The 144,179-nt window shown below is 48.7% G+C and overlaps 1 protein-coding gene across 1 annotated transcript; it reads left to right on the forward strand.

Annotated features, from left to right (window-relative positions):
- Positions 1-41,149: 41,149 nt before the first annotated feature.
- PPP1R3F (protein phosphatase 1 regulatory subunit 3F) lies at positions 41,150-119,607 on the forward strand. Its single transcript, XM_085629895.1, has 4 exons — positions 41,150-42,169; positions 68,654-68,709; positions 70,703-70,779; positions 106,175-119,607. Exons 1-4 carry the CDS (start codon positions 41,268-41,270, stop codon positions 108,968-108,970), a joined length of 3,831 nt encoding a protein of 1,276 aa, XP_085486021.1. The 5' UTR covers positions 41,150-41,267; the 3' UTR covers positions 108,971-119,607.
- The last annotated feature ends 24,572 nt before the right edge of the window (positions 119,608-144,179 follow it).

The following is a 144,179-nucleotide window of genomic DNA, read 5'->3' on the forward strand; positions in this document are numbered from 1 at the left end:
TGGACCACACGTGGTCCAATGCACAAGTTCGTAGAACGTCGTGAAAGGATTGCACTCGAAAATATTGCACGGTACCCGGGTATTGCTGTTCCTCGTCACTCGTGGGGTCCACTCGCTTCAGCTCTGCGGGAGACTCACGATGGCCATTGGGAAGTCAGGAAATCCACTTCCGGGGCTGCAGGGACTTCGGACTCCGGCGGGAGCGGGAAAGTTTGCGACCGTTGATTCAAAGTTTTTGGTGCCTGCCAAGCAGGGGAGTCACTCCTTGACTCCAAGGGAGATTCTTCAGTCTTCCAAAGGTAGTGGAACGTCGAAGGGCCAGGATTCTTCTTGTGGAGCGTCATCCAGGGATATCTGATTTGCAATGGCAAGGTTTCCCTATCTTATACTAAAGGAAAGTGAGGGACTAGCTCTATGACCCCTCCTATGGGAGGGTCAGGGGAGTGGGTGGTTACACCCACTTTCCTTTGTCCAGTTTCTCACCAGAGCAGGGACAGGTAGCCCCTGAACCGGTTTGAGCTGGCATATGCACAGAGGAGCCTACTGCTTCCCGAGTGCAGGACTTCAAAGCACTCTAGGAGTGCACCCACCCAGCCCCAATACACTAAATCCTGTCTGGAAGGTGGTGACACCTCCCTGTGACAGGATGCCTATTGTTGGGCCTCCTCCACTGCGAGTTTCAGTCAGCAGCAGGAGGGCAGCCCAGTGTCTGTGCTGGTGGCATCCATTTTGTGATGCCAGGGCTCTTTCAGATTTCTACAGTGCTTCCACAGTAGGTACATGTCTTCCCCTCTAGAAGGGTGGGATCATACTCCCACACCAGTTACTGGTGTGGGGGTATGATTCCAAGTTGTTTGACACCAAACACGACATGTTTTGATGCAGCCATTCCAAAGTTAGCATTTACCGGTAGGTTATAATGCACTTAAGAGTATATGGTTTAACCGCATCCACAAACAGCCACAGAGAATAGACTCTGCCAGCTGCAGAGGGACCCTGCCCATGCAGAGGCACCCCCTCACATTGGAAACCAAGCACCCTGCCCTCAGGATTGATAGGGCCTGCCTTAGGGGTCACTGATAGGTTTATATGTGTGTGTATGGTGAGATATAGGAACCTATACCTCAGTGAGGAGTGCTAACACTACCTCACCCAGGCTGCAGTAGCAGGCCTCTGGTGTCAGATTTAGTCTGCTTCCCAGGGGTGGCATAATACATGCTTCAGCCCCTGGTAGGCCTGTGAAGTACCTATGCCCTTGGTACCTAAGGTACCATATACTAGGGGCTCATAAGGTACCACAGTATCCAATCACTAGTGCATCTAATATGCACTCCAATTTGTTTAGAGAGAGCAGAGAGACTGGGGCCCTGATTAGCAGGGACCCAGCCAGACTATAGCCAGAAACTAGTGTTAACATCAGAAAAAAATGGGGGCAACATAAGTGCAGATCCTTCTCTCCTACACGGGGTCACTCTACACCTGCATGCCTGGGTCACTCTACACCTGCATGCCTGGGTCACTCTACACCTGCCTGTCAGGGTCTCTCTACACCTGCCAGTAGGGGTCACTACACCTACCTGCCTGGGTCACTCTGCACCTGCCTGCCAGGGTCACTCTATGCCTGCCTGTAGGGGTCACCACACCTGCCTGTAGGGGTCACTACACCTGCCTGCAGAGGTCACTGCACCTGCCTGCCAAGGTCACTCTATGCCGGCCTGTAGGGGTCACTGTACACCCTCCTGTAGGCATCACACTACACCTGCCTGCCAGGGTCACTCTAAACTTGCCTGTCTGGGACACTCTACACCTGCCTGTAGGGGTCACTCTACACCTGCCTGTAGGGGTCACTCTACAACTGCCTGCCAGGGTCACTTTACACCTGCTTGTAGGGGTCACTACACCTGCCTGCATGGGTCCCTCTAACCTACCTGCCAGGGTCACACTGCATCTGCCTACCAGGGTCACTCTACACCTACCTGCCAGGATCACTGAACACCTGCATGCCAGTCACTCTACACCTGCCTGTATGGGTCACTCTACACCTGCCTGAAGGGTTCACTCTACACCTGCCTGCCAGGGTCTCTCTACACCTGCCTGTAGGGATAACTCTACACCTACCTGCCAGGGTCAATCTACACCTGCCTGCCAGGGTCACTCTACACCTGCCTGCCAGGGCACACTACACCTGCCTACCATGGTCACTCTACACCTACCTGCCAGGGTCACTCTACGCCTGGCCATAGAGTTAACTACACTAGCCTGCCTGGTTGCCTCTACACCTACCTGCCTGGGTCAGCCACCACCTGCCTGCCTGGGTAACTCTACACCTGCCTGTCTGGGTCACTCTACACCTGCCTGTAGGGGTCACTCTACACCTGCCTGTCTGGGTCACTTTACACCTACTTGCCTGGGTCAGCCCCCACCTGCCTGTCTGGGTCCCTCAACACCTGCCTGTAGGGGCCACTCTACACCTGCCTGTAGAGGTCACTCTACACCTGCCTGTAGGGTCCACTCTACACATGCCTGTAGAGGTCACACTACACCTGCCTGCCAGGGTCACTCTACACCTGCCTGCCAGGGTCACTCTACACCTGCCTGTAGGGGTCACTCTACTCCTGCCTGTAGGGGTCACTCTACTCCTGCCTTCTGGGGTCACTCTACTCCTGCCAGTAGGGGTCACTACACCTGCCTGCCTGGGTCACTCTACACCTGCCTCTAGAGGTCACTCTACACCTGCCTGTAGGGGTCACTCTACACCTGCCTGTAGGGGTCACTCTACACATGCATGGAGGGGTCACTCTACACCTGCCTGCCAGGGTCACTCTACACCTGCCTGTAGGGGTCACTACACCTGCCTGCCAGGGTCACTCTACACCTGCCTGCCAGGGTCACACTACACCTGCCTACCATGGTCACTCTACACCTACCTGCCAGGGTCACTTTACACCTGGCCATAGAGTTAACTACACTGGCCTGCCTGGGTGCCTCTACACCTACCTGCCTGGGTCAGCCACCACCTGCCTGCCTGGGTAACTCTACACCTGCCTGTCTGGGTCACTCTACACCTGCCTGTAGGGGTCACTCTACACCTGCCTGTCTGGGTCACTTTACACCTACTTGCCTGGGTCAGCCACCACCTGCCTGTGTCCCTCAACACCTGCCTGTAGTGGCCACTCTACACCTGCCTGTAGAGGTCACTCTACACCTGCCTGTAGGGTCCACTCTACACATGCCTGTAGAGGTCACACTACACCTGCCTGCCAGGGTCACTCTACACCTGCCTGTCAGGGTCACTCTACACCTGCCTTCTGGGGTCACTCTACTCCTGCCTGTAGGGGTCACTCTACTCCTGCCTGTAGGGGTCACTTCACCTGCCTGCCTGGGTCACTCTACACCTGCCTCTAGAGGTCACTCTACACCTGCCTGTAGGGATCACTCTACACCTGCCTGTAGGGGTCACTCTACACATGCATGGAGGGGTCACTCTACACCTGCCTGCCAGGGTCACTCTGCACCTGCCTGTAGGGGTCACTACACCTGCCTGCATGGGTCACTCTACACCTACCTGCCAGGGTCACACTACACCTGCCTACCAGGGTCACTCTACACCTACCTGCCAGGGTCACTGTACACCTGCATGCCAGGGTCACTCTACACCTGCCTGTAGGGGTCACTCTACACCTGCCTGCCAGGGTCTCTCTACACCTGCCTGTAGGGGTCACTCTACACCTGCCTGCCAGGGTCACACTACACCTGCCTACCAGGGTCACTCTACACCTATCTGCCAGAGTCACTCTACACCTGGCCGTAGAGTTAACTACACTGGCCTGCCTGGGTGCCTCTACACCTACCTGCCTGGGTCAGCCACCACTTGCCTGCCTGGGTCACTCTATACCTGCCTGTCTGGGTCACTCTACACCTGCCTGTGGGAATCATTCTACACCTGCCTGTGGAGGTCACTACACCTGTCTGCCAGGGTCACTCTACACCTGCCTGTAGAGGTAACTACACCTGCCTGTACGGGTCATTCTACACCAGCCTGTAGGGTTCACTCTATTCCTGCCAGTAGGTGTCACTCTATGCCTGCCTGTAGGGGTCACTCTACACCTGCCTGTAGAGGTAACTATACCTGCCTGCCTGGGTCACTCTACTCCTGCCTGTAGCGGTCACTCTACACTTGCCTGTAGAGGTAACTACACCTGCCTGTAGGGGTCACTCTATGCCTGCCTGTAAGGGTCACTCTACGCCTGCCTGTAGGGGTCTCTCTCTGCCTGTCTGTAGGGGTCACTGTACACCTGCCTGTCTGGGTCACTCTGCGCCTGCCTGTAGGGGTCACTACATCTGCCTTCCTGGGTCTCTCTACACAGCCTGCCAGGGTCGCTCTGCGCCTACCTGTAGGGGTAACTACACCTGCCTGTAGAGGTCACTCTATGCTTGCCTGTAGGGGGTCACTGTACACTTGCCTGCCTGAGTCACTCTACGCCTGCCTGTAGGGGTCACTCTACGCCTGCCTGTAGGGGTCACTCTACACCTGAATGTAGAGGTAACTACACCTGCCTGTAGGGGTCACTCTACACCTGATTGTAGAGGTAACTGCACCTGCCTGTAGGGGTCACTCTACACTTGCCTGTAGAGGTAACTGCACCTGCCTTTAGGGGTCACTCTACACCTGCCTGTAGAGGTCACTTCACACCTGCCTTTAGAGGTCACTTTACACCCGCCTGTAGAGGTAACTACACCTGCCTGTAGGGGTCAATCTACTGCTGCCTGTATGGGTCACTCTACACCTGCCTGTAGAGGTCACTCTACACCTGCCTGTAGAGGTAACTACACCTGCCTGTAGCGGTCACTCTACACATGCCTGTAGGGATCATTCTACACCTGCCTGTAGAGGTCACTATACCTGTCTGACAGGGTCACTCTACACTTGCCTGTAGAGGTAACTACACCTGCCTGTAGAGGTAACTACACGTGCCTGTAGGGGTCATTCTACACCTGCCTGTAGCGGTCACTACACCTGTCTGCCAGGGTCACTCCACACCTGCCTGTAGAGGTAACTACACCTGCCTGTAGCGGTAATTCTACACCTACCTGCCTAGGTCACCCTACACCTGCCTGCCTGGGTCACTCTACACCTGCCTGTCTTGGTCACTCTACACCTGCCCGTAGGTGTCACTCTACACCTGCCTGCCTGGGTCACTCTACACCTGCCTGCCAGGGTCTCCCTACACCTGCCTGCCAGGGTCACTCTACACCTGCCTGTCTGGGTCACTCTACGCCTGTTTGCCAGGGTCACTCTAGACCTGCCTGCCAGGGACTCTCTACACCTACCTGTAGAGGTCACTACACCTGCCTGTAGAGGTAACTGCACCTGCCTGTACAGGTAACTACACCTACCTATAGGGGTCACTCTACACCTGCCTGTAGAGGTCACTACACCTGCCTGTAGGGGTCACTCTACACCTGCCTGTAGAGGTCACATTACACCTGCCTGTAGAGGTAACTACACCTGCCTGTAGGGGTCACTTTACTCCTGCCTGTAGGGGTCACTCTACACCTGCCTGTAGAGGTCACTGTACACCTGCCTGCCTGGGTCACTCTACGCCTGCCTGTAGGGGTCACTCTACACCTGCCTGTAGAGGTAACTACACCTGCCTGTAGGGGTCAATCTACACCTGACTGTAGAGGTAACGGCACCTGCCTGTAGGGGTCACTCTACACCTGCCTGTAGAGGTCACATTACACCTGCCTGTAGAGATAACTACACCTGCCTGTAGGGGTCACTTTACTCCTGCCTGTAGGGGTCACTCTACACCTGCCTGTAGAGGTCACTCTACACCTGCCTGTAGAGGTAACTACACCTGCCTGTAGGGGTGACTCTGCACCTGCCTGTAGGGATCATTCTACACCTGCCTGTAGAGGTCACTACACCTGTCTACCAGGGTCACTCTACACTTGCCTGTAGAGGTAACTACACCTGCCTGTAGAGGTAACTACACCTGCCTGTAGGGGTCATTCTACACCTGCCTGTAGAGGTCACTACACCTGTCTGCCAGGGTCACTCCACACCTGCCTGTAGAGGTAACTACACCTGCCTGTAGGGGTCATTCTACACCTACCTGCCTAGGTCACCCTACACCTGCCTGTCTTGATCACTCTACACCTGCCCGTAGGGGTCACTCTACACCGGCCTGTCTGGGTCACTCTACACCGGCCTGTCTGGGTCACTCTACGCCTGCCTGCCTGGGTCACTCTAAACCTGCCTGCCAGGGTCTCACTACACCTGCCTGCCAGGGTCACTCTACACCTGCCTGTAGAAGTAACTACACCTGCCTGTAGGGGTCATTCTACACCTACCTGCCTAGGTCACCCTACACCTGCCTCCCTGGGTCACTCAACACCTGCCTGCCAGGGTCTCTCTACACCTGCCTGCCAGAGTCACTCTACACCTGCCTGCCTGGGTCACTCTACGCCTGCTTCCCAGGGTCACTCTACACTGGTCTGCCAGGGTCTCTCTACACCTGCCTGTAGGGGGCACTCTACGTCTGCCTGTAGGGGTTACTCTACACCTGCCTGTAGAGGTAACTACACCTGCCTGTAGGAGTCACTCTACACCTGACTGTAGAGGTAACTGCATCTGCCTTTAGGGTCACTCTACACCTGCCTGTAGAGGTCACTTTACACCTGCCTGTAGATGTAATTACACCTGCCTGTAGGGGTCACTCTACACCTGCCTGTGGGGATCATTCTACACCTGTCTGTGGAGGTCACTACACCTGTCTGCCATGGTCACTACACCTACCTGTAGAGGTAACTACACCTGCCTGTACAGGTCATTCTACACCTGCATGTAGGGGTCATTCTATACCTACCTGCCTAGGTCACCCTACGCCTGCCTGCTTGGGTCACTCTACACCTGCCTGTCTGGGTAACTCTACACCTGCCTGTAGGGGTCACTCTACACCTGCCTGACTGGGTGTGAGAAGTTGGCCTGGCATATGCTGGTCACTAGTTATAGTGGCCACCTTGCACCAGTCCAATTCGACTCTTATGGTAGATAGGTTTAAGACAACCTTTTAAAGAAAGCTATCCTAGTGGTAGCTGTGGAGAGCAGCCTTCAGGCTAAGTCTCAGAGGAATGTAAAGCAGCTTGTTTTACCTTATAATCTCTTGAATTACCAAATGAAAGGACACCACACAGGTATATATATCAAATATATATGCATTTATTACTAGACACACTCTACTAATCTCTTTATGAGATTAGAAGTCAGGAACATATGCAAATATCAATGTTTCACAATAGGTTAAGCACAAATATGGCTGGGGCCCTAGGGGCGTACCGGACCATATACTAAAAAAGAGGTTTAGGAATGTCGACTTGCAAGGGGACAAGGCCTAGGGCCTGTAGAATCGCTGGGGCCTCACTAATCCACCCAAGGCAGGTAAGTAAAGGACCCACGGGAGACGTGTGCAGTGTGAGAACACAGCCGCAGGTTCCCTATTGATTTCAATGGAGCAAGTCGCGGTTGGATTTTTAAAGTTTTAGGGTACTTCTAGGAAGTCTACAAGCAAGTCACTTACAAGGTAAGTAGTACGAGGGCCAACACCCACAGGAGCACCAGAGTGCATGAGATACCTCACCCAGGGAAGCCGGGTGCATAGGTGTCTTTTGGTGTCAGGTCGTGTCATCATTTTCAATGGAAGCCGAAGAAGTTTTGCTGCTTGCGAAGACTGGAGAAGTGTCCAGTGGAATCCAAGGCTGGATTTAGGATGAAGAAGACCTGAAAGCAGAAGGGACAGTGTTCACAGTCACTTGCCAGTGACCCGGGGCCAGGAAGATGGATGCCCACGGTAGTCGGGTGATTTCAGGTGATCAAGGGTGTTATGACTCTTCAGCCACGAGGTCCAGGAGGCGTCGACGACGACCAGGAGCTGGATTCGGAGTGTCCCACAAAGTCTGCAGCTTACTGAGGTGTCAGCAACCGGATTGGAGCCAACAAGCCTTGGCAACAGCAAGTCTTGTGGAAAGTGAAGAAAGTCAGCGTTGCAGACCAGCGAGGTCTGAGGGACTCACCCAGCGAGGGTAAGTCAGGGCAGGCCTGGAGCAACCAGGGGAGCCCTTTGGTTCAATGAGAAAGTCTTCAGGGGACCCACAAGCCAATGGGCAAGGGATCGTGAAGACGCCTCGTGAGGATTCGCTACACAGGAGCCCACGGTCACTCGGGACAAGGTAGGCCTCTGATTTTCGAAGGAAATCTTGCTGGAGGCTTGGACCATACGTGGTCCAATGCACAAGTTCGTAGAAAGTCGTGAAGGGATTGCACTCGAAAATAGTGCATGGTACCCGGGTATTGCTGTTCCTCATCACTCGTGGGGTCCACTCGCCTCAGCTCTGCTGGAGACTCACGATGGCCTTGAAGAAGTCAGGAAATCCACTTCCGGGGCTGCAGGGACTTCGGACTCCGGCGGGAGCGGGAAAGTTTGCGACTGTTGATTCAAAGTTTTTGGTGCCTGCCAAGCAGGGGAGTCACTCCTTGACTCCAAGGGAGATTCTTCAGTCTTCCAAAGGTAGTGGAACGTCGAAGGGCCAGGATTCTTCTTGTGGAGCGTCATCCAGGGATATCTGATTTGCAATGGCAAGGTTTCCCTATCTTATACTAAAGGAAAGTGAGGGACTAGCTCTATGACCACTCCTATGGGAGGGTCAGGGGAGTGGGTGGTTACACCCACTTCCCTTTGTCCAGTTTCTCAACAGAGCAGGGACAGGTAGCCCCTGAACCGGTTTGAGCTGGCATATGCACAGAGGAGCCTACTGCTCCCCAGTGCAGGACTTCAAAGCACTCTAGGAGTGCACCCACCCAGCCCCAATACACTAAATCCTGTCTGGAAGGTGGTGACACCTCCCTGTGACAGGATGCCTATTGTTGGGCTTCCTCCACTGCGAGTTTCAGTCAGCAGCAGGAGGGCAGCCCAGTGTCTGTGCTGGTGGCATCCATTTTGTGATGCCAGGGCTCTTTCAGATTTCTACAGTGTTTCCACAGTAGGTACATGTCTTCCCCTCTAGAAGGGTGGGATCCTACTCCCACATCAGTTACTGGTGTGGGGGTAGGATTCCAAGTTGTTTGACACCAAACACGACATGTTTTGATGCAGCCATTCCAAAGTTAGCATTTACCGGTAGGTTATAATGCACTTAAGAGTATATGGTTTAACCGCATCCACAAACAGCCACAGAGAATAGACTCTGCCAGCTGCAGAGGGACCCTGCTCATGCAGAGGCACCCCCTCACATTGGAAACCAAGCACCCTGCCCTCAGGATTGATAGGGCCTGCCTTAGGGGTCACTGATAGGTTTATATGTGTGTGTATGGTGAGATATAGGAACCTATACCTCAGTGAGGAGTGCTAACACTACCTCACCCAGGCTGCAGTAGCAGGCCTCTGGTGTCAGATTTAGTCTGCTTCCCAGGGGTGGCATAATACATGCTTCAGCCCCTGGTAGGCCTGTGAAGTACCTATGCCCTTGGTACCTAAGGTACCATATACTAGGGGCTCATAAGGTACCACAGTATCCAATCACTAGTGCATCTAATATGCACTCCAATTTGTTTAGAGAGAGCAGAGAGACTGGGGCCCTGATTAGCAGGGACCCAGCCAGACTATAGCCAGAAACCAGTGTTAACATCAGAAATAAATGGGGGCAACATAAGTGCAGATCCTTCTCTCCTACACGGGGTCACTCTACACCTGCATGCCTGGGTCACTCTACACCTGCATGCCTGGATCACTCTACACCTGCCTGTCAGGGTCTCTCTACACCTGCCAGTACGGGTCACTACACCTACCTGCCTGGGTCACTCTGCACCTGCCTGCCAGGGTCACTCTATGCCTGCCTGTAGGGGTCACCACACCTGCCTGTAGGGGTCACTACACCTGCCTGCAGAGGTCACTGCACCTGCCTGCCAAGGTCACTCTATGCCTGCCTGTAGGGGTCACTGTACACCCTCCTGTAGGCATCACACTACACCTGCCTGCCAGGGTCACTCTAAACTTGCCTGTCTGGGACACTCTACACCTGCCTGTAGGGGTCACTCTACACCTGCCTGTAGGGGTCACTCTACAACTGCCTGCCAGGGTCACTTTACACCTGCTTGTAGGGGTCACTACACCTGCCTGCATGGGTCCCTCTAACCTACCTGCCAGGGTCACACTGCATCTGCCTACCAGGGTCACTCTACACCTACCTGCCAGGATCACTGTACACCTGCATGCCAGTCACTCTACACCTGCCTGTATGGGTCACTCTACACCTGCCTGAAGGGGTCACTCTACACCTGCCTGCCAGGGTCTCTCTACACCTGCCTGTAGGGATAACTCTACACCTACCTGCCAGGGTCAATCTACACCTGCCTGCCAGGGTCACTCTACACCTGCCTGCCAGGGTCACACTACACCTGCCTACCATGGTCACTCTACACCTACCTGCCAGGGTCACTCTACGCCTGGCCATAGAGTTAACTACACTGGCCTGCCTGGGTGCCTCTACACCTACCTGCCTGGGTCAGCCACCACCTGCCTGCCTGGGTAACTCTACACCTGCCTGTCTGGGTCACTCTACACCTGCCTGTAGGGGTCACTCTACACCTGCCTGTCTGGGTCACTTTACACCTACTTGCCTGGGTCAGCCCCCACCTGCCTGTCTGGGTCCCTCAACACCTGCCTGTAGGGGCCACTCTACACCTGCCTGTAGAGGTCACTCTACACCTGCCTGTAGGGTCCACTCTACACATGCCTGTAGAGGTCACACTACACCTGCCTGCCAGGGTCACTCTACACCTGCCTGCCAGGGTCACTCTACACCTGCCTGTAGGGGTCACTCTACTCCTGCCTGTAGGGGTCACTCTACTCCTGCCTGTAGGGGTCACTCTACTCCTGCCAGTAGGGGTCACTACACCTGCCTGCCTGGGTCACTCTACACCTGCCTCTAGAGGTCACTCTACACCTGCCTGTAGGGGTCACTCTACACCTGCCTGTAGGGGTCACTCTACACATGCATGGAGGGGTCACTCTACACCTGCCTGCCAGGGTCACTCTACACCTGCCTGTAGGGGTCACTACACCTGCCTGCCAGGGTCACTCTACACCTGCCTGCCAGGGTCACACTACACCTGCCTACCATGGTCACTCTACACCTACCTGCCAGGGTCACTTTACACCTGGCCATAGAGTTAACTACACTGGCCTGCCTGGGTGCCTCTACACCTACCTGCCTGGGTCAGCCACCACCTGCCTGCCTGGGTAACTCTACACCTGCCTGTCTGGGTCACTCTACACCTGCCTGTAGGGGTCACTCTACACCTGCCTGTCTGGGTCACTTTACACCTACTTGCCTGGGTCAGCCACCACCTGCCTGTGTCCCTCAACACCTGCCTGTAGTGGCCACTCTACACCTGCCTGTAGAGGTCACTCTACACCTGCCTGTAGGGTCCACTCTACACATGCCTGTAGAGGTCACACTACACCTGCCTGCCAGGGTCACTCTACACCTGCCTGTCAGGGTCACTCTACACCTGCCTTCTGGGGTCACTCTACTCCTGCCTGTAGGGGTCACTCTACTCCTGCCTGTAGGGGTCACTTCACCTGCCTGCCTGGGTCACTCTACACCTGCCTCTAGAGGTCACTCTACACCTGCCTGTAGGGATCACTCTACACCTGCCTGTAGGGGTCACTCTACACATGCATGGAGGGGTCACTCTACACCTGCCTGCCAGGGTCACTCTGCACCTGCCTGTAGGGGTCACTACACCTGCCTGCATGGGTCACTCTACACCTACCTGCCAGGGTCACACTACACCTGCCTACCAGGGTCACTCTACACCTACCTGCCAGGGTCACTGTACACCTGCATGCCAGGGTCACTCTACACCTGCCTGTAGGGGTCACTCTACACCTGCCTGCCAGGGTCTCTCTACACCTGCCTGTAGGGGTCACTCTACACCTGCCTGCCAGGGTCACACTACACCTGCCTACCAGGGTCACTCTACACCTATCTGCCAGAGTCACTCTACACCTGGCCGTAGAGTTAACTACACTGGCCTGCCTGGGTGCCTCTACACCTACCTGCCTGGGTCAGCCACCACTTGCCTGCCTGGGTCACTCTATACCTGCCTGTCTGGGTCACTCTACACCTGCCTGTGGGAATCATTCTACACCTGCCTGTGGAGGTCACTACACCTGTCTGCCAGGGTCACTCTACACCTGCCTGTAGAGGTAACTACACCTGCCTGTACGGGTCATTCTACACCAGCCTGTAGGGTTCACTCTATTCCTGCCAGTAGGTGTCACTCTATGCCTGCCTGTAGGGGTCACTCTACACCTGCCTGTAGAGGTAACTATACCTGCCTGCCTGGGTCACTCTACTCCTGCCTGTAGCGGTCACTCTACACTTGCCTGTAGAGGTAACTACACCTGCCTGTAGGGGTCACTCTATGCCTGCCTGTAAGGGTCACTCTACGCCTGCCTGTAGGGGTCTCTCTCTGCCTGTCTGTAGGGGTCACTGTACACCTGCCTGTCTGGGTCACTCTGCGCCTGCCTGTAGGGGTCACTACATCTGCCTTCCTGGGTCTCTCTACACCTGCCTGCCAGGGTCGCTCTGCGCCTACCTGTAGGGGTAACTACACCTGCCTGTAGAGGTCACTCTATGCTTGCCTGTAGGGGGTCACTGTACACTTGCCTGCCTGGGTCACTCTACGCCTGCCTGTAGGGGGTCACTCTACGCCTGCCTGTAGGGGTCACTCTACACCTGAATGTAGAGGTAACTACACCTGCCTGTAGGGGTCACTCTACACCTGATTGTAGAGGTAACTGCACCTGCCTGTAGGGGTCACTCTACACTTGCCTGTAGAGGTAACTGCACCTGCCTTTAGGGGTCACTCTACACCTGCCTGTAGAGGTCACTTCACACCTGCCTTTAGAGGTCACTTTACACCCGCCTGTAGAGGTAACTACACCTGCCTGTAGGGGTCAATTTACTGCTGCCTGTATGGGTCACTCTACACCTGCCTGTAGAGGTCACTCTACACCTGCCTGTAGAGGTAACTACACCTGCCTGTAGCGGTCACTCTACACATGCCTGTAGGGATCATTCTACACCTGCCTGTAGAGGTCACTATACCTGTCTGACAGGGTCACTATACACTTGCCTGTAGAGGTAACTACACCTGCCTGTAGAGGTAACTACACGTGCCTGTAGGGGTCATTCTACACCTGCCTGTAGAGGTCACTACACCTGTCTGCCAGGGTCACTCCACACCTGCCTGTAGAGGTAACTACACCTGCCTGTAGCGGTAATTCTACACCTACCTGCCTAGGTCACCCTACACCTGCCTGCCTGGGTCACTCTACACCTGCCTGTCTTGGTCACTCTACACCTGCCCGTAGGTGTCACTCTACACCTGCCTGCCTGGGTCACTCTACACCTGCCTGCCAGGGTCTCCCTACACCTGCCTGCCAGGGTCACTCTACACCTGCCTGTCTGGGTCACTCTACGCCTGTTTGCCAGGGTCACTCTAGACCTGCCTGCCAGGGACTCTCTACACCTACCTGTAGAGGTCACTACACCTGCCTGTAGAGGTAACTGCACCTGCCTGTACAGGTAACTACACCTACCTATAGGGGTCACTCTACACCTGCCTGTAGAGGTCACTACACCTGCCTGTAGGGGTCACTCTACACCTGACTGTAGAGGTAACGGCACCTGCCTGTAGGGGTCACTCTACACCTGCCTGTAGAGGTCACATTACACCTGCCTGTAGAGGTAACTACACCTGCCTGTAGGGGTCACTTTACTCCTGCCTGTAGGGGTCACTCTACACCTGCCTGTAGAGGTCACTGTACACCTGCCTGCCTGGGTCACTCTACGCCTGCCTGTAGGGGTCACTCTACACCTGCCTGTAGAGGTAACTACACCTGCCTGTAGGGGTCACTCTACACCTGACTGTAGAGGTAACGGCACCTGCCTGTAGGGGTCACTCTACACCTGCCTGTAGAGGTCACATTACACCTGCCTGTAGAGATAACTACACCTGCCTGTAGGGGTCACGTTACTCCTGCCTCTAGGGGTCACTCTACACCTGCCTGTAGAGGTCACTCTACACCTGCCTGTAGAGGTAACTACACCTGCCTGTAGGGGTGACTCTGCACCTGCCTGTAGGGATCATTCTACACCTGCCTGTAGAGGTCACTACACCTGTCTACCAGGGTCACTCTACACTTGCCTGTAGAGGTAACTACACCTGCCTGTAGAGGTAACTACACCTGCCTGTAGGGGTCATTCTACACCTGCCTGTAGAGGTCACTACACCTGTCTGCCAGGGTCACTCCACACCTGCCTGTAGAGGTAACTACACCTGCCTGTAGGGGTCATTCTACACCTACCTGCGTAGGTCACCCTACACCTGCCTGTCTTGATCACTCTACACCTGCCCGTAGGGGTCACTCTACACCGGCCTGTCTGGGTCACTCTACACCGGCCTGTCTGGGTCACTCTACGCCTGCCTGCCTGGGTCACTCTAAACCTGCCTGCCAGGGTCTCACTACACCTGCCTGCCAGGGTCACTCTACACCTGCCTGTAGAAGTAACTACACCTGCCTGTAGGGGTCATTCTACACCTACCTGCCTAGGTCACCCTACACCTGCCTGTCTGGGTCACTCTACACCTGCCTGTAGGGGTCACTCTACACCTGCCTGTCTGGGTCACTCTACACCTGCCTCCCTGGGTCACTCAACACCTGCCTGCCAGGGTCTCTCTACACCTGCCTGCCAGAGTCACTCTACACCTGCCTGCCTGGGTCACTCTACGCCTGCTTCCCAGGGTCACTCTACACTGGTCTGCCAGGGTCTCTCTACACCTGCCTGTAGGGGGCACTCTACGTCTGCCTGTAGGGGTTACTCTACACCTGCCTGTAGAGGTAACTACACCTGCCTGTAGGAGTCACTCTACACCTGACTGTAGAGGTAACTGCATCTGCCTTTAGGGTCACTCTACACCTGCCTGTAGAGGTCACTTTACACCTGCCTGTAGACGTGACTACACCTGCCTGTAGGGGTCACTCTACTCCTGCCTGTAGGGGTCACTCTACACCTGCCTGTAGAGGTCCCTCTATATCTGCCTGTAGATGTAATTACACCTGCCTGTAGGGGTCACTCTACACCTGCCTGTGGGGATCATTCTACACCTGCCTGTGGAGGTCACTACACCTGTCTGCCATGGTCACTACACCTACCTGTAGAGGTAACTACACCTGCCTGTACAGGTCATTCTACACCTGCATGTAGGGGTCATTCTATACCTACCTGCCTAGGTCACCCTACGCCTGCCTGCTTGGGTCACTCTACACCTGCCTGTCTGGGTAACTCTACACCTGCCTGTCTGGGTAACTCTACACCTGCCTGACTGGGTGTGAGAAGTTGGCCTGGCATATGCTGGTCACTAGTTATAGTGGCCACCTTGCACCAGTCCAATTCGACTCTTATGGTAGATAGGTTTAAGACAACCTTTTAAAGAAAGCTATCCTAGTGGTAGCTGTGGAGAGCAGCCTTCAGGCTAAGTCTCAGAGGAATGTAAAGCAGCTTGTTTTACCTTATAATCTCTTGAATTACCAAATGAAAGGACACCACACAGGTATATATATCAAATATATATGCATTTATTACTAGACACACTCTACTAATCTCTTTATGAGATTAGAAGTCAGGAACATATGCAAATATCAATGTTTCACAATAGGTTAAGCACAAATATGGCTGGGGCCCTAGGGGCGTACCGGACCATATACTAAAAAAGAGGTTTAGGAATGTCGACTTGCAAGAGGACAAGGCCTAGGGCCTGTAGAATCGCTGGGGCCTCACTAATCCACCCAAGGAAGGTAAGTAAAGGACCCACGGGAGACGTGTGCAGTGTGAGAACACAGCCGCAGGTTCCCTATTGATTTCAGTGGAGCAAGTCGCGGTTGGATTTTTAAAGTTTTAGGGTACTTCTAGGAAGTCTACAAGCAAGTCACTTACAAGGTAAGTAGTACGAGGGCCAACACCCACAGGAGCACCAGAGTGCATGAGATACCTCACCCAGGGAAGCCGGGTGCATAGGTGTCTTTTGGTGTCAGGTCGTGTCATCATTTTCAATGGAAGCCGAAGAAGTTTTGCTGCTTGCGAAGACTGGAGAAGTGTCCAGTGGAATCCAAGGCTGGATTCAGGATGAAGAAGATCTGAAAGCAGAAGGGACAGTGTTCACAGTCACTTGCCAGTGACCCGGGGCCAGGAAGATGGATGCCCACGGTAGTCGGGTGATTTCAGGTGATCAAGGGTGTTATGACTCTTCAGCCACGAGGTCCAGGAGGCGTCGACGACGACCAGGAGCTGGATTCGGAGTGTCCCACGAAGTCTTCAGCTTACTGAGGTGTCAGCAACCGGATTGGAGCCAACAAGCCTTGGCAACAGCAAGTCTTGTGGAAAGTGAAGAAAGTCAGCGTTGCAGACCAGCGAGGTCTGAGGGACTCACCCAGCGAGGGTAAGTCAGGGCAGGCCTGGAGCAACTAGGGGAGCCCTTTGGTTCAATGAGAAAGTCTTCAGGGGACCCACAAGCCAATGGGCAAGGGATCGTGAAGACTCCTCGTGAGGATTCGCTACACAGGAGCCCACGGTCACTCGGGACGAGGTAGGCCTCTGATTTTCGAAGGAAATCCTGCTGGAGGCTTGGACCACACGTGGTCCAATGCACAAGTTCGTAGAACGTCGTGAAAAGATTGCACTCGAAAATAGTGCATGGTACCCGGGTATTGCTGTTCCTCGTCACTCGTGGGGTCCACTCGCCTCAGCTCTGCTGGAGACTCACGATGGCCTTGGAGAAGTCAGGAAATCCACTTCCGGGGCTGCAGGGACTTCGGACTCCGGCGGGAGCGGGAAAGTTTGCGACCGTTGATTCAAAGTTTTTGGTGCCTGCCAAGCAGGGGAGTCACTCCTTGACTCCAAGGGAGATTCTTCAGTCTTCCAAAGGTAGTGGAACGTCGAAGGGCCAGGATTCTTCTTGTGGAGCGTCATCCAGGGATATCTGATTTGCAATGGCAAGGTTTCCCTATCTTATACTAAAGGAAAGTGAGGGACTAGCTCTATGACCACTCCTATGGGAGGGTCAGGGGAGTGGGTGGTTACACCCACTTCCCTTTGTCCAGTTTCTCAACAGAGCAGGGACAGGTAGCCCCTGAACCGGTTTGAGCTGGCATATGCACAGAGGAGCCTACTGCTCCCCAGTGCAGGACTTCAAAGCACTCTAGGAGTGCACCCACCCAGCCCCAATACACTAAATCCTGTCTGGAAGGTGGTGACACCTCCCTGTGACAGGATGCCTATTGTTGGGCCTCCTCCACTGCGAGTTTCAGTCAGCAGCAGGAGGGCAGCCCAGTGTCTGTGCTGGTGGCATCCATTTTGTGATGCCAGGGCTCTTTCAGATTTCTACAGTGTTTCCACAGTAGGTACATGTCTTCCCCTCTAGAAGGGTGGGATCCTACTCCCACACCAGTTACTGGTGTGGGGGTAGGATTCCAAGTTGTTTGACACCAAACACGACATGTTTTGATGCAGCCATTCCAAAGTTAGCATTTACCGGTAGGTTATAATGCACTTAAGAGTATATGGTTTAACCGCATCCACAAACAGCCACAGAGAATAGACTCTGCCAGCTGCAGAGGGACCCTGCTCATGCAGAGGCACCCCCTCACATTGGAAACCAAGCACCCTGCCCTCAGGATTGATAGGGCCTGCCTTAGGGGTCACTGATAGGTTTATATGTGTGTGTATGGTGAGATATAGGAACCTATACCTCAGTGAGGAGTGCTAACACTACCTCACCCAGGCTGCAGTAGCAGGCCTCTGGTGTCAGATTTAGTCTGCTTCCCAGGGGTGGCATAATACATGCTTCAGCCCCTGGTAGGCCTGTGAAGTACCTATGCCCTTGGTACCTAAGGTACCATATACTAGGGGCTCATAAGGTACCACAGTATCCAATCACTAGTGCATCTAATATGCACTCCAATTTGTTTAGAGAGAGCAGAGAGACTGGGGCCCTGATTAGCAGGGACCCAGCCAGACTATAGCCAGAAACCAGTGTTAACATCAGAAATAAATGGGGGCAACATAAGTGCAGATCCTTCTCTCCTACACGGGGTCACTCTACACCTGCATGCCTGGGTCACTCTACACCTGCCTGTCAGGGTCTCTCTACACCTGCCAGTACGGGTCACTACACCTACCTGCCTGGGTCACTCTGCACCTGCCTGCCAGGGTCACTCTATGCCTGCCTGTAGGGGTCACCACACCTGCCGGTAGGGGTCACTACACCTGCCTGCAGAGGTCACTGCACCTGCCTGCCAAGGTCACTCTATGCCTGCCTGTAGGGGTCACTGTACACCCTCCTGTAGGCATCACACTACACCTGCCTGCCAGGGTCACTCTAAACTTGCCTGTCTGGGACACTCTACACCTGCCTGTAGGGGTCACTCTACACCTGCCTGTAGGGGTCACTCTACAACTGCCTGCCAGGGTCACTTTACACCTGCTTGTAGGGGTCACTACACCTGCCTGCATGGGTCCCTCTAACCTACCTGCCAGGGTCACACTGCATCTGCCTACCAGGGTCACTCTACACCTACCTGCCAGGATCACTGTACACCTGCATGCCAGTCACTCTACACCTGCCTGTATGGGTCACTCTACACCTGCCTGAAGGGGTCACTCTACACCTGCCTGCCAGGGTCTCTCTACACCTGCCTGTAGGGATAACTCTACACCTACCTGCCAGGGTCAATTTACACCTGCCTGCCAGGGTCACTCTACACCTGCCTGCCAGGGTCACACTACACCTGCCTACCATGGTCACTCTACACCTACCTGCCAGGGTCACTCTACGCCTGGCCATAGAGTTAACTACACTGGCCTGCCTGGGTGCCTCTACACCTACCTGCCTGGGTCAGCCACCACCTGCCTGCCTGGGTAACTCTACACCTGCCTGTCTGGGTCACTCTACACCTGCCTGTAGGGGTCACTCTACACCTGCCTGTCTGGGTCACTTTACACCTACTTGCCTGGGTCAGCCCCCACCTGCCTGTCTGGGTCCCTCAACACCTGCCTGTAGGGGCCACTCTACACCTGCCTGTAGAGGTCACTCTACACCTGCCTGTAGGGTCCACTCTACACATGCCTGTAGAGGTCACACTACACCTGCCTGCCAGGGTCACTCTACACCTGCCTGCCAGGGTCACTCTACACCTGCCTGTAGGGGTCACTCTACTCCTGCCTGTAGGGGTCACTCTACTCCTGCCTGTAGGGGTCACTCTACTCCTGCCAGTAGGGGTCACTACACCTGCCTGCCTGGGTCACTCTACACCTGCCTCTAGAGGTCACTCTACACCTGCCTGTAGGGGTCACTCTACACCTGCCTGTAGGGGTCACTCTACACATGCATGGAGGGGTCACTCTACACCTGCCTGCCAGGGTCACTCTACACCTGCCTGTAGGGGTCACTACACCTGCCTGCCAGGGTCACACTACACCTGCCTACCATGGTCACTCTACACCTACCTGCCAGGGTCACTTTACACCTGGCCATAGAGTTAACTACACTGGCCTGCCTGGGTGCCTCTACACCTACCTGCCTGGGTCAGCCACCACCTGCCTGCCTGGGTAACTCTACACCTGCCTGTCTGGGTCACTCTACACCTGCCTGTAGGGGTCACTCTACGCCTGCCTGTCTGGGTCACTTTACACCTACTTGCCTGGGTCAGCCACCACCTGCCTGTGTCCCTCAACACCTGCCTGTAGGGGCCACTCTACACCTGCCTGTAGAGGTCACTCTACACCTGCCTGTAGGGTCCACTCTACATATGCCTGTAGAGGTCACACTACACCTGCCTGCCAGGGTCACTCTACACCTGCCTGCCAGGGTCACTCTACACCTGCCTTCTGGGGTCACTCTACTCCTGCCTGTAGGGGTCACTCTACTCCTGCCTGTAGGGGTCACTTCACCTGCCTGCCTGGGTCACTCTACACCTGCCTCTAGAGGTCACTCTACACCTGCCTGTAGGGGTCACTCTACACCTGCCTGTAGGGGTCACTCTACACATGCATGGAGGGGTCACTCTACACCTGCCTGCCAGGGTCACTCTGCACCTGCCTGTAGGGGTCACTACACCTGCCTGCATGGGTCACTCTACACCTACCTGCCAGGGTCACACTACACCTGCCTACCAGGGTCACTCTACACCTACCTGCCAGGGTCACTGTACACCTGCATGCCAGGGTCACTCTACACCTGCCTGTAGGGGTCACTCTACACCTGCCTGCCAGGGTCTCTCCACACCTGCCTGTAGGGGTCACTCTACACCTGCCTGCCAGGGTCACACTACACCTGCCTACCAGGGTCACTCTACACCTATCTGCCAGAGTCACTCTACACCTGGCCGTAGAGTTAACTACACTGGCCTGCCTGGGTGCCTCTACACCTACCTGCCTGGGTCAGCCACCACTTGCCTGCCTGGGTCACTCTACACCTGCCTGTCTGGGTCACTCTACACCTGCCTGTAGGGGTCACTCTACACCTGCCTGTCTGGATCGTTCTACACCTGCCTGCCTGGGTAACTCTAGACCTGCCTGCCAGGGTCTCTCTACACTTGCCTGTCTGGGTCACTCTACGCCTGTTTGCCAGGGTCACTCTACACCTGCCTGCCAGGGTCTCTCTACACCTGCCTGTAGGGGTCACTCTACATCTGCCTGCCAGGGTCACTCTACACCTGCCTGTCTGGGCCACTCTACACCTGCCTCTAGGGGTCACTCTATGCCTGCCTCTAGGGGTCACTCTACGCCTGCCTGCCTGCCAGGGTCACTCTACACCTGCCTGTCTGGTTCACTCTACACCTGCCTGCCTGGGTCACTCTACACCTGACTGTAGGGGTCCCTCTACACCTGCCTGCCAGGGTCTCTCTACACCTGCCTGTAGAGGTCACTACACCTGCTAGCCATCTCTCCACCTTCCCACCTGGGTCACTCTATGCTTGCCTGTAGGGGCCACTCCTCACCTGCCTGTAGGGGTCACTCTGCGCCTGTCTGCCTGGGTCACACTGCACCATTGGTTCCCAGACATTTTAGAATCACAAACCACTTTTTAGAATGACAGACTTTTGCGAGCCACCTAGCTTTAATCTCCAAGACATGGGCAAGTTGTCAATGTAACTGAAGCGTCATGTGGTAGCCCACGGCCACTTCCAGACGGCACCTTCTGTTGAGATGGCCACTAAAGGTCACTGAACCGGTTTTACGGATAAAAATGTACGCACACAAATGATAATTTGTGGAAATCGGTTTCAGTGAATATTTATCATTTGATCCTATTAAAATCCTTGTTTCTATCACGCTTCAGAATTACAAAAAATGTGCTTAGCACTTCATTTACATGTATTTACATTTTGTTTTGTGTTAAAAGAAAATGCCACCCTGCAGCCTTTCCTTTCACACCTCATGTATCCCAGTGGACTGCATAGAATTCACTTTACTTTCCTTTCTCTAACTGCAAAGTGAGAGGAGTTTGAAAACATAAATACACGTTAAAAAATAGCAATTTGTCAGACCCACTTCCCCTCTCATCTCTCCCTCACACTGCCACTACCCCCTCTCATCTCTCCCTCACACTGCCACTACCCCCTCTCATCTCTTCCTCACACTGCCACTACCCCCTCTCATCTCTCCCTCACACTGCCACTTCCCCTCTCATCTTGTAGTCCCACTTCTCCCTCTCCTCCCTCCCTCAATCACTCTATCTCCTTTCCATACTACCTGCTCACACATACTAAGCACAGTTTCTTTACCATGCCCTTTCAAGGTTTCTGTCCCTCAATCCCACGCTCTCCTCCTCTTCTTGGGGTGTCTTCTCCTTACACAGGTCTTCCCTCTTCATGCATCTGTGGCCTGCTCTCCCCTTCTTTTTCTCTTTTTCTCACACACTCTTTCTGCTCCTTTGTCTCAAGTTCATTCACCTCTTCCTGCATAACTACTTTTCCCTAGCTATCTTCGTTTCTATCTATTCTGTGCAGCTCTCACCCCATCTATACAGCCAAGATGTCAGCGGCAAAGCTTTGAACCCCATAACCGGCCCGACAGCAGCTGACACTAGCCGGCATTTTGTGCCTTACAATTTGGAGTTGAGGCTGTGGAGATGTTAGAACAGAGGTCCCAGGGACCACTGACTCTGACACAGTAGCTTGGCGCGAGGCAGGTAGGCACACCCAAGGCTATGTGTGAAGTAGTTGTGCAGCACACTCCCACACTGACGCAGTAAAGCACACACAATAAGGAGACACCACTCCGGTTTCATTTATAAGAACAAATATCTTTTATCTGCTTCTGGTCAGGGTTAGAATTGCAAAGTTCGCCCAGTATGCAGGGTAAACGGTTTCTGAAACACCAGGTCAAGGCAGGCGCAATCACCTAGGTGGATATAACTTCAATACATGCAACATTTCTTATGTGGGTATCCAATGCAGGTAATCATTTCAAGGCATATATTCCATGTAGGTAAGCTTTCTCAAACATCTATGGAATTCACGTCATCAGGCTCACAAGTAACAATGCTCATGTGGATATGTCTTCAATATGGGTGACCTGCCCTACACAGCGATACTCACTAAAGGCAACATGTTTTATGCCGACATATATTCGAGGCAATTACCACTTTCTAGGCAGAGATTCGTTACAGGGGACAAGTCCCAGGCAGAGGCTCATTGCAGATTTGACGAGGACCCGTCAGCGGGGGCAGTTCCCAGACAGTGATTACGGTAGTCTGAGGGTCTGTTGTCAAGTGTACAGGCCCCAGGATCCCCTTGACTCAGCGCACTGTCCCTGCGTGGGAAGTTCAGCCTCTTAGGTTGCTTTGGCTCTGGCACGCGCAGGAAGCCTCCTCTCCGGTCAGCCCACTCTTCCCTTCACTTGGGGCTTCGACCGGGGGAGGCGGATAGGCACGCTGATGTCTTCAGGGCCCCCCTGCTGCCCGGAACCCAGCCGGTGGAATTCAGGGGCTCCCGCCCGTCTCGGAGCTCTTCTCTGGGGCCTACAGCGAGCCCGACCTTCCGGGCTGGTACCTCGTCGGGCAGTCAATCCATGCGCGGTTTCCTGGGGGCGTGGCCGGTGACGCGGCCGGTGCCCCGGTTGCTAGGCGACACCCTCCTTCACGCGTTCCAGCCCAGCGCGGCCTTGGTAGAACCGCGGCAGCCCGCCCTTCAGCTCAGGGGCCGCGGCAGTATCCTGAGGCACAGCGATGCTTCTTCCAGCAGCGCTGGGGCCGCGGCGGTGATTTTGGCCACAGCGCTTCTCTTCCTCCCCGGGCCTAGTCACAGGCCTGCGTTGCAGAGAGGTGGTCCAGGCCACGTCCCTTTTTACACCTCTGTGCAACGCAGCTCTGTGGCACTTACTGGAGGTACCTAGTGGGCTAGTTGGACCCCAGGGACCCTCAGGATTCAAGGGGACTTAATCTCCCAACTTAAAACGGCCACAGGGCGTGTTTACACAGTGGTGAAGGGAGGGGACGGGGCCTGAGGTGACGTGTGTAAACACGCCCTGTGGCGCATTTTAAGTTGGGGAATTAATTCCCCTTCAATCCTGAGGGCCCCTGGGGGACAACTAGCCCACCAGGTGCTTCCAGTAAGCGCCACTGCGCTGCGTTGCAGAGAGGTGGTCCAGGCCATGCCCTTTTTTACACCGCTCTGCAACGCAGCTCTGTGGCACTTACTGGAGGTACCTGGTGGGCTAGTTGGACCCCAGGGACCCTCAGGATTCAAGGGGACATTATCCCCCAACTTAAAATGGCCACAGGGCGTGTTTGCACACATGTCACCTCAGGACCCCCCCCCCCCTCCCTTCACCAGAGTGCAAATTCGCCCCGTGGCGCATTTTAAGAGGTAGTTTTAATCCTCCTGTCCTATTATGTACTAGGGTCTTACAGAGGAGGTCATGCTAATCACAGGGGTCCCCCAATGCATAGAGTTCCCTAGTGTATGTAGGTGTTTTCACTGTATTCTAAGTGTCTTTTAGCATAGCACTGGCTCTAGGCCTGGTTAGTCAGAGTCAGTTACCACCAGTACCCGTCTGAAAAAGTTGTGGGCACAGGATGATTTTGCAACAAGGCCTCTTTCTGTTCCACTGTTGGTTCTTTCGGCACGGCTTGCTTCTTCCTGCACTTTTCTTCGTCTTTGTGGACTCCTGTTGCTTCTTTCTGCATTTATTTTTTTTCTTTCTCTGCGTTGTTTCTTCTTTCATCACATGTCCTACCTCTGTAGGCATAGTTAGAAACTAGCATTTAAAAAACCTTTGAAATTCACTGAAAAAACCATAGGTTTCAGGCACGTTTTCGTTGGAAATTAGCATTTAAAAAACCTTAGAAATTCACTGAAAAAACCATAGGTTTTAGGGAAAGCTATAGTTAGTTGGACATTTCACTCATACAAAACCGTAGAAATTCCCCCGGTATAGCTAGTTCAGCTAACTATAACTCGTGCCCCCGCAATGCACTGCTGATGACGTCACATATTACATCACTCATGACATGGTCAGTGACATCACTGATGACATCTCAAATGACATCACTGATGACATCATCCATGTGATAAATTGATGCATCTTCTCACACCCTAATATAACCTTTGATAAACCCACTCTAAATTACAGACGGCCATTCTCAAAACCAATGACACTCCAACACCAATATCTACATACCCACGCACTGATTCTTAGATCTACACACACATCCACTCACTCACCCGTACAATCACTCATGCTTATGGTTACTCAGTACAGGACTATCATATGCACTCATACATCTATATAGACACTCACACACAGCCACTCATCCATAGAGGTACTCACACACCTAGTCAGTCATGCAAATAATGAATCACACTCCCATTTACTCACCTATACAGTTATACACACACCAGATCACTTACTCATACACATACTAGCACATTCTTACCCTCTTATACAATCACTGATACAAGCACACACTCAACCATACAGCTACTCTCATAATCACACACTGTCACTTATAGCCATTTTTATACTCTAACACACATATATACTGCCTTTCACATATGTAGTTACTCACACATGTACTACTGAGATATACATTCACTCACTAACACACCCATACACACACTCATCCACCCATACAGTCCATCACAGATGCACTCTTGAAACCATGCACCCAGTGAATCACCCACTCACACATCTATGCACAGTCACACACACCCCACCCACACTGTCGTACTTTAATATTCGGGACCGCGTAGGGGACAGGGCCCTACCCCTGTCTATCTTGGTATTAGCAAACCGCAAATGGTTAATGTGGTATGTACGAGTGCTTTATATATCGTTCTAGCTATGAATGCACTGTGTACACGCTATTCTGCTTCACTACGCGGGTTCCATTTTGGAAGCAGTGGCCATCTTGTCATTGCCCTCACATAGGCTATAATGGAGTAAATACGGGCCTCACAGTACATGGGCTTCTCCTCTGACTTCTCTGTGACCTGGGCAGCTGGCTCTGCTGCCCCGGGTCAAACTGGTCTCACGAGCTCCCCTTCCTCCGTCCACCTGTGATTAGCATCAGGGCTTGACCCGTCATAAAACCCTTTCATTCTACACAATCCTCCGGCTAATCTCTTTCACACCTGCTTGTTCCTGCTTTATGACTTGTTTCCCAAAACAGGAGATGCTCATGTTTATTGGGGGGCCTATTGATATCAAATGTGGGATCTGAACCTTACTGTGTAAATCATTGCGGGCTGGCCGAACTGGAATGTGGGATGGTCATCATGACTCTGCCTTTTCTTTGTAATGTACACTTGTAATGGCCGTATCATAAAACCTAGGAATGTATGCTTGAGGCAAGAAAAAGGGTATTTAAGATGAAGTCCGTTCCTATGATTTTCAGCAGTCTCCTGAGAACATACACGCTGTTGTACTTCTAGGATACCTGTAATTGGTCTGCAGCCAATAAATGAATCTTTGACTTCACCCAGAAGACTCTGTGTTTCTGTAGGTCTGGAACAGGGTGAACCCAGAAGTCATAGGGTGTGTGCCCCTGCACCGCTGGGACTAAAATACCCAGTACTTCAGTTTGGCGCCCAACTCGGGACGATTTCAGCGGTACCAGTCTAAGCCAGAGGTTCGTGAGGAGCTTCGTGTGGAAATTCCAGAGGAAGGCCGCCACTTCATCGACCCCTGCATGTCGACGTGGTCCGAAAGTCTTTTCTGCGAGGTTCTCCGCGTCCCGACGGCTACGAAGGACTGCTGCCCTGATTAATCGACCTGTTTTGGACCCTTGACGAGTTTGAGAGAGCGAAACAATCGAGAGAGTCTTCTGGTGACGCCATCGATCAGCAATATTCAGTTAAGTATAAGTGGAGCGTCTCCCATTTGTTTTGGTATCCTTCGGGATCGTTTGATTTGGTAATTTGGTAATTTGGAGTTTGCAAACGCCAAAGCCAGAGGACTCGTGTATTCACGAGAATATCGTAATCGATAATCCTTTGACGTTTGGATCTAGACTAGTGAGCGAAGATGCCTGGTTCTGGAATATTTGGTAGATTATTCTGTTTGGGTTGTGGAAAAGATTTCCAGCTGGAGGAATCATGCCCGGTCCCTCCGGTTGGAACTCCAACTTATGAGCTCTATGTGAAACATGGAGTAGGCCCCATTGCATATAACGAAGTATGGATCCGCTACACCAGGAAAGACGGTGTTTTAAAATGGCCCCAAAATGGTAGTTTCGATACCGATATTTTAGATAATTTGGAAATTAAATTGTTCAAAAAGAAAGCCCGGCCGGCGATGTTTGACTCTTTCCGCTTATGGCGAAAGGAAGCCAAACAAAAGGAAATTAAGCTAGCGAAAAAGAATAAGAGAGAGAAAGGTATGACAGTAATGCAAGCAGCTGTGCAATTCAAAGACAATGAGGAGGAGCAGATGAGTGAGCAATTGCACAGGCAGCGTAAGTTAGGGATCGACAAATGTTACCCAGCTTTACCACATTCTAAGCAGAATGAGTTAGAAGAAAAGGAGAAAGATCCCCTGATGTCACATTTGCTGAGTTCGCCACCCCCGTATGCTCAAAATGCCACGGCACCTCCCCAGCTTGTGAATATGCCACCTCCAGTGAATATACTGCAAGCCTTGCCGCAACCGCCAGCTGCTTTGCAGCCGGCTCTTATCCATGTAGCGCAGCCCTCTCAAGGGCCGCCAGTTGTGGTTCCAACTGCCTCCGCACTTCCTGCGACTTTGCCTAATACAGCAGCTGCCTCTTCTGACACTCTTCCTTGCACCACTCCAGTACCTGTTTCTACATCCTCTTTTCTCCCCTCTGTTTATCCCCCTGTTTTCGCCTCAGCTTCTCCTTCAGCGCGACAGCGCTTAGCTAATGTGGTTACTACATTAATGTCTCCTCTCTTTGAGTCATCTGGTGCGACTCCTGGTTTACAGCGTAAGCAACTGCGCAGTCAATTGCCTAACCCCGATGAGAAAAAGGTAATAGATAGCATGGCGCGTAGATGGATTGTTTTCCCTTCACTGTATGATGTGGAATCAGTTGTCAACGTTTTCCATCAATGGGATGCCCCAAAACAGAGATATGTGTTTGAGAAAATGTGCGAAATTCTCTGTGAAGAATTGGAGGATAGTGGTAAAAATCCGAGCCCGCAGGAATTGTGTAGAGTGAGGTTTGATTTTGGAACTGGTATAATTGTGGACCGCGAGGTAGATAAAGCAGTTGCGGTTGTATTGTCATTCAGGAATGATGATTGTCAACAGTCATTGTTTGAACAAGATGTCCTTGTGGGGAAAAAGGCAAAAGCGCGACAATACCCCATGAGAGAAGTTCCCCCGGTATGGAAGGAAGCAGTTGCAGCCGGTGCCGGTATCGCCGCTGTGCCAGCGCATTTCCAGCGTGTTTGGGTGCATGTTCCATGGAAGCGCTCAGAGGTGTTAGCACTTAAGCAGTCCTTACCTGATCCCCGTAAAAACCCAGCAGGTTATTATAAAGAGTTGTCACAGACGGCAGGGTCATGCGTTATGAATCTGGCCGACATAGACATGTTGTTTGGTAATGTTGTTCCACAGCCTCTATGGGGGTCAATTCGTAATGTAGATCACGATGCAGAACTAGGGGATACATGGGCTAACATTATTGCTGCTGATGCTAGACAAACTGGTGGCGCAAAACCAGAACCTTTAGTAGCTGAACTGCCTGGTAGAATCATCACGTATATGAAGACAATAATGCCTGCGATGCGCGTAAATTGGGACAAGCTATCTGCATGTAAGCAGAAGAAAGATGAGACAGTGTCAGACTTCTTTACTAGGTTTGAAGAAACGTTTATTGATCACAGTGGGCAAGATATGAGTACTGAGGGTGGCCAACGGTTATTTGTGGATAAGTTTGTGCAGAATTTACTTCCTGACCTGTGTAAAAAGTTGAAAGACTCAGAGAGTTCTTGGGCTGTTTCTTCTTCAGCGCAAATACTGGCTACTGCACAGTATTATGAAAATAGAGATAAAGACGAGAAAGATAGAACAGAGAAGAAAACGAAGGAATTAAAGACAAAAGTCCTTTTACAGCAGGCTTACCCACCACGAGGAGGTCAGAACAATTATAGACAACCCCAAGGTGTCTATCACCAACCCCAACAGTTTCAGAACAACCAGCAAATGAATGGGTATTATCAACCACGTGTCCCTGTAGGTCCCAACCAATGTTCATACTGCAAAGAGGAAGGTCATTATAAATATAGTTGCCCTAAATTAATGCAGCGGAACGGTAATGCATATGGCGCAAGAGGTAGGGGTGGTCAGCAAGCTCCTAGAGGCAGAGGGCGTGGAAGTGTTCCCCAGAACGCGCGTCCTCTTCCGCCCCAAAGCGCCATTAATAGCTTTGATCAGCAAGCTAACGCGACTAGTAATACGGCCCAGTATTATAATAATGATTATTATGCAGAGGACGGTGATGCAGAAAATAATGATTATTAGGACAGCCATAGACAGAGAGAGGGAGTTGTTTCAGTGCCAGTGGATCAGAGTGGACCGTATGTTGAGGTAACTACAGCAAATGTAACGGAGCCTTTTCTGCTAGACACTGGTGCTGCAAAGAGTTCAATCATGCATTCAAAACTCCCTGGCGCACCTTTGTCTGGCGATATAAATGTTTCAGTAGGTTTTTCTGGCGCCCCAGTTAGGAACCCGATTTCTAGTCCCATGTCACTTTCTGTTGGACCTTGCGAGCTGAAAGCACCCCTGATTCTGACAACAGGTTGTGGTGAGAATTTACTGGGATTAGATTTGTTGAAAAGATTGCACGCTACACTGTATTGTTCTCCTTCAGGAGTACAACTTACATTAGGCAAGAAAGTGATTTCCCCAATGTACTTGTCTAAAAACACAATGCCGCCTGAATTGTCATCCCTTCCGGATGCCCTTTGGGCTACTAGTCCCAATGATGTGGGCCTCTTGGAGATACCGCCATTATGTGGTGACTTTAAAAGCTAATGTCAGACTGCCACGTATTCCCCAGTACAAGATCTCTAATGAAGGGCAGAAAGCATTGTTAGACATTGTCAGCGACTTGATTAATAAAGGTGTGATTGAGGAGACAAGAGGCAACGTTTGCAATAGTCCGATTTTACCTGTCTTAAAACGAACGGACCCTTCACAGCCACCTGTTTACAGATTTGTGATCGATCTCAGAGAGGTTAATAAGATTGTTGTGCCACAGTTTCCGGTTGTCCCTGATATAACTGCCTTGTTAACGATGATTCCAGCCTCTGCTGCATGGTTTTCAGTGATTGATTTAAAGAATGCTTTCTTTAGTATCCCAATTGCAGAAGAGAGCAGAGATATTTTTGGCTTTAGTCTGGGAGGCCGAAGCTTCCGCTTCAAACGCGCTCCCCAGGGCTACTGTGAAAGTCCATCAATATACAGTCAAGCTTTGAAAGCGCAGCTTGATGCACTTGTTTTACCTAGTGGCGCTATCCTGATTCAGTACGTGGACGATTTACTAATTGCTGCGGATACTGAAAAGATTTGTAAAGAAGCCACATTATCATTGTTGCGCCATTTATCTGCTTTCCATCACAAAGTGTCTCTCTCTAAGCTGCAATATTGTCGACAAGAAGTGACCTACTTAGGTCATCTCTTATCGAAGGAGGGAAGGAAACTGACCCCAGAAAGAATTCAAGCCATTGCACAGTTGAGTGTGCCGAAAACACAGAGAGAAGTGCGTGCTTTCTTGGGCATCACTTCATACTGTAGGCATTGGATCCCTAGTTTTTCTTTGTTGGCAAAACCTTTGGTAGCCTTAACATGCATAGACACACCGAATCCTATCCCATGGTCTGAAGAGTGCCAGAAAAGTTTTGTGGAATTGCGTAATGCATTGTGTTCGGCTCCTGTGTTGGGTACCCCCGACTACAGTAAGCCTTTTACATTGTATGTTCACGAGAAAGATGGTTGTGCGTTGTCAGTGTTAACACAGCCTTTTGGCGACAGACCGCGCCCATGCGCATATTTTTCATCAACCTTGGACCCTGTAGCGAGGGCATTGCCAAGCTGTCTGAGAGCGACAGCTGCTGCAGCAATGTCTATCCGACAATCTGCTGGTTTGGTAATGGACAATACATTGATTGTTATGGTTCCACACGCAGTAGACACATTATTAAATAGGACCAAGACACAACACTTGACTAGTGCGCGATTATCAGGCTATGAGCTTACACTGTTAGCAAATCACATACACATAAAGAGATGTAATACGCTGAATCCAGCTACGTTATTGCCAGTCCCAGCAGACTCAGATGAGATTGAGCAACATGACTGTCTGTTCAGAACAGAAGAAGAGACGAAAGGGAGAGTAGATCTAAAAGATACTCCCCTGACTGAGTGTGATGGTACTTTATGGGTGGATGGTTCGTGTTTCAAACTCCCTAATGGTGACACGACTGCTGCATATGCTATCACGACTTTACACACGGTCGTGGAAACTGCACGAGTGCCACATAATTCGGCCCAAGCAGCAGAATTAATCGCCCTCACGAGAGCATGTGTGTTATCTGAAGGAATGAGAGTAAATATATACACAGATAGCCAGTACGCCTTTGGCGTGGCTCATTATTTGGGGCGTTTGTGGAAAGAGCGTGGGTTCCTGACTTCGCATGGAGCTAAAATTCAGAATGGCAAGTTGGTGAATGATCTCCTTGAGTCACTGACCCTACCGTTGCAAGTTGCGATCATGAAATGCAGTGCGCACAGGAAAGTCACAGATGATGTTGGACGTGGGAATGCGTTTGCTGATGAGACTGCGAAAGAAACAGCACAGAATGTGAAGACTAGAATGTATGTTGCAGGCCCCGCAAGATGGGTTGACGATGTTGGGATGTGTGAGAACACAATAGAGAGTGTGAAGTCGCTTCAAGCTGAAGCCACAGAGAAAGAGTTAAGCAAGTGGAGAGAAAGTATGGGTAAGTTGGATGAGAATGGTTGTTGGATTGATCTGACAGAACATAGGCGATGGTTGTTACCTGACGCATATGTGCTCCCAGTGGTTACTATGGCACATGGAATGGCACACATCAGTACGAAAGGAATTTGTAAGTTGTTGGCTCCAGTATGGCAGAATGCTGGGATTCCCAAGTGTGCAGAGAATGTGGTCAAGAATTGCATGGTATGCTTGAAGTATAACCCTGGTAGGGGAACCCCAACTCCAGCTGGTCACTTTGCACCCCCATCATGTCCATTCGAAGTTTTGCAGCTGGACTTTATTCACATGGAAAGATGCAACAACCTGAAATATGTACTGGTGGTTGTTTGTGCTTTCTCAAAATGGATAGAGGCTTATCCTCTGAAAGATAACACTGCCCTATCCACAGCCAAAGCCCTTGTAAAGGAATTTTTCCCTAGGTTTGGGATGCCAAGAATGGTGTGGTGTGATAATGGAAGTGAGTTTGTGGGTAAAGTGATGAAGAATGTATGTGAAGGGCTAGGGATAAAGCAGAAGTTCCATGCTGCAAATCACCCCCAATCAGCTGGACTAGTAGAACGCTACAATGGAGCCTTAAAGCTCAAGCTGGCCAAAATCCAGGCGAGCACCGGTCTTAAATGGCCTGACGCTCTGCCTTTAGCACTCCTGTCCACCAGAATGACCATACACTCACGAGTGGGACTTAGCCCTTACGAGGTCGTCTTTGGCCGCCCAGCCAACGTATGGGGTGTACCGAGGCCTACGAAGTTTAGTGAGATTGAGCATCAAGTACTACTCGATTACTTGTATGATTTGACTGTTAAACTGCGTGTTTTGCACCAACAGGTACATGATACTCTTCCCCAAGCTTCTGAACCTCCCGGACACCCTATCAACCCTGGCTCGTGGGTCCTGGTCCGAAATTTCCAGCGTAAGAGCAACGACGAGCCTCGCTGGATCGGCCCTAACCTTGTACTTCTGTCGACATGGTCAGCGGTGCGAGTAAAAGGGAAGAAGCACTGGATCCATGGTACCCACTGCAAAGTAGTCCCCTTGCCTCTGCCATATGACCAGTGGGTCCAGGAGGGTATCGCCGACTCTGAGACAGACACTGTGCCTCGTTTTGTACCATTCAGTGACGCACGCCTAAAAGACACAGTTTCAAACTAAGAGAGTGACAATATTCTGCAAGAAGCTGTGCCACTATCAAATCGACTGGACACCACTGAGCCTGAACTTTTGTTTCAAGACCAAACAGCACCTGGCCGTCTCCGCTATAATTTGAGACCAAGACCCATGGACAAATAAAGATTTCCTTACTATTTCCTTTTTGACATTTTTTTTGCTCTCCCATCTGAAGGACTTACTTGATTTTTGTTTTTCGAACCACCATCCGGGTTCTGCCGCAGGGTCGCGGTGCCAAGACTTTGGGGTACAGGCCGAAGACGCTAGGTCAACGGTTCTGGTTGGTCTAGGGCGTTTCCCTGGACTGACAGGCGTACTCCTTAGCAGAAGAAACTCATCCGCCGCGAGCGGCCCGATTAGAGGATGGAGTTTTTTAAGATGGAGAGACCCGTTGAGGAAATGAACTTCAAAGCAAGGATGTGTAGAATTGTAAAAACTAAATGTTTTGTATTTTTGTGCCTTTTTACACTGTGTAGTATAATGATGTTTATTGTAGGATTTGTGTTCTTCTCCGCTCAAAAGCCCATTGCACCCACTGAACAGCCTATACCTCTTTCTACTGCCTCCTCTCACTCTTTTCACCCTTTGCCTGAGCACGAACAGACCAGACGATCAGAGTTTGTAAATAACTCGTTTATCCAGCTCTTGCACCAGCACCAACTGGTAATGAATACGACTAATTGCTGGGTGTGCGGGTTAATGCCACATACCATTAACAAGGGTATTCCTTATTTGGTGCTGCCGTATAGTTACAATGGATCGTCATGGGCATTCCAGACCATGTTTCTCTATGCTCTAGATACATACTCCCCTCGCCAACCGCGTTCCATTAGACCTATCACCAATAATAAGGCTTTGATGAAAGGAGTTGCCGATATGAGTAGGGATATTGATGCATACTCATCCATTCCCAAAGAAGAGCTGAGACCTTATGTAGGATGGAACGCGACGGGGTATAGTATTAGTCTGGGTGAAAGACAGCGAAAAATCTCATCTCCAATCTGGGTCGTACCCCACATGGGTCGGTTCTGCTTACAGGGTAATGGTCAGAATCCTAGAGCTCAGCTGGGAAGAAGTGACTGTACTGAAACGTACACTTTCCCGTCACAGTTCTCCCCTGCGTTTTTGGCTGCCAAGGGCACATATTTCATCTGTAATGACCGAGCATATACATGGCTGCCCCCTGATTTCTCGGGCACATGTTATATTCCGAACTTGCTACCGCCGACATTTACTGCTGCCTCTGACTATCACAAGACCAGAGTTGTGAGAGGTGTGATTAGTAAGGAGGATACTGCCGGTCAGGAAGCGGGAGACTTCTTCTTGGGTTTCCTGCCGTTTTGGGGACCTATGGTGAATAGTAGGAACCTGAGACAACTGACACGTGTGGTTGAATCCACTATAAATGTAACGGCTGGTGCCCTTGGTAATCTGACGGCTGAGCTCCAAGCGGATCGCCTTATGACTTTGCAGAACCGCATGGTTCTAGACGTTATTCTCGCAGACCGCGGTGGGGTATGTAAGGTTATTCAATCCAGTTGCTGCATTTTCATACCAGATAACGCTCCAACAGTGTATCAAGCCATCTCCAAACTCCATAAAATATCTGAATCCATACACGTGGATAAGGGAGATTGGTCACTGGTGGGGTGGTTCTGGGAATTGATATCTGCCTGGGGTTGGAAAGTTCTGATGGTCATTGGAATGATCTTAGCCATTCTTTTCCTGTTCTGTCTGTGTATACAGTGTGCTCCTACGATATGTGGCCTCTGTGCTACCTTATGTGTAAGGAAACCTGTATCGAGGGACGAGCTAAGTAATAGAATGATGCTACAGCAACATCTCCATGACTTCGTGAACATCGACCTGGACTCGGATTAAGATGAGTATAGTGATTGCCTATGTAAGGGCAAAAGGAGGGTCTGTCGTACTTTAATATTCGGGACCGCGTAGGGGACAGGGCCCTACCCCTGTCTATCTTGGTATTAGCAAACCGCAAATGGTTAATGCGGTATGTACGAGTGCTTTATATATCGTTCTAGCTATGAATGCACTGTGTACACGCTATTCTGCTTCACTACGCGGGTTCCATTTTGGAAGCAGTGGCCATCTTGTCATTGCCCTCACATAGGCTATAATGGAGTAAATACGGGCCTCACAGTACATGGGCTTCTCCTCTGACTTCTCTGTGACCTGGGCAGCTGGCTCTGCTGCCCCGGGTCAAACTGGTCTCACGAGCTCCCCTTCCTCCGTCCACCTGTGATTAGCATCAGGGCTTGACCCGTCATAAAACCCTTTCATTCTACACAATCCTCCGGCTAATCTCTTTCACACCTGCTTGTTCCTGCTTTATGACTTGTTTCCCAAAACAGGAGATGCTCATGTTTATTGGGGGGCCTATTGATATCAAATGTGGGATCTGAACCTTACTGTGTAAATCATTGTGGGCTGGCCGAACTGGAATGTGGGATGGTCATCATGACTCTGCCTTTTCTTTGTAATGTACACTTGTAATGGCCGTATCATAAAACCTAGGAATGTATGCTTGAGGCAAGAAAAAGGGTATTTAAGATGAAGTCCGTTCCTATGATTTTCAGCAGTCTCCTGAGAACATACACGCTGTTGTACTTCTAGGATACCTGTAATTGGTCTGCAGCCAATAAATGAATCTTTGACTTCACCCAGAAGACTCTGTGTTTCTGTAGGTCTGGAACAGGGTGAACCCAGAAGTCATAGGGTGTGTGCCCCTGCACCGCTGGGACTAAAATACCCAGTACTTCAACACAAACACTCAGGCACTGATACAGATAGTCAGACAACCAATCAATAACTCATATAGACACTCATGTAGCTATTCACAAACCCATGCAGCCGCTTACACACCAACAGACGGATACAGACATTCACACAGTTTACTCACTAACCTATGCATTCAGTAAGATACGTTTAATCACTCACTTATAGTCAGTCACGCACCTACTAAATCAACCATTCAGACACTTATACACCCACTCATTCTTCAATACGCCTTTCCCTATATGTATTAAACATATTTAAACTTTAGAGAAACACACAGTCACTGGATGATGTCATCAGTGATGTCATTTGTGATGTCATCAGTGATGTCATCAGTGATGTCACTGACCATGTCATGAGTGATGTAATATGTGACGTCATCAGCAGTGCATTGCGGGGGCGCGTGTTATAGTTAGCTGAACTAACTATAACGGGGGAATTTATATGGTTTTGTATGAGTGAAATGTCCAACTAACTATAACTTTCCCTAAAACCTATGGTTTTTTCAGTGAATATCTAAGGTTTTTTAAATGCTAATTTCTAACTATAACGTGCCTGAAACCTATGTTTTTTTCAGTGAATATAGATATATACACACACAGACACACCCAACCCAAATCGCTTCTACCTTTCTGAACATGTAATCTTGAGTGAATTTGCAACTTGTATATATGTAACTCTAACCACTAGTATCTGTAGTAGACTTATGTACTCACCACCATTCTTATGTGAGTTTAGAGTTTATCTGTTTGCATCTCTTATGTAATCCATGTACTCTGAAGTCCTTATGTGATGTAACCGGTTCTATTGTGTAAAGTGCTCTGACAACTTCAGGTAAAGTTCATGCTATATAAAAATGCATAAATAAATACATCTATTCACAATGCCATATAATTCCACTACACAAACACACCACACAATTCCACAACTAACAATTTGAAAACAACCCACTCCACACCAAATACATCTACTACATTCCAAACCAAAACACATAGGTAAGACATTGTCATTTACCACACAAATAGCTCTAACTCTCGCCAGTGCAAGACCCAGTGCATTGCAACTGATTTTTTTAAATGCATATGGGCATGCAGACATGGTGACATATGTATGTGAATTTGTCATCACGCTCGCCCACCAACATCATACTTAAGCAGACATGAATCCACGCATGAATACAAGTTATAGCACTTTTTATTTTGATCATTTCTGTCAGTGCTGAAATAAATTGGAAAACAAACATTGGCAGGGCCGATTTGTGTGCATGGGCAGCCAATAGGCAAGTGCTGTTTGCTTCGCCAGTGCTTGTTATATGATTTTGGAACACGATTTACATGCTAAAACATGTCCATAGCTGCACGGGTCCCTCACCCTGGGGCCTGGGAGTGAGGGAAGTTTTGTGGACCTAGCGGGCCTTGATTACTGGGCACGGCCCATTCATCCTTTGCAGCCTATGTGCCGTGGGTTGACACCCACCGGTCGACCCTGCGATGAAACTCCCAGCTCTGGAGGCTCCTGCAAAGGACCCGGAAGGCATGGAAGAATGTCAGTGGCAATGCAAGCCCAGATTGCCTGCTGTTGGGACATTTGGAGTAGCAAGCCTGCCATCCCCAGCGGGCTGCCAGGTGGCCTGCATGCGGTGTTGACTCACTGGACCTGCTGGGGTCTCAATGTGTTTGCTTGAGCCCGGCCGGGAGATCTGACTTTGTGGCACGGATCTGCCTGCCCCGAGAGTCCTTCCCCTTCCCACAGCTGGAGCCCAGCACCAGCTCAAGATCAGCCCGGGATCCACCACGCTGCCTCCGCCTACCACTACCCAGCATTCTACCCCTTCGTCCATCATTAGCTTACGGATCCCTCCAGGCTAGGGTGACCAGAATTTTAAAGCTAAAAACCAGGACATTTCCCAAAAATTCAGGAAGCCCACCACGCACCACCGCACCCAACACATGCCTCGTCGCTGCTGGAGCAAAATCACCGAAGACCAGCTAACCACCACCCTCGGCCAGAGCCCACCCACCAACCCCACCGACCCCGACCCCGCCGCCCGCAACTTCAGACAGTGGATCAACCACTATGCCAACACCCTCGCCCGCTCGAGAAACCCTCCAACAGCCACACCAGAGCCACCTGGTTCACCGAAGACCCCCAGGCCTCCAAACGAACATGCCGAAAACTGGAGAAGAACTGGCTCCGTGAACGAACACCAGACAGCTACGTAGCCCACAAGAACGCCACCCGCAAACACCATCACCTCATCAGATCCGCCAAAAGGGCCTCATTCAAAGACCGCCTAGATAACAACGCACACAACAGCAAAGAGCTCTTCAACATCGTGAAGGAACTCTCCAACCCCAGCTCCAACACCAACGACATTCCACCTTCGCAAGACCTGTGCGACTCGCTGGCCACCTTCTTCCACCACATCCACGACAGCTTCAACATCACGACCGCCCCAACAACCACTGAGACTTCCGCCCCCACGACCACCACCCGCACCAACCGCCTGCCCTCCTGGACCAACATCAACGACGAGGACGCCAGCAAAATCATGAACACCATCCACTCCGGATCACCGCTAGACCCTTGCCCACACCACATCTTCAAAACAACAGTTGATAGACAGAATTGCCAAGCCAGGTCCTCCCTGGACTGGAAACAAGCATCCTAGAACCGGTTTCAGGGTTTCACCCCTCTTCAGCCAGGATAGCTTGACTCCAGTGGCACAGAGAGCACGGGACTCACGTCTGAGCATACCCATCCCACTCGGGGTGATAAATGCAAAAACAACAGTTGAAGGATAGAATGCAGAACAATGTCATACATTCACCCCAGTACAGAGATCTGGGCCTAAATCCATAGTTTATTTGCTCACCATGCCGTTCCAGTTTGAACCCAGCCATATGCAAATCAGTCTTGACCCTGTGCCTAATGGGAACAGTCCAGCCCGAACTGCCAAGTCTAAACTGGGGTGGCATGGTGAGCAAAAGAATGATGGATTTAACCCAGAACTATTGACTGGGGGTGAATGTTTTGATTTGTTTTGCATTCCGTTCATCAATTGTGTGTCTTTTGCACACAACATCTTCAACAAAGCCAGCACAGCCATCGCACCCCATCTCCGGAAAGTAATCAACATCTCCTACGAGACAGCAACCTTCCCGGAAAGCTGGAAGCACGCCGAGATCAACGCCTTACTGAAGAAACCCAAGGCGGACCCCAAGGCCCTCAAGAAATAACTTCCGGCCCATCTCCCTGCTCCCGTTCCTGGAGAAGGTCATAGAGAAAACCGTCAACAAACAACTGACCCACTACCTCGAGGAAAACAGCATCCTGGACCCGTCCCAGTCCGGGTTCCGCAGCAACCACAGCACCGAAACCGCCCTCATCACCGCCACCGATGACATCAGGACCCTGCTAGAAAATGGAGAAACAGCAGCCCTCATTCTCCTGGACCTGTCAGCCGCCTTCGACACGGTCTGCCACCACACACTACGAACACGCCTACACGACGCCGGGATCCAAGAGAAGGCCCTGGACTGGACCACATCCTTCCTCTCCGGTAGAACACACAGCGTCCGCCTCCCCCCCTTCCGCTCCAATGCCACCGAGATCATCTGCGGCATACCCCAGGGCTCATCTCTACGCTGTTCAACATCTACATGGCACCTCTCGCCCACATCGCCCGACAGCACTACCTCAACATCATCTCCTACGCCGACGACACCCAGCTGATCCTCTCCCTCACCAAAGACACTCACGCCGCCAAAACCAACCTCCACGAAGGAATGAAGGCCTTCGCCGAATGGATGAGGAACAGCCGACTGAAGCTGAACTCGGACAAGACGGAGGTCCTCATCCTCGGATCCACCCCTTCGGCCTGGAACGACTCCTGTGGCCGACCACACTGGGAACAGCTCCAACACCCACCGACCACGCACGCAACCTAGGGGTCATCCACGACTCCACCCTCTCCATGACTAAGCAGGTCAACGCCATCTCCTCCTCCTGCTTCAACACCATCCGCATGCTCCGCAGGATCTACAAGTGGATCCCAACCGAAACGAGAAGAACGGTCACCCAGGCCCTCGTCAGCAGCAGGCTGGACTACGGTAACGCCCTCTACGCAGGAACTTCGGCCAAACTCCTGAAACGGCTGTAACGCATCCAGAACGCCTCTGCACGTCTGATCCTCGACATCCCCCGCCGCAGCCACATCACACCCCACCTGAGAGACCTGCACTGGCTCCCCATCAACAAGAGGATGACCTTCAAGCTCCTCACCCACGCACACAAAGCACTCCACAACACCGGACCAGCATACCTCAACAGCCGACTCAGCTTCCACACCCCCACCTGCCAGCTCCGCTCCACCGGCCTCGCCCTCGCCGCAGTCCCCCGCATCCAAAGAACGACTACCGGCGGCAGATCTTTCACCCACCTCGCTGCCAAGACGTGGAATACCCTCCCCACCCACCTACGGCAGACGCAAGACCTGCTGACCTTCAGAAGACTCCTCAAGACCTGGCTCTTCGAGCAGGAGCAGCACCCCCCCCCCCCCCGCCCACAGCGCCTTGAGACCCTCACGGGTAAGTAGTGCGCTTTACAAGTGATATGTTTGATTGATTGAAAAATAGAAGGACTACAATTTTATTTCAACCCAGCGCAGAGAATGACAGTGCTCCTTAGCAGAGAATTACAGAAAAGGCAGTAAGAACATACATAAAATGCAGTTTTTGAAGGCAGTAGCATGCCTGTTAATTAAAATGCTTTCTTATGACAGCTGCTAACTATCCCTTCTTTGCAAAACAAAAAGATACCTCTTACCATTTTCAGCCGACCCTCTGTAAAAACCGGGACCTGGGCTTAATTTCCTGTTATCTGCCGGGACAGCTGGCAAAAAAACGGGACTGTCCGGGCAAATCCGGAACGCCTGATCACTTCTCCAGGCCCAAGATCACCGCCTGTGAGTGCGACAACACCCTGAAGGCCCGGCTGAAAGCAAGAATCCCAGCAATGGCAAGATCATGCTGTGTAATTATTTAATATATTTTTGTGCAACCATGATCGCTGAAGTCTTCCTAAAATGTAATATTGAGAGAATTTGAAACTTTTATATATGTAACACTAACCACTGGTATCTGTAGTCGACTTATGTACTTACTACAATTTTTATGTGAGTTTTGCGTGTACCTTTTTGTATCTTTTATGTGATTCATGTCCTCTGAAGTCCTTATGTAATGTAACTGGTTCTTTTGTAAAGCGCTGCGACACCTTCGGCTTTATAAACAAGCATGAACAAAGAACTGAAGCCAGGCCCTCGGCTGGGCTCGCCCTCCACTGCTCACTCCTGAGACATGTCAGTCCCTGCCCTGCCACTGCCAGCATCCCTCTCCATCCCAACACACCTGTCCCTCTGCGCACGCGCACTGCGCATGCCCCACACTGAACGTAGGAAACCTGGCGCTCACTTCGCCCCGCCCACTCTCCATCGGCTGCTGTGTTTGCGTTCCAGCACAGGCCCGCGTTGCATGCCTCGTTCTGGCTACGACCTGTCTCTCTAAGAGCCCTGCTGATTGGTCCCCACCTGCGCCTCCTTCCGTGCGGGCACCCCTCATTGGCCCCCCCAGTTCCCTCTTCTGCCTTCTGGCCGGTGCGGTAGGCTCGCCTCTCTCCTCCGCCAGCCATGGCCTGGCCGGCCTCGATGCTCTCTCCTCCGGCTCCCGGAGGGGACGAGGAGGAGGCGGAGGAGGCGGAGCCCCGGCTGCTACCGCGCTCCTCCCCCACGCCCAGACCCCGCCCGGCCGAGGAGGAGGCGGCCGCGCGCGGGGAGCCCGGGGGCGGGCGGCGCGTGCGCTTCGCCGACGCCCTGGGGCTCCCCCTGGTGGCGGTGCAGTGCTATGACAGCCTGTGCTGCGCCGAGGCCTGCGGGCTCCCCCTGGCGGCGGCCCAGCGCCATGGCAGCCTGTGCTGCTGCGAGGGCTCCAGGTGCCACCAGCAGGAGGCGCAGTGTAATGGCAGCCTGTGCCCTGCACACTCCCCAGACCCTGCCCAGGAGCTGAGGGCCCTGGGACCTGCCCGCAGGGGCCCCCAGGGCAACTTCTACCTCTGCCCCACCTTCCTGCTGCCCATGAACCAGCAGCAGCTGGAGCAGCGGGTGCAAGCGGGCGGCGTGGAGCTGGAGAGCCTGCTGCCCTGCCCCGCTGACCGCCAGGCTATGCGTGGAGTGCTGCGAGTCCTCAACCTTTCGTACCGCAAGAGTGTCTACGTCAGGGCCACCTTCGACCGCTGGACCTCCTTCTACGACCACCCTGCCGACTACCTCGCGCCCTGCGATGACGGCCACACCGATCAGTTCGCGTTTCGCTTGGCTTTCGTCCCACCTTACGACTACGACGGGGCCAGGCTGGAATTTGTTGTGCGATATGAAACACCTGCCCAGACATTCTGGGCCAACAATGGGGGAAGGAATTATGGCGTGGTGCTGAAGGCGGCTGGGGGTGTCCCAGCGTCGCCACCCGTTAAACATGTGTTCTCGGAGCTGGAGCAAAGGCGTCTGAAAAGCTGCTTGAAGCCAGTAAAAAATAGGTAACTCCGCCCTCCCCTACCCAAGGGTGGGGCGATAATCGATACAATTCAGTTTTGCCGCTGAATCATAGTTGTTATCGATTATCGAATGATGAAATATTTATTGAGCATTGGTGTGAGTGTTTGATTTCCGCCAGTATCCCATGTGTCCTTCTGTTAACGCGTCTGAAACTGGAAGCGTCTCGTCCTCTGCATGCTTCAAGTTCATGGGTGTAATCAAGACTTCATGATCCCATCAGCCCTCGCTTCATATCCCTATCCCTGCTTGGCTTTACAGTCTCTTGAATGTGACGTCAACACAGCATGTTTGCTTGTCCCGCCTAATGTACGTTAAGGGAAACACATCACCATCAGGGTTCCGGCCAGGTCATAGTGCAAGGTTACCTGTAGTCTCTGCTTTAGATGCCCTACATAGAATCATGGATGCTAGAGGTCCAGGAGCTCTGGTTCCCCTGGACCTCTCTGCCACATTTGACAGAATTGATTGCAATATTCCACTTGAGAATTTGTCTGATATAGGAATTAAAGGAATCATGTTGGCCCGGTTCGAATCATCTTTACACAACAGAACACAAATAGTTTCCTTTCCCCCACTTGTATCACCACCAACAGTCCTACTATGGAGTCCCACAAGGATCCATTTTGGGCCATTGTTGGTTAATATCAGCTTGTGCCCTATAGTCCTTTAATTGCATCATTTAGGGACTAACTCCTTCATGGTGGTATCCAGTTGATTTTTGGCCTGTCACCAGATGCACATCTGTCTAAAGAAAGTGAAAATTCTTCGGCTATGAGTCTTGAGTCAATAAGATGGTGGGTAGATGTCTGCTTATTACTTGAAACGTAACCCTAGCAAAACAGTATTGCTATTGATGTCACGTAAAGCTAGGGTTGAGGATTTACACTGTCCCAACTTCATTGTTCAGCCTCCTGTACTTTCATTGTCAGTACATAAAGGAATTTACCTCGATTACAACCTAAGTCTGGCAACTTGCATAGTCAACACTACAAAGTCCTGCCATTCTCAACCAAAATTGCTTCTACTAATTGAACCACTTCTAGGAAAAAGACCTAAGAATTCAGGTGCTATATGCCCAAATTCAGTCAAGAACTGTTTATGATAATTCAGTCCTATTGTTGCACCAGCGCACAATTGCAGTTAATTCAGAATGCATCAATTTGGCAGCTCTGTCATTTCAAAAAAAATTGTTTAGTTACTTCAGCCAGAAAGAAACTTTATTGATTGCCATTACATGACAGAGCTGTCTATAAAACTTTAACAATTGTTTATAAATCCATCTGCCCCACCAGCCCAGCCTTTATGGCTAACAAATTAGTTTGATATAATCTTACAAGATATCTACAATCCAGCACGTAGTTCCTTTTACAAATACCTAGAGTTCACTCTTTAATTTTTGGAAATCTGGTGTTGACTAAGGCAGCTACTTAACTAAGAAATGATCAGCCTGTAAAGATTCTTACACATTTTTTTCTCTTACACTTTTGTAAATCCCTGAAAACACACCCCATTACGCAATATCTCCCCTAAGGCAACTAAATCAAATTTCACAGTAGCACCAGCAAACGTTTTGCTGAACATAGCAATAGTAATAATAGCAAAACCTTATTTTTTGTATACTACTTTATACCCCATTTCTGCTGTTTTTAAGCTCTGCAATTTTTTTTTTACTTTTAACCAATTTATGGTGCTCAACTTACCAACCTTTGGGAAGGTGAACGCTGAGTTATGCAGAAGGATAACTTAATGAGCTACACATTTGCTACTGGTGATCTTGAGGTCATGAATTTGAATTGCGTCAAGGCCGACTCAGACTTCGACCATCCCAAAGCTTTGTAATTTTAATACCGTGAATGGGTAATAGTAACATCTGTTATTTACAGTGCTTAGAAATTACAGAACTGCAGTATGAAACACTATATAAAAATCACTTTATTAATTATAAATGCTGGCTTTCAGGCTTGTGGCCTACTGATTACATATTTGTTACAGCAGTGACTATATATATATATATATATATATATATATATATGCTCCAAGTTGCCCCCCTAGGCATAGACGCACTCCACACCAGTTGGCTGTAAACCCTTTATTGGTACGGAACAGCAGCGGCATACCGGTACACATGACAGCTTCTTGTCGAATTGGCCTGACGGGATTCAGTGACGATATCACCTTCCTCAGAGGCTCGACAAAGAAAAGGCTTATCCAGACCACACCCCTTAAATACACAGTTCAAGCCCTCCAATGGGCAGCTCAAATGAGTGACGTGGCTTTATGGGTCTTGTAGTTCACTGATTATAGATCCCGAATGGGTGCCTTAATAAAATGCTGTTGAAAACAGTTCTAAGCCCATGGATGGGCCCCAGCATGCCGGGCTGCTCCTCAATCCACTCCTGATGCTCCACAAACAGCTTTGCATAGTTCAAAGCTCGCGGCCCCCATTTCATTGTAGGGTGGTGCGTCTATCGCGGCCGGGCTGCCGCGCAGTAATGCAAGCTCCAAGGTGCCCCCCTAGGTATAGACGCACTCCACACCACTTGGCTGTAAACCCTTGAGGAGCAGGCCGGCATGCTGGGGCCCATCCATGGGCTTAGAACTGTTTTCAACAGCATTCCTCTGAGGAAGGTGAGATCGTCACTTAATCGTGTCAGGCCAATTCGACAAGAAGCTGTCATGTGTACCGGTATGCCGCTGCTGTTCCGTACCAGTAAAGGGTTTACAGCCAACTGGTGTGGAGTGCGTCTATGCCTAGGGGCGCATCTTGGAGCATATATATATATATATATATATATACACTGACAAAATATTTATTAGTTTTAAAAAATATTTGTCTTTACTTATACCTTGTTTATAAATGCTAACCATATCATAAGTTATAGTTCAGTCACAAATAGATTGAATATAGTATCCTAAATATTTTGCCTTACAGTAATATTTCTGAGCATTGTCTGATGGGACCTAAATTACCATAGTCGGCAATGATGAATTATGTTTGGAGTATAATTCCACATATTATTCACAAATAGCTCTTAGTATTATGTACACAGTGGCCATAGTCTTTTCAGTCTGATGTTTGTTACCCCATTAAAATTCAACTAATTCATTGAAATATAATTCCTAATTTAATGCTTTTAATTAACAAATTAGAAATATAGAGACGGCTCCCGTCCAATTCTCTCAGTATGGATTATATTTGAAAAACAGTCCTTCACTCAAACAACATTTTAAATGTTGTGAAATATAATTTTTTTGTGATCAAATTTAGTTTGTTTCTCCGTACTCGTGGATATGAGGTAACAGAGTTATTGTTAACACAGAATCAATCAGTGGTACTAAATTAAATACAGTACTAAGGGGGTCTGAACAACGACTGAGAACTGAAGGTTTTCCTTCATTAGATTGCAAAATGAACGTCTGTGGGGCCAATAACAAAGGTAAATTTACACACAAATACACCTACACCTAAAAATGTACTCTCACACTTTAGTAAATTTAGTCCTTAAGGCTAGTCACCATTTCCAAGTGTAAATTTACTAAGAAGTGTAGATTTACATGTGTCACCCTCTGAAAGCGGATTGAGACAGATTTAAGAGGGTAAAGTTTCTTCTAGTAACTCTTCACCTGTAGGCAGAGTTCTCCGCCAAAGGGGGAGAAGTCCATATGATAAAGTATAGAGAAATATTAAAATGTTTATGAAATTCTAAAAAAAAGTAATGACATATTTCATGAGAAATATTAATGTAAATTTAATTTATGTATCTTAAATATAGAATAAAGTAAAAATGTTACGCCACTATTAAGTTTAATTTAATGTTTAATTTAACTATATTCAAATAAAACTTATTTTTAAAGATTTATTTTAAAAAAATCTAACAAAGTAGAATATGTATATTTATTAATTATGTATAAAAACAAACTAAAAGTTAGGTATATAATTTAAATTAATGAAGTTATTTAAAAAATTGCATTTGTTTTTACATTAAAATATTTTTCATAAATATAATACCATAATATTTTTTATTTATACGTATTTTTTTAAAGTCAAATTAAACGAATTTATTTTAACATTTTAACTTATGTGATTCTATTTTAAGCCCCTGCCTCCATTCCTTTGTATGGAAGGGTGTTCCAGTACCTGTGAGGGACCATGTGTGATGCTAGATTTATTCAAAAACTGGGCTGGAGTATATTTATTACTGGTTTGTGCCTTTATATATTATAATAGTCTGTAAATAATTTAGGTTTATAGTGAACCAGTTAATCACTTTCATGGACATAAATTAATTGAATTAGTAGGAATTAAATATATGTTGAGTCACAAGAAAACTGGCTTTAATTTATTACTACTGTAGATCAAACATCTGCACATTCTGAATTTGAAATTGAATCAAAATAAAATTTAAAGTTGGGACTTTAATTCATGCTGACTAGAGGGATGATGTATTGTAAATGAACCATAGAATAATGTTGATCTTGTGAATTTCTAAGTCATGCAGTTTATAACCTCCAAAACAAGGAGATAACCTCCAAAACAAGGAGGCCAGATTACTTAAGAAATAATGGTTCGACCAAAAGGCATCCAGAAAAAGCTCAATCAAGGCCCATTTACAGTGAAAGTTTGAAGCATTAAAGTTTTAGGCGGGTTGTAAATGTCTTCTTTTATTTGACCCGTAGAACAGTTACTGGGGTGACTGATGAACAACAATGAATGTATCATAAAATACATTTAGATCCTAGATCTTTAAAATATCGATTTATACGGATTACTAATGTTTGGTGAGTATATGATCTTAAGATATTGTTAGAAAAATAAAATAATTAGTAAACTATTAATAAAATGACAGCAGGAAATGTATTTTATTCTTGTGTTATGTTAATTAAGGGCAGTGAACTGCGCAATCTTTTTTAATGAATTATGAATTTAATGTCACTTAAATATATTCTAAATAACATTCTACAAATATTTTGGGTTTTACAATGAACCATATTCACAAATGGTATATGATATAATATAAATGTTGTCGACAAACATTGAACCTTTGAAAATCCGAGTTTTGTATGATTTCAATAGTGTGGTTTGTACAATTAATTTTTCTTTGCCTGATGATAATATTTTGTATCAATAAACGTGTTTTCTTGGGGAGAGTAAATACATCCCAAGTACGTATCTGAAATATAAAATAATAAAATAAATTATAATAGAAAATAAATGTTAAATAAGAAGAATTATATTCTGCTGATTTGATAATGTTGTTTAATATATGTTTTAGGGTATCCCTTAAAAAACATTTATAGAGAATACATTTGCTTTACCATAGAGCGAAAGACTAAAAGGAGAGTGCACCGCGAGTGCCAGGCACTTTACTCCAACCTCACCACAAAACCGTTCTGAGTGTCTGAAGAGCATAAAATATTTTTAGACCGTTCCAGATTTACCTGTCACACTAACAAATTATACAAAATGAGTCGGTTTTTTGACTGAAGTTGTCCTTTTGTTTTTATTTCTAAGCACTATATATGGCAGAATCATGGGTCTCCCAACTCGGCTTTTGCCATCAGCAGCATTTCTAAAGTCTTTTGTTAGAATGCCTGAAGACATTTAAGCCCTGTATGCTGCCACTTCCAGCCATATTTCTCTTGGAGTGAGGGAGTATAAGCTTACATCCCCCTCCCCCACCCCAGGTGAGGAATGAAATATGCTCATATCAGCTCGTACACCTCCTGCAGCTATCAAATTTCTGCTGAAAACTTGAGTGTCCTGGAGCTTCTATTCCTACGTAAGAAAAAAACTGCACAAACAGAGCCCATCTCAGAAATCGGGATGTGCAAGCCCATGACAGACAGCTCTACTTGAACGTCTCCTCCACTACAGACAGCCAGTGTTTCAGACATTACTTGCAGCGTAGCCAGATCTGGATGTCCAGCACCTTCCAGAATTTCAGCACGGAATGGCTGTTATTCTCTGAAAACAACAACAAGAAACAGTAAAAACCTGGCTTAAACACCTGAACCCCAACTCTCACCTAATGCAAGTGTGGATTCACCTTGACCCCCACCTCATCTTCAAGGGAGACACTTCCAAGAAAACAGTGAAGGTCTGGTGTCAGCTCTATCTACTTAAGAAAGTGGAACTATTTGTCACAGAAAGTGAATTTAGAACTGCTGTTCAAGCCCTCGTCCTCCTACATCTGGATGGAAGCAATGCTCTACTTTACAGTCTCCAAGAGTGCACTGTCTCCTCTAGGGCAGTCTAGGCACCACAGCAGTCTTATCAAAGGCTTGAAGAAATAGGAGCGCATTACTCCCACCTCGATGGGACTCCACCTGCACCGCTTCCCAGCCCGCCCCAGGTGCATCACCTGCAAGACCATTGTGGCCGGCCATCAGTTGCCTCTCTCAGCTCCCTCCAGGCACTCATTGATATGACCTTCACATTCATGTAGTCCAACATAACTAACAAGAGAACATTGCAACTTTTATGTTGGACTGCATGAATGTGAAGATAACATTTGTGAAAAGAATTTACCATCCACAAAGAACTGGATTAAAGAACTGATTTGTTTGTCTTCACAAGTTTCAATTGAATTATTCCATGTGGACTGTTATAATATTTGACTCATAAGATTGCAAGGTAGCCCTAGGGCACAGTAGTGCACGCACTGTAAAGGACAGCTGTTCTAGGGTTTTCACACACAACTGTGTGCCATGTCAACCATGCGCTGCATGTAGTATAGGTAAATCACCCCTACAGCAGGCCTTACAGCCCTAAAGCAGGGTGCACTATACCCATATGTGGGCATATCTGCGTGAGTGGATGTATCCCTGTGATATGTAAGCATAACCTTAGATATTACAAGCGCAACGGGAAGCCATGAAAAATACATGGGCTGGACACTTGGGATTATGAGTTTCCGAGCTACATGATGGCTTCACTGTAGACCAAGACATTTGGTACGAAACACTTCATCTTGATAAACCCACACTGATGACAGTGGAGGATTTATTAATCAGTGCACCCAGAGGGCACCTTAGAGGTATCCTCTGAGAACTTACAGACTGTTAGTGTGTTGGCTGACTGGTCTCGATCAGCCAGACACCATAGACAGGTTTCTGACTTCCTGAACTGAGAGCTTTCGCTCTTGTAGGCTAGGAACAAAGCCTGCTCTTGGCAGAGGTGTTTACACCTCCTCCATACAGGATATGCATTCCAGGGCGTGAAGCTTCAAAGACCCTGCCACCTTTGATATGCAACCCAGGCCTCTCCAGATAGTGGAGATGCCCACCCTCCTGCCCAACTCCCACTTTTGGTGGCAAGACAGGCAAGAAAATTAGTAAGATTAGGAAGTGTGCCCACATTCAGCCAGCACCACCTCTAAAGTTGGGCCAGCTTATGTGGACCCCAATTTTTAGATTCCTCCATCTTGTTTTGGATGGAAGTTTCATTCTAGGGTCATGGAAAGCCCACAGGAAGTGGTCATATAGAGGGTGTTGACACCCTAAAGGTAGGTAGCCCATTGGCTACTACCTGTCACTCCCCTTAACATCCCTAAATTGAGTATTTAGGTGGCACCACTGAACCCAAGAACTCAGATTTGACGGATCAAGAGAAGAAGGACGAACAATAGTCACTGCCTGGTGAGAACTACAGCAGAACTGTGGACCTTTGGCTCGAAACTCTGCCCATTCTCAGCCCACTCTCGACAATTGCGACTCATCCTGCAAGCTGGAGAACGACCAAAGCCTTGGGTAGCCTGCTGGCACTTCGAAAATTGCCTACAGTTTCCCTTGGAATAGAGGAGCTACTCCCCTGCAGGCACCGACATGCAGAGTCCGGTCCACCGCCTTGCAGCTCCCCGGCCTGAGCAACGCTGCAGACAACAAGGATAAGGTACTTGTGCTCTGGAAGGTCAGTGAGTGTGAAGACACCAGGACCAACTGAAGCTGTGCAACACCAACCCCGGGATACCAGAAGCCCTGCACCAGATGCACCGACAGTGAGAGTCCAACCCAGGTTCCCACTGCACCAGAACCAAGCTGCCAGCAAGGGACATCATCACCACTAAGACCCACTTCATGAGTGGCTCAGCTACTTTGATTTTGTCCCTGCTAGCTGTTGGTCCCTGACCTCGAGGAGCCGACCTAACCACTCTGCACCCGAGCTGCCGGGCCTGGGTCCCAACAAATTTTCTGTGCCCCTTTGCTCCAAGACCCTGTCAAACCTCCATGAGACCTGAAATAAACAACAAATAACATCAATGACTTTCCCTGGTATGTCCCCGACACCACCACCCACCCAGAATCTGATCTTCTCTATTTACAGCCTGTAGTAGAAAATCAGGCCACAGTTGTATTTACATCTGGAAGCCAGGAACAGGAGGAAATTTTGCAAGAGAACGAGATAACGGGCCTAAGAGAGAGGAAGGTTTAACGGCGGACTACAATGGCTGCACCTCCTTACTTTGTTCCCATATAATGCAATCTCGAGGTATAGTTAATGATGGTGTGCACATAAACGCCCCTGCATCCGCCGCTACTAGATGCCAACTGCCAAGCAATGAAATTTAGATAAAAAGTTCGGAGCGGTGCACCACCAATTTAAATCACCAAGTGGTCAGTCGTATGTACTTGAAAAAAATCTTTATTTTAATTGTCCAACCATAGTCTCAGCCAACGCGTTTCGTTCTAATTGAACTTCGTCAGGGCATGTGTGAGGTTGTCAGTATATTCCAAAACGTATGACCATGAGCTGTATAACTGATATTCGTCTTGAGAGGAACGTCCTGGCATTTCCCTGCTCTCATCGGAGGTTTCACCCATCTGGAAATCAGTAAATGTCCGTGCTCTCCCTCTTACGGAACATTTTGAGGGGAGAGCACGGACATTTACTGATTTTCAGAATCGTGTTCAATGCACTTATCAAGGTGGCACTGAGTTTACAAATTTGGATCATTAACTTGGGAATCATGACGTTACTCTCAAGACGAATATCACTTATACAGCTCATGGTCATACGTTTTGGAATATACTGACAACCTCACACATGCCCTGACGAAGTTCAATTAGAACGAAACGCGTTGGCTGAGACTATGGTTGGACAATTAAAATAAAGATTTTTTTCAAGTACATACGACTGACCACTTGGTGATTTAAATTGGTGGTGCATAGCTCCGAACTTTTTATCTAAACGAGATAACGGGCCGTTTAAGTCAGGCATCCCAGCAGACCCCGGATAAATACGGAAAACGAAGAGGAGATCGAAGAGAATTCTGAAGACGACGTGAGAGAAGGCATTACCCGGAACCTCAGATGGGTGAAACCTCCGATGAGAGCAGGGAAATGCCAGGAGGCCACCGCCAAAATTCAACGCCCCCCACCCTCCTGGAGGACCGTTACTAGCCCAGGTTCATGCTCGGTTGTTGGGAAGGTCGGGGAGACAATCGGGTGGAGGACAGGAGGTGACTGTAACCAGGACAACTTGTCTTTAACATTCCGGGGGAGGGTGGGATAAGAAATGGAAAATTATGTTGTATCATTTGGAAAAGAAATGATGACTCCTTATTCGGATAAACCTTACCTCTGTAGAAAAGAGGTCGTATCCATAGGGAACGTAACTAAAACTTTATTATGTTCTCTGGAGAGAAACTAGTGGTGTTTTATTTCTTTAGAAATTTCTGTTTGTGAAAATCCGAGGAAAGATTTTTTTTTTCTTTACTTGCTGATGGGATAGGAAAGTGAATATATGACGGGTGTTCTTCATCATGAACACTTCCCCAAAATAACCCTTGGGAATTACGGAACACTTACCTGTGGCATTTATCTTTTTTTTCTTTGAGGAACTTAATATACCTGGAAGAGAAAGAAGAAATAGTTATTTAGAGACTTAACAAAACAGATATTTTCATGGAAGGAGAAGTCAAATGAAACAACCTTTTCAAGATTACTGAGGTTGTCGAGGGTGGTCAATACCCGCTATTGTAACTGACCCCTTGCGACCCAAGCCCTCGTTTGGGAGCTCTCAGACTTGTGCCCAAGTTCCCCTGTGCAGCCTGTTTTTGCTCGGCCCCGTTCTCCGTAGCGCACTAGCTACCAACGTTTCCGGCATCCTACTTCCCGTAGAACCCGAGCAGTTCTTGAAGAACCCCTGGAAGTACCTTGAACCTTGGCCCATTACAACTCCGAACCCTGAAGGTGAACCCCTGAAACCGACTGTACCTACCTTTATGCAACTCTGACTTTTCCTTCCTTAGGATTGCATTGTGCCTAAAGGCGCACAACTTTAAAAGCTTTACTTACCGGTACGAATTGCTATTGAAAACAGTACTTACCTTTAAACAAAGTTCTTGGTTTTGAAACATATATAAAAAGAAGTGTTATTTTTCTAATTTGGTCTCAGATTTATTCTTTGAATGCATGTCTCATTTATTGCCTCTGAGTTCAACAAATGCTTATCACTAGCCTCTGATAAGCCTAACTGCTCTCCCAAACTACCACAAAAGAGAGCATTAGTATTATCTACTTTAGCCTTTGTAAGCCAATTGGGGATCCAGTGGACTCTGCACAGTGTACTTCTTTTTAGTACGCTATATAGACAACTAGCTTCCTACACTTTGCTATTTTGTCTTCTCTTTTTAGGTCGAGCCTAGAGCAGCGCGCATGCGCTGCGTGCTCAACTTTTAGTAATGGGCTTTAGAAAGCTCACCACACGCTCGTGCGTGTGCTTTCGTTTGTCTCCCAGGCTATTGGGCTTTGCGCGCGTCTTTCTAAGAAAGACAGCACGCAATTGGGCGAGGGCGGGGGCATGTCCCACCTTTGCTCCGCCCACGGCCTATTGGTTGCGGTTACCCGCACATGCCACATCTGTTTTCAATTATCGTGCCCAGACACAGGCGCGATAATTGAAAACAGATCACTCGCTGTGGCGCGCGCGCACCACTCGCAGGCTTGTCACTTTGCCGCCATTCACTATTTGCTGGTGGAGAGGCTGAAATCACACCGGAGCAGCTTCCCCGAGGAGGCACGACTCAGTGGCGGAACAAACGGTTGCCAAGGTAACGCACCATTAGCCCACTAATCCCATAATATCTCGCTGCCCCCACATTCATTCCTGCGCTGCGCCTCTGTAGCATTCCAGCGTAACAACATGTTTGGCCTCCTTGTAGCGGGTGAAGTGGTCTTTTTAAAGAATATAGCCTTTACAGAATGCCCTGAAATGGAAAGTGGTGTTGTGGGAGGCGGTTGAAGTGCCTGTTCTCAGGATCCGGCGAACACTGCTCGTTCCCGCTTCATGCAGGCACCAGCAGGAGGCAAGCATACTTTTCTCTTTTTCCCGATCTGTTCTGCTATTTTCATAAAACCAAAGAATTTGACCATTTATGAAACCCTTTAATTTTCGTCAACAGAAATAAACACATTAAAAAAAAAATCAACTTGTCCGTCAATCAAAGCATTCAAATGCATGACTTCAGCACCTGATGACGACTGTTTTTTTAGTGTGCACCTTTTGTCGACGGTTAACTGTAAAACAGAGTAGTTAAAATTGAGAGTGCCTACAAGAAGCAAATAGGCCCACATAGCGTCCGTTTACGGTCATGTGAAGAGACATAGTGTATCTAATCAAATTAATGCACCAGCGGTTAGAAGATTGTGAAGTTGAATTCTTGATTGTCGTGAAGTTCTGTCAACAAACCGTGGCCGTGGTCACTTTGCCCAGTAGTGGTCCTTGTTGTCATTAGGACATTAGTACTTTTTACTTTTCTCTCTCCTTCCTTCCATACACCTCCTTCGTGTTTCCCCCTGTCTGGTGTTGCAGCTTCCAGCCTCCTCGGGCTGCTCTTGTGTTTTGGCTTTGTTTTTTAAATTTTGGTGCGGTTTGTTTATTTATATAGCGCCATTTCAACTCAGAGGTATTGGAGCGCTTTACCTAAGCAGCTTGCTTTGCAGCCTTGTTACTACACAGGTGTGATCCATCTGTTATTGCAGCTCTCAGCCTCTTTCGGCCTCTCTTGTGTTTTGGCTTTTTTTGTTTTTATTTTGGGGGGGGGGGGGAATCGTTAATTTATATAATGCCAATTCGACTCAGAGGTATTGGAGCGCTTTACCTAAGCAGCTCTATTTGCAACATTGCTACTACAGCAGGCGCGATCTGGTGCTAGGGATGGGGGAGGGGGTTAAGGGAAGTGCGGCCCTTCACTAAAGAGCCCGTCAGCTCAGCTGGCTTATCGACTATCTTTACCGGAACACTTTGATAACATCTTTATTTATTCACAATAGAGCCCAACGCCAAGTTAGGGGAGGAATCTTCCTCAGCTTGTTTTGGTCTCGCCTCACTGAAAACACAAGCAGCTTGATTTTTCATAGTCCATTGGCAATTAGTTGGCTTGAACTATATTGAGAGGTTCTCTGTTTGTTGTACTATTAAGGCAGGTAGACGGTTTACATCTGAATTTTCAAGATGTTTTTGTTTTCATGCCCCTCCTTCCTACCCCGCATCTCCCTCGTGGTACCCCCCCTTCCTGGTGCCCCCCCCATCTGTTGCTGCTTCCAGCTTCCCCGGGCCTCTCTTGCGTTTTGGCGTCGTGTTTTTTGTAATGTTGGGGTGTTTGTTAATTATATAGTGCAAATTCCTCTCAGAGTTATTGGAGCACTTTACCTAACCCCCCACATTTGCAACCTCATTACTACAATATTATTTCAAATTCACAAATAATCCTATTGTAATTAATAAAAGTGGAAAGTGGCACCCAGTATAATGTGAGGAAAAAACAAGCTACTCTCTGTAACACTTTGTGTGGCTCTCGGCAAGGAGTTTTCATCCCACTGTCAATGCTTAGGTTCAAGTATGTAGAATGACAAAGTTCATGTTGCACGCCGACTCTCCCAGATACCTCCCGACCCACCATCCCACCAACAATTTAAGAAACAAGCATTGGCATAGCCAATAGGTCTTGCTTTTGGGACCTTATAACTAGTTATGCAGCACAGTATCCTTGGTGCAACAACATCAACTGTTGCATGGCAAAACACTTATAAGGTCCCAAAGGCGAGACCTATTGGCTATGCCAATGCTTGTTCTTTATTCTCTCCTTTTGGTTTCTGGTTTTATTGTCCTCATCTTTATTCCTTTACAGTTTTTTCTTCTGTTCTCACTCTCTCCTTCCCTTATCAAGCTCTTTCCCCACCTTTCTCTCTTTCCCATTCCTCTCTCTCTCATTTACTCTTCTTTCTTTCTCATTGTATTTCTCTTGTATATCTTTTCTCCTTCTCACTTTCACTGGCTTTCTCAGTCTTTTCTTTCTTTCCCTTTTCCTCTCATGTCTTTCTTCTCCCTTACATTTTTCTCTCATTGCCTTTTGCTCCTTTTTTCTCCTCCTTTTTTACTCACATTTCATTTTTTCACCTCGTGTTCCTTTTTATTTCTTCCTTTCCTTCCTTTTTCTTCCATGTTTTCTCTCCTTCCTTTATATTCCCATCCTCATTGATTTTCTTTCTTTCTTTTAAAGAGTCCCTAGCTTCCTAAAGCAATCTCTTCATGAATTAATTTGTATGTCATTATTGTTTTACTGCTGGACGGTGTGGTGACCCCTGCTGAGTTATGTTTATTTCCTAGATTCCTAGCTAGTGCAGGGTATTATTAATCTCAGTGCCACCGGGTTGGTGACAGTCTCTGCTTTTGGGTAACATATTACTTATGTGAAGAGATGAGAAACCACCCGCAACCTGAGTGTGCCAGGACTTAAACTCCACATAGAAGGAGAATTTTAAGGAATCAATTTATGTATGTAGGGTAATGGAATCCATTTATCAATGTATGGATGGTACTGGTACCAATTTATCAATGTGTGGATGGCACTGGGATCTATTTATCAATTCAACTGTACTAAGGGGATCTATTTACCAATTTTTCTCTGATCTGTTCCAGTTCATATATGCTAAATGGATCTATTTATCATGTCAAGTGTGCTACAGGAATCCATGTATCAATGTATGGTTGGCACTGGGATCTAAGTATCAATGTATCAATTGCACTGGGATCTATTTATCAATGTACGGATAGCCCTGGGATTTATTTATCAATGTACGGATAGCCCTGGGATTTATTTATCAATGTATGGGTGTCACTGGGATCTATATATCAATGTATGGGTGGCCCTAGGATCTATTTATCAATGTATTATTGGCACTGGGATCCGTGTATCAATGTATGGATGGCACTGGGATCTACGTATCAATGTATGGATGGCACTGGGATCTACGTATCAATGTATGGGTGGCAGTGGGATCTCTTTATCAATGTATGGATGGACCTGGGGTCTCTTTATCGATGTATGGATGGCACTAGAACTCATCAATGTATGGATGGCACTGGGATCTATGTATCAATATATGAGTGGCAGTGGGATCTCTTTATCAATGTATCGATGGACCAGGGGTCTCTTTATCGATGTATGGATGGCACCAGAGCTCATCAATGTATGGATGGTACTGGGATCTATGTATCAATGTATCGATGGCAGTGGGATCTATGTATCAATCTATGGAGGGACGTGGGATCTCTTTATTGATGTATGGATGGCACTAGAACTCAATTATCAATGTATGGATGGCACTGGGATCTATATATCAATGTATAGATGGCACTGGGATCTATTTATCAATGGATGGAGGGACGTGGGATGTCTTTATTGATGTATGGATGGCACTGGGATCTATTTATCAATGGATGGCACTAGAGCCCATTTATCATTTGGGGAGAGGAGTTGGCCTAACGGCTAGGGCGGTCGACCTCAAATCTGGGGAACTGGATTTGAGTCTCGGCATGACGCTGAACATCCTGTGATTCTGGGCAAATCACTTAATCTCCCCGTGCCTAATAAAAATGAATGTGTCCTCATGTAATGCAGCTGGTGCTACGTAAAGCGCTCTGATACCCGATACCTTCGGTTCAAGTTTGTGCTAAATAAAACTCCGTAATTAAAACAAAATCAATGTATAGATGGCACTGGAATCCATGTATCAATACCCTTCTTCTCTCCCCGTCCTCCTCCTGCTAAACTTCTTCTTTGGGCTCTCACCTCTCTTTATTCTCCTCATCCTCTTCTGTCCCTCTCCTGCTTTCCTGCTCTCACTTCCTCCCAGACTGCCCTCCCGCCTTCTCTCACTCTCTCCCTTCTTCCTTCCCTCTCTTCATTCCCCTCCATCACCTTTTTACGCTCCCTCCCCAACGTTCTCTCACTCCCTTTATTTCCTTCCTCCTTCTATTCCTCTCACACTCCCCCTTAGCCTTTCTCCCTTCCCTCCACACTCCATCCTCCTCTCTGCTCCCCTCCCCTCCTCTCCGCTCCCCTCCCCTCCTCTCCTCTCCTCCCTTCTCCTCCCCCTCTCCTCCCTTCTCCTCCCCCTCTCCTCTCCCTTCCCTCTTCTCACCTCTCCTCCCCTCCTCTCCTCTCCGCTCCCATCCGTTCCACACTCCTTCCTCCCTTCCCCTCTCCTTCCCTCCCCTCTCTCCTCTCTCCTCCCCTCTACTCTCCTTTCATCTTCTCTCCTCTCCTCCCCTCCCCCACCTCCCCTCCTCTCTTCTCTTCCCCTTCCCTCTACTCCACTCCTCTCCTCTCCTCCTCCCCTCTTCTCCTCTCCCCCCACCCTCTACCTTGTGCCGACTCCCTCTACAACCTTCCTCCTCTTTCTCTCTTCTGCCCGCTCGCCTTCTGGCCTTGACCTTCCTCCTCCACCTCTTCATCACTCCAACTCTCTCCTCTCCAGGTCTCTTTGTACTCCCCTCTCTCCTTCCCCTGGGCTCACTCTCTTCCCTAACCTTCACCCCCTCCTCCCTTGTTTCGGCCTCACTATCCATCCTCAACATGTCCACCCAGGTTTCGGTCTTTCCTGCCTGTTCTCCCTCACTCACACTCGCTCTTCTTCCACCCCTCTCCTCCCTCTCTCTCTCTCTCTCTTTTTTCTATTCTTCCCTCCAGACCTCCTTCCCTGGTTGTCTGACCTCCCTGCGCCGATAAATGGATGCTAGAGAAATCCATCAATGCACAGAAGCTAGAGGGATCCATTGATGCTAGAGGGATCCATTGATGCACAGATGCTTGAGGGATCTATCAAAGCATAAATGCTAGAGGGATCCATTGATACATGGATCCTAGAGGGATCCACCAATGCATGTACACTATAGGGATCAATTGATGCATGTGTGCTAGAGGGATCCACATGTGCATGGATGCTAGAAGGATCCAATCAATGCATGGATGCTAGAGGGATCCATCGATGCATGGATGCTAAATTGAGCCATCGATGCATGGATGCTAGAGGGATCAATTGATACATGGATGCTAAAGGGGTCCACCGATGCATGCACGCTATTGTGATCCACTGATGCATGGACACAAGAGGGATCCACCTATGGATGGACCCTAGAGAGATCCATCGATGCATGTATGCCTGAAGGATCCACTTATGCTTGGACACTAGAACAATTCATCAGTGCATGGATGCTAGAGGTATCCATCCATGCATTGATGTTAGAGGGATCCATTGATGCATAGATGCTAGAGGAATCCATTGATGTATGGATGCTAGAGGGATCCATCGATGCATGGACACTAGAAGGATCCATTGATGCATGGGCGCTAGAGGGATCCATCGATGCATGGATGCTAGAAAGATTCATTGATGCACGGATGCTAGAGAGATCCATCAATGCATAGACACTAGAGGGATCCATTGATGCATGGACACTAAAAGAATCCATTGAAGCATGGATGCTGGAGGGACCCACTGATGCACAGATGCTAGAGGGCTACACAGATGCATTGATGCTATAGGGATCCATTCATGCATGGACCCTAGAGGTATCAATCAAAACATAGACAGTAGAGGGATCCAGCATTGCATGGGCGCTAGAGGGATCCACTGATGCATGTACCCTAGAGGAATCCACCGATGCATGCATTCTAGAAGGATACACCGGTGCATGGACGCTAGATGGATCTATCGATGCATGGGCACTAGAGGGATCAATTGATACATGAAAACTAGAGGGACCCACCGATGCATGGACGCTAAAGGGATCCATTGATACATGGATGCTGGAGATATCCATTGATGCATGGATGCTAAAGGGATCCATCGATGCATGGATGCTAGAGGGATCCATCCATGCATGGGCACTAGAGGGATCCATTGATCAGTTATTGAATGCTATGGGGATCTATTCATTAATTTGTTTGTGCTGAAGGGATCCATTTAGTCATGGGATCCATTTATCGAGTTGTATGTGACAAGGGGACTTCTTGTCAATTCTTATCCACTAAAGGAATCTGGTGAGCACTAATTATATAGAGTTGTTTTGTGGTGTGTTCTCTACTAGGCATGCAGAGGTTCTTGTGTGTGTTGTGTACAGACATGCAGAGGTTGTCGCTTTAGAACCCCTGGAGAGGTTCTTCAGTGTATTGTGTACAGCTGTGTTGATGTTGTCTCTGTGGTACCCTTGAAAAGGTTCTTGTGTGTGTTGTGTACCGGACATGCAGAGATTGTCTCTTTGGTACCCCAGGAGAGGTTCTTGAGTGTGTTGTGTATCAGACATGCAAAGGTTGTTTGTCCCAGCTGTCCCCATGGAGAGGTTCTTGTATATTTTGTGTGTTGTGTGTGAGACTTGCAGGGATAGTCTTGGCGGCACCCCTAAGAAGAGTCTGTGTGTTGTGTTGTTTGTCTCTGTGGTACCCGTGGAGGGTGTTTGTGTCTGCGGTACCCCTTTGAGGTTGTTTGTCTCTGTGGTACCTGTGGAGGTTGTTTGTGTCTACAGTGCCCGTGAAGGTTGTTTGTCTCTGTGGTACCCGTGGTGGTTGTTTGTCTCTGTGGTACCCGTGGTGGTTGTTTGTCTCTGTGGTACCCGTGGTGGTTGTTTGTCTCTGTGGTATACTTGGAGGTTGTTTGTCTCTGTGGTATACTTGGAGGTTGTTTGTCTCTGTGGTACCCGTGGAGGTTGTTTGTGTCTGTAGTACGCCCGGAGGTTGTTTATCTCTGCGGTACCTGCAGAGGTTGTTTGTCTTTGCGGTACCCGTGCAGGTTGTTTGCCTCTGCAGAACCCTTGGAGGTTGTTTATCTCTGCAGTACCTGTGGAGGTTGTTTGTCTCTGTGGTACCCATGGAGGTTGTTTGTCTCTGTGATACCCTGGGAGGTTGTTTGTTTATGTGGTACGCTTGGAGGTTGTTTGTCTATGTGGTACGCGTGGAGGTTGTTTGTCTCTCTGATACCCTTGAAGGTTGTTTATCTCTGTGGTACCTGTGGATGTTGTTTGTCTCTGTGGTACCCGTGGAGGTTGTTTGTCTCTGTGATACCCTTGGAGGTTGTTTGTCTGTGTGGTACCCGTGAAGGTTGTTTGTCTCTCTGATAAAGTGCCCCTTACAAAGGGAGCCCGTTAGGCATTGCACCGCCGGCCCGACGAGGAGCAGCCCATATGATGAAGCATGACACCTGAAAGGGTGTGTGAGGGCATTATTATCCAACAAATGGATTACCAACTCTAAACACACATTGTATGTAGTTGGTTCCAGCCTTCCCCTTGACTCTTCTTCTTCTTCCTCTTTTTTCATATATTGAGGAACAGCAGAAATATCCTTATTGGTAATGTACTTCCCTGGGGCATCCTTTCCTGCTGGACCTCCCGCTCCTCTGTGAGCGGAAATAGCCCCTCCTGTCCCTCTTTTTGTAATTCTTGTCTCTGTGGTACCCTTGGAGGTTGTTTGTCTCTGTGGTACCTGTGGAGGTTGTTCGTCTCTGCGGTACCCTTGGAGGTTGTTTAATGTCTCTGGGGTACCCGTGAAGGTTGTTTGTCTGTCCGGTGCCTGTGGAGGTTGTCTGTCTCTGTGGTACCCGTGGAGGATGTTTGTCTCTGTGGTACCCGTGGAGGTATGTTTGTCTCTCTCATACCCTTGGTGGTTGTTTATCTCTGTGGTACCCTTGGAGGTTGTTTGTCTCTGTGGTACACTTTGAGGTTGTTAGTCTCTCTCATACCCTTGGAGGTTGTTTATCTCTGTGGTACCCTTGGAGGTTGTTTGTCTCTGTGGTACCCTTTGAGGTTGTTAGTCTCATACCCTCGGAGGTTGTTTTTCTCTGTGGTTCCCTTGGAGGTTGTTTGTCTCTGTGGTACCTTTGGAGGTTGTTTGTCTCTGTGGTACCCTTGGAGGTTGTTTCTCTCTACAGTACCTGTGGAGGTTGTTTTTCTCTGTGATACCCCTGGATGTTGTTTGTCTCTGTGGTACCCTTGGAGGTTGTTTGTCTCTACGGTACCTGTTGAGGTTGTTTTTCTCTGTGATACCCTTGGAGGGTGTTTGTCTCTGCGGTACCTGTGGAGGTTGTTTGTCTCTGTGGTACCCGTGGAGGTAGTTTGTCTCTTTGATACCCTTGGAGGTTGTTTGTCTCTGTGGTACCCTTGGAGGTTTTTTGTCTCTGTGGTACCCGTAGAGGTTGTTTGTCTCTGTGGTACCCATGGAAGTTGTTTGTCTCTGTGGTACCTGTGGGGGTCCTATTTGTCTCTGCGGTTCCCGTGGAGGTTGTTTGTCTGTGCAGTACCTGTGGAGGTTGTTTGTCTTTGCGGTACCCGTGCAGGTTGTTTGCCTCTGCAGAACCCTTGGAGGTTGTTTATCTCTGCAGTACCTGTGGAGGTTGTTTGTCTCTGTGGTACCCATGGAGGTTGTTTGTCTCTGTGATACCCTGGGAGGTTGTTTGTTTATGTGGTACGCTTGGAGGTTGTTTGTCTATGTGGTACGCGTGGAGGTTGTTTGTCTCTCTGATACCCTTGAAGGTTGTTAATCTCTGTGGTACCTGTGGATGTTGTTTGTCTCTGTGGTACCCGTGGAGGTTGTTTGTCTCTGTGATACACTTGGAGGTTGTTTGTCTGTGTGGTACCCGTGAAGGTTGTTTGTCTCTCTGATAAAGTGCCCCTTACAAAGGGAGCCCGTTAGGCATTGCACCGCCGGCCCGACGAGGAGCAGCCCATATGATGAAGCATGACACCTGAAAGGGTGTGTGAGGGCATTATTATCCAACAAATGGATTACCAACTCTAAACACACATTGTATGTAGTTGGTTCCAGCCTTCCCCTTGACTCTTCTTCTTCTTCCTCTTTTTTCATATATTGAGGAACAGCAGAAATATCCTTATTGGTAATGTACTTCCCTGGGGCATCCTTTCCTGCTGGACCTCCCGCTCCTCTGTGAGCGGAAATAGCCCCTCCTGTCCCTCTTTTTGTAATTCTTGTCTCTGTGGTACCCTTGGAGGTTGTTTGTCTCTGTGGTACCTGTGGAGGTTGTTCGTCTCTGCGGTACCCTTGGAGGTTGTTTAATGTCTCTGGGGTACCCGTGAAGGTTGTTTGTCTGTCCGGTGCCTGTGGAGGTTGTCTGTCTCTGTGGTACCCGTGGAGGTATGTTTGTCTCTCTGATACCCTTGGTGGTTGTTTATCTCTGTGGTACCCTTGGAGGTTGTTTGTCTCTGTGGTACACTTTGAGGTTGTTAGTCTCTCTCATACCCTTGAAGGTTGTTTATCTCTGTGGTACCCTTGGAGGTTGTTTGTCTCTGTGGTACCCTTTGAGGTTGTTAGTCTCATACCCTTGGAGGTTGTTTTTCTCTGTGGTTCCCTTGGAGGTTGTTTGTCTCTGCGGTACCTTTGGAGGTTGTTTGTCTCTGTGGTACCCGTAGAGGTTTTTTGTCTCTGTGGTACCCTTGGAGGTTGTTTCTCTCTACGGTACCTGTGGAGGTTGTTTTTCTCTGTGATACCCCTGGATGTTGTTTGTCTCTGTGGTGCCCTTGGAGGTTGTTTGTCTCTACGGTACCTGTTGAGGTTGTTTTTCTCTGTGATACCCTTGGAGGGTGTTTGTCTCTGCGGTACCTGTGGAGGTTGTTTGTCTCTGTGGTACCCGTGGAGGTAGTTTGTCTCTTTGATACCCTTGGAGGTTGTTTGTCTCTGTGGTACCCTTGGAGGTTTTTTGTCTCTGTGGTACCCGTAGAGGTTGTTTGTCTCTGTGGTACCCATGGAAGTTGTTTGTCTCTGTGGTACCTGTGGGGGTCCTATTTGTCTCTGCGGTACCCGTGGAGGTTGTTTGTCTGTGCAGTACCTGTGGAGGTTGTTTGTTTCTGTGGTACCCTTGGAGGTTGTTTGTCTTTGTGGTATCTGTGGAGGTTGTTTGTCTCTGCAGTACCCTTGGAGGTTGTTTGTCTCTGTGGTACCTGTGGAGGTTGTTTGTCTCTGCGGTATCCTTGGAGGTTGTTTGTCTCTGTGGTACCTGTGGAGGTTGTTTGTCTCTGCGGTACTCTTAGAGGTTGTTTGTCCCTGGGGTACCTGTGGAGGTTTGTCTCTGCGGTACCCATTGAGGGTGAGGGTACATTCTGTGACCGAAAGGAATAACTGTGGGTGAGGGTACATTCTGGGACTGGAAGGAATGACAGAGGTTGAGGGTACATTCTGTGACTGGCAGGAATAACTAAGGGTGAGGGTACATTCTGTGACTGGCAGGAATGACTAAGGGTGAGGGTACATTCTGTGACTGGCAGGAATGACTAAGGGTGAGGGTACATTCTGTGACTGAAAGAAATGACAGCGGGCACATTCTGTGACTGGCAGGAATGACTAAGGGTGAGGGTACATTCTGTGACTGGCAGGCATGACTAAGGGTGAGGGTACATTCTGGGACTGGCAGGAATGACTAAGGGTGAGGGTACATTCTGTGACTGAAAGAAATGACAGCGGGTACATTCTGTGACTGGCAGGAATATCTAAGGGTGAGGGTACATTCTGTGACTGGCAGGAATGACTACGGGTGAGGGTACATTCTGTGACTGAAAGAAATGACAGCGGGTACATTCTGTAACTGGCAGGAATGATTAAGGGTTGAGGGTACATTCTGTGACTGGCAGGCATGACTAAGGGTGAGGGTACATTCTGTGACTGAAAGGAATGACTGAGGGTGAGGTTTACTTTCAGTGACTGGCAAGAATAACTGAGCGTGAGGGTATAATCTGTGACTGGCAGAAATGACTGAGGGTGAGGGTGCAGTCTGTCACTGGAAGGAATAACTGAGGGTGCATTCTGTGACTGAAAGAAATGACTAAGGGTGAGCTTACATTCTGTGACTGGAAGGAATGACTGAGGGTGAGAGTACTTTCTGTGACTGAAAGGAATGACTGAGGGTGAGGGTGACTGAGGGTGAGGGTACATTCTGTGACTGAAAGGAATGACTGAGGTTGAGGGTGACTGAGGGTGAGGGTACATTCTGTGACTGGAAGGAATGACTGAGGGTGAGAGTACATTCTGTGACTGACAGATGAGGGTGAAGACACCTCCTCTGACTGGAAGGAGAGGCTCAATGTGAGCGCATCAGCTGTGAATGGAAGTTGGAGCTCAGTGTGAGTAAATATACTGTAACTAGAGGGTGGGGCCGAGTGTGAGGGCACATTCTGTTACTGGAAAGAGTGACTGAGGGTGGAGACTGTGGTCTTTTGCGGTTTGTTGATTTACTCTCTCTTGGCTGATAGTTGACTTGTCAGCTTCTGGGCTCTTGTCTTTGCTTAAGGCTGACGGTTGACTTGTTTACTTCATGACACTGCTCTCTGTTCTGCTTTTGTCCTCGGTGCCGATGGTCTGCTGCTCTTCGTGTTAGTTTGTTCTCTTTAGTCTGAAGGTTGACTTGTTTACTTCATGACAGTGCTCTTTTATCTGCTCTTGTATTAAGTGCGGAGGGTCTGTTGCTCTTTGTGTTGGTTTAGTCTCTTCTTAGGCCTAAGGTTGACTTGCTTACGTTATGATGGTGTATTCTTGTATGTTCTTGTCCTCAGTGCCGATGGTCTGTTGCTCTTCGTGTTAGTTCATTCTCTTTAGGTGGTAGGTTGACTTGTTTACTTCATGACAGTACGTTCATGTCTGCTCTTGTCCTCGGTGCTGATGATCCCTTGTTCTTTGCGTTGGTTTTACTGTCTTTAGTCTGAAGGTTGACTTGTTTACTTCCTTACAGGGCACTCTCTTCTGCTCTTGCCCTCGGCGCAGATGGTCTGTTGCTCTTCGTATTAGTTCATTCTCTTTAGGCTCTAGGTTGACTTGTTTACTTCCTTACAGGGCACTCTCTTCTGCTCTTGCCCTCGGCGCGGATGGTCTGTTGCTCTTCGTGTTAGTTCATTCTCTTTAGGCTGTAGGTTGACTTGTTTACTTCCTTACAGGGCACTCTCTTCTGTCGTGCTCTCAGCGCAGATGGTCTGTTGCTCTTTGTGTTAGTTCATTCTCTTTAGGCTGTAGGTTGACTTGTTTGCTTCCTTACAGGGCACTCTCTTCTGCTCTTGCCCTCGGCGCAGATGGTCTGTTGCTCTTCGTGTTAGTTCATTCTCTTTAGGCTGTAGGTTGACTTGTTTACTTCATGACAGTGCTCTCTCTTCTGCTCTTGCCCTCGGCGCAGATGGTCTGTTGCTCTTTGTGTTAGTTCATTCTCTTTAGGCTGTAGTTTGACTTGTTTACTTCCTTACAGGGCGCTCTCTTCTGCTCTTGCCCTCGGCGCAGATGGTCTGTTGCTCTTCGTGTTAGTTCATTCTCTTTAGGCTGTAGGTTGACTTGTTTACTTCCTTACAGGCCACTCTCTTCTGCTCTTGCCCTCGGCGCAGATGGTCTGTTGCTCTTCGTGTGAGTTCATTCTCTTAAGGCTGTAGATTGACTTGTTTACTTCCTTACAGGCCACTCTCTTCTGCTCTTGCCCTCGGCGCAGATGGTCTGTTGCTCTTCGTGTTAGTTCATTCTCTTTAGGCTGTAGGTTGACTTGTTTACTTCCTTACAGGGCGCTCTCTTCTGCTCTTGCCCTCGGCGCAGATGGTCTGTTGCTCTTCGTGTTAGTTCATTCTCTTTAGGCTGTAGGTTGACTTGTTTACTTCCTTACAGGGCGCTCTCTTCTGCTCTTGCCCTCGGCGCAGATGGTCTGTTGCTCTTCGTGTAGTTCATTCTCTTTAGGCTGTAGGTTGACTTGTTTACTTCCTTACAGGGCACTCTCTTCTGCTCTTGCCCTCGGCGCAGATGGTCTGTTGCTCTTCGTGTTAGTTCATTCTCTTTAGGCTGTAGGTTGACTTGTTTACTTCCTTACAGGGCACTCTCTTCTGCTCTTGCCCTCGGCGCAGATGGTCTGTTGCTCTTCGTGTTAGTTCATTCTCGTTAGGCTGTAGGTTGACTTGTTTACTTCCTTACAGGGCACTCTCTTCTGCTCTTGCCCTCGGCGCAGATGGTCTGTTGCTCTTCGTGTTAGTTCATTCTCTTTAGGCTGTAGGTTGACTTGTTCTTTCTTCCTTACAGGGCACTCTCTTCTGCACTTGCCCTCGACGCAGATGGTCTGTTGTTCTTCGTGTTAGTTCATTCTCTTTAGGCTGTAGGTTGACTTGTTTACTTCCTTACAGGGCACTCTCTTCTGCTCTTGCCCTCGGCGCAGATGGTCTGTTGCTCTTCGTGTTAGTTCATTCTCTTTAGGCTGTAGGTTGACTTGTTCTTTCTTCCTTACAGGGCACTCTCTTCTGCACTTGCCCTCGACGCAGATGGTCTGTTGTTCTTCGTGTTAGTTCATTCTCTTTAGGCTGTAGGTTGACTTGTTTACTTCCTTACAGGGCACGCTCTTCTGCTCTTGCCCTCGACGCAGATGGTCTGTTGCTCTTTGTGTTAGTTCATTCTCTTTAGGCTGTAGGTTGACTTGTTTGCTTCCTTACAGGGCACTCTCTTCTGCTCTTGCCCTCGGCGCAGATGGTCTGTTGCTCTTCGTGTTAGTTCATTCTCTTTAGGCTGTAGGTTGACTTGTTTACTTCATGACAGTGCTCTCTCTTCTGCTCTTGCCCTCGGCGCAGATGGTCTGTTGCTCTTTGTGTTAGTTCATTCTCTTTAGGCTGTAGTTTGACTTGTTTACTTCCTTACAGGGCGCTCTCTTCTGCTCTTGCCCTCGGCGCAGATGGTCTGTTGCTCTTCGTGTGAGTTCATTCTCTTAAGGCTGTAGATTGACTTGTTTACTTCCTTACAGGCCACTCTCTTCTGCTCTTGCCCTCGGCGCAGATGGTCTGTTGCTCTTCGTGTTAGTTCATTCTCTTTAGGCTGTAGGTTGACTTGTTTACTTCCTTACAGGGCGCTCTCTTCTGCTCTTGCCCTCGGCGCAGATGGTCTGTTGCTCTTCGTGTTAGTTCATTCTCTTTAGGCTGTAGGTTGACTTGTTTACTTCCTTACAGGGCGCTCTCTTCTGCTCTTGCCCTCGGCGCAGATGGTCTGTTGCTCTTCGTGTAGTTCATTCTCTTTAGGCTGTAGTTTGACTTGTTTACTTCCTTACAGGGCGCTCTCTTCTGCTCTTGCCCTCGGCGCAGATGGTCTGTTGCTCTTTGTGTTAGTTCATTCTCGTTAGGCTGTAGGTTGACTTGTTTACTTCCTTACAGGCCACTCTCTTCTGCTCTTGCCCTCGGCGCAGATGGTCTGTTGCTCTTCGTGTTAGTTCATTCTCTTTAGGCTGTAGGTTGACTTGTTTACTTCCTTACAGGGCACTCTCTTCTGCTCTTGCCCTCGGCGCAGATGGTCTGTTGCTCTTCATGTTAGTTCATTCTCTTTAGGCTGTAGGTTGACTTGTTTACTTCTTTACAGGGCACTCTCTTCTGCTCTTGCCCTCGGCGCAGATGGTCTGTTGCTCTTCGTGTTAGTTCATTCTCTTTAGGCTGTAGGTTGACTTGTTCTTTCTTCCTTACAGGGCACTCTCTTCTGCACTTGCCCTCGACGCAGATGGTCTGTTGTTCTTCGTGTTAGTTCATTCTCTTTAGGCTGTAGGTTGACTTGTTTACTTCCTTACAGGGCACGCTCTTCTGCTCTTGCCCTCGACGCAGATGGTCTGTTGCTCTTCGTGTTAGTTCATTCTCTTTAGGCTGTAGGTTGACTTGTTTACTTCCTTACAGGGCACTCTTGTCTGATGATCTCTTGTTCTTAGTGGTGGTTACTCTCTTTAGGCTGAAAGTTGACTTGTTTCTTCATGACAGTGCGCTCTTGTTCTTGCAGTTACTGTACTTGTGTCCTTGTCTTTGGTGGGCTCCATCGATTTCTGGTCCTGGACATTTGCTCGTGGGCTCCTTCCCATTCTGGGGTTACCCTTGGGCACTGGGATCTGTCTGTACCCTGTCTGTACCCTGTAAGGTATCCAGATGTCATCATGTCACCAAAAGCACCATGCTGCAGACCTGTGTTCTTCTTCTGCAAGTCACCAATTGACTGGCTCGGCTGGAGTGAACCAGGACAGCATCTCCAAGCATTCACCAGGCTGTTAACCCAAGCCCAGGAGTGCTGCTTGTATCCTTGTTTGCTTGAGTTTCCTGGTCATCCTATCTCTGCACCCATTTTCTGCAGCTTGCACATGATCACCTACCTGTGGTTGCAATGCTTGGTCGATACAAACTCAGACTGTTCCCTTTCCTTTCCCAGGTTTGCAGAGGAGTTCTCAGGAATGGTCAAAGCACAGGACACTTTCCCCACAGCAGGTAAGCTACTCAGCCAGACGCTTACATGTACACCCTGGTGGCACCCATCCTTCTGAGCCCACAAACTGCTTCCACCTCAGAGTCTACGTTCCACCCGGGGGCTCCGTCTTCCCTGTGTCGCCTCCTCTGTTGGTCCTGCTTTCCCTGTGTGTTCTCCTTCGCTCAGCCTCTCTTTCCCATAACCCTCTTCCCTCTGTGTGCTCTCCCTTCCATCTGTGTGCTCTCCCTTTTCTCTGTGTGCTGTCCCTTCCCTGTGTGTGCCCTCCCTTCTCTCTGTGTGCTCTCCCTTCCCTCTGTGGGTTCTCCCTTCCCTCTGTGGGTTCTCCCTTCCCTCTGTGTGCTCTCCCTTCCCGCTGTGTGCTCTCCCTTCCCTATGTCTTCCCCTTCCCTTAGTGTGCTGTCCTTCCCTGTGTCCCCCTTCCCTTTGTGTGCTCTCCTTCCCTGTGTCCCCTTCCCTTTGTGTGCTCTCCTTCCCTGTGCCCCCTTCCCTTTGTGCCCCCTTACTTTTGTGTGCTCTCCTTCCCTATGTCTCCCCCTTTCCTTTGTTTCTCCCCCTTCCCTTTGTATGCTTTCCCTTCCCTGTGTCTCCTCTTTCCTCAATGTGCTCCCCTTTCCCTGTGTTTGCTTCCCTTCCCCGTATCACCCCTCCTTTTATGTGCTCTCCATTCCTCCTGTGTCTCCGCCCACCTCTGTTTCCACTTCCCTTCATGTTCACCCCACTCCCGCTGAGTTATATGGTTCTCTTGCCATTCTCCCTGTGGTGCTACAGCTCTCTTGCAGCATGCTCCCCACTTTCTTTTTCAGCTACAGCTATCTTGCAGTGTGCTTCCCTCTACTTACATGTACAGTGTGCTCCCTTTTACTGCACGAACTACAGCTCTTTTTTCAGTGTGTTCCCCTCTCAATATCTGTGCAGTGTGCTCCCGCTCTGTGTCTGAATTACAGATCTCTTGCAGTTTGCTCCCCTCTCCATGTCGACAGCATGCTTCTCCCTTTCTATCTGAACTGCAGCTCATTTGCAGTGTGTTCCCCGCTTTCTGTCTGAATTACAGCTCTTGCAGTGTGCTTACTGCTTTCTGTCTGAACTACAGCTCTTGCAGTGTGCTCCCCGCTGTCTTTCTGAATTACAGCTCTTGCAGTGTGCTTACTGCTTTCTGTCTGTGAATTACAGCTCTTGCAGTGTGCTCCCCGCTTTCTGTCTGTGAATTACAGCTCTTGCAGTGTGCTCCCCGCTTTCTGTCTGTGAATTACAGCTCTTGCAGTGTGCTCCCCGCTGTCTGTCTGAATTACAGCTCTTGCAGTGTGTTACTGTTTTCTGTCTGAACTACAGCTCTCTTGCAGTGTGCTCTCCGCTTTCTGTCTGAATTACAGCTCTTGCAGTGTGCTTACTGCTTTCTGTCTGAATTACAGCTCTTGCAGTGTGCTCCCCGCTTTCTGTCTGAATTACAGCTCTTGCACTGTGCTCCCCACTTTCTGACTGAATTAAAGCTCGTGCACTGTGCTCCCCGCTTTCTGTCTGAATTACAGCTCTTGCAGTGTGCTTACTGCTTCCTGTCTGAATTACAGCTCTTGCAGTGTGCTCCCCGCTTCCTGTCTGAATTACAGCTCTTGCAGTGTGCTCCCCGCTTCCTGTCTGAATTACAGCTCTTGCAGTGTACTCCCCGCTTTCTGTCTGAATTACAGCTCTTGCAGTGTGCTCCCCGCTTCCTGTCTGAATTACAGCTCTTGCAGTGTGCTCCCCGCTTCCTGTCTGAATTACAGCTCTTGCAGTGTGCTCCCCGCTTCCTGTCTGAATTACAGCTCTTGCAGTGTGCTCCCCGCTTCCTGTCTGAATTACAGCTCTTGCAGTGTGCTTACTGCTTTCTGTCTCAACTGCAGCTCTCTTGCAGTGGACTCCCCTCTCTATGTCTGTACAGTGTGCTCTCCTCTCCATGTCACTGCAGTGGAAGAGCAGTCTGTGATTGAATCTGTGTCACTTTGTTCTTTCCTCTAGGGCTAACCACTGAAGAGGATGTTGTACCCCATCTTGTAAAGCCCACACCCCTTCATCCAGAGAGGCCCATCAACCAGGTGAGATGAACCCATCATCAGTGGTAAAAGGGCAGCTCAATATAGACTCGGAGTAGTCAAGGCAATAGAGCTTTAGAAGCTGAGCAGGCTAAGGAAGGCAAAGGTGCTTTACATGCTGAGGGGAGATGGAAGGCAGTGATGCTTTACATGCTTAATCGAGATGGAAGACAGTGATGCTTTATTTGCTGAGGGGAGAAGAAAGTCAGGGTGCTTGATATGCTTAGGGGAGATGGAAGACAGTGATGCTTTACATGCTGAGGGGAGATGGTAGGCTGATGCTTTACATGCTTAATCGAGATGGAAGGCAGTGGTGCTCTACACGCTGAGGAGAGATGGAAGGCAATGGTGCTTTACACGCTGAGGAGAGATGGAAGGCAATGGTGCTTTACACGCTGAGGAGAGATGGAAGGCAATGGTGCTTTACATTCTGAGGGGAGATGAAGGTCAATTGGGCTTTATATGCTGAGGGGAGATGCTGGGTATTAGTGCATTACATGCTGAGAAGAGATGGAGGGCAATGGTGCTTTAAATGCTGAGTGGAGATGGAAGGCATTGGTGCTTTACATGCTGAGGAGATATGGAAGGCAATGGTTCTTTAAATGCTTTGCAGAGATGGAAAGCAGTGGTGCTTTACAAACTGAGCTGAGAGGGAAGTCAGTGGTGCTTTACATGATCAGAGGAGATGGAATGCAATGGTGCTTTACACGCTGAGGGGATGCTATGGAAGGCCATGGTGCTTTACATGCTGAGGGGAGATAGAGGGCAATTGTGCTTCATATGCTGAGGGGAGATGGAAGGCAATGGTGCATAACATGCTGAGGAGAGATGAACGGCAATGGTACTTTACATGCTGAGGGGAGATGGAAGGCACTGGTGCTTTACATGCTGAGGGGACACAAAGGATGGCATTGGTGCTTTACATGCTGTGTGCGGAGATGGAAGGTAATGGTTCTTTACATGTTGAGGGGAGAGGAAACTCAATGGTGCTTTACATACTGTGGAGAGATGGAAGACAATGGTGCTTTACATGCTGAGGGGAGATGGAAGGCAGTTGTGCTTTAAATGCTGAGCTGAGATGGAAGGCAATGGTGCTTTACAAGCTGAGGGAAGATGGAATGCAATGGTGCTTTATATTCTGAGGGGAGATGTAGGGCAATTGTGCTTCATATGCTGAGGGGAGATATAGGGCATTAGTGCATTACATGCTGAGGAGAGATGGAAGGCAATGGTGCTTTACATGCTGAGGAGAGATGGAAGGTACAAATACTTTACATGCTGAAGGGAGATGGAAGGCAATGATGCTTCATATGCTGAGCGGAGATGGAAGGCAATGGTGCATTACATGCCGAGGAGAGATGGAAGGCAATGGTTCTTTACATGCTGAAGGGAGATGGTAGGCAGTGGTGCTTTACATGCTGAGGAGACGCTAGGGAAGGCAATGGTGCTTTACATGCTCAGAGGAGATGGAATGCAATGGTGCTTTACATGCTGAGTGGATGCTAGGGAAGGCCATGGTGCTTTACATGCTATGGGGAGATAGAAGGCAATTTTGCTTCATGTGCTGAGGGGAGATGGAAGGCACTGGTGCATTACATGCTGAGGAGAGATGAAAGGCAATGGTGCTTTACATGCTGAAGGGAGATGGTAGGCAATGGTGCATAACATGCTGAGCGGACGCAAAGGATGGCATTGGTGCTTTACATGCTGTGCGGAGAGGGAAGGTAATGGTGCTTTACATGTTGAGGGGAGAAGAAAGTCAACGGTTCTTTCATGTGGGGAGATGGAAGGCAATGTTGCTTTACATGCTAAGGGGAGATGGTGGGCAACGATGCTTTAAATGTTGAGCGGAGATGGAAGGTAATGGTGCTTTGCATGCTGAGGGTAGATGGAAGGCAATGGTTCTTTACATGCTTTGCGGAGATGGAAGGCAGTGGTGCTTTACATGCTGAGGGGACACTAGGGAAGACAATGGTGCTTTACATGCTGAGAGGAGATGGAATGCATTGGTTCTTTATATGCTGAGGGGATGGTATGGAAGGCCATGGTGCTTCATATGCTGAGAGGAGATGGAAGGCAATGGTGCTTTACATGCGGAGGGGAGATGGAAGGCAATGGTGCTTTACATGCTGAGGGGATGCAAAGGATGGCACTGGTGCTTTACATTCTGTGCGGAGATGGAAGGTAATGGTGCTTTACATGTTGAGGGAAGAAGAAAGTCAGTGGTGCTTTACATGCTGTGGGGAGATGGAAGACAATGGTGCTTTACATGCTGAGGGGAGATTGAAGGCAGTGGTGCTTTAAATTCTGAGCAGAGATGGAAGGCAATGGTGCGTTACATGCTGAGGAGGGATGGTGGACAACAGTGCTTTAAATGCTGAGCGGAGATAGAAGGCAATGATGCTTTACATGCTAAGGGGAGATGGACGGCAACAATGCTTTAAATGCTGAACTGAGAGGGAAGGCAATGGTGCTTTCCATGCTGAGAGGAGATGGAATGCAATGGTGCTTTACAAGCTGAGGGGATGCTAGGGAAGGCCATGGTGCTCTACATGCTGAGGGGAGATGGAAAGCAGTGGTGCATTACATGCTGAGAAGAGATGGAATGCAATGGTGCTTTACGTGCTGAGTGGACATGGAGGGCAATGGTGGTTCATATGTAAGGGGAGATGGTGGACAACGGTGCTTTACATGCTATGGGGAGATGGAAGGCAACGGTGCAGTACATGCTGAGGAGAGATGGAGGGCAATGGTGCATTACATGCTGAGAAGAGATGAAAGGCAATGGTGCTTTACATGCCGAGGGGACGCAAAGGATGGTATTGGTGCTTTACATGCTGTTCTGAGATTGAAGGTAATGGCGCTTTACATGTTGAGAGGAGAAGAAAGTCAATGGTGCTTTACATACTGTGGGGAGATAGAAAACAATGGTCCTTTACATGCTGATGGGAGATGGAAGGCAGTGGTGCTTTAAATGCTGAGCGGAGATGGAAAGCAATGGTGATTTACATGCTGAGGGGAGACCAGGCAAGTCAACGCCGTCTCCTCGTCGTGCTTCAACATCCTGCGCATGCTTCGGAAGATCTTCTGGTGGATCCCCACAGAGACCAGGAAGACCGTCACCCAGGCCCTCGTCACCAGCCGAATGGACTACGGCAACGCACTCTATGCCGGAACCACCGCCAAGATCCAGAAGAGACTCCAGCGCATCCAGAACGCCTCAGCCAGACTCATCCTCGACATCCCACGACACAGCCACATCTCCGGACACCTAAGAGACCTGCACTGGCTCCCGGTCAACAAGAGAATCACCTTCCGCCTCCTTACCCACGCACACAAAGCTCTCCACGACCAAGGCCCGAGCTACCTCAACAACCGAATCAACTTCTACGCCCCCAAACGCCACCTCCGATCCGCCAGCCACGCCCTCGCCGCCATCCCACGCATCCGCAGAGCCACTACAGGAGGAAGGTCCTTCTCCTACCTGGCCGCCAAGACCTGGAACTCCCTCCCGGCCGACCTGCACCTGACCCAAGACCACCTCTCCTTCAGGAAGAAGCTCAAGACCTGGCTGTTCGAGCAGTAGCGGCACCCCCCCCAAGCGCCTCGAGACCCTACGGGTAGGTAGTGCGCTCTATAAATGTCTTTGATTGATTGATCTTTGATTGATTGATGGTGGGTAACGGTGCTTTAAATGCTGAGCGGAAATGGAAGGCAGTGGTGCTTTACTTGCTGAGGGGACACTAGGGAAGACAATGGTGCCTTACATGCTGAGCTGAGATGGAAGGCAATGGTGCTTTACTTGCTAAGAGGAGATTGAATGCAATGGTGCTTTACATGCTGAGAGGATTCTAGGGAAGGCCATGGTGCTCTACGTGCTGAGGGGAGATAGAAGGCAATTGTGCTTCATTTGCTGAGGGGAGATGGAAGGCAATGGTGCATTACATGCTGAGGAGAGATGAAAGGCAATGGTGCTTTACATACTGAAGGGAGATGGAAGGCAATGGTGCTTTACATGCTGAGGGGATGCAAAAGATGGCACTGGTGCTTTACATGCTGTGTGGAAATGAGAGGTAATGGTGCTTTACATGTTGAGGGTAGAAGAAAGTCAATGGTGCTTTACATGCTGTGGGGAGATGGAAGGCAATGGTGCTTTACATGCTGAACTGACAGGGAAGGCAATGGTGCTTTACAATCTTAGGGGATGCTAGGGAAGGACATGGTACTTTAAATGCTGGGGGAGAAGAAGGCAATGGGGCTTCACATGCTGAGGGGACGCTAGGGATGACATTGGTGCTTTACATGCTGAGGGGAGATGGAAAGCAGTGGTGCATTACATGCTGAGGAGAGATGGAATGCAATTGTGCTTTACATGCTGAGGGGACATGGAGGGCAATGGTGGTTCATATGTAAGGGGAGATGGTGGGCAACAGTGCTTTACATGCTATGGGGAGATGGAAGGCAATGGTGCAGTACATGCTGAGGAGAGATGGAGGGCAGTGGTGCATTACATGCTGAGGAGAGATGAAAGGCAATGGAGCTTTACATGCTGAAGGGACGCAAAGAATGGCATTGGTGCTTTACATGCTGTGCGGAGATGGATGGTAATGGTGCTTTACATGTTGAGGGGAGAAGAAAGTCAATGTTGCTTTACATGCTGTGGGGAGAAGGAAGACAATGGTGCTTTACATGCTGAGGGGAGATGGAAGGCAGTGGTGCTTTAAATGCTGAGCGGAGATGGAAGGCAATGTTGCTTTACAAGCTGAGGGTAGATGGAAGGCAATGGTTCTTTACATGCTTTGGGGAGATGGAAGGCAATGCTGCTTTACATGCTGAAGGGACACTAGCGAAGGCAGTGGTGCTTTACATGCGGAGCCGAGAGGGAAGGCAATGGTGCTTTACATGCTGAGCTGGGAGGGAAGGCAATGGTGCTTTACATGCTGAGCTGGGAGGGAAGGCAATGGTGCTTTACATGCTGAGGGGACACTAGGGAAGGCAATGGTGCTTTTCATGCTTTGGGGAGATGGAAGGCAGTGCTGCTTTACATGCTGAAGGGACACTAGGGAAGGCAGTGGTGCTTGACATGCCGAGCCGAGAGGGAAGGCAATGGTGCTTTACATGCTGAGCTGGGAGGGAAGGCAATGGTGCTTTACATGCTGAGAGGAGATGGAATGCAATGGTGCTTTACATGCTGAGGGGATGCTAGGGAAGGCCATGGTGCTTTACATGCTGAGGGGAGATAGAAGGCAATTGTGCTTTATATGCTGAAGGAAAGATGGAAGGCAATGGTGCATTACATGCTGAGGAGAGATGAAAGTCAATGGTGCTTTACATTCTAAGAGGAGGTGGAAGGCAATGGTGCTTTACATGCTGAGGGGACGCAAAGGATGGCATTGGTGCTTTACATACTGTGCGGAGATGGAAGGTAATGGTGCTTTACATGTTGAGGGTAGAAGAAAGTCAATGGTGCTTTACATGCTGTGGGGAGATGGAAGACAATGGTGCTTTACATGCTGAGGGAAGATGGAAGGCAAAGGTGCTTTACATGCTGACATGAGAGGGAAGGCAATGGTGCTTTACAAGCTGAGGGGATGCTAGGGAAGGCCATGGTGCTCTACATGCGGAGGGGAGAAGAAGGCAATGGGGCTTTACATGCTGAGGGGATGCTAGGGATGGCATTGGTGCTTTACATGATGAGGGGACACTAGGGAAGGCAATGGTGCTTTTCATGCTTTGGGGAGATGGAAGGCAGTGCTGCTTTACATGCTGAAGGGACACTAGGGAAGGCAGTGGTGCTTGACATGCCGAGCCGAGAGGGAAGGCAATGGTGCTTTACATGCTGAGCTGGGAGGGATGGCAATGGTGCATTACATGCTGAGAGGAGATGGAATGCAATGGTGCTTTACATGCTGAGGGGATGCTAGGGAAGGCCATGGTGCTTTACATGCTGAGGGGAGATAGAAGGCAATTGTGCTTCATATGCTGAAGGAAAGATGGAAGGCAATGGTGCATTACATGCTGAGGAGAGATGAAAGTCAATGGTGCTTTACATTCTAAGGGGAAGTGGAAGGCAATGGTGCTTTACATGCTGAGGGGACGCAAAGGATGGCATTGGTGCTTTACATGCTGTGCGGAGATGGAAGGTAATGGTGCTTTACATGTTGAGGGTAGAAGAAAGTCAATGGTGCTTTACATGCTGTGGGAAGATGGAAGGCAATGGTGCTTTACATGCTGACATGAGAGGGAAGGCAATGGTGCTTTACATGCTGAGAGGAGATGGAATGCAATGGTGCTTTACAAGCTGAGGGGATGCTAGGGAAGGCCATGTGCTCTAAATGCGGAGGGGAAAAGAAGGCAATGGGGCTTTACATGCTGAGGGGATGCTAGGGATGGCATTGGTGCTTTACATGCTGAGGGGAGATGGAAAGCAGTGGTCCATTACATGCTGAGGAGAGATGGAATGCAATGGTGTTTTACATGCTGAGGGGACATGGAGGGCAATGGTGGTTCATATGTAAGGGGAGATGGTGGGCAACGGTGCTTTACATGCTGAGGAGAGATTAAAGGCAATGGTGCTTTACATGCTGAAGGGAGATGGTAGGCAATGGTGCTTTACATGCTGAGGGGACACAAAGGATAGCATTGGTGCTTTACATGCTGTGCGGAGATGGAAGGTAATGGTGCTTTACATGTTATGGGAGAAGAAAGTCAATGGTGCTTTACATGCTGTGGGGAGATGGAAGGCATTGTTGCTTTACATGCTGAGGGGAGATGGTGGGCAACGATGATTTAAATGCCGAGCGGAGATGGAAGGCAATGGTGCTTTGCATGCTGAGGGTAGATGGAAGGCAATGGTTCTATACATGCATTGCGGAGATGGAAGGCAGTGGTGCTTTACATGCTGAGGGGACACTAGGGAAGGCAATGGTGCTTTACATGCTGAGAGGAGATGGAAGGCTGTGGTGCTTTAAATGCTGAGCGGAAATGGAAAGCAATGGTGCTTTACATGCTGAGGGGAGATGGTGGGCAACGGTGCTTTAAATGCTGAGTGGAGATGAAAGGCAATGGTGGTTCATATGTAAGGGGAGATGGTGGGCAACGGTGCTTTACATGCTATGGGAGATGGAAGGCAATGGTGCAGTACATGCAGAGGAGAGATGGAGGGCAATAGTGCATTACATGCTGAGGAGAGATGAAAGGCAATGGTGCTTTACATACTGTGGGGAGATGGAAAACAATGGTGCTTTACATGCTGAGGGAAGATGGTGGGCAACGGTCCCTTAAATGCTGAGTGGAGATGAAAGGCAATGGTGCTTTACATGCTATGGGTAGATGAAAGGCAGTGGTGCTTTAAATGCTGAAGGGAGATGGAAAGCAATGGTGCTTTACATGCTGAGGGGAGATGGTGGGTAACGGTGCTTTAAATGCTGAGCGGAGATGGAAGGCAGTGGTGCTTTACATGCTGAGGGGACACTAGGGAAGGCAATGGTGCTTTACATGCTGAGCTGAGATGGAAGGCAATGGTGCTTTACATGCTGAGAGGAGATTGAATGCAATGGTGCTTTACATGCTGAGGGGATTCTAGGGAAGGCCATGGTGCTCTACGTGCTGAGGGGAGATAGAAGGCAATTGTGCTTCATTTGCTGAGGGGAGATGGAAGGCAATGGTGCATTACATGCTGAGGAGAGATGAAAGGCAATGGTGCTTTACATGCTGAAGGGAGATGGAAGGCAATGGTGCTCTACATGCTGAGGGGATGCAATAGATGGCACTGGTGCTTTAGATCCTGTGTGGAAATGTAAGGTAATGGTGCTTTACATGTTGAGGGTAGAAGAAAGTCAATGGTGCTTTACATGCTGTGGGGAGATGGAAGACAATGGTGCTTTACATGCTGAACTGAGAGGGAAGGCAATGGTGCTTTACATGCTGAACTGAGAGGGAAGGCAATGGTGCTTTACATGCTGAGAGGAGATGGAATGCAATGGTGCTTTACAATCTTAGGGAATGCTAGGGAAGGCCATGGTGCTTTACATGCTGGGGGGGAGAAGAAGGCAATGGGGCTTTACATGCTGATGGATCGCTAGGGATGACATTGGTGCTTAACATGCTGAGGGGAGATGGAAAGCAGTGGTGCATTACATGCTGAGGAGAGATGGAATGCAATTGTGCTTTACATGCTGAGGGGACATGGAGGACAATGGTGGTTCATATGTAAGGGGAGATGGTGGGCAACGGTGCTTTACATGCTGAGGAGAGATGAAAGGCAATGGTGCTTTACATGCTGAGGAGAGATGAAAGGCAATGGTGCTCTACATGCTGAAGGGACACAAAGAATGGCATTGGTGCTTTACATGCTGTGCGGAGATGGAAAGTAACGGTGCTTTACATGTTGAGGGGAGAAGAAAGTCAGTGGTTCTTTACATGCTTTGGGGAGATGGAAGGCAGTGCTGCTTTACATGCTGAAGGGACACTAGGGAAGGCAATCGTGCTTTACATGCTGAGCTGAGAGGGATGGCAATGGTGCTTTACATGCTGAGAGGAGATGGAATGCAATGGTGCTTTACATGCTGAGGGGATGCTAGGGAAGGCCATGGTGCTTTACATGCTGAGAGGCGATAGAAGGCAATTGTGCTTCATATGCTGAAGGAAAGATGGAAGGCAATGGTGCATTACATGCTGAGGAGAGATGAAAGGCAATGGTGCTTTACATTCTAAGGGGAGATGGAAGGCAATGGTGCTTTACATGCTGAGGGGACGCAAAGGATGGCATTGGTGCTTTACGTGCTGTGCGGAGATGGAAGGTAATGGTGCTTTACATGTTGAGGGGAGAAGAAAGTCAATGGTGCTTTACATGCTGTGGGGAGATGGAAGGCAATGGTGCTTTACATGCTGAGGGAAGATGGAAGTCAATGGTGCTTTACATACTGACATTAGAGGGAAGGCAATGGTGCTTTACATGCTGAGAGGAGATGGAATGCAATGGTGCTTTACAACTGAGGGGATGCTAGGGAAGGCCATGGTGCTCTACATGCGGAGGGGAAAAGAAGGCAATGGGGCTTTATATGCTGAGGGGATGCTAGGGATGGCATTGGTGCTTTACATGCTATGGGGAGATGGAAAGCAGTGGTGCATTACATGCTGAGGAGAGATGGAATGCAATGGTGCTTTACATGCTGAGGGGACATGGAGGGCAATGGTGGTTCATATGTAAGGGGAGATGGTGGGCAACAGTGCTTTAAATGCTATGGGGAGATGGAAGGCAATGTACAGTACATGCTGAGGAGAGATGGAGGGCAATGGTGCATTACATGCTGAGGAGAGATGAAAGGCAATGGTGCTTTACATGCTGAGGGGATGCAAAGGATGGTATTGGTGCTTTACATGCTGTGCTGAGATGGAAGGTAATGGTGCTTAACATGTTGAGGGGAGAAGAAAGTCAATGGTACTTTACATACTGTGGGGAGATGGAAGACAATGGTGCTTTACATGCTGAGGGGAGATGGAAGGCAGTGGTGCTTTACATGCTGAGGGGAGATGGAAGGCAGTGGTGCTTTAAATGCTGAGTGGAGATGGAAAGCAATGGTGCTTTACATGCTGAGGGAAGATGGTGGGCAACGGTGCTTTAAATGCTGAGTGGAGATGAAAGGCAATGGTGCTTTACATGCTGAGGGTAGATGAAAGGCAGTGGTGCTTTAAATGCTGAAGGGAGATGGAAAGCAATGGTGCTTTACATGCTGAGGGGTGATGGAAGGCAGTGGTCATTTACATGCTGAGGGGACACTAGGGAAGGCAATGGTGCTTTACATGCTGAGCTGAGATGGAAGGAAATGATGCTTTACATGCTGAGAGGAGATTGAATGCAATGGTGCTTTACATGCTGAGGGGATTCTAGGGAAGGCCATGGTGCTCTACGTGCTGAGGGGAGATAGAAGGCAATTGTGCTTCATTTGCTGAGGGGAGATGGAAGGCAATGGTGCATTACATGCTGAGGAGAGATGAAAGGCAATGGTGCTTTACATGCTGAAGGGAGATGGAAGGCAATGGTGCTTTACATGCTGAGGGGAGTCAATAGATGGCACTGGTGCTTTACATGCTGTGTGGAAATGTAAGGTAATGGTGCTTTACATGTTGAGGGTAGAAGAAAGTCAATGGTGTGTTACATGCTGTGGGGAGATGAAAGACAATGGTGCTTTACATGCTGAACTGAGAGGGAAGGCAATGGTGCTTTACATGCTGAACTGAGAGGGAAGGCAATGGTGCTTTACATGCTGAGAGGAGATGGAATGCAATGGTGCTTTACAATATTAGGGGATGCTAGGGAAGGCCATGGTGCTTTACATGCTGGGGGGGAGAAGAAGGCAATGGGGCTTTACATGCTGATGGAACGCTAGGGATGACATTGGTGCTTAACATGCTGAGGGGAGATGGAAAGCAGTGGTGCATTACATGCTGAGGAGAGATGGAATGCAATTGTGCTTTACATGCTGAGGGGACATGGAGGACAATGGTGGTTCATATGTAAGGGGGATGGTAGGCAGCGGTGCTTTACATGCTATGGGGAGATGGAAGGCAATGGTGCAGTACATGCTGAGGAGAGATTGAGGGCAATGGTGCATTACATGCTGAGGAGAGATGAAAGGCAATGGTGCTTTACATGCTGAGGAGAGATGAAAGGCAATGGTGCTTTACATGCTGAGGGGACGCAAAGAATGGCACTGGTGCTTTACATGCTGTGCGGAGATGGAAAGTAACGGTGCTTTACATGTTGAGGGGAGAAGAAAGTCAGTGGTGCTTTACATGCTGTGGGGATATGGAAGACAGTGGTGCTTTAAATGCTGAGGTCAGATGGAAGGCAGTGGTGTTTTAAATGCTGAGCTGAGATGGAAGGCAATGGTGCTTTATAAGCTGAGGGTAGATGGAAGGCAGTGGTTCTTTACATGCTTTGCTGAAATGGAAGGCAGTGCTGCTTTACATGCTGAAGGGACACTAGGGAAGGCAGTGGTGCTTTACATGCTGAGCTGAGAGGGAAGGCAATCGTGCTTTACATGCTGAGCTGAGAGGGAAGGCAATGGTGCTTTACATGCTGAGAGGAGATGGAATGCAATGGTGCTTTACATGCTGAAGGGATGCTAGGGAAGGCCATGGTGCTTTACATGCTGAGAGGCGATAGAAGGCAATTGTGCTTAATATGCTGAAGGAAAGATGGAAGGCAATGGTGCATTACATGCTGAGGAGAGATGAAAGGCAAAGGTGCTTTACATGCTGAGGGGAGATGGAAGGCAGTGGTGCTTTAAATGCTGAGCGGAGATTGAAGGCAATGGTGCTTTACAACCTATGGGGAGATGGTGGCAGTGGTGCTTTACATGCTGAGCTGAGAGGGAAGGCAATGGTGCTTTACATGCTGAGGGAAGATGGAAGTCAATGGTACTTTACATACTGACATGAGAGGGAAGGCAATGGTGCTTTACATGCTGAGAGGAGATGGAATGCAATGGTGCTTTACAACTGAGGGGATGCTAGGGAAGGCCATGGTGCTCTACATGCGGAGGGGAAAAGAAGGCAATGGGGCTTTATATGCTGAGGGGATGCTAGGGATGGCATTGGTGCTTTACATGCTATGGGGAGATGGAAAGCAGTGGTGCATTACATGCTGAGGAGAGATGGAATGCAATGGTGCTTTACATGCTTTGGGGAGATGGGTGGCAGTGGTGCTTTACATGCTGAGCTGAGAGGGAAGGCAATCGTGCTTTACATGCTGAGCTGAGAGGGAAGGCAATGGTGCTTTACATTCTAAGGGGAGATGGAAGGCAATGGTGCTTTACATGCTGAGGGGACGCAAAGGATGGCATTGGTGCTTTACGTGCTGTGCGGAGATGGAAGGTAATGGTGCTTTACATGTTGAGGGGAGAAGAAAGTCAATGGTGCTTTACATGCTGTGGGGAGATGGAAGGCAATGGTGCTTTACATGCTGAGGGAAGATGGAAGTCAATGGTGCTTTACATACTGACATGAGAGGGAAGGCAATGGTGCTTTACATGCTGAGAGGAGATGGAATGCAATGGTGCTTTACAACTGAGGGGATGCTAGGGAAGGCCATGGTGCTCTACATGCGGAGGGGAAAAGAAGGCAATGGGGCTTTATATGCTGAGGGGATGCTAGGGATGGCATTGGTGCTTTACATGCTATGGGGAGATGGAAAGTAGTGGTGCATTACATGCTGAGGAGATATGGAATGCAATGGTGCTTTACATGCTGAGGGGACATGGAGGGCAATGGTGGTTCATATGTAAGGGGAGATGGTGGGCAACAGTGCTTTACATGCTATGGGGAGATGGAAGGCAATGGTGCAGTACATGCTGAGGAGAGATGGAGGGCAATGGTGCATTACATGCTGAGGAGAGATGAAAGGCAATGGTGCTTTACATGCTGAGGGGATGCAAAGGATGGTATTGGTGCTTTACATGCTGTGCTGAGATGGAAGGTAATGGTGCTTAACATGTTGAGGGGAGAAGAAAGTCAATGGTACTTTACATACTGTGGGGAGATGGAAGACAATGGTGCTTTACATGCTGAGGGGAGATGGAAGGCAGTGGTGCTTTACATGCTGAGGGGAGATGGAAGGCAGTGGTGCTTTAAATGCTGAGTGGAGATGGAAAGCAATGGTGCTTTACATGCTGAGGGAAGATGGTGGGCAACGGTGCTTTAAATGCTGAGTGGAGATGAAAGGCAATGGTGCTTTACATGCTGAGGGTAGATGAAAGGCAGTGGTGCTTTAAATGCTGAAGGGAGATGGAAAGCAATGGTGCTTTACATGCTGAGGGGTGATGGAAGGCAGTGGTCATTTACATGCTGAGGGGACACTAGGGAAGGCAATGGTGCTTTACATGCTGAGCTGAGATGGAAGGAAATGATGCTTTACATGCTGAGAGGAGATTGAATGCAATGGTGCTTTACATGCTGAGGGGATTCTAGGGAAGGCCATGGTGCTCTACGTGCTGAGGGGAGATAGAAGGCAATTGTGCTTCATTTGCTGAGGGGAGATGGAAGGCAATGGTGCATTACATGCTGAGGAGAGATGAAAGGCAATGGTGCTTTACATGCTGAAGGGAGATGGAAGGCAATGGTGCTTTACATGCTGAGGGGAGTCAATAGATGGCACTGGTGCTTTACATGCTGTGTGGAAATGTAAGGTAATGGTGCTTTACATGTTGAGGGTAGAAGAAAGTCAATGGTGTGTTACATGCTGTGGGGAGATGAAAGACAATGGTGCTTTACATGCTGAACTGAGAGGGAAGGCAATGGTGCTTTACATGCTGAACTGAGAGGGAAGGCAATGGTGCTTTACATGCTGAGAGGAGATGGAATGCAATGGTGCTTTACAATATTAGGGGATGCTAGGGAAGGCCATGGTGCTTTACATGCTGGGGGGGAGAAGAAGGCAATGGGGCTTTACATGCTGATGGAACGCTAGGGATGACATTGGTGCTTAACATGCTGAGGGGAGATGGAAAGCAGTGGTGCATTACATGCTGAGGAGAGATGGAATGCAATTGTGCTTTACATGCTGAGGGGACATGGAGGACAATGGTGGTTCATATGTAAGGGGGATGGTAGGCAGCGGTGCTTTACATGCTATGGGGAGATGGAAGGCAATGGTGCAGTACATGCTGAGGAGAGATTGAGGGCAATGGTGCATTACATGCTGAGGAGAGATGAAAGGCAATGGTGCTTTACATGCTGAGGAGAGATGAAAGGCAATGGTGCTTTACATGCTGAGGGGACGCAAAGAATGGCACTGGTGCTTTACATGCTGTGCGGAGATGGAAAGTAACGTTGCTTTACATGTTGAGGGGAGAAGAAAGTCAGTGGTGCTTTACATGCTGTGGGGATATGGAAGACAGTGGTGCTTTAAATGCTGAGGTCAGATGGAAGGCAGTGGTGTTTTAAATGCTGAGCTGAGATGGAAGGCAATGGTGCTTGAGGGTAGATGGAAGGCAGTGGTTCTTTACATGCTTTGCTGAAATGGAAGGCAGTGCTGCTTTACATGCTGAAGGGACACTAGGGAAGGCAGTGGTGCTTTACATGCTGAGCTGAGAGGGAAGGCAATCGTGCTTTACATGCTGAGCTGAGAGGGAAGGCAATGGTGCTTTACATGCTGAGAGGAGATGGAATGCAATGGTGCTTTACATGCTGAAGGGATGCTAGGGAAGGCCATGGTGCTTTACATGCTGAGAGGCGATAGAAGGCAATTGTGCTTAATATGCTGAAGGAAAGATGGAAGGCAATGGTGCATTACATGCTGAGGAGAGATGAAAGGCAAAGGTGCTTTACATGCTGAGGGGAGATGGAAGGCAGTGGTGCTTTAAATGCTGAGCGGAGATTGAAGGCAATGGTGCTTTACAACCTATGGGGAGATGGTGGCAGTGGTGCTTTACATGCTGAGCTGAGAGGGAAGGCAATGGTGCTTTACATGCTGAGGGAAGATGGAAGTCAATGGTACTTTACATACTGACATGAGAGGGAAGGCAATGGTGCTTTACATGCTGAGAGGAGATGGAATGCAATGGTGCTTTACAACTGAGGGGATGCTAGGGAAGGCCATGGTGCTCTACATGCGGAGGGGAAAAGAAGGCAATGGGGCTTTATATGCTGAGGGGATGCTAGGGATGGCATTGGTGCTTTACATGCTATGGGGAGATGGAAAGCAGTGGTGCATTACATGCTGAGGAGAGATGGAATGCAATGGTGCTTTACATGCTTTGGGGAGATGGGTGGCAGTGGTGCTTTACATGCTGAGCTGAGAGGGAAGGCAATCGTGCTTTACATGCTGAGCTGAGAGGGAAGGCAATGGTGCTTTACATTCTAAGGGGAGATGGAAGGCAATGGTGCTTTACATGCTGAGGGGACGCAAAGGATGGCATTGGTGCTTTACGTGCTGTGCGGAGATGGAAGGTAATGGTGCTTTACATGTTGAGGGGAGAAGAAAGTCAATGGTGCTTTACATGCTGTGGGGAGATGGAAGGCAATGGTGCTTTACATGCTGAGGGAAGATGGAAGTCAATGGTGCTTTACATACTGACATGAGAGGGAAGGCAATGGTGCTTTACATGCTGAGAGGAGATGGAATGCAATGGTGCTTTACAACTGAGGGGATGCTAGGGAAGGCCATGGTGCTCTACATGCGGAGGGGAAAAGAAGGCAATGGGGCTTTATATGCTGAGGGGATGCTAGGGATGGCATTGGTGCTTTACATGCTATGGGGAGATGGAAAGTAGTGGTGCATTACATGCTGAGGAGATATGGAATGCAATGGTGCTTTACATGCTGAGGGGACATGGAGGGCAATGGTGGTTCATATGTAAGGGGAGATGGTGGGCAACAGTGCTTTACATGCTATGGGGAGATGGAAGGCAATGGTGCAGTACATGCTGAGGAGAGATGGAGGGCAATGGTGCATTACATGCTGAGGAGAGATGAAAGGCAATGGTGCTTTACATGCTGAGGGGATGCAAAGGATGGTATTGGTGCTTTACATGCTGTGCTGAGATGGAAGGTAATGGTGCTTAACATGTTGAGGGGAGAAGAAAGTCAATGGTACTTTACATACTGTGGGGAGATGGAAGACAATGGTGCTTTACATGCTGAGGGGAGATGGAAGGCAGTGGTGCTTTACATGCTGAGGGGAGATGGAAGGCAGTGGTGCTTTAAATGCTGAGTGGAGATGGAAAGCAATGGTGCTTTACATGCTGAGGGAAGATGGTGGGCAACGGTGCTTTAAATGCTGAGTGGAGATGAAAGGCAATGGTGCTTTACATGCTGAGGGTAGATGAAAGGCAGTGGTGCTTTAAATGCTGAAGGGAGATGGAATGCAATGGTGCTTTACATGCTGAGGGGTGATGGAAGGCAGTGGTCATTTACATGCTGAGGGGACACTAGGGAAGGCAATGGTGCTTTACATGCTGAGCTGAGATGGAAGGAAATGAGGCTTTACATGCTGAGAGGAGATTGAATCCAATGGTGCTTTACATGCTGAGGGGATTCTAGGGAAGGCCATGGTGCTCTACGTGCTGAGGGGAGATAGAAGGCAATTGTGCTTCATTTGCTGAGGGGAGATGGAAGGCAATGGTGCATTACATGCTGAGGAGAGATGAAAGGCAATGGTGCTTTACATGCTGAAGGGAGATGGAAGGCAATGGTGCTTTACATGCTGAGGGGATTCAATAGATGGCACTGGTGCTTTACATGCTGTGTGGAAATGTAAGGTAATGGTGCTTTACATGTTGAGGGTAGAAGAAAGTCAATGGTGCTTTACATGCTGTGGGGAGATGGAAGACAATGGTGCTTTACATGCTGAACTGAGAGGGAAGGCAATGGTGCTTTACATGCTGAACTGAGAGGGAAGGCAATGGTGCTTTACATGCTGAGAGGAGATGGAATGCAATGGTGCTTTACAATATTAGGGGATGCTAGGGAAGGCCATGGTGCTTTACATGCTGGGGGGGAGAAGAAGGCAATGGGGCTTTACATGCTGATGGAACGCTAGGGATGACATTGGTGCTTAACATGCTGAGGGGAGATGGAAAGCAGTGGTGCATTACATGCTGAGGAGAGATGGAATGCAATTGTGCTTTACATGCTGAGGGGACATGGAGGACAATGGTGGTTCATATGTAAGGGGGATGGTAGGCAGCGGTGCTTTACATGCTATGGGGAGATGGAAGGCAATGGTGCAGTACATGCTGAGGAGAGATTGAGGGCAATGGTGCATTACATGCTGAGGAGAGATGAAAGGCAATGGTGCTTTACATGCTGAGGAGAGATGAAAGGCAATGGTGCTTTACATGCTGAGGGGACGCAAAGAATGGCACTGGTGCTTTACATGCTGTGCGGAGATGGAAAGTAACGGTGCTTTACATGTTGAGGGGAGAAGAAAGTCAGTGGTGCTTTACATGCTGTGGGGATATGGAAGACAGTGGTGCTTTAAATGCTGAGGTCAGATGGAAGGCAGTGGTGTTTTAAATGCTGAGCTGAGATGGAAGGCAATGGTGCTTTATAAGCTGAGGGTAGATGGAAGGCAGTGGTTCTTTACATGCTTTGCTGAAATGGAAGGCAGTGCTGCTTTACATGCTGAAGGGACACTAGGGAAGGCAGTGGTGCTTTACATGCTGAGCTGAGAGGGAAGGCAATCGTGCTTTACATGCTGAGCTGAGAGGGAAGGCAATGGTGCTTTACATGCTGAGAGGAGATGGAATGCAATGGTGCTTTACATGCTGAAGGGATGCTAGGGAAGGCCATGGTGCTTTACATGCTGAGAGGCGATAGAAGGCAATTGTGCTTAATATGCTGAAGGAAAGATGGAAGGCAATGGTGCATTACATGCTGAGGAGAGATGAAAGGCAAAGGTGCTTTACATGCTGAGGGGAGATGGAAGGCAGTGGTGCTTTAAATGCTGAGCGGAGATTGAAGGCAATGGTGCTTTACAACCTATGGGGAGATGGTGGGCAGTGGTGCTTTAAATGCTGAGTGGAGATGGAAGGCATTGGTGCTTTACATGCTGAGGGTAGATGGAAGGCAATGGTTCTTTACATGCTTTGGGGAGATGGGTGGCAGTGGTGCTTTACATGCTGAGCTGAGAGGGAAGGCAATGGTGCTTTACATGCTGAGAGGAGATGGAATGCAATGGTGCTTTACATGCTGAGGGGACGCAAAGGATGGCATTGGTGCTTTACGTGCTGTGCGGAGATGGAAGGTAATGGTGCTTTACATGTTGAGGGGAGAAGAAAGTCAATGGTGCTTTACATGCTGTGGGGAGATGGAAGGCAATGGTGCTTTACATGCTGAGGGAAGATGGAAGTCAATGGTACTTTACATACTGACATGAGAGGGAAGGCAATGGTGCTTTACATGCTGAGAGGAGATGGAATGCAATGGTGCTTTACAACTGAGGGGATGCTAGGGAAGGCCATGGTGCTCTACATGCGGAGGGGAAAAGAAGGCAATGGGGCTTTATATGCTGAGGGGATGCTAGGGATGGCATTGGTGCTTTACATGCTATGGGGAGATGGAAAGCAGTGGTGCATTACATGCTGAGGAGAGATGGAATGCAATGGTGCTTTACATGCTTTGGGGAGATGGGTGGCAGTGGTGCTTTACATGCTGAGCTGAGAGGGAAGGCAATCGTGCTTTACATGCTGAGCTGAGAGGGAAGGCAATGGTGCTTTACATTCTAAGGGGAGATGGAAGGCAATGGTGCTTTACATGCTGAGGGGACGCAAAGGATGGCATTGGTGCTTTACGTGCTGTGCGGAGATGGAAGGTAATGGTGCTTTACATGTTGAGGGGAGAAGAAAGTCAATGGTGCTTTACATGCTGTGGGGAGATGGAAGGCAATGGTGCTTTACATGCTGAGGGAAGATGGAAGTCAATGGTGCTTTACATACTGACATGAGAGGGAAGGCAATGGTGCTTTACATGCTGAGAGGAGATGGAATGCAATGGTGCTTTACAACTGAGGGGATGCTAGGGAAGGCCATGGTGCTCTACATGCGGAGGGGAAAAGAAGGCAATGGGGCTTTATATGCTGAGGGGATGCTAGGGATGGCATTGGTGCTTTACATGCTATGGGGAGATGGAAAGCAGTGGTGCATTACATGCTGAGGAGAGATGGAATGCAATGGTGCTTTACATGCTGAGGGGACATGGAGGGCAATGGTGGTTCATATGTAAGGGGAGATGGTGGGCAACAGTGCTTTACATGCTATGGGGAGATGGAAGGCAATGGTGCAGTACATGCTGAGGAGAGATGGAGGGCAATGGTGCATTACATGCTGAGGAGAGATGAAAGGCAATGGTGCTTTACATGCTGAGGGGATGCAAAGGATGGTATTGGTGCTTTACATGCTGTGCTGAGATGGAAGGTAATGGTGCTTAACATGTTGAGGGGAGAAGAAAGTCAATGGTACTTTACATACTGTGGGGAGATGGAAGACAATGGTGCTTTACATGCTGAGGGGAGATGGAAGGCAGTGGTGCTTTACATGCTGAGGGGAGATGGAAGGCAGTGGTGCTTTAAATGCTGAGTGGAGATGGAAAGCAATGGTGCTTTACATGCTGAGGGAAGATGGTGGGCAACGGTGCTTTAAATGCTGAGTGGAGATGAAAGGCAATGGTGCTTTACATGCTGAGGGTAGATGAAAGGCAGAGGTGCTTTAAATGCTGAAGGGAGATGGAAAGCAATGGTGCTTTACATGCTGAGGGGTGATGGAAGGCAGTGGTCATTTACATGCTGAGGGGGCACTAGGGAAGGCAATGGTGCTTTACATGCTGAGCTGAGATGGAAGGAAATGATGCTTTACATGCTGAGAGGAGATTGAATGCAATGGTGCTTTACATGCTGAGGGGATTCTAGGGAAGGCCATGGTGCTCTACGTGCTGAGGGGAGATAGAAGGCAATTGTGCTTCATTTGCTGAGGGGAGATGGAAGGCAATGGTGCATTACATGCTGAGGAGAGATGAAAGGCAATGGTGCTTTACATGCTGAAGGGAGATGGAAGGCAATGGTGCTTTACATGCTGAGGGGATTCAATAGATGGCACTGGTGCTTTACATGCTGTGTGGAAATGTAAGGTAATGGTGCTTTACATGTTGAGGGTAGAAGAAAGTCAATGGTGCTTTACATGCTGTGGGGAGATGGAAGACAATGGTGCTTTACATGCTGAACTGAGAGGGAAGGCAATGGTGCTTTACATGCTGACATGAGAGGGTAGGCAATGGTGCTTTACATGCTGAGAGGAGATGGAATGCAATGGTGCTTTACACGCTGAGGGGATGCTAGGGAAGGCCATGGTGCTCTACATGCGGAGGGGAGAAGAAGGCAATGGGGCTTTACATGCTGATGGAACGCTAGGGATGACATTGGTGCTTAACATGCTGAGGGGAGATGGAAAGCAGTGGTACATTACATGCTGAGGAGAGATGGAATGCAATTGTGCTTTACATGCTGAGGGGACATGGAGGACAATGGTGGTTCATATGTAAGGGGGATGGTAGGCAGCGGTGCTTTACATGCTATGGGGAAATGGAAGGCAATGGTGCAGTACATGCTGAGGAGAGATTGAGGGCAATGGTGCATTACATGCTGAGGAGAGATGAAAGGCAATGGTGCTTTACATGCTGAGGAGAGATGAAAGGCAATGGTGCTTTACATGCTGAGGGGACGCAAAGAATGGCACTGGTGCTTTACATGCTGTGTGGAGATGGAAAGTAACGGTGCTTTACATGTTGAGGGGAGAAGAAAGTCAGTGGTGCTTTACATGCTGTGGGGATATGGAAGACAGTGGTGCTTTAAATGCTGAGGTCAGATGGAAGGCAGTGGTGTTTTAAATGCTGAGCTGAGATGGAAGGCAATGGTGCTTTATAAGCTGAGGGTAGATGGAGGGCAGTGGTTCTTTACATGCTTTGCTGAAATGGAAGGCAGTGCTGCTTTACATGCTGAAGGGACACTAGGGAAGGCAGTGGTGCTTTACATGCTGAGCTGAGAGGGAAGGCAATCGTGCTTTACATGCTGAGCTGAGAGGGAAGGCAATGGTGCTTTACATGCTGAGAGGAGATGGAATGCAATGGTGCTTTACATGCTGAAGGGATGCTAGGGAAGGCCATGGTGCTTTACATGCTGAGAGGCGATAGAAGGCAATTGTGCTTAATATGCTGAAGGAAAGATGGAAGGCAATGGTGCATTACATGCTGAGGAGAGATGAAAGGCAAAGGTGCTTTACATGCTGAGGGGAGATGGAAGGCAGTGGTGCTTTAAATGCTGAGCGGAGATTGAAGGCAATGGTGCTTTACAACCTATGGGGAGATGGTGGGCAGTGGTGCTTTAAATGCTGAGTGGAAATGGAAGGCATTGGTGCTTTACATGCTGAGGGTAGATGGAAGGCAATGGTTCTTTACATGCTTTGGGGAGATGGGTGGCAGTGGTGCTTTACATGCTGAGCTGAGAGGGAAGGCAATCGTGCTTTACATGCTGAGCTGAGAGGGAAGGCAATGGTGCTTTACATGCTGAGAGGAGATGGAATGCAATGGTGCTTTACATGCTGAGGGGATGCTAGGGAAGACCATGTTGCTTTACATGTTGAGGGGAGACAGAAGGCAATTGTGCTTCATATGCTGAGGGGAGATGAAAGGCAATGGTGCATTACATGCTGAGGAGAGATGAAAGGCAATGGTGCTTTACATTCTGAGGGGAGATGGAAGGCAATGGTGCTTTACATGCTGAGGGGATGCAAAGGATGGCATTGGTGCTTTACATGCTGTGCGGAGATGGGGGAGATGGTGGGCAATGGTGCTTTAAATGCTGAGCGGAGATGGAAGGCAATGGTGCTCTACATGCTGAGGGTAGATGGAAGGCAATGGTACTTTACATGCTTTGGGGAGATGGAAGGCAGTGGTCCTTTACATGTTGAAAGGACACTAGGGAAGGCAGTGGTGCTTTACATGCTGAGCTGAGAGGGAAGGCAATGGTGCTTTACTTGCTGAGAGGAGATGGAATGCAATGGTGTTTTACATGCTGAGGGGATGCTAGGGAAGGCCATGGTGCTTTACATGCTATGGGGAGATAGAAGGCAATTGTGCTTCATATGCTGAGGGGAGATGGAAGGCAATGGTGCATTACATGCTGAGGAGAGATGAAAGGCAATGGTGCTTTACATGCTGAGGGGACGCAAAGGATGGCATTGGTGCTTTACATGCTGTGTGGAGATGGAAGGTAATGGTGCTTTACATGCTGTGGGGAGATGGAAGACAATGGTGCTTTACATGCTGTGGGGAGATGGAAGACAATGGTGCTTTACATGCTGAGGGAAGATGGAAGGCAATGGTGCTTTACATGCTGACATGAGAGGGAAGGCAATGGTGCTTTAAATGCTGAGCAGAGATGGAAGGCAATGGTGCTTTACATGCTGAGGGGAGATGGTTAGCAACAGTGCTTTAAATGCTGAGCGGAGATGGAAGGTAATGGTACTTTACATGCTGAGGGGAGATAGAAGGCAATAATGCTTTAAATGCTGAGCTGAGAGGGAAGGCAATGGTGCTTTACATTCTGAGAGGAGATGGAATGCAATGGTGCTTTACAAGCTGAGGGGATGCTAGGGATGGCATTGGAGCTTTCCTTTCTGACGGGAGATGGAAAGCAGTGGTGCATTACATTCTGAGGAGAGATGGAATGCAATTGTGCTTTACATGCTGAGGGGAGATGGAGGGCAATGGTGGTTCATATGTAAGGGGAGATGATGGGCAACTGTGCTTTACATGCTATGGGGAGATGGAAGTCAATGGTGCAGTACATGCTGAGGAGAGATTGAAGGCAATGGTACTTTACGTGCTGAGGGGACGCTAGGGAAGGCAATGGTGCGTTACATGCTGACGGAACGCTAGGGAAGGCAATGGTGCTTTACATGCTGAGCTGAGAGGGAAGGCAATGGTGCTTTAAATGCAGAGAGGAGATGGAATGCAATGGTGCTTTAAATGCTGAGGAGATGCTTGGGAAGGCCATTGTGCTTTAGATGCTGAGGGGAGATAGAAGGCAATGGTGCTTCATATGCTATGGAGAGATGGAAGGCAATGGTGCATTACATGCTGAGGAGAGATGTAAGGCAGTGGTGCTTTACATGCTGAGGGGAGATGGAAGGCAATGGTGCTGTACATGCTATGGGGACGCTAGGGATGGCATTGGCGCTTTACATGCTGAGGGGAGATGGAAGACAATGGTGCTTTACATGCTGAGGAGAGATGGAAGGCAATGGTGCATTACATGCTGAGGAGAGATGGATGGCAATGGTGCTTTACATGCTGAGGGGAGATGGAGGGCAATGGTGCTTCATATGCTGAGGGGAGATGGAAGGCAATGGTGCTTTACGTGCTGAGAGGAGATGGAATGCAATGGTGCTTTACATTCTGAGGGGAGAAGAAAGTCAATGGTGCTTCATATGCTTAGAAGATATGGAAGGCAATGGTGCATTACATGCTGAAGAGAGATGGAAGGCAGTGGTGCATTACATGCTGAGGAGAGGTGGAAGGCAATGGTGCTTTACGTGCTGAGGAGATGCTAGGGAAGGCAATGGTGCTTTGCATGCTGACGGGACGCTAGGGAAGGCAATGGTGCTTTACATGCTGAGAGGAAATGGAATGCAATGGTGCTTTAAATGCTGAGGGGAGGCTTGGGAAGGCCATTGTGCTTTACATGATGAGGGTAGATAGAAGGTAATGGTGCTTCATATGCTGTGGAGAGAAGGAAGCCAGTGGTGCATTACATACATACCAAAAATAAAAGATGCAAATACTCCTTTGACTTGTGTTTTGACGTATGACCCCAAAGCAAACAAAATAAAAAAGATTGTCCAAAAGAATTGGAAACTGATTGAAACCTTAGGAATCCCCAAACCTCTTTTTGCCTTTAAAAAAGGTAAAAACATTCGGCAACAACTGGTTAAGGCAACTAGACAAACTGTACCCCCCAAAAAAGATCTCAGAAATCTCTTGAATTTACCACCTGTAGTGGGCCATTTCCGATGCCAGAATTGTTTGGCATGCAGTTTAACAGAGGATTCCAAACAATTGATCATTAACGACCAAATACACTACCAAAAAGTTTTTTCTAATTGTAATTCAAAAAATGCAATTTATTGCATTAAATGCCCGTGTAACAAATATTACATTGGACAGACTATACAACCAATGAAAAAACGAATATTACAACACAAATCGAGAATAAAATGCAAAGTCCAAGGAGCCCCGTTAGTACAACATTTCCAGACTTTAAACCACTCGGAAAATTATCTGAAATGGTCAGTACTTTGTTTAGCTGGCAACTTGGAAAAAACGCAACTCCAGACAAGATTAAACAGATTGGAAGCTAGATTAATTGAAAAATACCACACTACAGTTTTGGGACTTAACGGCAGAGATGAAATATGGTCTTTACTGCATTAGAACAAATTTAATGATAAAAATGCATTAAGTATGTGAGTTGTTCGGTGTTACTTCGCAAATACAGGTTTCTGAAAATTTCTGATAAAGATTTGTTATTAGGTACAAAGATTGTAAGGAGTGGCGGGTATACACTGGGTTATAAGGTGGTGTTATTATTATTCCCTCCCTTTTTAGTCTTATCTTCAATTTGATTTTAGAACTGTCTAATATTGGGCATTAGGCACTATCATTTATGGTTTTGTTTGTAGAAGTAATTGGTCATTATGACGATTACAGGCCACTCTGATGTAGTGATTAGTCTGCTTTCGGGTTTCATTTATTTAGGAATAGAGTCCGTTTTTTAGCTTCATGACCTCTCATTCCGGATATATTCTCGCTTCCGCATCACGTGTTTCCTGATGCCGGAAGCGCGAGGTATCTAGACGACAAGTACGTACATACTAAGGTGAGAGTTACTAAAGAAATCGCCCTGTAAAATCATAAGGGTTTCCAGTTATAAGAGTGGGTCCTTAGCTGATTTCTCCGTCTCGTTATCCCGACAGAGGCGGCGTCTACAGTCTTCCGTTTTTTCTCACGGTTTCGTGCAACGAATTGAGGCATTTAAGTTCGAACAACCAAAGATTTTTCAAGGTAGGAATTACCAAGTATCATCCATGATTCTTCGATGTAGGTAGCAGAAATGGGTTGAGGCAGTTAACGTTTAGCCATTGGTTGGTTTGTTTTGCAGTCAAAAAAAACATTGGATGGAGATTTGGAGAAATAATTTACGAATACATTACAAGATACCTCGACAGAACGACTTCTACTAGTAAGTTTAGAATATTGACGTATTGTGGTCCTGATTGCTTTAGTAAGTTCCCGTGTATTGGATATTTAGATGATTATAGCATTCCCAGTTAAAGGGATTGATGAATCGGGACCCCATGAAATAGCCTCAAGAAACAGTACGCTCTAAAATATCTGCCTTGATAAGAGATATTATACATCATAAGGCCATACTCCATTCAGTTGATAGAGAGGCCTGATATGCATATATATATCGATATGAGCATATGTACAATACACCTCTATCACCCTTAGTAATAGATAGAACCGGTACACAGTGGTGTTAGTGCACTATGAGGTTTATGTTTATTTCACTTAATTTTGTTTTTTTGGCCCGCCACTTCAGTGTTTCTCTTGGAATGTTATTTTTTTGCAATTTTTTGGTCATATGACCCGGTCCTATGCTCCGATGTGTATAAATAGTGTAAATAATGATATATGTTTGTATTATATTGTACATATAAAATTAGTAATACAGAAATATTGAATTTGTATCTATAGGTGAAATTCGAAGAAATTATATATACATGTGCCCTAGTCCTGATGAGGCCTTAAGAGTTTTGTGGCTGAAACGCGTCGACAACGATTTGGAAGACATTCAGTTGAATTATTGATTATTTTGGATTCACTTTAAAAGAGTACTTTTATGAATGTAGAGATCATAATGAAAAAGATCTCAAAAGTTCTCGAGTAGGTTTGATCTTCATTAGAAAGGAATGCTTGAGTAGATTAATCCTATAAGCATCCGAATTGAAATATAGGGTTTCGTAGATGTATATGTTCATTGATTTCTGATTTCTTGAAAGCAAAGATTGTAAATATTATAAATGTTTTTGTATATATGTCTGAAAGATTAATCTCTTTATATATTGATGCTGAAATATAAAACAATAAATATACTTAGACGCAGATCTAAGGAAAGATATACTCATTGTTGGGTTGGAATTACCGTGTATGACCATCAAAAATAATGACAACATAGTTCTCATTGAGGATAAAATAACTCAAGGGAGGAGATAATTAATCTTTCTCGTCACCAGAACATAGAAATATCATTAATCCCTAGGCGTTAGTTTTTTCTTTACACTTGTTTAAGTACCCAGATGCCAAAGGGTTATTATGGGTTCCCCCCTTTCTTCTAAAAGGAGAGATGTAAGGCAGTGGTGCTTAACATGCTGAGGGGAGATGGAAGGCAATGATTCTTTACATGCTGAGGGGAGATGGAAGGCAATAGTGCTTTACATGCTGAGGGGAGATGGAAGGCAATGGTGCTTTACATGCTGAGGGGAGATGGGGGCAATGGTGCTTCATATGCTGAGGGGAGATGGAAGGCAATGGTGCTTCATATGCTGAGGGGAGATGGAAGGCAATGGTGCTTTACATCCTGAGGCGAGATGGAAGGCAATGGTGCTTTACGTGCTGAGAGGAGATGGAAGGCAATGGTGCTTTACGTGCTGAGAGGAGATGGAAGGCAATGGTGCTTTACGTGCTGAGAGGAGATGGAATGCAATGGTGCTTTACATTCTGAGGGGAGAAGAAAGTCAATGGTTCTTCATAAGAGAAACTTGGGAATGCTACATACTATGGGAAGATGGGGAAACAATGGTGCTTTTCATTCTATGGCGACATGGGCGTCGATTCACTAGAATGCCAGAGGTAGCGGAAGTGACATCATATCAATTAGAAAATGTTATGAATTGTGTTAGTGAAACATGGCTGTGTGACTATAGGCTCTAAATTCATCCTGTAATTTTGGGAGGGACGGAGAATATGCTGTGTGTTTAAAATCATGTTTTAACCTTTTTTTCAATTGTGAATTTATATATTATCTACCCCAAATGTTGTATAGAAAGTTTTAAATGTGTTTTATATGCGATGTATACTTTTATGATTCAATTAATCGAATAAAGTTATTTTGATGATGATGATGACATCACATACCGTTTGACCTCAATGACATCACAGGAAGTGCCATCATATGGCCCTTGATCCAGAGTTTTCCAGTTAGGCATGCCACATGACTAACATCACACTCACACTCTCTAACATCTACTTACACTAATACTTTCTGACACTCAGGCCCAGGTTTACCAATGCTTGTTTGCCATAAGTTGGCAGGGTATGCTCAGACGTGAGTCCCTTGCTCACTTTGCCACTGGATTCAAGCAAGCCTGGCTGAAGACGGCTGAAATGCCAGAAACCGGTACTAGGAAGCTTGTTTCCGGTCCAGGGAAGGCATGGCTTGGCAGTTCGGGCTGGACTGTTCCCATGAGGCACAGGGTCAGACTGATTTGCATATGGCCATGTCTGAACTGGGGTGGCAGAGTGGGCTAAAGAACGGTGATGGATCAAACCCGGATCTGTTGACTGGGTGTGAGTGTTTGATTGGTTCTGATGCTCCGTCCATCACCACCCCCTTTTGTACCGCTTTACACTGTGTTTGTGACACTTCTGTGACACAAACCCGGTGCAAAGTGTTAAGATGGGATTTACTATCGAATTAGTATCCCAAAGTAATGCAAAATTGCGCAATGCACTGCTTTACGTTATTTTGCATGAAGTGGGCATTGCATGGGTGCTGCATAGACGTTCCATGGGCGGTGCATGAGCGTTCCATGGGCGGTGCATGGGCGTTCCATGGGTGGTGCATGGGCGTTCCATGGGCGGTGCATGGCTATTCCATGGGCAGTGCATGGGCGGTGCATGGGCATTCCATGAGCGGTGCATGGATGTTCCAATTTATTTATTGATTTATTCATTTATTTTTCCAAATTTGCATGTGTGCTAAATAGTACAGCACATATACACAGTGGAAAAATACTTAAAGCACAGTTTTTGTTCTTGAGTGGAACCCCATACCCCAGTAAATTTGGGTCTCAATCTCACTTACTACCTGTCAGTCTTTCACTCACACATACATACAGACACATGCTCACTTGTACACATGTTCTTATCTCACATAAACACAGTCTCACCCGCAACCACGCACACAACATGCATTTAAAAACATTTTTGCTTACCACGACTGCTACCAAATGTTCTGTTCCAGATAAGTGTGCTCCATTTTTTTACATTAATAGTGAATAATAGAATATTATTAACTATTAGTTTAAAGAAAAATGTGCTGAAAATAAGGAATGGGCAGCAGGCCCTGCATTCTTGGCACTAATTTTTGCCACCTCTGAGGTCAGGGGTCGCAAAGGTAGTGCCATTGGTCTCAAGTAGCAAGCCAGGGCTCGCAGCTGTTAACCCTGACCACCCGTAAATGACGTCCATGTATGGAGAGACATGGGAAGAGGGTGGTGCTTTACATGCTGAGGAGGGACTTAGGAAGGCAGTGGGGCTTTACACGTCATGAAAAATACAGGGACGGCAACAATACTTTATATACTGAGCAGAGTTGAGGAAAACGAAGGTGCTTTAAATGCCGAGGGGAGATGAGGGATGGTAATGGTGCTTTACATGATGATGGGAGGTGAGGGGTGGTAATGGTGCTTTACATGATGATGGGAGGTGAGGGGTGGTAATGGTGCTTTACATGCTGAGGGGAGGTGAGGGGTGGTAATGGGGCTTTACATGCCGAGGGAAGGTGAGGGATGGTAATGGTGCTTTACATGCTGATGAGAGGTGAGGGAAGGGAATGGTGCTTTACATGCCGAGGGGAAGTGAGGGCCAAATGGCAGAGGAAATGCCTGTTAGCGTCTCTGGCGCGATGTAAAAAGCAGAGCCGGGTAGGTCTGAGACGCTATAAGGCGTTTCCTCTACCATCTCCTCATGGGGCTTTGATCAATACCCTACTTGGGTTGATGTTTACCCATGCTAAGGTACAATACTACCACTTGACCTGTTGTGTGACTGGTTATCCTGACATAATATCTCTACCTACTGAATCTAGTCAGGGCAGTGTATGTTTTTTGCTTAGGCTATGCCAATGCTTGTTTCCTTAGGTCCTCAAGAATCGCCACATTACCGCTTTCAACATATTTTGGCGAGAAACATGCTGACTTTTTTAGACCAACTCACTCACTATGCTAACCAGGACCATTATATCCTAAGTCAGCGCAGATTCGTTTTAACTAGCCTAGTGAGCTCAATCATTAAATAGTTTGACCCTGAGTATCAAAACACCTATTTTAAACCCACTCTTCATCCCCACTTGAGCCCACACACCCTCCCTTCACCGGACGGCTAAGAAAAGATCTCTGGCAAAGAGCCCCTAGTGGTGCCTGTCGGGCATTGCAGCGCTGGCCCGACGAGAAGCAAGCCGAATGATGAAGCATGACACCCGTTCGGATGTGTTCTCCCGTTGGAGCTCACTCCTTCCCCTGGAACTCTAGACTTCTATTTTTTTTACTGTTGTGAGGAACTTCACACCCCTGTGCCTGCAGTGCATCGGGATGACAGACAGTATAGAACGTAGTGGTCCCAGTTATAATACATCAAACGAGGTGTAAAAACAAATGGAAAAAATATACAAGAAATTACACTCTACACATACTGCAATGTTTTAAAGAACGTTTTTCACAAACATCATAAAAGCCTAGTTGATGTGTCCAACTAAGTGCAAGGGGAGGGGGAGTGACTTGAGTGAGCTAGTGAAATAAGTGACAAATACATCAAATTGGTAAAGCAATCCAATTGTTGGGCATATTATTCAATGCCACATATTCTCAAACACAATCAAAGAAAGGTAAATGACAATTAATTACATAGCCATGTACAGTAGAAAGTCACAATGCGGCATGCACTGTTGGCAATACTGGCAGCAGTAGTATGTCGATGTTTCGACCCCTGAAGCTAAGTAGGTTTTTCAATCCTTACTGGCGGGGTCTTCCTCAGGACAAAGGTGAAAGTGAAAAGGACAGGGACACCTAGGGGTACAATAAGATAAGGACTTATCAGGTCAAAAAATGAAATGAAGACCAGAACGTATAGTAAGTAAATACTCAAATTACCGTATAAAAAATGAAAGGACAAGCCTAGTAGGCGCAGGAAGTCGTCACAGGCGATGGGGGCTTCAGAGGCTCCGGATTAAGAGTGAGAGTGATATACACCTAAAAAATAAGGTGTCAGTCAAAACCCATTGATGGATCTAGAGTTACCGGGTAAAAACAACCCTTAAAGGTTTAAACGTAAACTTACTCAACAACTGGGGAAGAAATCCATAATATTGCTCCAGTGCAGTTCGAATACTGCTGGAAACACCATGGTCACAAAACCATTGGTCGCAGAGTGATGTTAATCATAATTGCTTACAGCGGGTAAATTCAATAATTTCTACAGAAAAAAAGGGGGGGGGAGGGGGGAAGGAGGGAAACACAATCAGTGCCAGAACCTTGAAATCATGAATTAAGACATCGGGTAGCAACTAACAGTATGATAACAAAGCGAACACTTTAAAAGCAGTTTCATGTGATCTATAATCATGAAAGCGGTCTAAAACCCCAAAGAAAATAGCCCTTTAAATTACATAAAGAAAAACGCGCGACACACTGGGGTGATGTAAAGTATACTGTCGCTCGTAGCAATTACACGTGTAAGACTATCCAAAGACAAAGTGCCTAACCAGAGGCTGCTTCATGCTCATGCGATGGAGTATTTAATATTTCATTTGTGCTGGTAGTTAAATTAAAAAAGAAGTAACCCATTCCCTCGAGGGTGAACTTAACAGTTAGCCACATATTAACCGCTAACAGAGGGAAACGAAATAGAATTGAAAGCTCAAAGACTGCGATTACTCGCCAGGCTGACTATTGAATACAAAGGAACGCGTTGAGAAAATGTATGCCACACACGTTGCCAACATCTCATGGTTTGTTAAAACACATGAGGCGCATCGTGAAAAGTAACACAAAAAAGAAATAACTCACCCTCTTTATTTCAAAATGCTTCCTCACTCGCAGAGAGCGCGTTGCTATTGAATGAACTGATTTTAACGGGAGATGTCGGGAACCGCGTGACGTCCCGTATGGTGCAGCCACTAAGTGCCGGTTGCAAACGCCTATGAAAAGAAAAAAGACTATGAATCGTCTACGGTCAGGAAGCAATGGATTAATGTACTGGCCAGATTTGATTGTATACTCATGCCATAAATTCAAACAAATTATTATATTGGAATTGTGTGACACACCTGCATAAGCACAGTAGCTCAAACACAAATGACTGCTTAGACATACAGTCCATAACATGGATATTCTAACAACTGAATATGCTTCCTTAAGTATTGACATCATACAAACATAAACATATGTCAAAGTCAGCATATATGAAATTTCAAGTGGAGTACATTAACACAGAAATTCCTGGAAGCAAAACGACATTTATCATCTTTGTTAGATAAAAAGTATAGCTAAACTCACAAATATATCAATATGTATGAGAAGCCTATATGTGCACATTAAAAGAAATACATGTGCCAAAGCATAGATATCATAACAGGACAAGTGCATTCAAAAGCATACAGCTATACAATGACAGATTTAGTATCACACCTAAATAAGATTCTTAGAATGTACATTCATGTGGAACCGTACATTGTACAATCCGGGGTGAGATACAAATTAATTCAGTGTTATGAGTCATTTGGGTTATAGAGCAAAAAGGGTTTGAAACAAACCCAGAGGTTCGTATTGGCATTTCCTGTGTAAATAGGGCAGCCACTCTCTAAACTATATGTGGCCACACAACCACTTTATAGCCATAGCGGTGATTCTCAGATATGTGCAGTTATTGGCCCTCTTAATACTGAGAGGTACGGTTAGATATTAAGACGAGCCAATTGAGCATTGCTAGGGTCTAATTCGTTGAGCCCATTAACAATGGTGTCAAGGCGTATCATCCATTTCAATTCTCGGATGTTCAGAATTGAGGCAATATTGCCCCCTCTTGGTCTCAGTTCTGGTTTCTCAATCACCAGCCATTGTAGCTGGTCTGGGCTGTGTCCCATCTGTGTAAAGTGTTCGACTAGGGGTGCCCCTACTACAGAACACTGGATTCTACTCTGATGTTGCAGTATCCTTGCCTTAATTTTCTGTTGCGTCTGGCCCACATAGAGTGAGCTACACGGACAAATTATGCCATAGATCACATTAGTAGAGTTGCAGTTGGTGAAGGAATGCAGGGTAGTCGAATACTGTTTGTACGTAAAGTTCTTCGTTGGAACTGTAGTAAGGCAAGCTTTACAGTTTCCACATTTATAATGACCTTTGACCAGGGGTAGATTCCAGATTGATTGAATCGTTGGTTCTGTCACGTTTTCCAGAAAAGAGTGGACCACATGATCTTTAACGCTCATTGCTTTCTTAAAAGAATGCATAGGAAAATGTGGTTGGTCTATGTCATTTGCTACCAAGTTCCAATGTTTATTGACCACCTTCTTAATGGCATTACTCCTAGTAGAGAAAGTTGTAACGCAGATTAATCTTTGTGACAAAGTGTCATTCCTCTCTTTGGGGATCAATAAAGTTTCACGTGGGTTGTACCAGGCCCTCTTCTGAGCTCTCTTCACAAGTCTTCTTGAATACCCTCTGTTCACCAGACGGACACTCAAGTCTTCAGATTCAGACATATAGTCTGACTTCTTTGAGCAATTCCTACGAATCCGTAGAAACTGACCCACTGGGAGATTGTCTCTCAAACCACGTGGGTGGTGACTATTATACCTCAAAAGAGAGTTGCGTTCAGCAGGTTTTCGGTATAACGTGTACAGCTTGTTATCTTCACAGCAGATTATAATATCAAGGAACGCTACCTCATTAGCATCAGATTGTATAGTGAATTTTATGTCCTGATCACATTGGTTCAACCACTCATGAAAACGACCCAATTCGATTGCATCTCCATTCCAGATAATCAGTATATCATCGATATACCGTCTCCATAGATTCACCTGCTGATGGAACGGGTTGTTATCGAATACATAGAGTCTCGCAAAATGGTCCATGTAGATAATGGCAAGGTCTGGGGCAAAGGCCTGCTCCCATAGCCACGCCCTTTGTCGGAATATAGTGGCCTCCTTGGAAAAAGAAGAAGTTTCTCTTCATCGCTATGGACAACAGGGTGATGATAAATTCAGTCGGAACCGCCATTGGTGCCGGTCGTTGGTTTAAGACTTCCCTCATCACCTCCAATGCTGGTTCTTGTGGGATACTCGTATATAGTGACACAATGTCACATGTCACAAGCAATTGGTTGTTTGGATTGAAGGGTTGTTGGTCTATGAGGGTAATGGTTTGCATTGTATCCCTTAGATATGCCTTAGTCTTTTCAGCAATTGGTTTCAGGAAAAAATCTATGTATTTACATAGAGGTTCAAGCAATGATCCACATCCAGAAACGATGGGACGCCCAGGTGGATTCTGCATGTCCTTATGAATTTTGGGCAGCGTATAGATGGTGGGTAAACGTGGATATTTCTGGTTCAGGTACTCAAATTCAAGTTTGCTTAAGAAGCCTTGTTCATGAGCTTCAGATGTAATCTTAAAGATTTCTTCAGCCAGTTCTTTTGAAGTATCAGATCTCAATAGAGAGTAGCTAACACCATCTTGAAGTTGTCTCATAATTTCTGATTTGTATGAGGTCTTGTCCTGTATAGCGATTGCTCCTCCCTTATCCGCAGATTTGATGACAATATCCTTGTTGTTCTTTAGGGTCAGGAGGGCCGCTCTTTCCTGCTTGCTGGTATTAGGGATGGTATGTTTGTATGTGGACAGTAATTTCATCACGTCGTTCAATACCATACTTTCATACGCCAGAATCCTGTTAGTCATAGCATCGGTAGGTGGAACAAAGGTAGAAGGAACCCTTAGTCCCGTCAGTGATTTTGATGGACTACTATTCGAATTTTTGAAATAGTATCTCAGGCGGATTTTCCAAAAGAAACGGTGTAATTCCGTCTTAAGATTAAAGGTGTTCGGGTAAGCTGCTGGCACGAAAGACAAGCCTTTAGATAGTATTCTCAGTTCTTCCTCCTGTAAGGTGTATGATGAGATATTGACCACTGGATTATTATTTGGTTCCACCATCTGTAGACCTTGCGTCGTGTGGAGATCTCCCTGTGACTCTCTGGTTGGAACCGGACCTACTTGGGAACAGTGCCCCTGCCTCTGTCCCAACTCTTGCTGGTGGGCTGGTGGCCTCTCAGGGGGCCCCTCTGCCAATGGGCACCTCGTCCTCTCGGTGGTCTCCATTGGCTTTCGCCTAAAAAAGGAAAGTAACTTTGGGGTGGATACCAACTATCCCGGTAGCTGTAATCGAAGTTCGGACCTTGTGGTTCGTTATCGCTGTCAGAGCTCACCGATGAATCAGTGAAAGTAGTGTATTTACTTCTTCCTCTGTAGCCGCCTCTGCCGATGAATCGACCTTGTGTGTCTTGTTTATAATGATCTTCGTTCAGATATGGATACGTGTTCTTTTTCTCATAGAAAAGAATATCTTTAGATCATTTCTCAAGTTTTTTATGCTGAGTGGTTGTTTCAAAATCCTTCAATGATTTTCCCAAGTTGTCTAGGGCATCTTTAGCATTAGTCAATGGTGAATCAGCTGTGATTTCCTGTTTCAGGGATGCAATCTCTCTAATGAGTAGTCGAACCTGCTCAGCCGCTGTCTCCACTCCCAATACCATCCAGTGTCGCGATGCGTTGTTAGCAACAAAACTAAAGCCTTCCTTAAATTTCGGTATGTCAATAAATATTGCCGGTTCGTTTTTTAGGGATGACAGACAGCAACACAGAGTGCGAGGGGAGAGAAGCAGATGAGGGAGACAGCTGGAAAACACATGCACTCCCATGAAGGGTTTAAAAAAAGAAAAAAGTAGCGCTTGAAAAGGAAGCTTTAGAAGCATAGAAGCCAGCCAATCAAAGGAGATGGTAAAGAGGCAATGCTCCATGGGAGGGACAAACATAAGATCTACAAGCTGGGACATGAATAAGAAGCAGGCAAATGGGACTGACAGGAAAGCCAACCAGTGTTAAGCAGTGGGCGGCTTCCAATCCCCTGTATGCTCTTGGTAACTCCACACTATGTCTAATAGGGGCACAATTCACATTCGTCACTCACTTTCTCACTTCGTGTAAATAATGTGATATTGTTTGTTTGGTATAAATACTTGAGTGAAATAGCAGGACATATTAACACTTCCTACTTTTGTTTGCTAATGCAAACTACACAATGGTTGAGGAGTCCTTGCTGCCTTTTCAGTAGCTGCTTTACATGAATGATACAAATATGAAAGCACAGTTGTTATAAGTGATGAAGCAGAAGTACAGAGAGCTACGTGTGTCTTCTTGCTTTATGATAAGTTCAAAGATGAAGACTGTGTGACCCAAGCCCGAGAACTTTCTCCCGTATACAGACCTCCTTTGGAAGTACGGGGTACATCCCGCACCCCTGAAGGGGCATTGTGACTGTTACTGTCGTAGCTAACGCCACAGCCTGCTGTAAACAGCGGTTTGTGGTACATCATAGAAATGCAAGTGTGAAACTCATGGTTATTTGAAGAGTAGGTGGACTTTGGAGGGACGCTGTTGAATTTGACTGTGATCTTGAACGCTGAGTTTGTATTTGATTTTCCCTTTTTCATCCTTTCCAGGTGCCCACGCTGGTGGTGACAAGCACATCTCCGGAGACTTTTCACAGTTACCGGCCCATGACGTTTACAGAATCCAACCTGGAGCTCGCTGCGAAGAAAGGCGAATGTGTTAGCACCTCCGCCAAACCGATAATAGTGCTACGTAAACCCAGTGACGAGGAAGAAAACCGTCCCAGGAAGGATAAAAGCACATGGATAGGAGATCTGAACACACTGCGCCATGCTGGTTCCAGATTTCTGAATGGAGACGATGACACAAGTGGCCTCGGTCAAGACCTCATGCCTGAAAAGTCCCTTCTTGAAAGACCTCTTGATCGCCCTCCATCGTGTCGCTACCTGGATCATCCCTACATTGTCCCCACACTGGAGGATTCTGACAATGAAGACGCCGTGGAGGCAGAGCTGGAACAGCTCTACCTGTCTCATTTAAGCCGTCTGCAGGCTGCCAAGGAACTAAAGGAGCCAGGTGAGGTGGACGTGGCACAGGGGATCGAGGATGACTCTCACACTGGCACTGACTGGCACACTCATGTATCCCCTCTAGATCTGGCAGGTACCAAAAGAATACTGAATACTTGGCTGGTGGAAGAGATTTCACTGCGCCATGCCAACGGAAGGGAGGAAGAGGAAGTTACAAATGTGGCCCACGTGGATGTGGAACGGGTTCCATCTGTCTGCGAACCGCCACCAAGCCACCAGGAAGGATGGTCTGAGAAGAAAGAAGTCTCCTCTACTGTCTCTGTCCAGGATTCACTGGAAGATTCACTGGCAGAAGGAGAGGGCAGAGCTCCATGTAACTTTAAGTCCTTTGACGATAAAGCACAGAGTTTTGGAATGGATTTGCCGAAGATGCCAGGGGGAGGAGATAGTGCTCAGACCTCAACACTGGGTCACACCAGCCGAGATCCCAGTCACAGGTCTCCAGCGTTGCCAGGAATGAAAGCCACGGATAGTGTGTTGTCTTGTGCGCCTTGTGGATATGTTTCTGTGACTCAAGACAGTATCGCCTTGCCTGGATGCCACCTTGATCACACCGTTGCCACACCAGACTCTTCACCAGGGGGTACATTGAAGACTCTTCCCAAAGCTGAGGGTGATAACAACTGCCAGAGCTTTGAAGCAGAGAAAAATCTCCTTACTCAAGATCAACCCGTGGGTGCGTTGTCAATATATTCTCAGCATAGCTCGCAAATAACCCCAGAGCAAGAAAGCAAAGAGGCGTGTGGGTTAGAGACCTCCCAGCGTCTGCAGGTAAACGTTCGACCGAGCCAAGAGCGTTCAGGACTAGAGTCCTATAAGAATGTGCTTGAAACCGCACCGCCGGACCAAGGACTTTCTAGACTAGAGCCCTTGCAGCATCTGAGAGAGAATGCTCTACTGAGCCAGGAGCTCTCAGGTTTAGATGCCTTCCAGAAGCTTCCGGACACAGTTCCCCTGAGTGAAGGCCATTCTGAGGTAGACACCTCCCGAACCCTCCATGAGGATGCTCTCCTGAGCCAAGAGCTTTCTCAACTAGAGACATCTAAGAGCGTACAAGACAAGCGTCTGCTGAGCCAAGAGCTTTCACGACTAGAGAGGTCCCACAATCTGCAAGAAAGTGTATTACTGAGCGAAGAGTTTCGTGGGCTAGAGACATCCAACAATCTACAAGAAAGGGCTCCACTGAACAGAGAGATTCTTTTGCGAGGGACTGCAAAGAATAAGCAAGAAATCAGTCTTTTGAGTGAAGAGCTTTCGCGGCGAGAGACCTCTGAACATCTGCAAGAAAGCATTCTACTAAGCGAAGAATTGTCAGTGCTGGAGACCTCTCAGAATCTGCAAGAAATTGTTCTTCTCAACGAAGAGCTATGTGGTTTAGGGACTTCACGGCACCTGCAAGAACGCTTCCTACTAAGGGAATGTGTTTCTGGGCGTGAAACATTCCAGAATTTACCCTTGACAGGTGCAGGGGCCTCGAACGAATGCACTCTCGCTGCTGTGCTGGAAGAGGAGTTTGGCTACAAGAGCTCTTCGCGTACTCTGCTGGGCGATGGGTTAGCGTACGTGGGCTCTTCCTCTGCTGCTACACGGGAGGGCTTGGAGTACCAAGACTCCACTCCCCCAGGAGATGGATTAGGGTATCTGGGCTCATCCAGTGCTCTGCTTGGTGAGAGGGTTGGGTGTCATGACTGTTTCTCTGCATTCCGAGGTAAGAGGGTAGGGCTTCTGGACTCCAGCCCTGCTCTCCTGGGTGAGGGGCTAGAGCAGCCAGACACCAGCCCACCTCTCCTGGATGAGAGGTTACCGTCCCAGGGGTCTTCTTCATCAGCTCTTCTGGTTGAAGGTTTAGATTGGCTAGGCTCCTACTCTGCTCCACATAGTGAGGAAGTCATGTGTGGTGGCTGTAACTCTGCAGAGAATTCGAATGCAATCTCCGCTCTGCAGGGTGAGGAGGCAGGTTATTCAAACACAAACACAGCTCTACAGTGTATGAAGGAAGAGTATCCTGACTCAAGGTCTGGTCTTTCAGGTGAGGAGTTAGTGTTTCCGGACTCCGGCCCTGCTCATCCAGGTGATGAGTTAAAGTTTCTGAACTCCAGCCCTGCTCCTCTGGGTGACAGGTTAAGGTATTCTGACTCTTGCTCAATTCCCTTGGGTGAGAGTCTGCAGGTCAGGGACCGGGGCCTGTGTGTGGAAGCTGCTCTTTCTCAGTCCTTCAGCTTCCTCTGTGCTGTGGTCTTGCTGCTAGTTGTGCTGCAGGACTGTACGTCCTTTGTAGCTGTCCTACTTTTCCTGATGTCTGTCTGGTTCCTTTAGCTGGATAGGGTATTGCACAAGGTCTGCATCGGCCAACCTTTGCACAATGTACCCCTTGTACAGTAGTTTACTATCTTGTGGCCACAGGCCATGCCTTCGGCTGCAGAGGAAGTTTTCAGCTAGTTAGGTGGGCCCTTTGAGGGGCCCCATTGGGCGCTGCGCCGCTTCCATCACACGTCTCTTTGCTCGCCTTGCACCAAAGTCCTTTCCCTTTAGAGAGAAAGTAATGCAAATAAACCAGGCAGGTTTGTAAGTAGTGTCTCTGTATGCAGCGCCTCCATATTTATTTTTCTACATTGTCCTGCTGTGGTAGGTGAATGGTCCCGAGCTGGTCTTGTTCCATCCCTCCCTGCGAGTCGTGGCCTTCTCCGAAACCTGCTGGAGGGGCTTGTGTGTGGCCTACAAGCCAAAGCTGTGCACTCCGATTGGTGTCGCCTCCTGCCTGTCTAGTGTGCTTGTGTAGTGTGCAGACCACACAGTGGCGGTGTAGCATTGCCTTTGCCGCGAGTGGCCTGAGTTGGCTTTACCATGTCTTCATGTCAGTCCAGAGTGATCATGTTATGTTATGTTATCTAGAGACCTTACGCATGTGGCGTAGGTTCACCTTTGTAGTCTGGGACAATTCGTTGAGACTGCCGTGTACCCCTGTCTGTGCCGTGAGACGTTGTAGAGGAGGGACCATGTGAATGCGGCGAGGGTTGCTTTTGTGGCCTGGGGTCTTGCATTGACTTTACGATGCCCTACTTCCTGTGCAGTAAGATTGCACACATGTACTCATGGCATAGCTTAGCCTTTATAGCTCTCTGACGGCATGATACTTCTTAAAAGACGATCGGAGGTAGATGTCGTTGTTAGCAGACTCCTCTACATCAACCCATGTCCTCAGGCAAGCCCAGCTACTCCCAGAGCCTGGACGGGCTTGTTGAATAGAGGGGAAACCCCTGTTCTGATTTAGTGTCCGCAGAATCCGCACACAGTGTAGAAAGACATCAGAGCGCTCCAATGCTGTGGGGTCTCCGTATTTGTGGAATAGTTTTGGTTATTTGAGGCATGGGCTCCTTTGTGTTCCCCTGGGGTCCTTTGGGTTCCTCTGGGTACTTCTGTTTTCCTCTGTGTTCATCTGAGTTCCTTTGGGTTTGTCTGGGTTCCTTTGGGTTCCTCAGGGTTTATTTGTGGTTCTTTGGGTTCCTCTGGAATAATCTGAGTTCCTGTGGGTTCTTTTGGGCTCCTCCAGATTCCTCAGGGTTTCTTTGGGTTCTGGGCTCCTTTGGGTTCATCTGGGTTCCTCTGGTGGTGGTAACAATACAATTCTTGAAGCGAGAGTGGCCAAGGACCCCAGATCCTCTCTAGTGAATTTGGGTGTAAAGGTTCAGGAGCAGAGGTGATCCAGCTGGTACCTTTTGCCTTGTGAAATCTGTTAGGCTGGTGGAGAGTCAGTATGAGTTGACAGTTATCCTCCAGCTCTACCAGTGTTTCCTGGATGCGTTGACTTCCAGGATAATCTCCCTTTGTCAGTCCAGGACAGTCCACCCCTGTGCAAGACATGCATCTCGAAGCCTGTTTCTTAACATACCTCTCTGTGCTTTTTGTAGCTCCTGAGGCTGGTGTTACAAACCCTGCTCAATTCATTTGTATTCTGGTTGCTGCATCTGGTGTGTCTGTGTGGGTGCACACATGTAAGTGTCCTCTGCTGTTGTGTTCACCACGTAGACAAACGTCTCTTCTGCTCACACCTCTACTCATCTGCTCTGAGCTCGGTTCACACCTCATCTCATCAGCTCAGGGATACCGTGGAGAGGGGAATCACAGCCTCGTCTGAGGAAAGCAGAGTGCCTTCACAGCAGAAACACATTCTGTTCTCTCACCCTGTGTCTTGTAGGCAGAAAGTGCAGAGTGTGAGCAGTAAAGGACAAGTTGTGTGGCCTTAGAACCGTCCGTGAGCTGAACTTTCAGGAGACCAGGTATAGGCCTGGTTACCATCTAACCCCCCCCCCCCCCCCCCCACCCGGGATCGCACACCTCCCCTTGGTTATCATCTACCCCCATGGGATCGCACGCCTCCACTTGGTTACCATCTCCCCCCCCTGGGATGGCACGCCTCCCCTTGTGGCTCAATATGAATGAATGAGAAAATGTATTGAGCGCAAACGAATGCCCAGCGGCATCTTGTCTCTAAACAGGACAAGGAAGGATTGCTCTGACCTCATATTTCTGTACAAAAAGACAAACTTTCAAGGACTTTCTAGAAAGAGAGGCAGCTGTTTTAAGTTCGAACGGCGTACGGGTCCAGAGTAAGGCTCTAGACCAGAAGAAGCTTCTGCCAACCCAAGTGGTCAGTTGAGAAGTAGACTCCTATGGGGGATGCTTAGCCTCAGGTTGTTCTTAGAATGAGAGGGGCCATGCCCAGGAAGGGTCCTACAGGCCACACATAGAGCCTTAAAGACGATGCGTTGCCCGACCGGCAGCCAGCGGAGTTTACTGATGGCTCCTTTTACTGATTGAAATTTAAGATCTTTAAGAGAAGGCGCACCCCTGAGCTTCGCAGAGTCTGAAGCTTCTTCAGTGAGCCTGTCGGGAGATTTAGATTAAGACTATTGCGGTGGTCAAGTCGTGTCAGTACAAGAGAGATGACCACTGTCTCTGAGAGCTCAAAAGGTAAATATTTCTCAATTTTTTTGATCAATCTCAAGGAACGAAAGGAAGCAGAGGTGACCTTGTTGACTTGTTCTATAGGTTGTTATCTAACGTTACCCCCAAGTTCTTGACTTTTGGCACCGAGGTAGGGAGTGAGCCAAATGCAGGTGGCCACCAGGCCGGTGTCCTGAAGGATGGATTGTTTCCAAATAGGATGACCTCTGTCTTGGATTAATTTCATTTCAAGCAGTTACTTTCCCTGTGGAACTCCAGATGGCAGGGAGTAGGGGTTGGAAGTAAACTCCCCCACCACCACCACTACTAAGACTGCAGAAGCACAAGCGCCGCTCCTCCTATCCCCAGACTCTGCATACGGTCAACCAGCACAGCGTGGCTGACCGTATCCAAGGCCGCTGAAAGATCCAGTAGGACAAGGGCTGTGTTCCCTCCACTGTCTAGAGTTGCCCTAATTTCCTCAGTTGCCACCACCAGCATGGATTCCGCACTATGATCTCTCCTAAATCTGACCTGGGTGTCGTCAAGGAGATCTTTCTTTTCGATGAATGCGCCAAGCTGCTCGTTCATCACTGTCCCTGCTAGCTCGGCAGGGCACGGAAGCCTGGAGCTGGGCGTTTGTTATTCAGCTCCATCTTTTGGCCGTATGTCCTATCCTTGGTGGGCACGGATCTTGAGGGGAGCGGGATGAATAGTTCTACTGTAGGGGCCTCAAAGATCATGAACCCTGTGCTCCCTGTACCTGGGTTTGGGGACTGTGTTGTCAGGTGAGTGATCGTATGCTGGCAGTAAACTTAGTAAAAATGGTTGTGGCCTTCACTTGAAAAAAACTCACTAAGGAGTCGCAGAACTTCTGGCTATTGGCTACCGAGTTGCTTGTTGTAGGTACTGTCAATTTTATAGTATTGTGCCGCGTGTACAGGAGGAGGCTGATGTCATGGCCTTGTCTGCACACGTGCCGTGTTCTCGTACCTCTAGAGTGCCTTCATTTTGGCTGTGGTCCAGGAAAGTGCCCCGTGTGTCTCACATAGTAAATACCTACAAATGCTCAGATACGCCAGATGACAGACCCTAGAAGGTCATCTACACAATGCACAGGTCACACCAGGACTCAACAACTACACACATGTAGAGCCTTCAGGAAAGCTGAGTCTAGAATACACAATCTCACAGGTCACACCGTGCGATCGCAATCTCGTGTAGTTCACACGCACTTACACTTGACGGGTGACATTGCTTCTTTCCCACTCCAGGCGCAGCGCTACCTCCTCTAGCGCTGGCAGGGAATAGCCAGAAATGTTCTCACCCTACCCATGCTTGGCCTCTCATTCAATGGGCCGAAAGGATCAAATGTGCCTGAGCAGGTGTGAGGTCTGTTTCTCCTAAGTCCCATTAGGCGATACCCAGAACTCCTGGACAGTGGCCATGTCTGTGAGCAGGTCCTAACGCCAACTAGTGGTAAGTGAGGCTTCCACACGGAAACATGATCGCGACCACCAGGGTTGGCAGCCATTACTGGCGACTCACTGACCATCGTAAGAGTCCTTGGGTCCTGGCACCAGCTTATGATCTCCATCATTGGTGCTTGAACGGTGCCGGTCTGTCCACCCTAGGGTCCAGTCTGTCCACCCTAATGTCCAGTGTGTCCACCCTAGGGTCCAGTCTGTCCACCCTAGGGTCCAGTCTGTCCACCCTAGGGTCCAGTCCGTCCACCCTAGGGTCCAGTCCGTCCACCCTAGGGTCCAGTCTGTCCACTCTAGGGTCCAGTCTGTCTACCCTATAGTCCAGTCTATCCACCTTAGCGTCTAGTCTGTTTTCCCTAGGGTCCAGTCTGTCCACCCTAGGGTCCAGTCTATCCACCTTAGCGTCTGGTCTGTCCACCCCAGGGTCCAGTGTGTCCACCCTAGGGTCCAGTGTGTCCACCCTAATGTCCAGTGTGTCCACCCTAGGGTCCAGTCTGTCCACCCTAGAGTCCAGTCTGTCCACCCTAGGGTCCAGTCTGTCCACCTTAGTGTATTGTCCGTCCACTCTAGGGTCCAGTCTGTCTTCCCTATGGTCCAGTCTATCCACCTTAGCGTCTAGTCTGTTTTCCCTAGGGTCCAGTCTGTCCACCATAGGGTCCAGTCTATACACCTTAGCGTCTAGTCTGTTTTCCCTAGGGTCCAGTCTGTCCACCTTAGGGTCCAGTCTGTCCACCTTAGGGTCCAGTCTGTCCACCTTAGCGTCTGGTCCGTCCACTCTGAGGTCCAGTCTGTCCAACCTAGGGTCCAGTCTATCCACCTTAGCGTCTAGTCCGTCCACCCTAGGGTCCAGTCCATCCACCCTAGGGTCCAGTCTGTCCACCCTAGGGTCCAGTGTATCCACCTTAGCATCTAGTCCGTCCACCCTAGGGTCTAGTACGTCCACCCTAGGGTCCAGTCCATCCACCCTAGCATCCAGTCCATCCACCCTAGCACCCAAGCCGTCCACCCTAGCATCCAGTCTGTCCACCCTTGCTGCGTCTATGCTTCGGCACAACAGTCTCATCCCGAACCACTAGCCCCTTCAGGGTACTGTCCTGGCTAAGCCTCTGGCCAACCCCCTTCTCAGTGTGGGCACTGCTGGGCTTTGCATCGTAAGGCAGAATCTATAAGGGATCCCACACAGAAGGATGTTTCCTGTATGTATCACTGGGACGTCTCTTAGGGTCTTCACGTAGAGTCAGACGATTGAAATAATCCAGCTGGAAACCTTTTCATAGCCGTAGAATTCCAAAACAAGACATATTTAAAAGCCAGAAGCTTCAGTGCAGAACTTAAACCCTGTGACTTTAAAGTTACCCATGATGCATTGTACTACCCAGCCACTGCCTTTGTTCTCTACTCCTTGAAACAATATCCAACAATCCCTTTTGATTTGATTTTTTGGTTTTTTCTGTACTTCAGATGTAAATCATTTTCCTTTCACTTCCTTTTTTCTCCAGAGGGTCCGAGGAGTCGTTTCTGGCTGTAGTTTTAATGTTTTCAACTTTATCAGAAAAGAGTTCATCGGATTAGAATTTTCAAAAAGAATTTGTTTGCCATAGCAGAAAACACAAAATTCTTTATCGCAGGATCATATGATGTTCATTAAAGCAATTCTCGCAGCGTAGTTAAATCCTGGACAACTACAGAGAAACATTTCAATTTCTTATACCTGGAGATTTGCAGAAACCAGTTGATTTGCAGCATCAGAAACAAGAAATGTTTTGGCTTCGCACCAGACGTCCCAGAGCTGGTATGTGGCTGGTGGACAGGGCATTCCTTGGCAATGCTAATTGTTCACTTTTCCCTCCATCCCGCTGGTGCCTGGGGTGTCCCGTAAACACTGAAGTTCTCACGCGAGGGTAGTTGTAATGGCCACTTTTGGCCTTATCCATAGTGGTACCACCACAGTCTCACACCATTGACCACCTACAGTCCTGGGGAGTTGAAGCTACCTTCTAAATGTAGGTGGCTAACACTAGGTGGAAAATAAGCCCACCTTCAAGCGGAGAAGCATCTGCTGAGATATGTTGGGCTGCCAACTGGAGATGGGTGCACACTTTTAGTAAATGTATGAATTTAAATCCAAAACCGATGCACCTGTGTAGATGTGTGGCAGGCAGCCGTAAAGTACCTGTTCTGTTCACTTCTATATACTCCAAACCATCCAGAACGCCGCAGCCAGGCTCGTCCTAGGGACACCGTGCCACGAACATATGACCCAACACCTACGAGACCTCCACTGGCTTCGCGTCGAGAAAAGGGTTACCTTCAAACTCCTCACCCACGCCTACAAATCCCTCAACAACATTGGACCCAAATACGTCAACGACCGAGTATGTTTCCACGTACCCAAGAGGAACCTCTGCTCTTCTGACCTCGCCCTGGCAGAGGTCCCCCGCATCCGCAGAAACAGAACCAGCGGGAGAGCCTTCTCCTACATCGCAGCAAAAACCTGGAACGAGCTCCCGGTCAACATCAGATGCTCCCCAACCCTCCACACCTTCAGGAAGGACCTCAAGACCTGGCTCTTCGACTGACCCGGATCTGCTCCCCTCCCCCAGCGCCTTGAGACCCTCACGGGTGAGTAGCGCGCTCTACAAACCACTGATTGATTGATTGATTGATTCTATTTGGCCTTCGCTGTAGTCTGCGAAGTCGCGTCTCTCATGTAGAGGTACTGCTGGTTATTCTGTTTTAGTGGTTATCGCACGACAGAAGAGGCAACATTTTTACTTGGACTTGTATTTATGTACAATGGGAATCCTGATCATTGGTGAGTGACCCTCCCAGCCCGCCCCTTTTTGAAATCTTTAAGGGGCAGCCATCCCCTGACCAGATCATGTGAAAAAAAAATACCTCTTTTTCTAAAGATTGCAAATTATATGTTTTGTTTGTTTTGAGTATAATTTGGCTTTTAGAAGGAAGTCTTGGACGCCTCCTTGGATCCCGCTGGATATATTCTAGCAGTGTCCAGTGACGAGGACTCCCGCGATGTAGGACCCTACTTGCGTCTTAGGATCCCTCCCAGATTTGGGGCCACCAAGTAGTGCCCATCGGAGTCATGGTCTTTTCAGCATGATCCTTCCCATAGAGATGCAGAAGTGTCTTTCCCCCATGGCTGGAGTGTCTCTGATTGGCCACTCTCGGTCACTTCTGGACCAGCTTCTCCTCTCAGAGCCTTCGAGGAGGCACAACTCATCGGGCATCATGGAATTATGTCCTGGCTGACAATATTGTCAACTCTTAGGGTAAAAGCCTAAAATATTGCATCTGAAAGGTCTGAATGTACATGCTTCCTAAGATGCTCACCAAAATGTAAAATCCCAAACAACTTGCCTGTCCAAATCGTCTTATGAGTTTCCATCGCTTACTAAACTGCTTTGCAATGTTTCGATAAGGGCCAACCTGTGCCATCTTTGTTTTCTGATTCTTGTTTTTATTGCAATCTTTGGTAAATGGGACTGTGGTGGAAGCCCACTGCGTGCTTTACTCCTGCACGACTTGCCACTCCAAGCCCTATTGTCTCCTCTGCACATTGTGCTCTTCTTTGTCACCGGAGAATGCCCCAGCATTGTCGTGCCTCCTCACTGGGTCCACGTGAGTCTTTGTGAACCATAAGCTGCGCTACAAGTCCTTCGGTCACCTCCTCCATTGTTACCTCCAGCCGCCGTCCACTCCTGGATGCCCAGAAGGTGGACCGGTCTCACCGTGGACACAGAAGTGGGACAAGACTTGTAGTGCCCTATGTGTAGGGTACCACTCCGCTTCAAACAGTGCAAGTGTAGGCACTAGCTTCCTTTCCCTTGCTGCTCTTCTGACCTTCAAATGTTTTAATTGTGTCTTAGTTTCCCGTCTTACATATGTGCATTTTCTTTCAGATATTTTTGATTAACATGGTGAGAACACTTTTTAATTTTATATTTGGGTTTTTACTGCAAGTAATGTATCATCCATTCCGACCCCTTAGGATGTCAAATGAAATAAATCCTCTATTCTGCCAGGTTGCGTGGATGTTGATGTAGAGGTTTATAAGGCTCAGCAGGTGCCCTTCTCAGAGCTTCAGAGCATTGAGGTCTTGTCTGAAATGTCTGCTCCCAGCAAACCTGGGGCTGTCAGAGTCTGAGGGACATGGGAAGCGTATCCGATGTATTACAGGTGCGAGCCCTCTTCTGGGTGAAGCTCTGTCAGAGCGTATCTTGGAAGAGACGAGGAGTCCATAGAGATCAATACCTTTAAGAGTTTTTGGGACTTGGAGTCTCAGGAAAGGTTTGACCCTCTTCCAGTGCAGGAGGAAGCGGTGGTACTGCAAATATTTAACATACTCAAATGTGTAAATGTCCTTACGAGTCCGCCAACCTTCAAACATTGACCGTCATTTTTCCCTGAGCCCTTTTCAGTGAGGCAAGCCTCATGGTGGCCTCCTAGGAAGACCTCTTCCTTCCGTTCGATCTTCCTTGGCAAGTCCGCCGGTCAAACGATATCATACAGATCTGAGTGTCAGTCCAGCAGAACAGCCTTCATAGAAGTTATTTCATTCCTTTGATGGGTTGGTGAGATCTGGCCTTTGTTACAAAGATAAACTCTGCCTCGTGTTTCATCCGCACTCCGTGGCTCTGCAGACATACTCTTTTGGTACCTAAAGTCTTGTCAGATTTCTATGTCAACCAGGAGGTACTCCTACCAGTGTTTGTTTGCCAAAGCCACCTGTGTCGTAGAGTCGTTCCTACACGCGGGGCTATAGGAAGGTGAATAGGGAGGGCTTCTGAACGCTTGCTCGCTTCTCACGCCTGCTTCTGATTTCCAATAATCGATGTCTTCATGTTTTGATTCCGGCTACAGATGGTTTGCGCGGTCGGACCAAAGCTGGTCTTGATGAAGAAACAACATCTCTTGCAGCTCTTGAAACCCTCCAGACTGCAGTCCCGAAGAGCACTCTTATTGTTTGAGGGCAATGCTGCAGCGAGTGGGGTTAAATATCTGGGTTCTCCTACTGACGCCTCCTTGGGAGGCAGGTCCTGCAGCCAGCATCGCCGTCATTACCACACCATATGTGTCACATTTTTCAGTGAGGCTTTCTAGTTCCGAGACCTGGCTCATACTTGTCATGTCGCCCTCCTCTCAGTGCAGTGCGGTACCAGGAAGGCCAGCCTGGATTTCTTGAATACCATGCTTTGGTGTGTAGCTTGCACATGTGTGCCCAAACACTTGGACGTCTGGGGTATGATGCCATGTGCAGCCCTGTTTTTGTTGTAGTGTGTGCTGTTGATCTGACTGTGCACTGTCACATTTTCCTGTGTGCACTGCAAATTGCTGCTCAAACCTTTACCCTTTTAGGTGTCCTGGAGAACCTATATGTTATGTGTCCACAGAATGCCACCCCCCCCCAGGGGTGTTCAATAATGTGTTATGGTCCAGGGGTGTTTGATAATCTGACACAGTCTAGGAACAATGTGTTTCATACAGAATCTGTGCCTGTAGATCACCTTCTCCGAAATATGCTTTACAATGTGTTTATTTCTTTAGTGGCACTCACATAGGGGCTTTTAAGTAGTGCCAGTAGACGTCATGTCATAGTCGAGTCCCTACTCCCATCGTAGGCATGACAGGATGCTTACTTTCTCAAATGTTATATGGTCTAGTATTTCTTATTTATTTGTTGGTTTGATTATTTATTTGTCCTATTTATTTATCAATTTATTGTGTTGTTTAATTTATTTGTTTCTATTTATATTAATATATGTGAACATTGGGAGTAATTGTCTTCATGGTGTTATTGGTATTCGTAGTCGTTGCTCTCCTTCCTTCACATTTGAGTAGAAAAAGCTTCTAAAGACGAGTGGTTTTATTGAAAAACGTGACTCGAACTGCAACATGAGTGTCGCGTGCTAGCGCACAAGCCCCGCCCCTGCCCGCCTGTCACCAGCTGTCCCAGCCCAGCTCCTCCTCCTCCTTGACATGCAAGATTAGTTCGCAGCCAATGCTTGTTGATGGGATGGGTGAGTTAGAGTTGTGAATTCAGGGAGAGCAAGGACTATGTGTTTGGGATCACCATGGAGACACTTCTCCTTCTTCTGTGGTCCTCTTCGCCTTCCTTCTCAGTTCAGTGGAATCTAATTTCTTAGCCTTAGAAAGCTGGAAGGAGATGGCACCAAATGCCGGACCAGGCTGTAGACAGATATATTGTGTAGAAGTACCTAGCTGAAAGCGGCATTGTATCGTCAACCTGCCCCTACGGAGTAAATCTTTGAAAAAGTATGATGAGCTGTCCATGCTGCTGCCCTACAGATGTCTGTGATGGTACATGTCTTTGAAAAGCCACCGAGCCCGCCTTTCCTCTGGTAGAATGAGCATGGAGCGTCTAAAGAAGCCTAACTCCTCTAACTGTGTAGTAATTCAAGGTACAAGAGCCTTGAGTAGCTTCTGCTGCTCTATGGTCTGGGGTATCTCCAAAATATGTGATAAATAAATGTTCTACAACTCTGAGACTGGTCTCTTTAAATAGAAAGGCAAGCCAAGAACTAGATAAGATGTTCAGATTGTGATGTGTTTCATCAGCCGCGGAAGTGTGTGTGTGTGTGTATGGTTACAAAAGTGGAAGAATACATTTCTGGTTAAGGAGGATTTCTAAACAAAGAGACGATCCAGAGGACCTTTGAATATCTGCGAAAGAGCAATGTAAAGGTATTAGGACCTAAAACTCAAAGACAATTCTGGCAAAGGGGATTGCAACCAGAAGTGTCCTTTCAAGCCAGCAAGTGTGTCGTAGGCTTGAAAGCAGGGGGCGCGGAGAGGTATGATTACACTGGCGTCATTTTGTACATTTCCTCATTTCGCAATTTCTTTCTGTTACTCCTTGGACAACATTTTGTCATTATTACTGGAAAGTGTGCCCACAAAAAGTGAATGTGACTGGTTCTCTTTCAGCAAAATATTTTTCAGAAAAAAAAACCGCAAGTCAACTTCCAAATTTTATTTGAAGAAAATACTTTTCTAAACATGCACTTCTATTCAGTCTGTTATGCAATATGGTTGTGTGCAGCACACAGTCTTTACATATGTGTGCTGCAGCTGTGCCGGATCCAGCAAGTCCCAGAACCGATGTTGAGATACAAGGTACCTTTAGGGACTCTGGCTTAGATTCAAAGGAAAGGATTAGGCTGAAGGCCTAGCCATCTTCCGCTGGGATTTGGCTTTAGAAGCCTGATCTACCCTGAGTGCTCTTAGCATAAGGTACCAGAGGTAGTATTGGAGTCAGCCAGCATCTTGGAGCCATTTCTAAAGCCAACCATAAGTTTCCATGCCCTTCCTGCAGCTATTAAAGGGCCAGTCACAGTCAAATGAAAAAACATCCCTGAGGCTGGATAACATGCTCTTCCCTAACAGAGCTGTCCGTGGAGGTAGCAGGTGCCTCTACAGAAGATCCTCGTCCCTCTGAAGGAGATAAGACTCCAGGTTAACTCTGCATGAGTCCCTCTCAGATCTTTTGTTGAGCATAAAGTATACCCTTTGGGAGGGTCACAAAAGAGGTCCGATGCTTCGAAGGAGAATGAAACAGAACGGATGATAGGCAAAAGACAAATTAGATTGTTCTGAACCACTCTGCTTGCCCACTGTAGTTGTAAGTGATACTGAGTACAGGAATCAATACACATCATTCACTTACCATCAGTCTTATGTGCAATCACTACCAGTGCAAGCCACAGCATGGGTCAACTGGTCCAATTGCTCACACCCAACCAAACTCTCCAACTCCACCCTGACCAATTTCCTGGGGGTACATCTTGTATATATTATCTCAGTCCTTAGACCCTGGATGGAACACGATTTTTATTTCTCTTTACTGCCTCTACCTAACATCAGTTTCCTTGGGAGTGGGCGTGTAAAGATTACTGCTAATGCCTCTTACATTGAAAGCTATATCTACTTTGACATATACCCCAAGGAGTTTGTGGAATAACCCAGTTACTTGCCACGACTTTTCCAGGCAGGCTGAAAATGGCTCATTTGCCTTCCTAGTCATTTTTAAAAGATCTGCATGGAGATTGTCAAAAGTGGTGTGTAAGAACGCGCCAAAACTTCCATTTCAACAATAGTCATATTAAACTGCTGACATCAGAAATGCAGTCATCCGTTCACATTCTCAAACACTTTTCTTTTACATTTCCTACTTTCACTTGTATTCACAGGTCCTCCATTTGCATTGGCTGGAAGCTTTTCTCTTACGTGTCATGGTGAGGTCAGGCACTCATTCCACAGTCACCTGTAGGGATCACCCCATAGAAGCAGAAAAGAGACGCTTTGTTAGTCCCTCTGTTGCATCTCCTTCACACACACTCTTGTCTTCTGCATAAAGAGGACAACTACAGAGATAACACCACTGGCAGCTCTGAAAGACCTACCTGTAGCAGGTAGTGAGGCTTCAAGGACTGGAGGATATAAGTCACACAGTGCATTTCCAGGTCAACAGTGGCAGAGGCAGTACAAGCAGCAGTTGCACAAGGAACCCAGCGTTAGCAACCATTTCAAACTGTATGACCCCTGACTGTTCGTGACCTAGTTTGCACCTATTTCTGCATCACTAGACTTTATTTCCCCCCTTCAGTTCTCCTTCTTTCCTTCTCTCAGTTAGCCTAGGCTGCTAGACTTGTGTGTTATGTATCTTTTGTGTTCTGCTGTTTTTGCCTCCATTTTAAGGCTTTCTTCAGCTTTGGATTCTTGGAAGCTATCCTGTATTTCAGGCCTACGGCACCTGACGCAATGCGGTGAGTTTGGTGTTTTCTGTTTTGAATATTTTGATGCCATATACTGTGTCTAACACTCTCAGAGCTCTGTTTTCTCTGTCATCAGTTACTCTACTGTGGGTCCCACATCCAACCTGTTGTCTGAATTCTGGGCTTCCTGTTGGATGACGAGGAGCTGGCAGCAGTGTTTTTCTCTCCCTCTCAATCCTTTCAAATGTGTTTCTCCCAAGATCATCTTATGTCTAATCAGGTTAAGGGTGGAGCTTCGGGGAAGTTGGAGATCAGATCTCTCTGCTGAACTTCAGGGTTTGACATCCCGCTCCACAACCATGCTTTATTCTGAGCCTTCTCTTGGTTTTGACTACATCTCTCTTCATCGTTTTCTTTTTGTTGCAAATATCTTTACTGGCACAGTTTAGTAATTCAAAACAATATATAGATCATTGGCCCAGCACGTGGACGAGCAGAGGTGCCCACACAAGAGAAGGCCTCATAGAGGGTAGATCAGTTGTACAAGTCACAGAGAAGGCTGGTGACCCTCACATCTCGTAAAGTGGCGTTTGGTCCTTATCAACATACGACAAAAAAATGGAACACCAAGAACAGCCGGGGAAGGTCCACGTCTTCTCCCATCCCTCCCCAGGAACCAGGGGCAGGACCAAGCGGCGAGCAGTGGAGGTGAAGGGGGGAGAGATTTCAGGCTGTCCCAAGCCAGATGGTAAGGTGGTCCCCCCCCCAACAAACATAGCTATAATGGGACCCAAATCTCCCACAGATAGTCAGTCGGGGTGCCCTGGAGGTCCCATCAGATAAGAGGGAACATGTGTATTACTCAAAGAATCGAAACGCCCTGGGCCTAGGAGGGTTGAAACAGAGACATTCCAGTTTCGAAAGATACTCAAGTAGAGATGGATGAAGCTGTTTTCAGAAAGGGAGTGTGTATGAGTCATGTTCCATACCAAGTGTCTGCCAGAGCTTGTGGACCACAACACCGAGGGGGAAAGGGAGGGCTCCAGCTTCTTCCAGAAAAGCACAATGAGGTATTTCATGTGGCTCATCAGTGCCCAGTTCGCATGGGTCATGCCTTCCAGGTCGGTGGGTCCTGTCCTGGGAATGAAGGTGGCAGGCCCAAATGGACAAGGATAGCCCACTGTACCTTTAACATGCCTTCCACTTCCTTTAAGCCACAGAACAGGATCAGCAGATATGGAGGAACGTGCCTGTGGCTCAGTGACAACGCCAGCATGTCATGGGGTGGTGGGTAACATACAGGAAAGTCTGACTGGTGTCAGGTACCACTGGCACATGACTTTAAAAACTGATTCCTGACCCTGCTCACAGGCAGGTCGCTTCCAACGCTGCTGCATTGCTTTGCCAGACTTTGCCTTGCCTTGCTGCCTGTTTTTGTATTTGTTTAGCCAGACTTTGTGTGCTTGCCTAACTTTGTTTTTCTCTGTGCCCGGTTCTCCCTTTGATCCCCCTGCCCTCCCTCACCCATTTTTCCCCCCGCTGCGTCCCTGCGGCCCCGCCCCACTGCTCTCCCATTCGCCACCCCGCTCCCGCCTCCCAGCTACTCCTCCCTCCCACCTCCCCTCATATGGAGGCCGCGCAGAAGCTGCACCCAAGGCGCGCCTAAGGCAAGCCAGTCTGCGTCCGTCCGTGCCTGGACCGCGCCCAGCGCCAGACCCCCTGGCCCCCGCGGACGCCCGACACCGCTACGATGCCAGCACCCTCCATGCACTCAACACCGGACGATCACACACCTGCTTCCTGGCCACCCCGAAGCGCACCCACGGACCTATCACCTGCCGGAACTGCAGCTTCACCAGCATCCGCCCCGCCAAGCCGCCAACCAGGAAAGAACCCAACCACTTCAGATGCATCCTCCTCAACACCCGCACCGCCCGCAAACATGCAGTTGAACTCTGGGACCTACTCGACTCAACCTCCCCAGATGTCGCCTTCCTGACGGAGACCTGGCTGAACCCTACCTCAGCACCCGACATCGCCATAGCCGTCCCGGAAGGCTACAAGATCACCCGCAGGGACAGCACCAACTGAGTAGGAGGAGGAATCGCCATCATCCACAGGAACACTCTCAGAGTCTCGAACAACACTGACGACACCCTCAGCACCGCCGTACACCTGCACTTCCAGATCCACACCGACCCCAACACCACCCTCAGAGGAACCCTCGTCTACAGACCCCACGGATCCCGATTACTGTTCAGCATTCCATCGCCGACTTCATCAGCACACACGCCCTCGCCTCCAAGGACTACATCCTCCTCGGGACCTGAACTTCCACCTCGAGGGAGAACAGCAACGACACCAACTCCACCACACTGATCCACAACCTAGCCAACCTTGGACTCAGATAACTCGTCACAACACCCACCCACGCCGCCGGCCACACACTTGACCCCATCTTCTCCACAAGCCCCCATGTCTCCTTCAACCACACCACCGAACTCCACTGGACCGACCATCGCTGCATCCACTTCACCTTCAAGAAGCCCACCACGCACCACCTCACCCAACCGATGCCTCGCCGCTGCTGGAGCAAAGTCACCAAAGACCAACTAACCACCACCCTCACCCAGAGCCCACCCGCCGACCCCGACACCGCCGCATGCAACCTCAGACAGTGGATCGACGACTGCGCCAACACCTTCGCCCCGTTCAAGAAACCCTCCAACAGTCACACCAGCTAGAAAGACAGCTGGTTCACTGAAGGCCTCCAAGCAAACCTGCCGAAAACTGGAGAAGAACTGACTACGCAGCCCACAAGAACACCACACGCAGACACCATCACCTCATCAGATCCGCCAATAGGGCCTCCTTCAAAGACCACCTAGACAACAACGCACACAACAGCAAGAGCTCTTCAACATCGTGAAGGAATTCTCCAACCCCAGCTCCACCACCAACGACATCCCGCCATCACAAGACCTGTGCGACTCGCTAGCCACCTTCTTCCACTGCAAGATCGCAGACATCCACGACAGCTTCAACGCCACGACCGCCCCGACAACCACTGAGAGACCTCCGCCCCCACGACCACCATCCGCACCAACTGCCTGCTCTCCTGGACCAACAACAACGACACCATCAAGATCTTATACACCATCCAATCCGGTTCGCCGTCAGACCCATTCTCACACCACATCTTCAACAAAGCCAGCACAGCCATCGCACCCCATCTCCGGAAAGTCATCAACATCTCCTTCGGGACAGCAACCTTCCCGGAGAGCAGGAGGCACTCCGAGATCAACGCCTTACTCAAGAAACCCAAGGCGGACCTCAAGAACTTCCGACCCATCTCCCTGCTCCCGTTTCCAGCGAAGATCATCGAGAAGACCGTCAACAAACTGACCCGCTACCTCGAGGAGAACAGCATCCTGGACCCTTCCCAGTCTGGATCTGCAGCAACCACAGCACCGAAACTGCCCTCATCGCCACCACCGATGACATCAGGACCCTGCTAGACAACAGAGAAACAGCGGTCTTCATCCTCCTGGACCTGTCAGCCACCTTCGACACGGTCTGCCACCGCACACTATGAACACACCTCCACGACGCTGGGATCCAAGAGAAGGCCCTGGACTGGACAACCTCCTTTCTCTCCGGCAGAACACAGAGCATCCGCCTCCTCCCCTTCTGCTCCGAAGCCACCGAGATCATCTGCGGCGTACCCCAGGGCTCCTCCCTCAGCCCAACACTGTTTAACATCTACATGGCACCTCTCGCCCACGTCGCCCGACTGCACGACCTCAACATCATCTCCTATGCTGATGACACCCAGCTGATCCTCTCCCTCACCAAAGACCCCCACACCGCCAAAACCAACCTCCATAAAGGAATGAAGGCCATCGCCGAATGGATGAGGAACAGTCGACTGAAGCTGAACTCAGACAAGACGGAGGTCCTCATCCTCTGATCCACCACTTCAGCCTGGAACGACTCCTGGTGGCCGACCGCACTGGGAACAGCTCCAACACCCACCGACCACGCACGCAACCTAGGGGTCATCCTCGACTCCACCCTCTTCATGACTAAGCAGGTCAACGCCGTCTCTTCCTCCTGCTTCAACACCATCCGCCTGCTCCGCAGGATCTACAAGTGGATCCCCACTGAAACGAGAAGAACGGTCACCCAGGCCCTCGTCAGCAGCAGGTTGGAATACGGAAACGCCCTCTACGCAGGAGCCTCGGCCAAACTCCTGAGACGGCTGCAACGCATCCAGAACGCCTCTGCACGCCTGATCCTCGACATCCCTCACCGCAGCCACATCACACCCCACCTGAGAGACCTGCACTGGCTCCCCGTCAACAAGAGGATAACCTTCAAGCTCCTCACCCACGCATACAAGGCACTCCACAACACCGAACCAGCGTACCTCAACAGATGACTCAGCTTCTACACCCCCACCCACCAGCTCCGCTCCGCCGGCTTCGCCCTCGCCACAGTCCCGAGCGACCTCCGGCAGCAGATCTTTCTCCCACCTCGCCGCCAAGACCTGGAACACCCTCCCCACCCACCTACGGCAGACCCAAGTCCTGCTCACCTTCAGAAGACTCCTCAAGACCTATCTTTTTGAGCAGTTGCAGCATTCCCCACCCCCAGTGCCTTGAGACCCTCACGGGTAAGTAGTGCGCTTTACAAATGATGTGATATGATTGATTGATTGATTCCATGCGGAAAATATTCTTTTGCATTTTTGGCCTCTCCCTCCAGAGATATTCCTGTTCTTTGTCCAGAATTAGTTGTTCCTGGTCGCACTCCTATCGCCCCTGATAATGGGTGCCTAGACCGAGGCGTAGATTCTTGACTAGTGGTCTTGAAATCAGCTCGTTGGGGCTGATAGGTGATTCATACGAGGTAGCGGGGCACGTCATACCGCAAGAGAATTTGAGGGGTGCAATGCCCAGTGGCGTAATTGGTAGTATTGGAGATGCGAGGTTTCTGAATTCGGGTGTACATTGCTCAAAGGATCTGATGGATGGGCTATGAAAAAGGTCACCTAGAGTCCTATAATCCCCCAGGTTCCATTGGGTGAACGCTTTAGGGTCGAAAGCTGGGGGAAGTATGGGATGCATGCCAGGGGGTGTTAGGCGAAGGAAAATGGTAAATCCCTTTGTAAGACCTGTTTTTTTCAGCACGCTTATTCCCAGAATTTTTGCTTTTTGATCTCCTGTTTCTGACCTGTTTTTGTTGGTTTTATGACTCTGGGCACTTTGCCACTGCTGGTCAGTGCTAAAGTGCGTATGCTCTCCCTGTAAAATGTGATTATGGATTTGCTTTTCCATGATTGGCTTATTTGATTTACTAGTCAGTCCCTAGTGCAGTGCACTGTGTGTCCCCAGGGCCTGTAACTCAAATGCTGCTAGTGGGCCCGCAGCACTGATTGTGCCACCCAGACAAGTAGCCTTTCAAAGGTGTCTCAGACCTGCCAGTTTTTATTGCCATGTCGCCTAACCTTCCCTTTTCTTAGATGTAAGACAGCCCTCAGGTAGGCCCAAGGTACCCCTAAGGGCAAGGTGCAGTGTATGTGAAAGGTAGGACATGTACTGGTGTGTGTGACATGGCCTGATAGTGAAATACAGTGTATTTCGTTTTTTAGGTTTCGCCTGAGCCAGCGCATGCGCTGTCCATTACACATTTAGTATACAGGTTTTAAAAGTGCTACCTCTCTGGCCTAACGCTTGGTTCACGCGCGCAGCCGCCATCTGCCTCCCTTCCAGCGCGATCACACCTGCGCGCGCACCACTCGCGATCACTTTCGCTACTTTCGCTTTGATCGCGATCACTTTCGCTTTCTCGGCCATTAGTTTTACGGCCGCGCGGCCAATGCTTGTTAAATTTCCTTTAGTTGTTCCACCACTCGTGGACTTGGGCTTGTTTAGAATTCTCATCCTAGCCAACGATAAATATTGGCCTTTAGTAGCACCTGGACCACGTGTTCGGACAAATGCTGTTAATTCCATCTACCCTCCAGTCTCTTCTCCTTTACCACTGTTACCTGGCTAACCGAGTGTATTTAACTAGCTCCGGGGGCAGTTTCCTTTCCCATCAGCTTCCCCCACTGCGTCACCGAAACCTGGTCTCCGAATTTCACCCGTCATGCAGCGCGTCAAAGTCTCACGAATCCATGCGTGAGTAGCTCAGTCCAGGGTAATTCTTGTCATTTTGGCTCCTGCGTTCTGTTTGACTGCTTTCTACATTCAGACTGCAAGTACCCGAACACCAAGACTCTATAAGCCAGTCGCTCATGGACATGGGAAGCCCGAGAGCGCTGCTTCTCTTCTCTCAGCTCGAGACCAAAATTGGAGTGTCCCAACTTAGTACATTTCAGTTGCTGCTTTAACCCAAGCGTCCCAGAAACAATTGCTTATGTGGTAATGGATCACGTAAACATTATTATGCCTATGGAATTTGAATTTGTGCTGCCGTTCATGCATAAAATGTATTAGCGATCCTGCTGACATAAAACTGATTATCAAGCCAACACCACCGACAAATTCAAATACTGCTGACACAAAACATTTGATGTTACCCAGCGCCTGATGTTCATAATCTTGTGCTGCTGGGCACTTGCTTCGCACACCTCCTTCTCACCCAGTCTTCTCCCATTCCTATGTTACTTGTAAGTTTCCAATTCAGATTTGAATTCTTTTTCTTGAGAATGGAGTGCATGGTATTGACTTTGCTTACGAGGCGGGTACTCATGCGGCCCTCAGTGTTTCTATCCTCTAAAGATGTAGAGCGCAACTTATTCAGTTGTAGTCATTGCCGCTGTCTGCAATTCTTTGTCTGTCTCCCCGAGGTTCTCTTCTCCTACCTCTACCTTCGCCCTCGAAAACCATTGTTAAAAGTCTTGTGTATGTGTGCCTCTCAAATCCTAGCCACAAACAGGGTCAGAAAATAGGCCTTGGCACCCCAAAAAAAGTGGCCCCTATAAATGAATTAGACAACTAAAATTGTGGCCCTTGTTTGCAAAATGAGTCAGTTTAATTTTTTTAAAGACACACTGTATATGTACTTTTCAATATATGGAAGACTACGTGGATTTGAACTTGATGGAGGCAATATTTTTTTTAATATCTGTAAAATCAACAGTAAAAAACAGACCAGCAAACCATAGAAGAGGCCCACAAACAGTGAAAAAATGGGGCACTAACTGACCTGTCATACAAGCCCACCAGGCACTGCCTGATTCCCTAAAGGGCAGTTTGACGCTGGCCACAGGCGGGAGAGAGGAGATGCCTTAGTGTTCACCCCCTCTAGGCCAAACCAATTGTATCTGTCCTTCTGAAGCTTGAGAGGAGCAACCAGGTCTTAAGTGGCCCGGGTCCAAGTGCTGCTCAGCACCGGCAGTTCTAACAAGCATTGGCATAGCCAATAGGTCTCGCTTTTGGGACCTTATAAGTATTTAGTTATGCAGCACAATATCTTTGGTGCAACAACATAAAGTGTTGCATGGCTAAACACTTATAAGGTCCCAAAAGCGAGACCTATTGGCTATGCCAATGCTTGTTCACTATTGAAAGGCCATCTGTCCCATAGGATTGAATGGAGAATACTTTGTAACATCTTACAAGTATAACTTTCCACAAAGTTTTCTATGCCTGAACTCAGAATTTAAAAAAATGCATCTTTTAGTAAAGGTGATTTTTAGGTCTCACGCCTACCATTGCAGTGCGCAGCCCTGCTCACACAGCGAGAAACCTCTTGTACGGGGTTTCAAAACAGAGCCAGGAATCGCACATGCTCGTGCGCGTGCTTTTCCTTTTGGCCCATGCTATTGGCCTTTGCGTGCGTCTTTTTATCAAAGACAGCACGCAATTGGCCAAAGGCGGGCGCATTGCTCCACCCATGGCCTATTGGTGTCTGTTACGCGCACCAATGCCATGTGGTTTCAATTATCGTGCCCAGACACGGGCGTGATAATTGAAACCACATGGTCGCTGTGGCTCGCGCGCGCGCACCACTCGCGGGCTTCTTTGTTTTCCAATAGCGATCGCTTTCGCGACCGCTTTCCCTGCCATTTGTTTTACTTACCCCTGAAAGCCTCGTCGGGCCTGCTGCGGTTAATGCCGGTACCTTACAAGTTACGTCTTTGCAGCGCCGACATTTTATATATTAACAGCAATGTCAGGTTTTTATTCGCTAGGCCCAGACTCGCGGGGCAGCTTGGGAATGCGATGCTTCCACGCCACCAGAGGTTTGTTTAGGGGGGCGGGGTGGGGCGGGGCAGGGGGCGATGACCTGGCTAAGCAGGTAGTGTTGTGGTGAGACCTGCACACTGCTTGTGCTCCAGGTGGAAGGTGTGCTTTAAGGAGAAAACCTCAGTACCCTTTCCGACAGTGAACAGTGTTATTGACCAGCCATAAAATAAAAATCGTGGGCTGAAGCGGTTAAATCTATGCAGGAATTAAATAAATGCATGCCCACAAGCTACTGAAGGATCGGCCGTAGGCAAAGAAGATTCCGGCGCTACACATGTGCAGGGTCACAAGGGGGAAGTTAGGAGAGACAAGCCACCCTCAGAGGTGAGAAAAAGGGCGTTTGCTGCGCGCTTATCGCAGCATTAGGGTAGAAGGCAGCCACAGTTCTTCCAAAGTTGGGGGCTGGCAGTCAGCGCCTCGTCTCTGGTAGTAAGCACTATACAAACACCAATGGAATACAAAATCATTAAGGGCCCTCGTTCCTGGCGGCGGGAAGACAGGCCCACTCTACTGACGTGCTCTCCCCAGCTCAGCTGAAGCCATTCTGCCAGAGCTAAGGTGAGTCCCGCCCTCCCCGGGCTGTATTTATAAGCCAGCACCCTTAAAGGGGTCCTGACCCAATGGGCCTGACAGGCTGTATCCTTCCATCAAGCAGGCCTTTGTTAAGGAACCCTCGCGTATCAGTCATGGGAATGTTACCTTTTTGATAATGCATGCTGCTTTTGGGATCAACCAAAGAGACAGTGATATTAGCCTAAATCCCTAACACAAGCAATGTACATAGAATGCACCCGACATATACGTTGCTTCCCCCAACCCTCTCCAGCAGTCGTTTGGAGACGCTGACCTGTTGTGACCCCCACCCGGCCATGTCCACACTGGCAAGCCCCGCAACCCTTCAAGACAACAAAATGTGTCCGAATGGGTAAGGTTGCCTGTGACTTCACAAACCACTGGTGATTCACCAGTCCCGTGCGTCTGGTAATCTAGTCCGTGCATTCTTCAACCCACTTCTGAAAAACATGTTTTGTAACCTTTGCTTAAAACTCATGCTAGAGTGCATTGTGGGAATTGAAGTGACAGCGTGAAGCCGTACAAGCCATAATAAAAGATCCCTTGAATGTGAACACGGAGAGGGGGTAAGGGATGATCCCTGAGAACTAGAGGGCAGTAAAATGTGATAGTGTGTTTTTGCCCTGGTCTAAGCGACTGTTGTTTAGAGGTTTGTGTGTTCCAGACACCAATAAAACCAGTGATGTTGGCCACTGCTTGTTGCCAAGTTTTCACTCCGTATGAACCCTAAACACTCTACAACCACCACCTGAATTTTCGGGGGCATCGCTCTCAGCCTGTCAAAGTTGCGAGATTCCTCTGATAGTGAAATGCTTATCCAACTGAAATGTAAGACTAGAATGTGTCTGGCGGCTCCGTGAAGTTCATGTAGTGAAGCCAGGCCGTCAAACGAGGGGCGCCTGAGTCCCGTGAAGAGTGTGTCGATCCGGAATCTTCCCCTGCTATGGGACTGATTCTGAGTACGGAGCTAAATGCCAGGCATATAAGCAAACACCGCACTTCCTGTATTTTCTTCAGGTGCGTTTGAGCTGCTCAAACCTGGCGACATTTACAGAAGAGGGATGCTTGAATATTGGGATACATGTGGCATCTGAAGAGGGACGTATACATTCAGCATGTAATGTGCTCATAATAAGAGTTGTCTACTGCCCAAGGTTAAAAAAACCACCACTGGGCCTAATGTTTTTTTCCACGTGGGGCAACTGGCCAACTCTCTCATGGCGGACACGTTATTGGGGCCTAATTTGGTTTGTGAATAGACAGAACGCCAGGACTGGCTGAAGATATTACCCGTGACGTCATTTACCTGTCATAATATTACCCACTCACCTCATTGGTAAGGTGATCAGATGACGCCATGTCGCCAAGGATGCAGTGTTAACATCTTGTACTTTTCAGTTATTGGGCCCATGCGTGTCCGTTTAGTTAGATAAAATGAAGCAAACTAAGACTACTACTCCCAGGATGCATTATGAGGAGAGTACAGTTCTCTTGGCAACATGCCTTGCCTGGCCGCTGCTCTAAGCAAAAACGAGAGGCCCCGGTGGGCACGTGGTGGATTAGCAGTGGGCAGAGGATGAATATAGAGATCGGAGGTGGAAAGGGAAAAAAAAAGCATTTGCAATGCAATAGGTCTCGCATTTGCGAGAGTTTAAGCTATTGCCATTGCTAAATAATGCAACGCCAATAGCTCAAACTTTAATAATGCGAGACCTATTGCATTGCAAATGCTTGTTATAGTGTGTGTTTGAAAATACCACTTTTAGAAAGTGACTATTCTCTGTGCCTCTGCTGGTTTGTGGATTTCCGGTCTTGTTTTGGAGTGACAGGGGCTGGGGATGTGCATTCTCTCCAGAGAGCCACAGGGGGGGGGGCGTTGATGTGTGTCCATCCTGTATGAGTCAGGGCTGGGCTAGATAGACGTGGGCTGCATTTAGAGTAGTGGGAGGAGATTTCCCTGCACCTGAATAGGCCTGGTCTGCCTTGGACAATGCTGTCTCCACCCCCTGCCAGATTACCTCTGGACTCAAGAGGAACCCCTGCCAAGGAGAAGAGCTGGGGACATTGAAGGAGAAGTACTGCCCCTTTGCCTTGTGCTGTGTGGGGTTGGCCTGCAGTGGATGTTTCTGCCAAGGAGACAACCAAGACTTTGCTTTGTGCTGTGTATTCTGCTTGAAGAAGATCTCCAAGGGCGTGGTGTAGAGCTTGCCTCCTGTTCTGAAGTCTCAGGGATACAAAAACATCATTTCCTCAGTTGTCCTGCACTTGGAACTGCTGTTTAATCTGCCAATGAGAGAGAAATTGCAACAACGCCAGGAAGCGACACTGCGACCTGCAACTGATCTGTGGGCCCTGTTCGTGAAGTGCATGACGCACCACCCCGACTTGCTCCGCAGCCCCAACGCCTGGGGAGACCTCACCGTACCGACTCTGTCGCCGTCACAGAGGCCGTTGCCTGCACCGGAGCCGACGGCACCGCTCGTGATGTACACGGCGCACCGCCTGACTCGCACCGCAGCCCTGACCTCACTGACGCTGGTGCTTCATTATTGCAGTGCCGATACCTGATGTGGGTAACCTCCGGAATCCCCTGTAAGGAACCGATGCATTGATGCTACCGCGACGCCCCCTCCCCAGCAACAGTAAGGAACCAACGCCTCACCTCCCCTGCATCTCAGTAAGGAACCAACGCCTCACCCCTTGTGGTCGTAAGGAACCGACGGCGCCAATGAAGCATCGCCTCCCCAACGCCGTGCACCGCCTTTGTTTTCATCGTTTGTCAAGGTACTGTTGTTTGGGGTCAGTGTGACTTGGCATCTGATGCCACGCTCCTCGTAGTCGGCGCAGTATTTTGGGATTTTCATCTGTCACAACATCGTAATAGCCCCATTTGGAGCTATTTGTTACTACAAGCTTTATTTTTTTGAATAACCTATTTTTGATGATATCTTGATATATGTATGGTGGATCTTTGTTGTTTTGGTCTTGTTTTGTTTAGATAAAGATTTCTTTCTTTTCTAAACTGGTGTGATGTCCATTTGTTGTGTTTTCACTGTATTACTGTATGTGTGCACAAATGCTTTACACACTGCCTCCGAGATAAGCCTGTCTGCTTGCGCCAATCTACCAAGGGGGTGAGAAGGGGTTGTCTAAGGGCGTAACTCCTTTACCCTGACTAGAAGTAAGGGTCCCTACTTGGACAAAGGTGCAAACCATTGCCAACCAGAGACCCCCCATTTCTAACAATGGAAGCAGCGGTGGGATTCGAACACAACACCCTTCTTAATGGCAAGGGTTTCCAAATGTCTACAAAGGTTTTCGTGGGCGTTGCTAGATATGCGCTCTTAGTAGATATACGCTGTTAGGACAACTGCATTTAGGGAGCGGAGCTAGATCCCATAATGGCCTGCACGCCACTGCGTGATCCATATGACTTATTTTCCCGGATCACCCATTCCAATATATAATGTAGATGGGCCGCCCAATAATGCTCCACCAAATTGGGGCAGGCCAAGCCTCCCCGTGACGTAGACAGCATCAAACGGTTATTGGAAATGCAGGGCTCTGCACCTCTCCAAATAAAAGTACACAGTTTGCTTTGAAGGTTTCTGATGTCAGATTCGGGGATGGGGTGGGTGGGCAATGACGGGATAAGCATTGTTAATTTTGGCCAGATTAATGTGCCACAACCAGGAAAGGTTTTCGGGTCTCCATAAGTCCGTCAGGATGTTGAGGCAAAGTCCTGGCCAGTTGACCTTGGTCCATCAAGTGTAGTGCAGAGGAGAGGGAAAGGTCACACCCCTTCTTGTACCCCTCTCAAGCTTAATGGGGGGGTGCATTGGCCATGGAGATGTATAAAAGTAGTCGGAGGCACATAAACGGCCATGAGCATAGAGATAATTTTCAACCCCTGTGCAATCTTACCGGACACGGAAGTCCCAGCTGACCCTGTCAAAGGCCTCTGCATCCAGTGAGAAGAAATGCTACACTTATGTGCCTTTTCGGCCAAGTGGGTGAGGCATTTAATGTTATCTGCTCCTTAGCGATTGCAAATAAAACTGACTTAGTCAGGGTCGATCAGACCCAGGAGTAGGAGTGCCAGTGGCTGTGCAAGAACTTTAGTGTAGAGCTTGGCGTCAGTAGTCAGCAATGCTACGGGGCGATAGGACGCACATTTAATGGGATATTTCCCTGGTGTAGGGATTAGCACAATTTCCGCTTCACACATGGTAGGGGTCGGGCTCATGGCCAAGGTAAAGAAGTTAAATAACGTGGTGAGCAGGTCTAAAATAGCAGCAGAATTATTTGATAAAAAGTGACAGGAAGGCCATCAGACCTTGGTGATTTCCCCACAGGCATCACCTTAAGGGCTTTTCAGAGTTTACCAGGTTTGATCGGGCCTCCAAGAGCTCACCGTGTGCAAGAGATAGGGGTACCGATTCACATGAGTGCAAATAAACCTGAATGCCAATTGCATATTCATTACTATGTTTATATAGGGTTTGATAAAACTCATGGAACGCCCTTTGCTTCTTCTGTTTCCTCGTTGCCCAGGAGCCACCATGGAATTTAACCTTGGAGATTAAGTATTGGTACGCTGGAGGCAAGGTTTACGTGCCAGCCGCGTCTCCACCTTGTCCCCCTTATCGTAGAAGTGCTGCTTCAAATATAACAGCCACACTCAGCACGATTCGTCCTATGAGATCGGAGTTGGCTTCGTCATAGGGTGAACTTCCTTTTAGTGAGCTTAGGTGGGATCTGTTTATCCAGACATTCACGTGCCTTTATTTCCGTTGTTACTGTGTGTTCCGGAAGGCAGGACTCTTGTGCCCTATCTATCTCCAGGGTGATGAGGGAACCCCTGATCGTGGTCTTGAACGCATACCTGAGAGTGTGAAGTTAGGTCAGGGTGCGAATTAGTCAGGAATATTCCTTGATGGCAGTCCCTACGGTATCCCTGTTCACCAGGTCTTGTAGAACCTTGTCTCAGGACTGGGTGACAACCGTCAGTCTAGGTGAGTTCTGGGTGGGCGTAATCTGAGATAGAGATATCCGAGATCTCTGCAGAGCGGACCAGCCTAAGGAGCGAGTGAGTGACAAGGAGGCAGTCAATTCTAGAGTGCAATGGATGGATGTACGGGTACTAGGATTAGTCCCTAAGATTTGGATTTGAGTGGTGCCATACGTCAACTAGGCCCAGGTCAGCTTTTTATTGTTTGAGAAGAGCCAACATCGCCCCGTCCCCTGGCATGAGTGGTGGTTCCTGTCATAGGTCGGGTCCTAAAGTAGGTTGAAGTCGCCACCTACTCATATCTCTCCTCGACATCTTTCGATTGTTCCCTGAAGAGACAGTGTAGGGAAGTGTCCGAAGCTAAATTGGGTTGTAAATGTTTATTAAAGTTAGAAGTCTTCCCGTCCTTTGGAGATGTAGCTTGACAAAGCAGCCCTATTTGTCTTTGGACACTTAGTGCTGCTTTTGGACTATGTGCTACTCTGTTGTATTCCCTGCAGTGGAGGCCCAGAATTGGTGATGGTATGTCGGGTGACACGTGCAGATGTGATCCTTTACAAGAGGATAATATCGGGGTTGTGTTGGGATAAGTACCTCCATATATGGTCATGTTTATTTGGAGAGTTGAGTCCCCGTATGTTTGAGGAGAGGAGTTTTAGGGAGTGTTGATCCACCGTCAGCGAAGTTAGAGAGAGGGTCATGTGCAGCAATAAACAATCTCCCAGCATCCCACCCATCTACCCCCATACCTCCCAGCTCCCTGACCTCTCCCCATGGAAGAAACCATGATTACAAACATAAAAAAGGGCAAACATAGGGCCAACAGACACAAGATGAGGCTATTACAAGATGAGGGTGAAGGGGCCCACAAGAGATTGTGAAGGCTCAAAAATGTGAGAGAGGGAACACAAAATACCAAAGCTTACCACTATCCCTCAGTCTCTATCACACATCGTGGCCTAACCCGTAGCCCAGTCGGAAAGGATATGCTGCAGCTATAAGAGCTGATTAGGAGTCAATCAGGGTTTTTTCAGGTGGAGTTGACTGAGATCCATGGAAGAGTTGCGTCTGCATGTTCTGTAGGTGTCTGATAACGCCTGCTTTGGCCTCGCCGGAGGAGCTGGAGATGGCTTTGTGGAATCTAGAGTAGCGATGTACAGATTACCACTCAGGGCACAGTTCGGAGCACTTTGGTGGGTGTCCTTGCAGTTCCTCTCCAGAGAAATGTCTAGCAACAATTTAGCCTCCGCGAGGGAGCGGATTGGTCATGTTTTACCATTCCAGATACAGAGGAGGCTGGAATGATGGTCCCATTGCTACTTCACTTTATGTTCTCTAAAGTAGCCAATGACAGGTCTGAAACCTCAGTGCTTTTTTAGAGTAATGAGTGACAAATCTTGGAACAGTTGAATAGTGGCACCTCTGAAAATAAGATCGGCGTTTCAAATAGCATTGCGCATGATTAGTTCTTTAGCCTGGAAGAAATGGGCCTGGGCGAAGGTATCCAGGGCGCCCTCTGTGCGGGATGAGCTAAGCATTGCTCTGTGCACACGATCTTCCCTTAGAGGGGCCATCTGGTTCATCCCTAATTGTCTGGAGCAGTTTGCATTTAAAGTTCATAATGTCACCCCCTCCACTTCTCTCAATATTCCCCTAATGCCGATGTTGTTGAACCAGCTTGTGTTTTTAAGATCTTCTTGCTTCGATTGTAGGTCTATTTGTTGGACTTCTAGAGTTTGAATCCTACGGCAGAGCATGTCCTGCACTTCATGGTGAACATTCTACGGCATCCAGTCTGTCGCCCTGTTTGGTAACTTCTTTGCACACTTCATGGAGGCATGATTTGACTTCTGTTTTAGGAGAGCCGATCTCAAAGCATATTTCTCTAAGGGAGCTGTCCGTGTGTTTTTGCATGATGGGAGTAGAAGTCGTCACCTCCAGGGCCTTCAAAGGTGTTTCGTGCTTCTTAGAGGTTGCCTATGATGCATTGAATTCCGAGATGTTGCCACAGAGCTTTCCTTGTGCTGCCTGCCTGGGACTCAGCGTCAAGGTCAAGGGATTGCGAGGGTAAGAGGGGTAGGTTTTGTGGAAGGGAGGCATCTACTGTTCAACGGGTCACCCACACCGCAGGGTTGAGAATAAATGTAACAGTGCTATCGCACACAGAGGAGATCCATTGTTGGAGGGGGCAGGACGATGCTCCATTGACATAGGAAGCTGATGGGCTCCAGACAGCTCTGGGAATCAAACGGAGGGGTCCTCTAGTAGTGTCGGGGTGCCCCCTGGACTGAGGGATCTTGTGTGTTGCAGGACAGAGGCTGCACATGTGCGATAGTTGTGCTGTCAGTCCCGCCTGTCAGTGTAGCAGGGGGAGGCCTTAGCAGAGCCCAAGCCCGTGCAACGAGGCATCTTTGAAATGGAGCGATACCCAGGTGTAGTGTCCTGCCGGACACATCACTGTATCCAGCCAATCCCTAAGGGCTGATCTCTCAATCACCCCACAACCATCCAACTCGGGCATCACAAGTGACGTGACACCTGCTAATTAGAGTGTCCGGGCGCATGTGCCCAGGCACTTGTTCAGTTCCCTTCATGTAGTGTCCGTGTTGTCCTTTACTCCCCGTGTGGGCCTATGGCCCACAACTCCACACCAGGGTCTCGGAGCACATCCCATTATCCCCCATCTGCACTCTCCCAAAAGGCCTCCCTCAGTTCAGACCAGTGCCGCAGAGCAGGATCCTAAGATGGTGCCTCACCAACGTCCACCCTCTTAGGGAGAAGACTCAGCCCCCTCAGCACCCGGCAAGGCTCCGGACTTCTGGGTAGGGTGACCACACATCTGTAATTTACACTGACTGTCCGTTAATTTACTCTAATGTCCGTGATGGAAGTTTCCACTGAGGGCATTTGCCTGTAATTTTAGCCTTTGTGCTAAAGGACAACTGTTACCTCCAACAGTTCTTTGAGATAGCCGGCACTCTGGCAAGAAGGCTGGCTTCTAGTATCGCTGTCTGCCCTTCCACCGGGATCACTGCACAGGTTACCCCCTCCCTTCTGCTTCAGCTGAGCCAAATAGAGCGGCAGGTCACCTCCTCCCATACCCTGAAGGCCACTTGATTTCTGGATTACCCACTACCGGGGTAAAGGGAGATGGGAATGACGAAGGCCCTACCAGACCGATTGGCCACCCCACACCTTAAAGGATGATCTTGTTACTGGAGACAAACAGAGACCGGTAGGACAGTGGATATGGGCAAGCAGAGAATCCTCCATAGTGGAGTGCCGCCACTGCCCGAACCATGAATAACCAGGGTTTCTCAGATTCTGCCCAGGACCATTTGACCAAATACCGAAGTTGTGAAGCAAGCTCGGAATGCCCAATCCCCCCGCCTTCTGAGGTCACATACGGGGCCGGCTATCAGCCCAGACAAAATGTTGTTGTGCTATTTGCAAAGATTGTATAATTCCCAGAGGTGGCGGAAAAGGAAGTGTCTAAAAGAAAAACAGAATTCTCTGAAGCACTACCATCTTTAATGCCACCACTCAGCCTAGTAGAGAAAGAGGATACAGCTGCCATTGGGTCAGATCGGCTCGGATTCAACCGATCAAGATTGCAATAATTAGTAGTTCTAACTTGTCTAATGTGGATGCCGGCTATACGCCAAGATAGGAAATAGGGCCGGGAGTCCACAGTATCAAGTGACTCCTGGCAGTATGGGTCATGGAGTCAGGCGACAGAGGGAGACTCGGGGTCTGTGATTTATTCAGATTGATATGAAAACCCGACGCCTTGCCAAACTCCCTTAGTTCCTCTAGAAGAGGTGGTAGGGCATCTCTGGGATTATCAAGGGCCACAATAATATCATCAGCATACAATGCAATGACCTGTTCCTCTCCCCTAAAACGCACTCCAGTGATACCAGGGTAATACTACGTCGGAGGAGCTGGAGATGGCTTTGTGGAATCTAGAGTAGCGATGTACGTTTGGAGCACTTTGGTGGGTGTCATTGCAGTTCTTCTCCAGAGGAATGTCTGGCAACAATTTAGCCTCCGCGAGGGAGCGCATCAGTCAGGTTTTACCATTCCAGGCAAAGAGGAGGCTGAAAGGATGGCCCCATTGGTACTTCACTTTGTGTTTTCTAAGGTAGCCAGTGACAGGTCTGAAACCTCAGCACTTTTTGAGAGTAGTTGGCGACAAATCTTGGAATAGTTGAAAAGTCGAGCCTCAGAAAATAAGATCGGCCTTTCCAATAGTTACTGCACTCCTACCTGGCAGGCTGTGTCCCGCCTCTTATCTGTCAGTAGTACACCCTGCCTCCATTTCCTCCCTGTAGATTCAGAATCCTACCTTTCATCCGGACCATCACCCTACCCTCTGCCAGGACCTCTTGTTTGTCAATGTCGCTTGCCTGACTTTGCCATCCCTGGTTTTTAGCCCTGGCAAAGACTCCAATTTGGCAGTATAGACTTTTCAAGATACCGAGCCGTTACACCGAACAGCCTTTAAGACAGTACTACTTACCTTACTACTCTTTTCTCGACTTCTCCTGTTAGTGTGCACCCTACATGGGCCAGCCTCTCCTGCGCGACCCTTGCTCCTCCCTGCTGTCTATGCTGGCTCTGCCCCTTCTGCCTTGTCCACCCTACATGGGCCAGCCTCTCCTGCGCGACCCTTGCTCCTCCCTGCCGTCTATACTGGCTCTGCCCCTTCTGCCTTGTCCACCCTACACGAGCCAGCTTCTCCTGCGCGACCCTTGCTCCTCCCTGCTGCCTATGCTGGCTCTGCCCCTTCTGCCTTGTCCACCCTACATGAGCCAGCTTCTCCTGCGCGACCCTTGCTCCTCCCTGCTGCCTATGCTGGCTCTGCCCCTTCTGCCTTGTCCACCCTACACGAGCCAGCCTCTCCTGCACGACCCTTGCTCCTCCCTGCTGCCTATGCTGGCTCTGCCCCTTCTGCCTTGTCCACCCTACACGGGCCAGCCTCTCCTGTGCGACCCTTGCTCCTCCCTGCCGTCTATGCTGGCTCTGCCCCTTTGCACTCACCCTTCCGGCACCACCAGATCTTGTCCTCGAACCGCCCTCAACAGCGGAGCTATCGCTGTAGCGGAACGCCCCTAACAAACAATTCCAGTCGTCATTGACGGCGAGGGACGAGGCCACGCCTACCCTTAGGCCACGCCCACACGCCCATCTGCTTATAAGCGCTGAATGCGAGCGCTTTTAACAGAACTTCGTATACTCCTGAGGCGGAAGCCGGGAGCTGAACTGCTTTTTAAAAATTGTTATTTCCTGTGTCACGAATAACTTGTTTGCTAGATTTTAACTTTGCACTCACCCTTCCGGCACCACCAGATCCTGTCCTCGAACCGCCCTCAACAGCGGAGCTATCGCTGTAGCGGAACGCCCCTAACAAACAATTCCAGTCGCCATTGACGGCGAGGGATGAGGCCACGCCTACCATTAGGCCACGCCCACACGCCCTTTCTCACCCTTTAAATAATGTGTAACCACCGGACGCGCAGCGGAGGGGCGCAGCGGGCGCGCCTTTTGCGCGCAGAAGACGCGCCGAAGGCAAGCCCGTCTGTGCCCGTCCGGGCCCAGACACTATGCCCGATTCTCAAAGGAGCATTACTTACACCCAAGACATGCTTCGAGCATTGAACTCGAATAAACATCCCAAGTGTAAGTACATTCTCAAGGAAGCCAACCCTTTCACGGGCTGTGCCCGCTGCAATCCGACGGAGGAGAAGGAACGTGCTCAAGCTCTACGACTTGGCCTTCTCAATTGCAGATCTCTTGTTAGACACGCTCATGAGATAAATATCCTCGTCCAAAATTCTATGCTGGTCATATTGTTTCTCACAGAAACATGGATGACGCCGAACAGCGACTTTGACATGGTCAATGCCGTCCCCCCAGGTTATCAAATATGCCTTTTAAACAGACCGGTCGGTAGAGGCGGTGGGCTAGCCATCCTTTATAAAGACCATATCACCTGCAGGATCGACAATGGCAATGTCAAAGACTGCGAAAGTTGCAACTTTATTTTTCAGATCTCGCCTGCAATCTCTCTGTCCGGACTATTAGTCTACCGACCGCCAGGCCCACTTGGGGAATTCTCCAGTACCTTGATGGATCACGCTACACTAAAAGCAACTACTGCTTCTAATTTTCTTCTCCTAGGGGATCTTAATCTCCATTTCCTTGATCCTACGGATAACTCCGCAGCTAATCTATTAACAGACCTTGCGTCAGTCGACCTGCATCTCATGAACTCAAAAGCTACCCATGAAAAAGGCCAGCTTCTGGATCCGATTTTTACGAATATTAGGAATTTTACAACCCAGGAACCCACTCCTTTCCCATGGACAGACCATTTACTGGTCCCCATGTACTGGCATCTTAAAATCGCTCCGACTCAACCACACAAAACCAGGACACTTGGTAGACGGTGGCACAAGCTGGTACCGGAGGAATGGGAAGCTAATCCATCCCGCCTCCCTCATCGGATCCCAAAATGGCAGATAGAGAATTGAATGATTGGCTCACCCACTCCCTAGACAGTCTTATCCCACTCACTTGTACTCTTAAACATACTAAGAGGATCAATCCAGCTCCATGGTACACCCCCGCACTGAACGCTTTAAGGAAGGAATGCAAAAGGTCAGAACGCATTTGGAGGAAAGACAAGTCTGTGAAGGAAAAAGACGTATTTCAGTCATCCATGAGAGCATACAAACTAGCACCCTACACGAGCCAGCCTCTCCTGCACGACCCTTGCTCCTCCCTGCTGCCTGCTGCCTATGCTGGCTCTGCCCCTTCTGCCTTGTCCACCCTACACGGGCCAGCCTCTCCTGCGCGACCCTTGCTCCTCCCTGCCGTCTATGCTGGCTCTGCCCCTTCTGCCTTGTCCACCCTACACGAGCCAGCCTCTCCTGCACGACCCTTGCTCCTCCCTACTGCCTATGCTGGCTCTGCCCCTTCTGCCTTGTCCACCCTACATGGGCCAGCCTCTCCTGCGCGACCCTTGTTCCTCCCTGCTGCCTATGCTGGCTCTGCCCCTTCTGCCTTGTCCACCCTACATGGGCCAGCCTCTCCTGCGCGACCCTTGTTCCTCCCTGCTGCCTATGCTGGCTCTGCCCCTTCTGCCTTGTCCACCCTACACGGGCCAGCCTCTCCTGCGCGACCCTTGCTCCTCCCTGCCGTCTATGCTGGCTCTGCCCCTTCTGCCTTGTCCACCCTACACGAGCCAGCCTCTCCTGCGCGACCCTTGTTCCTCCCTGCCGCCTATGCTGGCTCTGCCCCTTCTGCCTTGTCCACCCTACATGGGCCAGCCTCTCCTGCGCGACCCTTGTTCCTCCCTGCTGCCTATGCTGGCTCTGCCCCTTCTGCCTTGTCCACCCTACACGGGCCAGCCTCTCCTGCGCGACCCTTGTTCCTCCCTGCTGCCTGTGCTGGCTCTGCCCCTTCTGCCGTGTCCACCCTGGGTCTCCATCTCTTCGCCTTCGATGGGGAGTGCCACACAGCGGGCTTTTCAAGTATTTACCTGACCTCCGTTGTATTGCCCCAATGTACTTGTTATATGTATCAATAAAGTAAGTAAAGATATGTTTCAATTAAAAATAACCATAAGCACTTAAAAATGTTTTAGTCAGAAGCGTATCACTAATTCGGACAGTGTGTGTGGATGTGCACAGTTGATGTTTGCATCAGGCATGCTCTGACCTGTTTCAGCTTCCTAAACACTTTTTAACTGCTTCTGATTTTATTTATTTTTAAAAGGAACACACATATCTACACACTTAGCCAGGGTTCTAAGGCAGAGCTCAGTGAACACTGCGTGTACACACAGGCAGACCGCCTCATATGCCCTTTCAGGCTCCACACTCTCTCACACACTGCTTTGTATGAGCCGGCACTTAACTCTCTAACACCTACACTTGCACTGGAAAAGGGGCGTGCCTGTATTTTTTAGCACAACTGAAATACGTCTACAGGCAGAGTACCACTTCCCAGTATAGGCAGTATATATTCTGCCATAATGAGCACCTGGTCTTATAGCTTTTATGCAAACACTGTCTTTTCACCTTTTGACACAAAGGCTGATCACTGGCTTTGTCCATACCAAGCTCAATTTCTGCCCCGAGTCTGTCCGAGCCAGCGTCAATGCAGGTATTACTTCTGTCCCACCTTATGCTGAGAGCTCTGGTTTACATGATTATCTACTACTCAAATCAATGTAGATGAAATGTTGCTAAACTTCAGAGAATGAGGACTGTAAGGTGTTAGAATCACGTCATCCACACTGGTAGGCAGTATAATATATGTTAAACTTCGTATCTCATGTTCTTCCTATCACTAGATTTCAACATTTCTTCCTTTTCCCGGAAGCCCCACAGTTTCCCGAACGCATCAGCACTAGCCACAGAAACAGCCACACTGCCGATACGGGCACCAGAAACAATAGCACCAGAGGTCGCAGGCATCAGTCACACAGAGGCA

The sequence above is a fragment of the Triturus cristatus genome, chromosome 10, assembly GCF_964204655.1.
Source record: "Triturus cristatus chromosome 10, aTriCri1.1, whole genome shotgun sequence".
Taxonomy (NCBI): Eukaryota; Metazoa; Chordata; class Amphibia; order Caudata; family Salamandridae; genus Triturus; species Triturus cristatus.

Coding starts and splice junctions, on each gene's coding strand:
- PPP1R3F (XM_085629895.1), top strand. CDS start 41,268: ATGGCCTGGCCGGCCTCGATGCTCTCTCCTCCGGCTCCCGGAGGGGAC. Junction 42,170..68,653: donor TTGAAGCCAGTAAAAAATAG/GTAACTCCGCCC, acceptor TTCCTTTCCCAG/GTTTGCAGAGGAGTTCTCAG. Junction 68,710..70,702: donor GGACACTTTCCCCACAGCAG/GTAAGCTACTCA, acceptor TCTTTCCTCTAG/GGCTAACCACTGAAGAGGAT.